Raw genomic sequence first — 143,743 nt, 5'->3', positions numbered from 1 at the left:
GGTTATGGTTTTTCCAGTGGTCACGTATGGATGTGAGAGTTGGACTGAAGAAAGCTGAGCACTGAAGAATTGATGCTTTTGAACTGTGGTGTTGGAGAAGACTCTTGAGAGTGCTTGGACTGCAAGGAGATCCAACCAGTCCATTCTGAAGGAGATCAGTCCTGAGTGTTCTTTGGAAGGACTGATGCTAAAGCTGAAACTCCAGTACTCTGGCCACCTCATGCAAAGAGTTGACTCATTGGAAAAGACTCTGATGCTGGGAGGGATTGGGGGCAGGAGGAGAAGGGGACAACAGAGGATGAGATGGCTGGATGGCATCACCGACTCGATGGCCATGAGTTTGGGTGAACTTCAGGAGTTGGTGATGGACAGGGAGGCCTGGTGTGCTGCAGTTCATGGGGTTGCAAAGAGTCGGACTCGACTGAGCAACTGAACTGAACTGAACTGAACTGTGCAATGATTGTGCTGTGTGCTGTGCTTAGTTGTTCAATCATGTCCAACTCTTTGCAACCACATGGACTGTGGCCAGGCTCCTCTGTCCATGGGGATGCTCCAGGCAAGAATACTGGAGTGGGTTGCCATGTCCTCCTCCAGGGGATCTTCCCAACCCAGGGACTATGAATATTAATTTTATTCATTAAAGATACACAGCTTTATACTGTTAAATATGAAGGAACAAAGCATAGACAGGAAGTGTAGAAATGCTACAATAGCAATTTTACTTAAACACTAACAGCGAGAAGTAGAAAAGACATACAGTTATGACCCCTCTAGAGAAAATGCAAGGACTAGGATTTTGAGTACCAAGAGAACACAAAATATATAATGAGTTTAAGTCTTTATTATCACTTGTATTTAAATAGAGTTATTTCTGAACGTTAGAAATGAATCTTGTAGAACCATCCCTTACTGAAAACCACCAATGCTTTTTTATTTTGGCCTAAATCTTCTATAATCCCAATTGTATTTGATTCATAAATGTGGATGTATCTATATCTAGTAACTAAACAAGGAACAAATTGGAGACCACTTGTTACACCTACACTCTTCTCTTGAAAATCAGTGCCTCAAATTAGAGCTCATTTGCGTGCTGTACTTCATGTTGTATATAGAGGGGCTGCTGCTGCTGCTAAGTTGCTTCAGTTGTGTCCGACTCTGTGCGACCCCATAGACAGTAGCCCACCAGGCTCCCCCGTCCCTGGGATTCTCCAGGCAAGAACACTGGAGTGGGTTGCCATTTGCTTCTCCAATGCGTGAAAGTGAAAGTGAAGTCGCTCAGTCATGTCTGACTCTTAGCGACCCCATGGACTGCAGCACACCAGGCCTCCCTGTCCATCACCAACACCCGGAGTTCACCCAAACTCATGTCCATCGAGCCGGTGATGCCATCCAGCCATCTCATCCTCTGTCATCCCCTTCTCCTCCTGCCTTCAATCTTGCCCAGCACCAGGGTCTTTTCAAATGAGTCAGTTCTTCACATCAGGTAGCCAAAGTATTGGAATTTCAGCTTCACCATCAGTCCTTCCAATGAATATTCAGGATTCATATCCTTTAGGATGGACTGGTTGGAGCTCCTTGCCGTCCAAGGGACTCTCAAGAGTCTTCTCCAATACCACAGTTCAAAAGCATCAACTCTTCAGCGCTCAGCTTTGCTTATAGTCCAATCTCACATCCATACGTTACTACTGGAAAAACCATAGCTTTGACTAGAGGGACGTTTGTTGGGCTTTCCTTGCGGCCCAGCTGGTAAAGCAGAACACAGGGAAGCACAATAATGGAGATATTGGCTCACACTGGCCAAAGAAATATTAGGGGCCCACTCCTCTTAAAGCTTATTTTCATTTAGTACATATGAATGGGAGAAATGTTGCAATTCACAAACACAAGGAATTGACTAGCATCCTTCAGAAGCTAGAGGCGCTCGCCAATTTTACAGAAGAAAGATGCAGTGCTGTCTCTTCAGTCGTGTCGAACTCTTTGCGGTCCTATGGACTGTAGCCCGCCAGGCTCCTCTGTCCATGGGCTTCTCCAAGCAAGAACACTGGAGTGGGTTACCATGCCTTTCTCCAGGGGATCTTCCCGACCCAGGGATTGAACCGGCGTCTCTTTCGTCTCCTACAGGCGCAGGTAAATTCTTTACCACTAGCGCCACCTGGCGGAGAAGGCAATGGCAACCCACTCCAGTCCTCTTGCCTGGAAAATCCCATGGGCGGAGGAGCCTGGTAGGCTGCAGTCCATGGGGTCGCGAAGAGTCGGACAGGACTGAGCGACTTCACTTTCACTTTCATGCACTGGAGAAGGAAATGGCAACACACTCCAGTGTTCTTGCCTGGAGAATCCCAGGGACGGGGGAGCCTGGTGGGCTGCCGTATATGGGGTCGCACAGAGTCGGACACGACTGAAGCGACTTAGCAGCAGCAGAAGCAGCAGCGCCATCTGGAAAGGCCACAGAAGGGAATGAACGGGAGTTTATGAAGGCCCTCCATCCTAGCCAATCACTAGCTACACAACCGGAAGCTTGGGACTGATCGACAAACGCAGGCTTTCCCTAAGTATCGCGAGGTAAAGCGGGAAAGCGACCGACCATCAATTGGTTAACGGGATCAGTGACGTCAGACGCCAAGCCCCGGGCCTGCCGCTGGAGCGTGAGGGCCGCTCGAATTCCGTTTGGAGGCTTCTTTGATCTCGCAGAGTAGACATCATGAGCAAAGCTCACCCTCCCGAGTTGAAGAAGTAAGTATGCGTGGGGCCCGCGCCCAAATGGCCGCTTGCTTGTGTGCCTCGAGTTCCTTAGGTCCTCCCAGGAGTGTGCCTGGAGTGCGTATTCTGGGCCGCGGACGCCGAGATCCTGGCCAGTGTGGCGCGCTTCGGGGCCTGAGACCCCCGCAAAAGTAATATTTCGGCCGGGTGGATACGGTTACCAAAGCCAACAGGGCGCCACCATCTGCTGACTTCCCATGCCCGAGCTCCCAGCTCTGTCTCCCGGACCCTTTCCCTCGTTACTTGAAGGTCTCGAATGCCACACTTGGTTGAACATCTTGAGTAGCAGCATGTGTCCGATAATGTGGCTGGAGAGTGATTCTATAAAGGAACCAGGGAGATGGGTGTTTGATAGTATCTGAGGAATCAAAAGCCACCTTAATCTTAAACAGTATTTGTAGCTGTTTCTTTGAGCTTTAACTTAGAAATTATATTCCTTTTTCTTGATTTCTTGTTCGTAGGTTAAGCTTGAAAGTCGTGTGATATCTACTCTGTTAACAGAGCTGTGTGAGAATATTCATGTTTCTAATTAGAGAAGGCTTTAGGTTGTGTGTGGGGGAATGCGGTTGAACCCAGTAAAATCGACTCCAAGTAGGTTATTCCTACTGTAGGTAACACCCAATTTAAAGTTTTAGCGTCCTGAAACACTCTTGGCTGAACTTAGCAAGTTCCATGTTTCCTGAGTAACTTCTCTGTCGTCTTTGTACTATGTAATGCCAGAATTCTGCATTTATTAGTTGGCTAGCAGCAAGGGTGGAAAATTGATCCAGGAGTCAGTTTCTGAGGCAGCCACCTGGTCTGCCTTGTGTAGACAGTTAATTTATGCTTGCCCCATAAAGAAGTCAGACTTAAGGGAAAGTTCATATTTAATGATTTTGCATTTAAATGCACATTTGTATTGAAGCCATATTTTGTGTAAAATCTCCGTGTATATTTTAGTCTGTTAATTAAGACAATTATGAAGTCATAAGCCTGACATTAAGAAAAAGAGAAATTGCAATTAGTGAGCTGGTAAAATCTTAAAATGTCTTCTGAATTCATCATGAACTGGTGAAATTATTTTTTAACAAAGGACCATTCTCTACTTGTAAGACTTCCTTTTGATTAAGACATTATTTGAGGATTTCAGAAGATGAAACTGGTTTTAACCCCTTTCTCTGCTTTTCTAGATTTTATGAGTTGTGAAATCCTGTCAGGTTGACCTCCACAATGGTTGTTAGTATTTTTCTTCCTTTACATTTCTCACAGATACCGTCTTTAACAAGTGTATACCCTTCTCCTAGTTTAGCATGACTCGGTGGTTCTTAACTGCAGGAATGGGAGTCTGGTTCTGCCAGAATCTAGTAGGTGATGGCCAGGGTTGCTGCCAAATGTTCTATAGTGCACTGGACATCACTCAACAACAGAAGTATCTGGCCCCAAGTGTCAGTATGCTGAGGTGGAGATACCCTGGCCCAACCAGATTCTTCCTAGTGCTCTTAAAAATGGATGACTCTTTTTGTTTTTTTCCTTCCAGTTTTCTTGAGATATAATTGACATACAGCACTGTGTAAGTTTAAGATGTATAGCATGATGATTTAACTTACACACGCCACAGTTGTCTTGCCCTCAGCTGGTTCTGCTGCAGTAACTTATTGCTGTCTACATAACAGAGTGCCGACTTCTTAACCCAGCATTCAGGGCCCTCCATCTGAAATCCAGGCACCAGATTCTACACACATTAATAGTTGAATACTGTGTTCTCCAGCCAAACTGACCATTTGATTTTATCAGACTTTTTCATTGCTGTGTGACTTACAAAATTTTATTTAAACTTTCTGAGCTTCAGTTGCCCATCTATTAAATGGTGGTAATTATTAACTTATATGTTATGTAATTTATGGGCTTGCCAGGTGGCGCTAGTGGTAAAGAACTTGCCTGCCAATGCAGGAGACATAAGAGAGTTGGGTTCGATACCCGAGTTAGAAAGATCCGCTGGAGGAGAGCATGGCAACCCACTCCAGTATTCTTGCCTGGAAAATCCTATGGACAGAGGAGGCTGGCAGGCTACAGTCCATGTAATTGCAAAAACGTCTGTCTTCTTACAACTTCTGTCTGGCCCTTTGTCTTATTTATCTTTGAATTCTCCCATGATATACATTAAAATTGAATGAAGATTCATATTTTTTAGCCTGTACCTGGAAGAGATAAAAAACTGGTTTGACTACATGTATTCATATTATTCCATGCTGCTGATATAGAATTTTATTGTTTAATTCAAATTATTTAACTTCAAAATATGTATTTTGCCAAAGTGAACTTATGTGTTGAAGAATATCCTGAACACTTAAGATTGATGTTTAACACTAAATAAACAACACTACTTACTGTCTCAAATATAGAATAAAATACCTGTTGGATTGGGTATGGTTTGATTACCTTCTGGTTTCTTCACAACTTTGGTTTTGGAAATAACCAAAAATATAACCAAATCTTTGTTTTTCTGTTAAGCCTGTAAATCCTGTTGTTGAAAATTAGGTCAGTATTAAACAACAACAATGTTACTGTAGTTCACGTCAATATAGAGACTCAATTTAATGTACATTAATATGTTCTAAACTCATTCCATTCTTTACTGTCTTCCCCTTCACAAGTTACATTGCTCAGTTAGTATAAGTACTAGCTGAGGTAGCCCATCATTCTCATCCTTTACAGCAGTGCAAAGCTTTTAATTTTCTAAACTTCATTATTCCTATTACATAAATTTAGCAGATTATACTGACAATATCTAAAATTAGTTATATAATCTTTACCCCTTTTGCTTTTTCAGATTTATGGACAAGAAGTTATCATGTAAGTCTTTTTGGTTTTTTATTTTCAGGGTGTTTTTTGAATATTAAATTAGTTTTTACATCTGCTTTGGTCGTATATTTTATTATTATTAATAATGTTTTGAGAAACTTTATAAAAATTCAAAGCATATAGATCTCTAATTCACATCCATTAAGCAAGCAAGTTTATCAGAATTCTAACTAGACAGCTTTATTTTCTTATTTTCTGATATTTAGTAAGTTTCACAGTATTTCAGATTTACTTCATATAAGCCTTCTCCCACTTTGATAAAAATTACAGGATTTTCTATTTTATATTTGAAAACTTAACCTTTTTTCCTTTAAACAAAGAACAGATAAGGAATAAATACAGAACTCGAAATATGTAAGGGTTAAGACCATGGCTTTAGAAACAAGCAGCCTTCAGTTTGAATTCCAGTGTTACCCTACAGTAACTGTGTAATCTTGAATCAGTTACTTAAAAATATTATAATTCAGTTGCTTCATAAAAAGTCAGGATGACTCTACTTTATAGGATTCCTGTAAGTTTAAATGTGGAGGTAAATGTAAAATGTTTAGCCCAGTGCTTGGCATATAGTAAAGATATATCAGAGTTTTCTCTCACTTTATTTTTAATGAATAGTTTAGTTGATAATTAATGGTCAGCTTTATTAAATTCCTTTTTCCTTTTACATAGTGAAATTAAATGGTGGCAGACATGTCCAAGGAATATTGCGGGGATTTGATCCCTTTATGAATCTTGTGATAGATGAATGTGTGGAGATGGCAACTAGTGGGCAACAGAACAATATTGGAATGGTGGTAAGTACAAATAAAGATCTCTCTCAGAGATTTCATTTTTCTTTTGGATTAAACATTAGCATCCCTTCTATCCAGCCCTTGGATTAAACTGAAGTTAGGCAAATTACAGGCAAGATTAGCTATTCCAACCCCCTTTTAGTTTAATTTAGGGAGGTTATTCAACTGTGGTAATACCCCAGTTACCTGTAGGTTAGATCTGAATCTTACACAGAATCCACTGAGGTCCTTGGACTTGAAATAGCTGTTGGAATTATTTTTGTGTTTTATTCTATAATGAGGCCCATACTGTTCCCTCATTAGAGCCATAGTGAAGTCACTCAGTCATGTCCAACTCTTTGTGACCCCACGGACTGTAGCCTGCCAGGCTCCTCCATCCATGGGATTTTCCAGGCAGGATTACTGGAGTGAATTGCCATTTCCTTCTCCAGGGAATCTTCCTGACCCAGGGGTTGAACCACCAGGTCTCCTGCATTGTAGGCAGATGCTTTACCATCTGAGCCCCCAGGGAAGTCCCTTCTTTAGAGCCGTAGTGTAGAGGGTTTTCAAGTTCCCCAGGTGATTCTAATGTAAGCCAGAGATTAACTGTTGATCCAGAGCTTTTACAATCAATTATTCAATGAAGAGTTTTTGTTTTTGTTTTAAGCAAGTAAATAAAAATTATGCTGAGTCCACCTCACAGCAATTGAAACTATCTCTAAGGGAGCTATTTGTGTTTGTGTGTGCTGTTACAAGATCTTGTGTAATTTTAATATGTGCTGAGGATTACTACTTTTCAAACTTCAATGTTTATGCATTCTCAGAAGGTTAATCACCCTTTCCAAGGCTTGTGTTATTGCCTGTTTCAAGTATATTTCCATTATTGCATTTTGAAAAGCAAATCAGTCAGGGTTTGAAAAACAACATGGAGTCCCTAGATATGAGTCTCCCTGGCCTCTTGCACACATTTCATGTAGATGGACCTTCTTTTCAGATACAGTCCCCTTGAGATTGTGTTGAAAATGAATACAAGTCTGGCAAATCATTAGCATTTTCTTACAAAAGAGAGTTTTAAAAATACCCTAAGATTTCCCCCTAACCCTTCCTTTTACAGATTAGGAAATCTTCGTTCTGATAGAGGGTAGATTAGGGTTTTGGTTCATACATCAACAGATTCGCAAAAAAAAGAAAAAGGGAATTGACATTTAAAGTTCTAATTTGAAAAAATAACTTTTGAGAATGTGTGGCACTTTTCAGAATTTTTATTAGTGAAGGTATTAAATGTTTCTTATAAATTTCCCCCTTATTTTGATGGGGTTAATTTTCCTTACATGGAAATTGGTTAAAAGCAGTGCCATCACAAGTCATTCAAATAGTGAGCTCCAACTTACTGTGATAGACAGTCTGTTCTTCCATCTCTGATACATGTTCTGTGACTAAAATGTTGGTGCTAATTCTTATGGCTGAGTTAACACTTTGAAAATGAAATAAGAATATATCAATTTTCTTTAATTAAAAAACAGCCTAAAGAAAATGCAAGAATGGTTTTTCTAAGGGAAAGAAGGGAAACTAGTTACTATTTTTTCAATCCACTGGCTCAGACTCTGCTCCCAAAGAGTGGGGCCCGGGCTCAATCCCTGGTCAGGGAACTAGATCCCAAAAGTCACAACTAAGACCTGGTGCAACCAAATAAATAAAAAAATATATATATATATATTTTTTAAGAAATTACTTAATACACGATCTGTCAGGTGGATAATTACCTAATGATGTCTCAATTAGCCTCTACTGCAGTATAACCTGGAGAAGGCAATGGCACCCCACTCCAGTACTCTTGCCTGGAAAATCCCATGGACAGAGGAGCCTGGAAGGCTGCAGTCCATGGGGTCGCAAAGAGTCGGACACGACTGAGTGACTTCACTTTCACTTTTCACTTTCATACATTGGAGAAGGAAATGGCAACCCACTCCAGTGTTCTTGCCTGGAGAATCCCAGGGGTGGAACCTGGTAGGCTGCCATCTATGGGGTCGCACAGAGTCAGACACGACTGAAGCGACTTAGCAGCAGCAGCAGCAGCAGTATAACCAGAGTAGTCAGTAGCCTCACCTCTGTCTTATTTCCTTAAGATTCCACTCCAAGGTTCCCCCAAGAATATAGTAAAAATTGTGTAGTTTTTGTTGCTGTGTGTTTCAGGAGTTATCACTGGCTTTGTGCTTCTGTAGCTCCAATTTAGGTTTGTATTCTTTATTAGACAGTTGTGCCGCTTCATGAAAAGGCCTGGGCAACACTTTGCCAAAACTTAGTACTCAAGCCCAATCCAAGGAGCAGTATGGAATTCTGGACCTGATGGTTCCAGTTTGATCTGGAATATGGGGCATCCAACACAGTGGGAAAAGAGGAAGAGCCCTGTGAAGCAGAGGTGTTCAAGACGAGCCTTAATTCCTGTGTCTTATGTGAGAAGGCAAAGAAGTATGTGATACCATTTTAGAAAACATTGAGGAAAGTGGCGGGTTTTTTTTTTTTTAATGATGCCAAAAAGAAAAAGCCCACAGATCTGAAAATCTTAGTTATCTGAAATAACTTCTCTTCACCCTCCACTTGTGGGGAAAGTGTCACAAATGGACAGGTTTAGGAAGGAACTAGGAAGAACGCTACTTGGTTTTTAAGTTTTGATTGGTGAGAAATCATGTTCATCTTCTGTTGCAAATAAGCCAGCAGTTTAAAACTTTGAAAACTAGGAATCATGTTGTTCAGGTTTCTTCATTTCTTTCCCTAATTTGTTAAGAAGAGTGAGAGTCTGTAGCTTCTTTCAGTCTCCATTGTCATTTTCAGTGCAGCTCTTTAATTCTTTGCCACTTTCTCACCATAATCATTGCTGTTTGTCTCTGCCAGGCTCCCCAACACTTTCCCACCTGTCATGGTCCTGCCCAGTCTGTCACCTGCAGTAATCAGATGCAGGTCATCTGTTTACTTAATTGAGCCTTTTGTGAGCCTACCACTGCTTTAGGCACTGAGTAGGTGCACCAAGCAAGTCCTTGCCCTCCCAGAAATGACACTTGAGTGAGGAAGACAGTATATAACAGTGTGTGTAATAAATAAAGCAAGTAGAATGAGAAGAGAAAGGAACAAGTTATAGCTATTTTTATGCCAGCTGCCTCCCAGCATAGCTCCACTTTAAATCTTACTCAGTGAAAGTCACTCAGTCGTGTCCGACTCTTTGTGACCCCATGAACTATACAGTCCATGGAGTGGGTAGACATTCCCTTCTCTGGGGGATGTTCCCAACTCAGGGGTTGAGCCCAGGTCTCCCACATTGTAGGCGGATTCTTTACCAGCTGAGCCACCAAGGAAGTCCATGAATACTGGAGTGGGTAGCTTATCCCTTCTCCTGCAGATCTTCCTGACCCAGGAATGGAACCAGGGTCTTCTGCATTGCAGGTGGATTCTTTACCAGCTGAGCTACTAGCAAAGCCCCAAATCTCACTCAGGATGCCTCCATCCTGTCCTTTCACCTGTCTGGCTCTATTGAACTGATTTATGGTTGCATTACCTACAGTCCACAGGGCTCCTTATTTTCACAATCCCCTTCCAGTTTGACTTTTTTATCCCATTTTACCAGCCATTTCACCTATGCTTCATGAGTATCCTGACTTACCTTCTTTTATAGAAGATCCCCAGGAGTAGGAAATGGCAACTCGCTCCAGTATTCTTGCCTGGAAAATCCCATGGACAGAGGAACCTGGTGGGTTATAACCCATAGGGTCACAGAGAGTCAGTCACAACTGAGCATCTAAGCACTCACACACATTGACTAGGGGGAAAAAAAAGCCTCACAAACTGACATTTAATAAAACCATTGACGAGTTGATGAAAATTCTTTAAATCAACACTGATACATCTATTGAACGAATTGTGTTCTTTTCAAATTCATTTGTTCTTAGGTAATACGAGGAAATAGCATCATCATGTTAGAAGCCTTGGAACGAGTATGAACAGTGGCCGTGCTCACCAGAGAAGTGAACGCTTCCATGTGTCCCCTCTCCACATTTTACGGCCAGAAAAATTGGGTTGTGTACATTTTCTTACTGAACTTTTTTGTTAAATAAACTTTTGTAATAGCCAAAAATGCTTTCTTAGCTGTTCTCAACTTAGAATATCTGCTCTTATTCTGATTTTTTCTGTCATGACCTGTTATTGGTTGAGACTGATTAGCTCAGGTTTTTAATGCATTAAAATAGAAAAATCTTATTAAATATGAACCATTGGCAAGATGCCCTTTTCCCATATCTTTTACTACTGAACAAAGTTAAAGAAGCTGCAAACCTGAATGGGTTTCTTCTAAAACATTTTAACTGGAATCTTCAAAGTTGTTGCAATAACTTGGACAGACTCTGATTTTTTTCACATACATCTACATTCCAAGTACAGTTTCACTCAAACAACATGGGTTAAACTGTGCAGGTCCACTTATGTACTGGTTTTTCCAATAGTAAATAGTAAATACCATACCATCCATGGTTGAACCCACGGATTCCATACTGAATAGAGAAACTGCATATTGCAGAGAGCTGACTGCTCAGAGGGTCAGCATCCATAACCCCCACAGTGTTTTAAGGGTCAACCATATAGTACAACAGAAGTAAAACACAAAAAGTAATGTCATTGTTTTATTTTGAACATAAGTGGGAAAAAAATTTGAATGCAAGAGTAGAAATACAAGTCCAGAGGAAACCATTCCAGTGCATTGTGGTTCTTTGTGGGGTAGAAGATGGTGATAATGCTGCCCATAATATACTCACCTAGTTTGTAAATTTTACGGTGCAAACTCCAGTAAGAGAATATCACAGCCATGGATCATAAACCTAACTTTAAAAAAATCTATCAAGCAAATGCTTAAGTTTGTTTTTGCAATCTGATAGAAAGCCTACAAATCATGAATCATTTAAAACTAGAGAGTGGGATATACACATTATGTGAGGTACTTATAAACAAGTATGTAAAATGGTATTCCCTATTTATAAGAAATGTTTACAGAAAAAATACAGCTAGAGGGATCAAACTAGAGTTGATGTGAAGGCCATACATTTTTATTTTTCCATTTTCCCCTTTAAACCTTCCCTAACATTGCAACCACTTAAAGTTGAATTTTAGAACTGGTAGAGTTTCTAAGTGTGGCTCCTAACCGGCAGCATCACGTAGGAACATAACAGAAATGCAATCTTTCGTATGCTACTCCACACCTACTGCAACATTCTAGGGGTGAGGCCAGCCATGTTTTAATAAGCCTTCCAGTAACACTGGAGCAAGACTTGGCCTTCCTTCAGCCTATGCATAATCTTTACCAGTCTCTTCTGTAAAAATTTCACTTGAGTAGCCTCCTGGGATAGTGGGCCCTGACAGGTCCTTCCAATTAAACCTTTTTGAATTCTGTTAGTTGCATTAAAATTAATATGCTTACTATATGGATAACCTTTTTGCTCTTTAACAACTTCAGATGCCTCACTGGAAAACAATTAGAGTTGGGTTTGATACAACAGCAGTATTTAAAACCGGTGTTGTAAAAATATTTGCCATTGCAAAACAAGTCTGCAGATGTTAGAGATTATTCCACTAGAATTCACCCACTTTTAGCATATACACAACAGTGCTATACTCTACATACTGTCTTCTTTAAAACCACAAAAGGAAAAAAGTAGGAATGCCTCTTAACATACTTAAGAATGAAAATAGTAAAAAACTGACAAACCATAAATTCCTGCCTCTACATCAAATATCTTGGCAGTTTTATCAACATATTAATATTCACAATTGTAGAGAATAAATCACTTTAAGAATCCATGTTTTTTGCTAAAAGGACCAACTGCTATAATCCGGAGGAGGACTTTTTTAAAAAGACAATATATGTTAACTTGGTTGCAGTTCAGTTACTTTTAGAATTCACAAGTTTTTACTTGTTTTGTCCTTTCCAGTGACTATAAGAACACTCATGATCTTTGTACAGGTGGAGAACCGGGTCTCTTGGCTACATCCTGGAATCATTCAGGAAGCAGTCCTACAGGTGATTGCAATGTATAGCTGAAACACCACCTCAAAACAAGATTTCAACAACCTATTTCTCAATCAAAATGCTACAGTACCTTCAGAAGCATTTAACAGTTTGAACACAAACTGGATCTCATCAAGTGAGGTCACTGAATATATTCTAGTGCCAGAGGCTCTAGAGTCATCTAAGTTGCCTCTGCTGTGAGACTCGATGCTTCCTACTACCAAGACTACTAGAGTTCTCACCGAGAGAAATCCTTCGCAACATGGATTTGCTTTGATAATAGACTGGGTTTCTTGGGACTTTTAAGGCACTAAAAACCTTTTGAAAACATCATAAACCCCTCCTTAAGTGACTCTAAACCCCAGTTGTCCGACTCTGCGACCCCGTGGACTATAGCCCACCAGGCTCTTCCGTCCATGGGATTCTCCAGGCAAGAATACTGCAGTGGGTTGCCATGTCCTTCTCCAGGGGATCTTCCCGACCCAGGGATCAAACCCAGGTCTCCCACATTGCAGGCAGATGCTTTAACCTCTGAGCCACCAGGGAAGCAGTTGTACATTAGGAACTCTTAAAAAGCTACGAAAAGCTGAGGTCCTATCCTCAGTCCATTAAACCAACCTCTGTTGTGGGGCTCTATCACCATTTTTCAAAGCTCCTCAGGTGAGGGTTTGATAATAGAAGACAAATTTAAGAAATTTCTTAAATCAATAGCCTATACTTGCTTTTCATTTTACTTGAGATTTTTGTGTGACATCCTTATACTACGCTAAGACTTCTGAACTTCACCCCTAATGAAACAGAGACAGAAGCAATCAAAAGAACATTCTGAAAGTCAAGGCTTCAAGCATGGGCATATGTCCTTTGCAAAATGTAAGTTACTAAAGCCAGGCATAAGATACCAGTTCCCATGGTAATTTTACCTGAATGAAGATCACATCCAACCGTGAAGCGCAGATGAACTAGTCCTGAACTAAAAGGTAAGTCTTCCTCAAGGGCTCAGCTTAATATGCTTTAAAGTTTTGTTCAAAATCCAGGGCCCCATCCCAGACCTATTAAATCAGAACCTCCAGAGGAGCTAGAGAATTCATATGTCTTACAAACTCCAGGTGATTCTTATGATCAGACAAGTGTGGGAAATGCTGCTGAGGGATATTCAAGAAAGAGTTCACTTTTGAAGATGCAATAATTTTACCTTCATGCTTAATTAGAACCTTGCGTTTCTCACGACTCACTGGGATTATTTTGTTAAATGATAATGGTGAAATATCTGATTCAAAATCATCTCTGTTCAGACTATGTTCTTTTTTTTTTTGCCAGTGATATTCCATTTGGAACCAGGAGGGGGATAAAGGAGAGAGTGGTATTTCATAGTTCCGTTTTAAGTCTCTCATATAAGTCCTCTTGGTCAATCATGTGTGTGTTCCCATTCCAGCGGTGATAGGCGAGGAGAGCAGCATTGTAGCCTGCAATGGCACTCATTTCCATGGCACTTGCTGCAAACTCTATGCCGTTGAGGTAATAAAGTCGATCATGGAGTATGATGGAGGGGCACTTCTCTGGAGGCGTGTAATGAGGGTATGCAAGCCATGACTGCTTCACAGCATAATCGTAGGACACAAAGAGCTTTAAAATTTGTTCTTTAGTAAGTGGTGCTGCAGAAAAGATCTTCCAGACGTGTGCTATATCTGCTTTTGGCTGAGGATTACTGTCTTCTTCTACAGGGGACACAAGCCCAATGCTATTAATGAATAAATTTGGATTATCAGTGGTTAAGACTGTACCAAGATGAAACTCATTTAAGGCTCTAGAGCTAAAGACAGTGGAATTCAACTCCCCTTTAATTAAAGTTGTCACTAAAGGTTCGTAGTGTTGATGGAATTCCTCAATTGGAGGATCGAAGTTGAGAAAATTTATATTGGACATTTTCCGATTCAATGGAGTGGCCACCAGGACGATGTCATAGAAGTCTGAATGGGTCTCAGATCCAGTTTGGTAGACCACTTCATACACCTTTGAGGGATTTCCTAAAGGAAATAAGCATTTTTTTTTAAGTGTTTCTAACATACTATATGTTATACCTTCTAAAAATAATTCTATACCTTAATAGTTTCTCCATAATTCTAAGGACTTAAACAAGTTTTATCCCTTAAGATAACTGGCCCCTGCATTTGTATTACACTGAGGCCAATTTTCTACTTGGAATGGAAATAAAACCTGTCAACAGGTACAAAATACGAAATGTTTACTTTTGAGGATGAAATTCTTTTTTAAATCCAAAAAGTCATGCCACTGTGCTTGAGCACATGTGTATCTATTTCCACATGACACACAACACCTAACCTCCAATTTAAAATTTCATCTGGAACTGAGTGAGAGATGGAGAAACAGGTTTTTCTCCCTGAGCAATTATTTTCTGCAGGGGAAATTAGGAACAATAAAATAGGAGTTCAAGCTTACCTGTCTGCTTGGTCCTCGTTTTCTCCTCTATGGACATTACTAAGCCTGATACAAGATTGCTTCTGGAAGCCTGAAGGAGCCTTGAGCAAACAAGTTTATTGCCACCTTTTACTGCCCAAAGGCCAGGATCAGTACCGGACATTGACACTGCCCCTGTCGGCGGCAGGACAAAACATGTTAATTCTGACTCTGTAAGGGGCCCTCTACCCACTCTCCCCTCCCAAGTAGCTGCATCCGGCTCCAACTCTAGACACTGCCAAATGACCCTCAGAGCAAAGTTTCCCCCAGGTGAGGACCATTCAACTAATAAAATCCAAAGACTCTGTTCCCATAAAAATGCTCATCTACACATGCACAATTTTGCCAACATTTTCATTGTGTCTGAGGTTTCACAAAGGAAGGTAGTCATCTCCAAATCATGGCCTAAAGTAAGGAGCCACCAAAGCATCAGGTAAACCACACTGTCAACTAATGTCCGTTAACTATTCCAAGCCCTAACTTACCTACAAAGCCATTGATGTTTGTGGTTTGGCCATAATTTACCCTCATGACGGGAGTAATAATTTCATCAAGGAACTTCTCAGAGAAGCCTGCTTTCTGCAAGGTTTCAAGAAGTGACCGGTTAAATAATCCAAGATAGTCGTCCCCTCCTAGGGAATGCAGTAACTTTTCTACGCTACTGAAGGCATAGTCATGAGACTGGTAGCGGTAGATCCTTTTGAATAGAAGAGAAATGGCCATTAAACACCAAATAGTGGAGAGGGTACACACAAAGAAGGAAAAGAGCATCCTGCTTCCTTCAGACGAGTCCCTACCAATCCTGTGAGATGCGTCTTCCCCAGGTATCCCAGAGGCTCCTGGCCTCCCTTTCCCTGTCTCCTCTGGAGGAAGTCCACTGTCCTTTGAATTCACTCTTCTGCATGAATATGGTAATTGGGATCACCTTTCAAAAAGTGGGTATGTCTTGTTCTCATTCATCTTCCAGCACACTTAGACATGTCTAAAATTAAACTTTACCTTTCCACTAGGCTTGATCCTCTCCTCCTACCCTCAATTCCAACCAAAACAATGGTTACTCCTAACATCCTACACATCATCCTCAGTTCATTTAGTTTTAAATTTAAACATTTCATTTCTCCTTTCTCCTTCACCCACTTAAGAAGGGAAGCTTACCAATCTTCCTAACATCTCTCCTGTTACTTCTCATCTCCCTGATCTTAAGTGAAGCTTTATATTCAAACTGCTGCTGCTGCTGCTACTAAGTCGCTTCAGTCATGTCGACTCTGTGGGACCCCATAGATGGCAGCCCACCAGGCTCCCCGGTCCCTGGGATTCTCCAGGCAAGAACACTGGAGCGGGTTGCCATTTCCTTCTCCAATGCATGAAAGTGAAATCGCTCAGTCATGTCCGACTCCTAGCAACCCCACGGACTGCAGCCTACGAGGCTCCTCCGTCCATGGGATTTGCCAGGCAAGAGTACTGGAGTGGGTTGCCATTGCCTTCTCCATTTATATTCAAACTACTAACATGAATAACTGATTTATCTGCCTCTAGTTTCTTTTTATATAATTTTTTTATATTTGTTATGTATTAGAATGTGGAGCATCAGTTTGAGCCAGACACTGTTCTAGATGCTGAGGATACAGAGGTCAATACAACACAGAAAGAAAAATTGCTGCCGTAACAGAACTTTTGTTTTAGACGGGACAACAGGCAATAAAATAAACACAAGCAACTTACGTAACAGTCTGTGCTAAATTGCTTCAGTTGGATCTGACTCTTTGGGATCCTATGGCCTGTAATCTTTCAGGCTCCTCTCCAGGCTGGGGGGATTCTCCAGGCAAGAGTAATGGAGTGGGTTGCTGTGCCCTACTCCAGGGGATCTTCCTGGCCCAGGGATCGAACCCGTGTCTCTTACATCTCCTATACCGGCAGACAGGTTTTTTTATCAAGGAGAAAAGTAAACCAAAAGATTGGAAACACTTGGAGCTGGCAGAGAAGCAGAGAGATCCAGGAGAGCAGGAGGAGGCACAGACAGAAAAAAGTAGTGGAGGTGGGATGAAGGACTTCCAAAATGGAGTAAGGACCTTAGAAAAATCTGCCCCTTACATAAAAGCAATGAGAACACTGGCAAACACTGTCAACATCAACTTTTTTGGAACTCTGGAAATAAACCAAACACTTGCTAAAATCCCAGGAATATTTAGATGGCTGACTGTAAGAACAAATGAGCCCTGTGGTATTTGAACTGTCCCTAAGCTCATTCCCATCTTGCTAGCAACAAGGTTGCCTTCAAAATCAGCAGCCTTGCAACCACAATACCTGTGAAACCAGCAAGCTGTCAGCCACAGAGGCGATAAGACACGTTTAGAGCATCCCCAAATTCCCATTGTCAGAGAAGCGCCACTATTTGCCTTATCAGGACTTGTTCTTTTTTGATTAAAATTTTTAAAGGATATACTCCATTTACAAAATTGGGAAAGGAGTTCATCAAGGCTGTAACTGTCACTCTCTTTATTTAACTTATATACACAGTACATCATGTGAAATGCTGGGCTGGATGAAGTTAAAGCTGGAATCAAGACTGCCAGAAGTATCAGTAACCTCAGATATGCAGAGGACACCACCTTAATGGCAGAAAGTGAAGAGGAACTAAAGAGCCTCTAGAGGAAGGTGAAAGAGAGAGTGAAAAAGCTGGCCTAAAACATTCAAAAAACTAAGATCATGGCATCCAGTCCCATCACATGGCAAATTGATGGGGAAACAATGGAAACAGTGACAGACTATTAATTTGGGCTCCAAAATCACTGCAGATGGTGACTGCAGCCATAAAACTACAACATGCTCTCTCCTTGGAAGAAAAGCTATGAAAAACTTAGCATATTAAAAAGCAGAGACACCACTTTGCCAACAAAGGTCCACAGAGTCAAAGCTATGATTTTTCGGGTAGTCACGTACGGATGGGAGGGTTGGACCATAAAGAAGACTGAGTGCCAAAGAACTGATGCTTTCGAACTGTGGTGCTGGAAAAGACTCCTGAGAGTCCCTTGGACTGCAAGGAGATCCAACCAGTCCAGAAAAAGGAAATCAACCCGGAGTATTCTTTGGAAGGATTGATGCTGAAGCTGAAGCTCAAATACTTTGGCCACCTGATGCGAAGAGCTGACTCAGTGGAAAAGACCCTGATGCTGGGAAAGACTAAAGGCAGGAGGAGAAGCAGACGACAGAGGATGAGATGGCTGGGTGACATTATTGACTCAATGGACATGAGTTTGAGCAAACTCCTGGAGATAGTGAAGGATGGGGAAGCCTAGCGTGCTGCAGTCCATGGGTTGCAAAGAGTTGGACATGACTGAGCAACTGACAATTCCAAGTACAATACATTCCCCATGTTGCACAATACATCCTGCAGCCTATCTTACACCCAATACTTTATACTTTCTATGCCCCCACCCCAACATTGTCCTTCCCCCCTCACCACTGGTAACCACTAGTTTGTTCTCTATATCTGTATTTGTTCTCTGTATCTGTGAGTCTGCTTCTTTTTTGTTATAGCCACTAGTTTGCTGTATTTTTTAGACTGTTTATGTGTGCATGCTCAGTCGTGTCCAACTCTTTGAGACCCTATGGACTATAACCCATCAGGCTCTCCTGTCCATGGGATTATTCCAGCTAGAGTACTGCAATGGGTTGCCATTTCCTTCTCCAGGGAATCTTTCTGAACCAGGGAGCGAAACTGTGTCTCCTGCATCGGCAGGAGGATTCTTTACCACTGGGAAACCTTTTCTTTTTAGATTAGGGCTTGTCTTTTTTTACCTCACTCTATACAAACTGGACATGGAACAACAGACTGGTTCCAAATAGGAAAAAGAGTATGTCAAGGCTGTATATTGTCACCCTGCTTATTTAACTTATATCCAGAGTGCATCATGAGAAACGCTGGACTGGAAGAAACACAAGCTGGAATCAAGATTGCCGGGAGAAATATCAATAACCTCAGATATACAGATGACACCACTCTTATGGCAGAAAGTGAAGAGGAACTCAAAAGCCTCTTGATGAAAGTGAAAGAGGAAAGCGAAACAGTTGGCTTAAAGCTGAACATTCAGAAAATGAAGATCATGGTATCTGGTCCCATCACTTCATGGGAAATAGATGGGGAAACAGTGGAAACAGTGTCAGACTTTTATTTTGGGGGGCTCCAAAATCACTGCAGATGGTGACTGCAGCCATGAAATTAACAAGACGCTTACTCCTTGGAAGAAAAGTTATGACCAACCTAGATTATGACCAACCTAGAGAGCATATTCAAAAGCAGAGACATTACTTTGCCGACTAAGGTCCGTCTAGTCAAGGCTATGGTTTTTCCTGTGGTCATGTATGGATGTGAGAGTTGGACTGTGAAGAAGGCAGAGCACCAAAGAATTGATGCTTTTGAACTGTGGTGTTGGAGAAGACTCTTGAGGGTCCCTTGACTGCAAGGAGATCCAACCAATCCATTCTGAAGATCAGCCCTGGGATTTCTTTGGAAGGAATGATGCTAAAGCTGAAACTCCAGTACTTTGGCCACCTCATGCGAAGAGTTGACTCATTGGAAAAGACTCTGATGCTAGGAGGGATTGGGGGCAGGAGGAGAAGGGGATGACCCAGGATGAGATGGCTGGATGGCATCACTGACTTGATGAACTTGAGTCTGAGTGAACTCCGGGAGATGGTGATGGACAAGGAGGCCTGGTGTGCTGCGATTCATGGGGTCGCAAAGATTCGGACACGACTGAGCGACTGAACTGAACTGATACAAACAGCCCACCCTGAGCACATCTGTCAAAAACTTTTGTTGCCTGAGTATGTGATACCAAGTGGGGCTAACAAGAGGCTTATCAGAAGATTTAAAAAATACTGGGGAATGAAAAACCCCAATTCGTTTCTAGGGACTTAGAAGGCCATGCCCATGTACAAGACTGTCACATGCCCAGGAGAGACCTGAGAAGGCCCTCGTCTGTCACCTTCGGCTGACCTTGAGGCTTTGAGCAAGCCAGAAGTAAAGGCTAGAGCTATAAATCACCTGCCAGAGCACTGCAAGCAATCCTCACACACACACACTTGAGTAGTCAAACATGACAAAGAATACCGACTTCACAGAATTAGTTCGAGAGTCACTAATAAACACACAGCAACAGTAACAAACCGCAGGGTGCGTGGATTTCTGATATCCAGAGTTACTATTCAATATTATTTTAAATGTCCAGTTTACAACAAAAATAAACAGAAATCCTCCCTAAGAAACCCCCCCCCCAAAAGAAAGAAAACCCAGACACTGGACCTGCCAGACAATGACTTTAAATCAGCAACTACAAATATGCTCAAAGAAGTAAAGGAAGCCACATCTAAAGAACTAAAGCACATATGAAAACAACATAGATAGGGACTTCCCTGGTGGTCCAGTGGTTAATACTCTGGGTTCCCAATGTAGGGGACACAGGTTCGATCCCTGGTTATGGAACTAAGATCCTGCATGCCACACCTCTTGGCCACAAACAAATGTAGATTAGAACAAACATAGACTGATAATAAACAGAAATAAATAATAGAAAATAAAAACAAACCGTGGAGTTGAAAACAGTAGATAAAATTTAAAATGAAATGTAAGGGAAATGTAAGGGAATTCACGGTTCCTGACTCCTCTTTGGCAACCTCTGTGGCTCCTAATCCTGGTTTTTGTGACATAGGTGCTACTACAAGCATTTAACAACTGGATTGAGGGCAAGAGGAAAAGGGGCGACAGAGGAGAGATGGTTCAGTGGCATCACTGACTCAACAGACATGAGTCTGAGCAAACTCTGGGTAATAGTGAAGGACAGGGAAGCCTGGCATGCAGCAGTTCATGGGGTTGCAAATAGTCGGAAATGACTTAGTGGCTGAACAACAACAACAGCATTAAACAGAAAGCAGACTGATTATATCCCTGGAACTGAGTCGAGAGTCGAGACTCCCTGCTGAGGGCAAGGAAAAAGATTCCTGGGGAAGAGAAACATGCAGGCAGAAGCTGTTTCGTAAGATCAGCAGTATTTCACTATTTAGCAACTGGCACATGATGGCTCAATACTTGCCCTTTGTCCAACAGGGTATGATGGATATGATAAAATTATCAAAATAAGATCTGCATGTTCTTATAGAAAGGAACAGAAATGTGTGGCCCTTTAAACGATGTAACAGTCAGCACTCTATAATCAAGTATCAAAGATACATGGCAGGGTGGTGGGGGAGGGCGTAATTCCATGCTTTGGAATTGTTTTATAAATCAAAAATAGTATAATATTCAGGGAACTATATGCAATGTATGTGTATGTGCTTAGTCACTCAGTTGTGTCTGACTCTTTGTGACGCCACGGACTGTAGCCTGCCAGGCTCCTCTGCCCATGGGATTCTCCAGACAAGAATACTAGAGGTTGTCATTCCCTTCTCCTGGGGATCTTCCCAACCCAGGAAGATAGATTCTTTACTATCTAAGCCACCAGGAAACCCCACTATATGTAAAATCTTGTGATAAGTCATAATGGAAAAGAATATTAGAAAAGAATGTATATATGTATTAATAAACCATTTCGCTGTACAGCAAAAATTAACACAACATTGTAAATCACTATACTTCAATAAAATAATTTTTTTTTAATTCAGAGGATAACTGGTTTACAATGTTGTGTTGGTTTCTGCTGTACAACAATGTGAATCAGCTCTAAGTATATATACATAAATCCCATCCCTTTTGAACCTCCCTCCCACCCCCTTATCCCACCCTTCACATTTTTAAAAAATAGTATAATCTATGTATCCCCTCCTTGGGCCTTTTTCACAGTTCTGTAATACACTAAATTCACTTCAAAAGTGATTTCTTAATTTCTCAAAGGGCAGTTCTCTACATGTCAAGAAAACTGATTCATGCAGGCGAGGCTGTATCTCAGGCCATGTGAACTTGCTTTTCCTGTTGAGGATGCAGCGACATGCCACCTTTCTCTAAAAAGTGACTGGCTCTACACAAACTCTATACGTTTTCCTAGTGAACTGCTTGTCTCTCTGCTAGTATATATATTCTTTAAGGGCAGGTGTATGTTCTAGGTTCTACCTCTTCAAGACCGAGAATACTGCCTGGTACATACTAAGCACTCAATATTTGGTTAACGAATGATTACTTTAGAACAACCTGCACTATAGCTGACCTTTCCAGTAACTGGAAAGATGTCCAAGGAATTGACCTCAGAACGATGCTTAAAAAGAAAGAAATCTCCAACTACTACAAGTTACAGAAACTAGAATATATATTTAGCCTATTCAACTCTTACAAGCTGAATTTCTCCAAGATCTAAAACTGTAAACCAGCATAAAAGTTAGCACACGCCAAAAACCTTAAAAAAAAAATTGTTTATATCATACATGTACATGTACAGTTGAGTCTCTTCGCTGTCTACCTGAAACTATCACAACATTGTTAAACGGCTATACCCCAATACAAAATAAAAAGATTTTTTTTAAAATAAGCTATAGTTTTCCAAGTCAGAATGGTTTTCCTTTTAATATTCTCTTGGCTGAGCCGTATAGCATGTGGCATCCTAGTTCCCCAACCAGGGATCAAATGTGCGCCCCCAGCATTGGAAGTGTGGAGTCTTAACCACTAGTCCACCAGGGAAGGCTCTAGACTGGTTATTTTATGTTATTTTTCTTACTTACCAAAAGAACTTTTTGGAAATACTGAAAAACAAAGAGAAGGAAAAGAGGCACCTATATTCTCACTATGCAGGACAGTGTGGGAATATAATACCTTAATTTAAATTCTTGGGGCACAGAACTGATATGCTATTTCAGGCTGCTGGCTCACTGAAACATCATGTCACAGTTAAATAAAGCTCATGTAAGTTTTCTACAAGCTCTTGTACGTATCACCTCATCCATCTACACACAACACTGAAACAGTTCAGAGATTAAGAGGAGAACTCTGAAGCCAGACTGCCTGGGTCAGAACTCCAGCTCCACCAGTTACTAGGCAGGCGGACTTGCATGCCTAAAGCCTCTCCATGCCTCCTCCTTCCAGTAACCTACAAAAAGCAGCTAGTAACAGTACCCACATCAGAGAGCTGTCGGAAGACATCAAGGAGTTAGTATGTGTAGGGTATTTAAAAGTGTCTGACACCATTAAATAAGCATTTGCAAAATATGTTTTCAGAAGCAAAAATAAATGACCCTTTCACGTTCCAAGTGGATAAAAGCCCTGCATATCATATACAAAACATTTTTCCTAACGACCTTACAAATAGAACAGGCTTTGTGGTTAGGTAGAGAACTGTTCCAAAAAACTGTGATTCCTACAGATTATTTAATAAAAGGTCTTAGGTTAAATGGAAGAGAAAAAATTACCTCATAAACTTGTCTAATATATCCTCGACCCACATGTGCATTCGGAGGGACTGAAATCCATAGTGCCAAATTAGTTTAATCATGTTAATTATAAACCAGCTGCTCTCCTCATATACCAGAGTCTCTCCATTATACACCCCCACTAGGCCACTAGGGCTCTGAACAGCAGAGAGACCTGCAAAAACAAAGAAAGGGTAACTAAGTCAATGGTTTCTGTACTGATCAAATGAGGGAAGGTAATCTGAAGCTATGGGGGACACCCTGAAATGAGCGAATCTGGGCTTCCCCCAGTTCTCAGGAAACATGTTAACAGAGCTCTATCTTTAGAACAGTGTGTGATACTCTAGACTTCAGTTCAGTTCAGTTCATCACACTGTCCAAAAGCAGATTTCCTTAAAGACAGGTTGGATGATCATGCAGCTATATCAAAATTAGAAACTGGCTATATTTAGTCTCAAAAGACTAAAAAAGGCAAAAGAAAAAGCCAAAAGACAGCTGAATTCATCTTAAAATCAGAAATGTCAGACATGACTTTTGCAGCATAAATTGCTCCTGGCACACACTTGCCCTCGTGGAGCAAAGAGGCCCTGGAAGCATCCACAGGAAATGTGGAAAGCAGCTATGGAAAATAGGATTTCCATTCCTGTGCAAATCCTATTCTGCCTAACTCAATACTTCTCGTAACTGGAAGGAGGCCAAAATTACACAATATTCCCTGAGGAGGGAGCCTGCAGAGGCCCCCCAGGCTTCCCCCACAACCTGTCCAATGCCTCTGCTGGTCAGATGTCCCAAGTTCCAGGCACATGTTTGCCCCTACAGCTGAGTGACCTTAAGTCAGACACCTCAACTCTCTGGGCCTCATTTCCCCAGCTGTAAAATGAGCATGCTAGGTTTTGCTAACTCAAACCACTCTTTGATTCTTTAACACAAATCCAGAATATATAAGAATCAACAGCAGCAACCATCCCCAACCCACGCCCCATGGCTGTAATTCCAGATAACTGAAGATATACTGTAGTGTCCCATTACAACAGAGCAGCTCCTAAGGCAGTGCCAATTTGCTAGCAGGAAAGTGAGGAAAGCAGTTTTACCAGCTTCACTGTAAAAAACAATTAATAAGGCAGAAAAGTTTCAGTTCCCTATCTGATAATATCCATGCACTTTGAAGTCTGCTTTGCTCTCAGACCAAATTACATACCCAGATCCTTGACAAAACGCTTCATGTGCAGGTTTAAAGGATGGATGACAGAACCTCCTGACTCAAATTCTTGCCCCTGCACATTCAAGGTGGCCAGACGGCCTCCAATCTTTCCTTTTTCGAACACGTCAATCTTCACATCTTTCCCAAATTTCTGCCGCAGATAATAGGCTGCTGAAGTGCCACCAATTCCAGCTCCGATAACCGCTATGGTGGGGATAAAAGGGAACAGGGTTTTTTCTCTTACCAGCTTCGCATGTTTGTTTTTTAAAGGCCGTAAATCAACAACCGACAATTTAGGGAAGCATGGGGAGGTGGAGGCAAGGGACAGTTGCAGACAGAAGGAACTCTAAATCTGGACAGACACTGCCCCCAGACAACAGTAGAAGTAGACTGTTACATTTTTTTCCCCCCAGCCAGATGCCCCAAGCCTCTCACAGTTCGTAGCGGAGGCACCAAGGGGCCCGCACACGCTCCTTTGTGCCCAATGCAAGGGAACAGAGGAGGTGGGGCCTTTACAGCACGCATTTTAAATAAAGTGGCCGCCATTTTTGCCTAATTTGTTCTGTCCCGTTAATAGCTTAATGATCCCAAAGAAAACGGGTTAAAAAGGAATAAAAATAAAGAACAACAACAAAAAAGCAAAACAAAATAAACAGGGAGCAAACTACCAAAACGAATCAAACTAAAAGAGTGACTGTTTCCGCTGGGTAGTTGTCCTAGGTAAAGTACTTGTGCAAGCCGGCGGCCTCTGCAAGCCGGCCGACTTCAACAAAGCAGACGGCGGAGGGGTACCGCAGCAGCCCATCACCGGAAGCACACGCGGTCAGCCTGCTTGCGCTGCTAGGCGTGTTGTGCCGGCGTGTGCCTCTCATCTGCAGAGCGGAACTGGCCAGCCGCTCCCCGAGCAGCCAGAGGACCGGCCTCCGAACAAGGGCAGCAAGGGAAGGCCGCGAGAGGGGCCTTTGCTTCCTTGGAGTCCCAGGCCCCAGAGACAGGGGCTGCAGGGACGCCGGGCGCCCGCCTACGGACTGGTCTGGGTCGCCCCCACCTCCACTGCCCATTTCTCAAGTGGGCATGTCTCCACGCCCGAGAAAGGGCGTTCCCTGGGGCACTGAAAGCGGTTCGGAGGCGCGAACCGGGAAGAGCACCACATTCGCAACGGGCTGGTTCCGTGCGACCCAGCGGGCGCCCGGCCTGCAGCAGCTGGTAGTGACCTCCCGGCGCCGGGCGCACTCTCGCCACTTCCGCAGCGCGCCGCCTCTTCCTCGCCTACCGATCTTCTCCGGCGGGGCCCGCGGCTCGGCGCTCCCAGGGTACCACCAGCTGCACAGCAGCAACAGCCCCAGCCACAGCCGCAGAGTCGAGCACGCGAGCCCAGGAGCTGCGGGTTCCATGACTTTCCAAGCGTTGCGGTCGGACTGGAGCGCCAGGCTGCCACCCGCATTTGAGTCTGCGCCCTCCGTCCGCCCCGCCCCCTGGCTGGCCTCACCCCTCCAAGCCCCGCCCAGGTCCGCTCCCACCCTACCCGGACTCCTCAGCGCAGGACCCTGACCCCCCAGGGGCACACTTCCCTCCTGGAGTTCCCAACCAGATGGTCTGGGTACTCCAAGGCGGCCCTGCCCCATCCCCCGAAACTCACCCTGCTTCAGGGAGATACCAAAGGCCCCAGAGGAGGCTCACCCCAGCTTTTAATTTCTTCAGCTGTGCCCTCTTCTGTCCCTACAATCGCTCTCGCTCAAACAATGGGCACAGCTAATCGCTGCCAAAAACAGATCAGTGGTGCAATACTTGACTGAGTGATTACTAGGTTCGGAACTGCTGGATATGGGATGGATGCGTAAATGGTACTGACAGTGACAGTGACGGTCGCTCAGTCGTGTCCGACTCTTTGCGACTTCATGGGCTGTAGCCTGCCAGGCTCCTCTGTCCATGGGATTCTGCAGGCAAGAATACTGGAGTTCATTGCCATTCCCTTCTGCAGGCGATCTTAAAAGGAAAAACGGGGGAGCCCAGGGATAGGATAAAGTGAAAGGAGTGGAAACATCGTGACAGACATGAATAAAAATAATGTATTGACCTCAAATAATAGAACATTATGCAAGCATTAAAAACATTGTAGGATTTATATCGTCCTAGTATTGTTAGGTGAGAAAAGCTGCTGAGTGATGGGTATTATATGATTCCATTTCTGTAATTAAAATACCCCTCCCAGCCAAAAAAAAAAAGGAAAAGAAAAGAAAAAAACTAGTACATGACCATGAAGAATAGTATGGATGGAAGGAAAACAAGTTGGATAAAAAGAAAGGTTAAACTTGGAGAAAGGAAGTAGAAAATCCACTACAAAAAAAGGATTCATTTATTGGACATTTATTGAGTTCCTTCCAAGTGGCAGGCAGTGTTCCAGGTACTTGAGAAAAACCAGTGAACAAAATAGTGTTTTTAAAAAATATTAACTATAACGACACAGACATTCTAGTGGAAGGAGACCGATGACAGCTAGAATAAACATGCAAGTGATGTCGTGTGGGGAAAGAGAAACGGGGAGTGGCTTGCGATTTTAGAGTGGTCAGACAAGGCTTCACTGAGCAGAATGGCATTTGATCAAAAGTAAACGGCTACCCACTCCAGGACTCTTGCCTGGAGAATTCCATGGACAGAGGAGCCTGATGGGCTACAGTCCACGGGGTCACAAAATGTCAGAAACAACTGAGTGACTAATACTTGCAGTAAGTGAGAAAGTGAGCTAAGGAAAGAAAGACCTTTCTAAGCAAGGGAAAAGCCTGGCATGTTTGTGGAACAGCCAGTGGAACACAGTAGAAACAGAAATGGAGGCGTTAATGGAACAAGATGCAAGTCACACAAGAACTAAACACTTCCTTGTAAGAATGAGCCTGGCTTCCCTTAAAGTGCCTATTTGAGAAAAACTCAAGGCTGCCAAAAAAATTTAGTATTGGTTCCAGGTAACAAATGAAGATAGAGAGCCCCTATCTTCTAGTCTTAGTGGAAGGACAGGAGACTAAATTTGATAAGGAACAGCTAACGAAAGCAAAGTGATTTCACTTGCCTAATGGCTGCTTCTCAATTTTTGTAATCTTTCACTTCCCTAACTCTACCAGGCCCGTGCTAATTCCCCAACTTCCATCCCCTCATTCTCCTTTTAAAACATGAGATCATCTATGTACAAATCAAAGCTGATTTCTACAATTCACACTGGACTTTTCCCTATTGCAATAGTATACTATTGATTAAAATTTAAATACTGATAAGTGTCTGAGTTTGTATTCATACTGCACTTCTCCCCAGTGAAACAGTATATTACTGATGGCAGTAAAAATATAATTAGTGTATGGCTTTGTTCATCTTTGACTCAAATTAATAATACTACCACATCTCCAGGCTTTTTTCTTCATTGAAATTAACTCGAAGAAATTCATTTTCATATGTTCTTACTTCCACACATCTCATTTTTTTCTTATTCTAAATAGTATAAATGATATTTATTGCCTTAGGTAAGATAAGGAAATTCAGAGGCAATATGAGAAAAGATAAACATGTTTGATTACATAAAACATAAAGATTTTCAGATGGCAAGAAATAGAATTTTAAAAGTTAAAAAAAAATACATGAGAATTAATATTTGCCTCTAAAATGACAGACAAGATGGTAGTTTATATCACATACAAAGGGTTCCATACTCAATATAAATACAGACTAAGTACATAGTTAAGTAAATCAAAAAAAGAGAAAGCAAGTGTCATTGGTCAAAAAAGACATGATGTTCAACTCCAGTAGTAGTTTAGAAGAATGCAACTGCAAATAAGGAGAAACCAATTTTCATCAATCATATTAGGAAAAATTAATAAAAATAACATCTAAATGCAGAAAAAACAAGGCAGAATAGATATAGATCTCAGGTGCTAACTATGTTGGTTGGAGTGTGAGTGACAAAAAAAACCTTTTAAAAACAATTATTTATTAAGGTACATATAAAGATAACATTTAATTCATAAATCCCATGTTTGGAAATCTATTCAAAAGAAATTAAAGAATCAGTCATAAGGATATATGTACCAGGATGCTTACTGCAACATTGCCTGAGGGCCAGGATCGGGGGGTAGGGAGGAGGAACAGGCATAAATACTAGCAGACATAAGGGAGAGATTCACTGCAACACAAAAATTAGGGGGAATTTTTTAAAATAATTTTATTTATTTGTTCTATCTATTTATTTTTGGCTACATTGAGGCTTCATTGCTGCACGGACTTTTCTCTAGTTGCTGCGAGTGAGGGCTATTTTCTAGTGGCAGTGTGTAAGCTTCTCACTGTAGTCACTTCTCTTGCTGTAGAGTGACTCTTGGGCTATAGAGCATGGGCTCAGCAGTTGTGGCACACAGGCTCAGTTGCTCTGTGGCATGTGGGATGTTCGCAGACCAGGGATGGAACCAGTGTCTCTGCACTGGCAGGTGGATTCTTTACCACTGAGCTACCAGGGAATGTCCAAAAATTGGGGGACATTCAACACCACACTCACATCAATGGACAGATCTCCAGGCAGAAAATCAGTATGGAAACACTGGTCTTAAACAACATGGTAAACCAGTTGGATTTTATAATTATATTTAAAAAATTGTATTCAGAACAGCAGAATACATATTCAAGTGCACTTGCATCATTCTCCAGGATAGATCACAAATAGGCCATAACGTAAAAGTTTACAACTTTGAATCATATCAAACATCTTTACCAATTACAACACTATGAGACTAGAAATCAACTACAAGGAGGAAATGTGCAGAAAATACAATACAAACACATGGAAGCAAAATAATACGCTACTGAACAAACAATGGATCACTACAGAAATCAAAGAGGAAATAAAAAATACCTGAAGACACATGATAAAACAAAAATGCAATGACTCAAAAGCTATGGGATGTAAAAAAGTAGTTGTAAGAGATAATTATATAGCAACAGAAGCCTACCTCAAGAAACAAGAAAAATCTCTAATAAACAACCTATACTTACATCTAAGGAAACTAATAAAATAACAAATAAATCTAACGTTAGCAGAAGGAAAGAATTATAAACTCAGAGAAGAACTAACTAAGTAGAAACTAAAGAAAAGAAAATACTAGTGAAACTAACATCTGGTTCATTGAAGAGAGAAAACAAAATTGACAAATCTTTAGCCAGACTCATCAAGAAAAAAAAGAGAGAGGGACCAAATAAATAAAGTCAGAAATGAAAAAGGTGAGGATACAACTAATGCCATACAAATACAAAGGATCATGAGAATGTCTGAGTGCTAAACCACTTCAGTCGTGTCCAACTCTTTGTGACACTATGGACTGTAGCCCACCAGGCTCCTCTGCCCATATGATTCTCCAGGCAAGGATACTGGAGTGGGTTGCCATGCCCTCCTCTAGGGGATAGTCTCCACCCAGGGACTGAACCCACATCTCTTATGTCTCCTGCACTGGCAGGCGGGTTCTTTACCACTAGCGCCACCTCGGAAGCCTTCATAAGAGAGTACTAGGAACAGTTATATGCCAGTTAAGTGGCAACCTAGAAGAAACTGACAAATTCCTAGGAATGTGTAATATCCTACGACTGAATCAGGAGGAAATAGAAAATATGAAAAACAGAAAATACACACAAACCAACTATCAGTAATGAAAACTGAAACAGTAATAGAAAAACTCCCAACAAATAAAAGTCCAGGACGAGGTAACTTTACAAGTGAATTCTACCAAACATTTAGAGAACAGTTAACACCTAACTTTTAAAAATTTTTTAATTTTTAAAAAACTATTCTAAAAAATTGCAGAGGAAGGAGTGCTTCCAAATACATGTCAGGACCAGTATTACTCTGAAAACAAAACACACAAAGATACCACACCAAAGAGTATAGGCCAATATCACTTATGAACACAGAGGCAAAAATGCTCAAGAAAATATGACCAAATTGAATTCAACAATTACATTAAAAATATCAAACAGCATGATCAAGAATTTATCCCAGGGATGCAAGGATGGCTCAGTATTGAAAAATTAATCTATATGGCACACCATGTTAACAAATTGAAGAATAAAAATCATATGACCATTTTGAAAGATACAGGAAAAGTATTTTACAATATCCAACATGCATTTAGAATTAAAAATCCCAACAAACTGTGTACAGAGAAAATAAAATTCAACACAATAAGGGCCATATATGACAAGCCCGCAGTTAATATCACACTCAACAATGAACAGCTGAAAGCATTTCTTCTGCGATCAGGAACAAGGAAATTGCTCTTGCCACTTTTATCCAACATATTAGTGGAAGTTACCCCAATCAGACAAGTAAAAGAGATAAAAAGAATCCAAACTGGATAGGAAGATGTAAAACTATCACTATTAGATAACACGACACCATATACATAGAAAATCCTAAAGGAACTACTAAAGAGTATGAATTTAATATAGAGACATATGTTGAACTTCTATTACAAACAACAAATTATTAAAAGAAATTAAGGGGAAATCTCACTGACAAGCACATTAAAAAGAATAAAATACCTAAAAATAAGTCTAAATAAGGAGGTAAAAGACCTGCACTCAGAAAATTATATGAAACTGATGAAAAAAATTACAGACAACATGAACAGATGAAAAGATATACCATGCTAATAAACGGAACAATTTCATATTGTTAAAATGACTGTACTACCCAAGACAATCTATAGAATCAATACATTGCCTATCAAACTACCAATAGCATTTTTCACAGAACTGGGACATAATTTCTTAAATTTATATGGAAACACAAAACATCCTGAATAGCAAAAAAAATATCTTAAGAAAGAACAGAATTTTAGGTGTCATGCACCTTGACTTCAGATTACACTACAAGGCCACATTAATGAAAACAGTATAGTAATGACATACACAAAAAAATACATAGCTCAATGGAACAGAATGGAGAGTCCAGAGATGAACCCACCCACATGGGCTATTACATGATTACAAAGGAGGCTAGAATACACAATGGGGGAGAGACAACCTCTTCAATAAATGACGACAAGAAAACTGAACAGTGACATGCAAAAAATCAAACTGGTCTACTCTCTCACTCCATACACAAAAATAAATACAAAATGAATTAAAGACATAAATGTTAAGACCTGAACCATAAAATTTCCAGAAGAAATCATAGGCAGTAAGTCTTTAATATCTGTCTTAACAATATTTTTTATATGTCTCCTCAAGCAAGGGAATTAAAAGCAAAAATAAACAAACGGGAGTACCTTGAAGTTAGAACTTTTGTACAGTGAAGCAAACTGTCAACAAAACAAAAATGCTACCTACTGAATCAGAGAAGATAGTTGCAAATGCTATATCCAACAAGGGGTTAATATCCAAAATATATAAAGAACATATATAACTCAACATTAAAAAAATAATGTCTGTTCAGAGCCTCTGCCCTACTGGAAAATGGGCAGAGGCTCTGAACAGACATTTTTCCAAGGAAAGCATACAGATGGCCAACGGGCACATGAAAAGGGGTCAACTCTGCTAATCATTAAAGAAACAAATCAAAACCACCAGGCAATCACCTTACACCTGTCAGAATGGCTATTTTTAAAAAGACATCAAAGAAGTGTTGGCAATAACAGGCATGGAAAAAAGGAGAAAACAGAAATCGTCTGGAACTATTGGTACGTGCTAAGTTGCTTCAATTGTGTCCGACTCTGCAACCCTATGGACTGTAGCCCACCAGGTTCCTCTGTCCATGGGATTCTCCAGGCAAGAATACTGGAGTGGGTTGCCATTTCCTCCTTCAGGAGATCTTCTCGACCCAGGGATTGAACCCACTTCTCTTACCCCTCCTGAATTGGCAGGAAGGTTCTTCAGCACGAGTGCCACCTGAGAAGCCTGGTACTGTTGGTAGGAGTGTCAATTGGTGTAGTCACTGTGGAAAACTGTATGGAGAGTCCTCAAAAACTTAAAATAGAATTGCCAAAGAATCCAGAAATTCCATTATTGGTTATTTATCCCCTCAAAATGAAGACATTAATTAGAAAATATGTATGCACTGCTAAGTTCATTGCATCATTATTTATAACAGCCAAGATAAAGAAGCAAGCAAAGATTAAAAAGATATGGTACATATACATTCACACAACAGAATATTATTCAGGTCAGAGTTTAAGTTTGATAAGTACCAGTTAAAGAAAACAGAAGAGTTTCACTTAGACTAATCCCTGCTTCTCAATTTTTGTAATCTTACATTTCCCTGACTCTACTAGGCCCCTGTTCATCTCCCTCTCTATTTCCTCATTCTCCTTTTATTTCAAAATATCACCTCTAAAAATAAAATCACCCCTGTACAAGTCAAACCTGATTTGTACAATTCACATTGGACTTTTTCCTACAGCAACAGCATATTGCTGACTAAAATTTAAACATTAACTTGAGTCTGGCATTGTTTATCAATGACAGCCCTCAAGTCAATAATTCCAACACTGCTCCATAGGCTTTTTGGTTTTGGTTTTGTTTTTGTCTTTGAAACTATCTTGAAAAAATTTCATTTCACAACTTATAATTTCCACACATCTGATTTTCTTCTTATTCTAAATAGTCCAAATGATATTTATTCTGTCTTAGGAATAAAATGAAATTCTGAGGCAATATGAGAACATATTTGATTACATAAAACATAAACATTTTCAGATGGCAAGAGATAAAATTTTAAAAGTTAAAAAATGCATGAGAAAAAAAAAATGCATGAGAATGAATATTTGCCATCAAAATGGTGGATGAGGGAATCCCTTGGTGGTCCAGTGGTTAAGAATCTACCTTGCAATGCAGGGCATGCAAGTTTGATCCCTGGTTGGGTAACTAAGATCCCACATGCCATGGAGCAGCTAAAGGCCCATGCACCACAACTACTGAGCCTGCACACTCCAGAGCCCACGTGCCACAACTAGAGAGTCGACATGCCACAGCTACCGAAGCCTGTGCTCTCTGGAGCCCGTGCACCACAACTAAAGAGCCTGTGTGCCACAACTAGAGAATCCGTGTGCTGCAGTGCAAGATTCCACATGATGCAATTAGTATCGTGCATACCACACCGAAGAACCAACACAGCCAAATAAATAAATATTTTAAAATGACAGATGAGATTGTAGTTTATATCACAAACATACAAAGAGCTCTCCAAATGGATAAGAAGGGCTAAACAACTCAATATAAATACAGACTAAATACATGAGTAGGGAAATCACAGAAAGAGCAAGTACCACTGAGCAAAAAAAAAAAAAAAACCCACACATGAATGGATGATAACTCCAATAGTACTTTAGACAAAAGCAAATTCAAACAAAAGATACTAGTTTCATCATTTATATTGGCAAAAATTAATGATAAGAACATCTTAATACAAGAAAAACTGAGGTGGATTGGGTGGGGTTTTCAGATACTAACTATTGGTGTTATGGGTGACTATAACTTTTTAAAGACAATTATTTAGTAAGATATATATAGAGAGAGATACCATTTAATTCAGCAATCTCATGTTCAGTAATTTATTCAACAGAATTTAAAGAATAAGTCTTAAGGATATATATTCCAGGATTCTTAATGCAACACTGATTTGGAAGATGTATAATTCAAACAGATATAAAGGGGAAAATTGACCAAAACACAGAAATATTGGAGAATTTAACACCACATTCACATCAATGGACAGATCTTCCAGACAAAACACTGATAAGGAAACACTGGTCTTAAACGACACAGCAGATCAGTCGGACTTAATAAATAAAAAAAAGAAAATTGCATTCAACAACAGAACATGCATTCTTTTCAAGTGCAAGACAAGTAACATGATAGGTCACAAAATAAGTCTCAGTAAAATTTAAAAGATTGAAATCATGTCAAATGCCTTTTACAACCACAACACCATGAGACTAGAAATCAACAACAATGGAGAAACATGCCAAAAAAACCCCTACAATACACACATGTGGAGGCTAAACAATACGCTACTCAAAGACTAAAGAAATCAAAGAGGAAATAAAAAAACACCTGAAGACAAATGAAAAAACAAAAACACAATGACCCAAAAGCTATGGGATGCAGCAAAAGCAATTTAAGAGGTAAGTTTACAGCAACAGAAATCTACCTCAAGAAACAAGAAAAACCTCTAATAAACAACCTAACCTTACACCTAAGGGAACTACTAAAACAAGAAACAAATTCAAAGTCAGTAGAAGGAAAGAATCATAAATTTACAGACAGAATTAATTAAAAAGAAACTAAGAAACAATAGAAAATACTGGTTAAACTAAGACCTGGTTCATTGAAAAGATAAAACACAACTGACAAACTTTTAGTCAGATTCATCAACAGAAAGAAGAGAAAGGGATCAAATAAATAAAGTCAGAAATGAAAAAGGAGAGGATATAACCAATACCACGGAAATGTAGATGATCATTTGAAAGTACTATTAACAACTATAGGCCAATTAAACAGATAACCTAGAAGAAACTGACAAATTCCTAGGAATGTGCAATACCCTAGGACTAAATTAGGAAGAAATAGAAAATATGAGCAAACAAATTACCAGTAATGAAATTGAATCAGTAATACAAAAACTCCCAACAAACAAAAGCCCAGGACTACAGTTTCACAGGTGAATTCTACTAAACAGAGAACAGTTAACACTTAGCCTTCTCAAACTACTCCAAAAAATTGTGGAGGAAAGAATGAATCCAATTTTATTCTACAAGGCCAAGAGATAAGAAGCCAGAGAAAGATATCACAAAAAAGAAAATTACATACAAAACAAAAAGAAAGAAAATTATGAGCAAAAAAGAAATTAAAATTATAAGAAAATTATAATTATAAAATTAAAATTATATCACTGATGAATATAAAAATGTTCAATGAAATATAGGCAAACCAAATTTCAACAATATATTAAAAGGACCATACATCTTGATCAAGTGGGCTTTATCCCAGGGATGGAAGCAAGGTTTAATATCTGATAATCAATTATATATAAGCATCTGAATGCAGAGTTCCAGAGAATAACAAGAAGATATAAGAAAGCCTTCTTCAGCGATCAATGCAAAGAAATAGAGGAAAACAACAGAATGGGAAAGACTAGAGATCTCTTCAAGAAAATTAGAGATACCAAGGGAACATTTCATGCAAAGATGGGCTCAATAAAGGACAGAAATGGTCTGGACCTAACAGAAGCAGAAGATATTAAGAAGAGGTGGCAAGAATACACAGAAGAACCGTACAAAAAAGATCTTCATGACCCAGATAATCACGATGGTGTGATCACTCATCTAGAGCCTGGCATCCTGGAATGTAAAGTCAAGTGGGCCTTAGAAAGCATCACTATGAACAAAGCTAGTGGAGGTGATGGAATTCCAGTAGAGCTATTTCAAATCCTGAAAGATGATGCTGTGAAAGTGCTAAACTCAATATGCCAACAAATTTGGAAAACTCAGCAGTGGCCACAGGACTGGAAAAGGTCAGTTTTCATTCCAATCCCAAAGAAAGGCAATGCCAAAGAATGCTCAAACTACCACACAATTGCACTCATCTCACATGCTGGTAAAGTAATGCTCAAAATTCTCCAAGCCAGGCTTCAGCAATATGTGAACCGTGAACTTCCAGATGTTCAAGCTGGTTTTAGAAAAGGCAGAGGAACCAGAGATCAAATTGCCAACATCTGCTGGATCATGGAAAAAGCAAGAGAGTTCCAGAAAAACATCTATTTCTGCTTTATTGACTATGCCAAAGCCTTTGACTGTGTGGATCACAATAAACTGTGGAAAATCCTGAAAGAGATGGGAATACCAGACCACCTAACCTGCCTCTTGAGAAATCTGTATGCAGGTCAGGAAGCACCGGTTAGAACTGGACATGGAACAACAGACTGGTTCCAAATAGGAAAAGGAGTACGTCAAGGCTGTACATTGTCACCCTGCTTATTTAACTTCTATGCAGAGTACATCATGAGAAACGCTGGGCTGGAAGAAACACAAGCTGGAATCAAGATTGCCGGGAGAAATATCAATAACCTCAGATATGCAGATGACACCACCCTTATGGCAGAAAGTGAAGAGGAACTCAAAAGCCTCTTGAGGAAAGTGAAAGAGGAGAGTGAAAAAGTTGGCTTAAAGCTGAACATTCAGAAAACGAAGATCATGGCATCTGGTCCCATCACTCCATGGGAAATAGATGGGGAAACAGTGGAAACAGTGTCAGACTTTATTTTGGGGGGCTCCAAAATCACTGCAGATGGTGACTGCAGCCATGAAATTAAAAGATGCTTACTCCTTGGAAGGAAAGTTATGACCAACCTAGATAGTATATTCAAAAGCAGAGATATTATTTTGCCGACTAAAGTCCATCTAGTCAAGGCTATGGTTTTTCCTGTGGTCATGTATGGATGTGAGAGTTGGACTGTGAAGAAGGCTGAGCGCCAAAGAATTGATGCTTTTGAACTGTGGTATTGGAGAAGACTCTTGAGGGTCCCTTGGACTGCAAGGAGGTCCAACCAGTCCATTCTGAAGGAGATCAACCCTGGGATTTCTTTGGAAGGAATGATGCTAAAGCTGAAACTCCAGTACTTTGACCACCTGATGCGAAGAGTTGACTCATTGGAAAAGACTCTGATGCTGGGAGGGATTGGGGACAGGAGGAGAAGTGGATGACAGAGGATGAGATGGCTGGATGGCATCACTGACTCGATGGACGTGAGTCTGAGTGAACTCTGGGAGTTGGTGATGGACAGGGAGGCCTGGTATGCTGTGATTCATGGGGTCGCAGAGTCGGACACGACTGAGCAACTGAACTGAACTGAACTGAATCAATCATAGGGTATACCACATTAATTAAAAAAATAAAAATAATATGATAATCTTATAGATGGAGAAATATCTTTTGACAAAATTGAACATTTATTTATGATTAAATCTCTCAACAATGCATGCTGACAGGAAACATACATCAACATAATAAAGGCCATATATGACAAACCCATAGCTGACATCATAGTCAATGGTAAAAAGCTGAAAGTATTTCCTCTAAGATCAAGAACAAGACAAGAATGAACACTCTTGCCACACTTATTGAGAGTAATATTGGGACTCCTAGCCACAGCAATTAGTAAGAAAGAGAAATAAAATAAATACAAATTGGAAATGAAGAAGTAAAATTGTCACTGTTAGCAAATGACATGATACCACACACTGACCATCCTAAAGACCATACCAGAAAACTACTAGAACTCATCAAAGAATTCAGTAAAGTTGCAGGATCCAAAATTAATATACAGAAATATGTTGCATTTCTAAGACCTAACAACAAACCACTAGAAAAGGAAGTTAAGAAAACAATCCCATTTACAGTTTCATAAAAAAGAATAAGATATCTAAGCATAAACCTAAATAGGAGGGTAAAAGACCTGTACTTGGAAAATTATAAGACAATGAAGAAACTGAAAATGACACAAACAGATGGAAAGATATATTATGTTCATTGGTTGGAAGATTTCATACTGTTAAAATGACCATACTACCCATGGCAATTTATGAATTCACAGTAATCCATATCAAAGCATCAGTGCCATTTTTCACAAAACTAAAACAAATAATTTAAAAATCTGGATAGAAACACAAATGACTCCAAAGAGCCAAACCAGTCTAGAGAAAGAAGAATAGAGCTGCAGGTATCATGCTCCTTGCTACAAAGTCACAGTAATGAAAACAGTATGGTACTGGCACACAAAAAAACAGACACATAGATCAATGGAACAAAATAGAGAACCCAGAAATGAACCCACACTTATATGGGCAATTAATCTATGACAAAGGAAGCAAGTATACACAATAGAGGAAAAACAGCCTCTTCAATAAATGGTTTTGGGAAAACTGGACAGCTACATGCAAAAAAATCAAATGCAACTACTCTCTAATACCATGCACAAAAATAAACTCAGAATGGATTAAAGACTAAATGTAAGACTTGAACCATACATCCTAAACCAGAGGAAAACATAAGCAGTAAGTTCTTTGACATCAGTCTTAGCAGTATTTTTTTGGATATGTCTCCTGAGGCAAGGGAAATAAAGGCAAATATAAACAAATGAGACTATATCAAGTTACAAACTTTTGCATGTGAAAGAAAGTATTGATAAAATAAAAAGGTCATCAACTGAATGAGAGAACATATTTGCAAATGATATATTCAATAAGAGGTTAATATCCAAAATATACAAAGAACATAGACAACTCAACGTTAAAAAAAAAAATCATAATGGGTAGAGGCTCTGAATAGACATTTTTCCTAAGAAGACATACAGATGACCAACAAGTACATGAAGAGGGTCAACTTTACCAACCATTTGAAAATGCAAATCAAAACCACAATGAAATATCTCCTCACACCTGTCAGATGGCTATTATAAAAAAGACAACAAATCACAAATGTTGGCATGGATGTAAAGAAATAGGAATCCTTGTACAGTATCAGTGAGAATGTAAATTGATGCAGCCACTGTGGAAAACACTACAGAAACTCCTCACAAAATTAAAACAGAACTACTATCCAATTCTAGATATTGACTAAAGAAAATTAAAATACTAATTAGAAAACTTGTATGAACCCCTATGATCATTACAGTATTATTTATAGTAGCCAAGATACAGAAGCAACCTAAATGTCTATCAAGAGATGAATGGATAAAGAAGATGTGGTATAAATAATGGAATATTTCTCACCCACAAAAAAGGATGAAATCTTGTCATCTGCAACAATATAAAGGGACCTCGAAGATATTATGCAATGTGATATAAGCCAGACAGAGAAAAACAAATACTGTATGATTTCACTTATATGTGGAATCTAAAAACAAAACAAAATAAGGAATTCCCTGGTGATCCAGTGGTTAGGATTCCACAGTCTCACCGCTGAGGACCTGGGTTCAATCCCTAGTCAGGGAACTAACACCCCACAAGTCATGCAGCAGCCTAAATAAATAAATAAATATAATTTAAAAAAATAAAAGCCAAAACAAATGAACAAGCATAACAAAACAGAAACAGCATCATAGATACAAACAGTTAGCAAGTGGTTGTCATTGGGGAGGGACTGGGGAGAGGAAAGAAATAGGTGAGGGCGATTAAGAAGGTATACACTTCCAGTTGCGAAATAAATGAGTAACAGGCATGAAACACACAGTGTGGGGATTACAGTCAAACTATGCGGTATCTTTGTACATTGACTTATGACTAGAATTATTGTGGTGACTGCTTTTTAATGTTTGGAAATATTGAATCACTATGTTATACAGCAGGACCCAACAGTATTGGTACTGTACTGGCATTGTATCTAACAATAACAGTATTACAGGTAAATTGCATTTCAAAACAAACAAATTCTTAGAAAAAGAGATCAGATTTTTGGTACCAGAGGTGGATACGGAGAGGGAATCCTGGATGCAGTCAGTAGTTAAGTATGAACATCCAGTTACAAAACAAATAAGTAGTAGGAATATAATGTGCTAGATGATAATTATAATTAACACTGCTCTATGTTATATATGAAAGTTGTTAAGAGGATAGATTCTGAGTTCTGGACACAAGGAAATACATATATTCTTCTGTTTCTTTAACTTTGTATCTATATGAGATGATGGATGTTTCATAACTTTACTATGATCATTACCTCATAGTGTATGTAAGTCAAATCACTATGTTGTATACCTTAAATTTACACAGTGCTCTAAGTCAATTGTATCTTTAAGAAAAAAATGAAAAAAAAAATGTGAACAAGACATGAACATAGTTACTAACAGCTCAAAGCTGCATCTTTGGGATGACCCTGGCGCCCTTTTTAGTGCCTGAGAAAACACAAAGCTGCCAAAAGAAATGACTGTTTGCGGGAACTTCCCTGGTAATCCAGTGGTTAAGGATCTGCCTTGCAATGCAGGGGATATCGGTTCAATCCCCGGTCAGGGAACTCAGATCCCACATGCCCAGGAGCAACTAAGCCAGTGCACTACAGCTACTGAGCCCATGCACTGTAACTGGTGAGTCCATGTGCCTCAACAAAAGATCCTTCATAATGCAATGACCATCCCACATGCCACAGCCAAGACCCCACACAGCCAAATAAATAGGTATATTTTTAAAAAAGAAATGAGTGTTTGTTCCAGCAAACACGTTGAGTACGTGCATGCCTGCTGTCACTAAGTCATAGCTGACTATTTGCAACCCCGTGGACTGTAGCTCAACCAGCTCCTCTGTCTGTGGGATTCTCCAGGCAAGAATATTGGAGTGGGTTGCCACTTCCTCCTCCAGGGGGTCTTCCTGACCCAGGGATCAAATCCGCATCTCCTGCATTGATAGACAGATTCTTTATCACTGAGCAACCTGAGAGATATAGAGCCCCTATCTTCTAGCCTCTTAGGAATGGTATGAGTCTAACTATGATAAGCAAAAGTTAAGGAAACCCTGTGAGTTTCACTTGAATTAATCCTTGCTTCTCATTTTCCAAAACTTTACTTCCTTGACTCTACTGAACTCCTAATCATTCCACTCCCTATATCCTCTGTGCCTTTCTAGAAGAGCAGATCATCTCTGTACAAACTGAAGTGAAGTGAAAGTCGCTCAGTTGTGTCCAACTCTTTGCAACCCCATGGACTATACAGTCCATGAAATTCTCCAGGCCAGAATGCTGGAGTGGGTAGCCTTTCCCTCCTCCAGGGGATCTTCCCAACCCAAGTGTCGAACCTAGGTCTCCTGCATTGCAGAGGATTCTTTACCAGCTGAGCCACAGTGGAAGCTCAAGAATAGAGGAATAGGGCACAACCTGAGCTATCAGGAAAGCCTCTGTACAAACTGAAATTGATTTCAATTCACATTTGAATTTCTGTATTGCCATAGTATATTACTGATATAAATTTAAACTTAGTCTCCACATTGTAGTCAAACTGAACCTACCCTATTATGATAGTATATTATTGACTACAATTTAAACTTTAAATATTGTCCAACTTTTTTTTATCTTTGACCACACTGAAACTTATAACTCTGCCAAAGCTCCATGTTTTTTTCTTTCAAACCACCTCGAAGAAATTCATTTTCTACCTTCTCATTTCCCCATAGCTCATTTCTTTCTTATTCTAAGTAGTCTAAATGATTACTTACTCTGTCTTAGACAACATGTTGCAGCCTGGCGGGGCATAGACCAGGACCTGCCCCATGACTCGAGGGTGCGGCAAACTGTGCCCTCCTGACTGTCCTAGCAAGCATGCTGAAGGGACATTTTGGGGGCGGGACATGCTCTCTGCTCCACTTCACTGCCTACCCCTGCATCCGTCCTCAGGGAAACAAAACAAGATATTCCAGATCAACAGCAGAGCCTTCGCTAATCAAACTCCCCAGTATAGCCATTCCCTAATGATCTCACGTGACTTCTGGTAATAAAAGTGTGGGCTGAAAGGAGCCATTCTGTTTCCCTGCCATGGACAGCAGGAAGGCCCCGACTCCCCGATCACCAGATTATACGTGTCTGTCCTTTCCTTGCGCTCGCCCCTGTTTCAGGTCTTTCTCACCCGCTGTGCTGGATGCGGGAACAAAACAGAAAATTCAGAAGCAATATGAAAAGATAAACACATTTGATTCCATAAAACTTAAACATTCTCAGATAGCTAGAGATAGAATTTTTAAAATTTTTAAAAAGATATGAGAAAAAATCTGTCACTAATGTGACAGGCAAGATTGTAGTTTATATCAGAAATATACACAGAGCTCTACATATGGATAGAAAGAGGTAAACAACTCAATATAAATACACTAGGTATATAAAAGGCAAATCAAAAAAGAGAAAGCAAGTACCATTGGTCAAAAAAACACACATGAAGAGATGCTAAACTCCAGCCGCAGTTTAAAAATGAAAGTCACTCAGTCGTGTCCCACTCTTTGTGACCCCATGGACTATACAGTCCATGGCATTCTCCAGGCCAGAATACTGGAGTGGGTAGCCTTTCCCTTCTCTGGGGGGATCTTCCTAAGCCAGGGATCGAACCCAGGTCTCCCACATTGCAGGCAGATTCTTTACCAGCTGAGCCACAGGGAAGCCCAAGGAAAGTAGTACTTTAGATGAATGCAAATTCAAACTGGGAGATACAAGTTTTAATTGATCATATTAGCAAAAATTAAGACTAAAAACAATTTAATGCAGAAGAAAATGAGATGAAGTAGTTGATGATCTCAGGAACTGACTTTGTTCATGTGGATGTGAATGAATAAAACCTTTTAAAAACATTAGTTATTAAGATATGTAAAGAGAGATACCACATATTTCAAAAATCCCAAATTTTTGAAAAATTTCCAAGTAGGAAATCTATTCTATAGAAATAAAAGAGCTAGTTACAAGGATATATATATACTAGGATGCTTATTGCAACATTATTTGTACTATAGGGGGGAAAACAGGTATAAAATAATAACAGACCTAAGGAAGAAATTGACTGAAATGCAATAATAGTAGTGATGTTAACATCCCACTCTCCAGGACTTCCCTCATGGTCCAGTGGTTAAGACTCCCACTGCTGAGGGCCCAGGTTCAATACCTGGCTGGGGAACTAAGATCCCATAAGTCAAGCAGCACAGCCAAAAATAAATAAATAAAATGACAACAAATAAAAACTGTTGGTGAGGATGCAGAAGAAAGGAAACCCTTGTACACTGTAGGTGGGTATGTAACCTGATGTAGCCACTGTGGTAAACCATTTGGATAATAATAATAATAATAAAAAAACTACCAGCTGTGCAACACGGCCCAAAACAAACAAAAAAAAATTACAACAGAACTACTATACAATTCAACTGCTTCACTTCTGAGTATTTACCAGAAAAAAAATCCGAAGAAATACTGTATGATTACACATATGTGTGGAATCTAAAAAACAAAACAAATGAATAAACATAACAAAACAGAAAAACAGAAACAGAGTTGTAGATACAGAGAATGACCAGGTAGTTGTCAGAGGTGGAGGTCATGGGCAGGAGTGAAAAAGATGAGTGAGATTAAGAGGTACAAAAACAATAATAAAGAAAAAAAAAAAAAAAAACAGTGGACCTTGAATGTATGTCAATGAATGCTATTTATGGTCATTTATTCAATTTGCCATTGAATAAATTGTGGCATATTCTATGAACTCTTTGCAGCTGCCTTCTCAGTACTCTGCAGGTATCCCAATGAGTTCTCATACTGAGATCTTACTGTTTGTTTGTTTTTAAATATTTACTTATTTGGCTGTACCGGGTCTTCACTGCTTGCATGCAGGAACTTTTAGTTGCAGCCTGTGAACTCAGTTGCAGCATGTAGTATCTAGTTCCCTGACCAGGCATCGAACCCGGGACCACTGCATTGGGAGCACAGAGTCTTAGCCACTGAACCGCCAGGGAAGCCCCAAAGCGTATCAAATGATGACCTGAAAATTTTATTCTTGGAGACTTTAAGGGGCACTGGTACGTTTCTTAGGCAGGGACATAGTAGGATCTGAGGGGGGTGCTCAGGGAAACATAGGTGGCCATGTTTTTGTTTAATCTGGCTTAACTGAAAAACAAGTAGATACATGGTCTGAACAAACTGCTAGTGAAATGAAAGGTTGAATTATTCTGCTCTGAAGAAAAGGGACATTTGCTCCTTCTGGCCACAAGGTGTCCTCAGGCAACTGAGAACCTAGTGGAAGCGTCTGAAGATCAATCCTTCCAACGTGGACCAGTCTCACAGGGAATCCCAGCACAACCATTAAGGAAATGCTGCTCTTCCTGAGACGCACCATGTAAAGACTGATCATCTAGTGCCCTGAGCACCCAAAGCAGTTTTAAACTACCAGAGGGAAAAACAGAGACATGTCAAAGAGTCAAAAATCCAAGGCTAACTCTTTGGGGAGCTTAAACTCAAGAAACAGTACACATCTGATCCACCACACTCTTCTCAGAAAATTGTTCAAATCGTATCTGAGTTAGGGTACCAAATTAATAATAGGAAATTGTCTCTCGAAAGCCTAACAGCTCGCTGACAGGCACCTATGGGAACCCCAGTAGGGCTTATGTACAACACTTATGGATAGGGAAGTCTGGTGTACCACAGTCCATGGGGTTGTAGAGTCGGACACGACTGAGCAACTGAACTGAACTATGGATAAAATACTTGCAAATGCTTATTTATTTGGGAACTGAGGAACATTGTGCCCCCAAAATGACTAAGATGGGGCTCTTCTCACCTTTTCAGGCTGGCTTTGCACATGCAGTTACATAATGCCAGCTTGATCAACATCTTTTCAGAATTCAGACCCTAAGGGAACAAGTTCTTCTAGGAGGAACTAGCTTTCCTCTCCCTAAGCCTTGAGACGTAAATTTTCTACCAGGGCTCTCAGGAAGTCTTACCTTACTCCTATCTAAACCATCTGCAATTCCTGAGACTAAGGGAAAAAAAATGGAAAAGAGGCCTTTTTAAACTCATGCAAATAAAATTAACTACTCCAATTGTTGGGGCTTCCCAGATGGCACAGTGGTGAAGAACCTGCCTGCCAATGCAGGGGACAAAAGAGATGTGAGTCTGATCCCTGCGTCAGGAAGATCTCCTGAAGGAGGGCATGGCAACCCCGTTCAGTATTCTTGCCTGGAGAATCCCATGGACAGAGGAGCCTGGCAGGGTTGCACAGAATCAGGCACAACTGAAGCAACTTAGCATGCACGCACTCCAATTGCTATTTACAAACTAGTGAGTTTATACTGTAATACCTGATTCATGACTAGATTTGAAAATGAAGTCACGAAATCTCTGGTTGTGTCTGTCTATATACGTGTGCGTGCTCAGTCGCGTCTGACTCTGCGATACTGGAGTGGGTTGTCATTTCCTCTTCCAGGAAAGGATCAAATCCGAGTCTCCTGTGGCTCCCACATTGGCAGGTGGAGTTTCCACCACTGAGCCACCTGGGAAGTCCTGTATGTGTGTCAGTTATAGATATGATATACCTTTACTGTGAATGGCTTTACCAAAATTAACTTGTAAATTAACTGTATTGAACTGGCTTAAAGAAAATTAAACTCTTATGTAAATAGAAATAGAAAAGAAATTAACTCAAATGAATTTTAGGTTCATATGATTTGAAAAATACTCAAAAACAGTTTTCAGTTCAGTTCAGCTCAGTTCAGTCGCTCAGTTGTGTCCACCTCTTTGCGATCCCATGAATCGCAGCACGCCAGGCCTCCCTGTCCATCACCAACTCCTGGAGTTTACCCAAACTCATGTGCATCAAGTCGGTGATGCCATCCAGCCATCTCATCCTCGGTCGTCCCCTTCTCCTGCTGCCCCCAATCCCTCCCAGCATCAGAGTCTTTTCCAATGAGTCAACTCTTCGCATGAGGTGGCCAAAGTATTGGAGTTTCAGTTTTAGCATCAGTACTTCCAATGAACACCCAGGACTGATCTCCTTTAGGATGGACTGGTTGGATGTCCTTGCAGTCCAAGGGACTCTCAAGAGTCTTCTCCAACACCACAGTTCAAAAGCATCAATTCTTCAGTGCTCAGCTTTCTACACAGTCCAACTCTCACATCCATATATGACCACTGGAAAAACCATAGCCTTGACTAGATGGACCTTTGTTGGCAAAGTAATGTCTCTGCTTTTGAATATGCTATCTAGGTTGGTCATAACTTTTCTTCCAAGGAGTAAACGTCTTTTAATTTCATGGCTGCAATCACCATCTGCAGTGATTTTGGAGCCCCCAAAATATAAAGTCTGTCACTGTTTCCACTGTTTCCCCATCTATTTCCCATGAAGTGATGGGCATTACTAGAAGTCAAATAAGGTCTTATTATATGTTAAAAAAAAATAGCAAGAAAAAGAACTTGATTTGATGAAACCAAGATTCTTTCATCAATTGTATTGTAATTAGATCTTTAACCACCCCTTTTAAAGTCTTTTGTCATTTAACAGACAGCTATTGTTGCTCTCTGATGCTTTGGGAAAAGATGCTTCATCTTCAAGAATATTCATAGTAAGGACCTTTTGACAAGTACAGGTTTCTAATAACTTTCAAATCATACCACTAATCTGAGTAAGAAATTAAAGAATTCTAATGGAAAACTGATGATGGTTTCATAAACCCTTAACAGACAATCAAGATCAACAAGAATTAGCTACAATAGGACTTAATGAACTGATGAATATTGTTATAACTTTTATGACTTTTTGTCTGAATATTATTGGCTTTCAATATTTCTTTTCCAATTTTAAGGAAATCTTTCCCCTTAAGCTAATAATGACTTATAGCAACTTGGTGTTAGTCACTCAGTCATGTCCGACTCTTTGCAACCCTATGGACTGTCCATAGGCTCCTCTGTCCATGGAATTTTCCAGGCAAAAACAGTGGAGTGGGTAGCCATTCCCTCCTCCAGGGGAACTTCCTGACCCAGGGATCAAACTCAGTTCTTCTGCACTGCAGGCAGATTCTGTCTGAGGCACCAGGTAATTCTGTTGGATTACCATCTGAGGCACCAGGGAAACTTGTACCTTTTTAAGCAGAATTTAAATATTTATCCTTTCTCCATAATTGCTCATTCCAGAATTTGGAAACTCTTAGTGAATATTCTTATTTTTAGGCAATATAGTTATTTGAGAAGTTTAGTAAGAATTTGCCTTCCTTATAACAGTGCATAATTGGAAACACTGGTAATATTACTTTGGCTTTTATTTGAATATCATATTACAGGGTATTTATAGAATCAAATATGACCAAACAGCTTTGAAGAACTAACGTGAACTTTGAGAGATCTGTATGCAGGTCAGGAAGCAACAGTTAGAACTGGACATGGAACAACAGACTGGTTCCAAATAGGAAAAGGAGTACGTCAAGGCTGTATATTGTCACCCTGTTTATTTAACTTCTATGCAGAGTACATCATGAGAAACGCTGGGCTGGAAGAAGCACAAGCTGGAATCAAGATTGCCAGGAGAAATATCAATCACCTCAGATATGCAGATGACACCACCCTTATGGCAGAAAGTGAAGAGGAACTCAAAAGCCTCTTGATGAAAGTGAAAGAGGAGAGTGAAAAAGTTGGCTTAAAGCTGAACATTCAGAAAACGAAGATCATGGCATCTGGTCCCATCACTTCATGGGAAATAGATGGGGAAACAGTGGAAACAGTGACAGACTTTATTTTGGGGGGCTCCAAAATCACTGCAGATGGTGACTGCAGCCATGAAATTAAAAGACGTTTACTCCTTGGAAGAAAAGTTATGACCAATCTAGATAGCATATTCAAAAGCAGAGACATTACTTTGCCAACAAAGGTCCATCTAGTCAAGGCTATGGTTTTTCCTGTGGTCATGTATGGATATGAGAGTTGGACTGTGAAGAAGGCTGAGCACCGAAGAAGTGATGGTTTTGAACTGTGGTGTTGGAGAAGACTCTTGAGAGTCCCTTGGACTGCAAGGAGATCCAACCAATCCATTCTGAAGGAGATCAGTCCTGGGTGTTCTTTGGAAGGAATGATGCTAAAGCTGAAACTCCAGTACTTTGGCCACTTATGCGAAGAGTTGACTCATTGGAAAAGACCCTGATGCTGGGAGGGATTGGGGGCAGGAGGAGAAGGGGACGACCGAGGATGAGATGGCTGGATGGCATCACTGACTTGATGGATGCGAGTCTGAGTGAACTCCGGGAGTTGGTGATGGACAGGGAGGCCTGGCGTACTGCAATTTATGGGGTCGCAAAGAGTCGGACACAACTGAGCAACTGAACTGAACTATGACACCATAAAAGCCCCTTGGAAAACAACCTGGTACTCTGCTTGCAGGGTTCTCAACAGCCTTACTAGGTAAATAAAGAAGTCCACCTCCTGGCTGGTAAAGGAATCTCCAGATATTCTGGAGACCTCTAGAAGACAAGAATTCACCCAAATCTATAGATACCTCACAGTCTGAGGTGGCCTTCCCACCCTTGAGAATCCTTTTAAATGTTCAGCCTGAGATTCCTTATGATAACTTCCAGCAAAGCCAATTTAAAGAGCCTATAAAATCAATTGCTGCTGCTAAGTTGCTTCAGTCGTGTCTGACTCTGTCCAACCCTATGGATTGTAGTCTGCCAGGCTCCTCTGTCCATGGGATTCTCCAAGCAAGAATATTGGAATAAACTGCCATGCCTTCCTCCAGGGGATCTTCCTGACCCAGAGATCGAAGCCACATCTCTTATGTCTCCTGCATTGGCAGGCAGGTTCTTTATCACTAGTGCCTTATGGAAATAATCAAGACAAATTTACTGAAACCAGGTTTATTTTGCAAACAAATTAGTCTTAATTTGGCTATATTTGGTGGAAATGAGGATAATTTTATTTTTCCAGATATTTATTTTTTTAATTAATTATTTTAATTGGAGGCTAATTACAATATTGTAGTGGTTTTTGCCATACATTGACATGAATCAGCCATGGGTGTATATGTGGCCCCCATCCTGAAGCCCCCTCCCTCCTCCCTCCCCATCTCATCCCTCAGGGTCATCCCAGTGCACCAGTCCAGAGTACCCTGTCTCATGCATGGAACCTGGGCTGGAGATCTGTTTCACATATAATATACATGTTTCAATGCTATTCTCTCAAATCAGGAAATGAGGATAATTTTAGAGAGAAAAAAATTATGTTTCAACAATATAACTTTGTGGATATTAAATTCTAGTGTTCAATTTTTTTTTTAATTTACTGCCTAACATTCATTTCCTGAATGGCTTCTCATTACTATGCTATATTATTGTTAACTTAAAATTTTTCAAGGGCATTCTAAGTTTCTTTCTGAAGCTTATCACAGTAATCTATCTTTGGGTGAAGATCAAGTACCCCATGAATGACCTGTAATCAGGCAGATTATGCATACTAGGAAAGGCATTATATAAAGGATTATCTCCAACCTAGACAGAAGATCCTTACCAGGTATTCTTATCTAACTCACATACAGTAAAACTCAAGGAAATTGACTTTTGGATTCTTATTCCCCACTTCAAAAGGGTCCTGCACTGGGCTGGTATATAGAGAGACCTGCTGACTTCAACTCACTTTAATATATTGCTCACATAGAAGGGAAATGACACCCACACTAGGACAAGAAGACAATATCAGAGGTAGACAGCTATCCTAAGATGCTGGACCTGACTTGTATGATCGTTCATAGTTTTTTACCGATTTCTTGGACTTTTGTATGAACCAACTTTTTTCTATCATGAACACAAATCCTATGTAGAGTTTTAAATTAATTCAATTGTTTTACAGTCAATAGCCTATGTCCAACTTTTCCAAGTGTACCAAGTATGGTGGACTTCTCTCCAAGGCTCTAATTGGATGACGCTTAGAAATTTTATTTTAGAAGAAAGATACTCTAGGACTGTATAAGCTACTGCTGATATCACTAAGTGGGACTCTCTTACCCAGCCAGTTAATGACATTTGTCTGGAGTATGGCCATAAATACTCCTTTTCACTAGATGCTAAGTATATTAGTTAGCTCCTACTAAGATCCAATGAATTCATGGAACAAATTTATGGCCTTGGCTCTCCCCAGGCTGGTTAGAAAGATGCCCTGTTAGTTTTACTCATGCTCAAGGTCACATAGAGGAGGTAGCCTTTGAAACTGCCCATCAATCTGCCTTTAAAGTGAACACACAGGGATCAGTCTTCCACAGATATGATCACTCAGTCAACAATATTTATTCCTTCATTTGAAACAGATGTCATTATTCACAGAGACTTTATCAAAACTCACCCAGCAAGCCTTAAATGACAGTAACCAAGCCATTAGCTTGCTTAATTCAGAAGTTTCCATGATGAGAAAACCCCACGGCCCTTGATATTTTAACTGCTTCCCAAGAGGCTTCTAATATAACCCATATTGTGACACAAATGAAGACTCCAATTTCCATTCTGAATGACCTTCTTTCGAGTTTAGGGGAGATGGGAGGAAAATGGTTTGGTTTGGGAAGGAAGAGGTCGTATCTTTACTAATGGTATTGTTACTCTTTTTAACATATTTATTTGGCTGCACCAGGTCTTAGTTGCAGCACAGGGCATCTTCAGTTTTCATGTGTCTTAGTTGCAACATGCAGGATGTAATTCCCTGACCAGGGATCGAACCCAGGCCCCCTGCATTGGGAGCACAGAGGTTTAGCCACTGGACCACAGAGAAGTCCCTGGCATTGTTATTCTTGATGGTAATTTTGATTACAGTTTGTGTGACTTATAAAGTGATGGCTTCCTGCATTTCATGCTGTGTACCACCAACTTCTACTAAGACAGTAACATCTAAACTGCTTGAAATTATTGATCACATCTATAGTTCCCTATAAAATAATGAACATTCACAATGTATATAAAATGTAAAATTGGCTTAAGTTCTATTGGACAATTTGGATTGACTGTCAGTCCTTGCCAGACATTCTACCAATATGTACACGCATGTGTGCTAATTCACTTCAGTCCTGTCCAACTCTTCTTAGACACTATGGACTATACCCCACCAGGCTTCTGTGTCTGTGGGATTCTCCAGGCAATAATACTGGAGTGGGTTGCCATGTCCTCCTCCAGGGGCTCTTCCCAACCCAGGGCATGAACCCAAGTCTCCTGTGGCTCCTGCACTGCAGGCAGATTCTTTACCACTCAGCTGCAGAGGAAGCCCCTCTACTAGTACTGCTGCTGCCGCTAAGTCGCTTCAGTCGTGTCCGACTCTGTGCGACCCCATAGATGGCAGCCCACCAGGCTCCGCCGTCCCTGGGATTCTCCAGGCAAGAACACTGGAGTGGGTTGCCATTTCCCTCTCCAATGCATGAAAGTGAAAAGTGAAAGTGAAGTCACTCAGTTGCGACCCCATGGACTGCAGCCCACCAGGCTCCTCGGTCCATGGATTTTCCAGGCAAGAGTTCTGGAGTGGGTACAATCCCCCCTAAAAGGAAAGAAAGAGCAGGTTTTTAAAACCAGGAATGGAGGGATATGATGGACCTAGAGCAGGTAAGCAACCATTCTGGGTGGTATCAAGGGACCAAATATTTGATTACCAAATGCCTTCTATCAAAAGATTAAGGATCAAAAGAGGGAGCTGATGAAATAAAATCATTTTTAAGGCACGACAAAAAAAATTTAAACATAAAACTCTCTCTGCTCACTTAGGCCACTACTTCTTTTTAGTGTGCACTGTGCTTCTGTAATTATGTGTTAACCAGATTTCCTTAAAAGACACAGGAATTCCTGCTTGATGGTAAAGAGCAATTATTTCTGGCACCAGAAAAGTAATTCCTTAGGATATAACATGAGGGATTGAGCATGGGGGTGTTTTATTTCTTTTCCTTTTCAACTGCCCGTCAAGGGTTTTAATTTCTAGCTCAAATGTTCTTCTTATTTTATTATTATTATTATTGGGGTGCACCATATACCATGCAAGATTTTAGTTCCCCAACCAAGGATTGAGCACAGTCCTGGGCAATGAAAGCACTGAGTCCTAACCACTGGACATCCAGGGAATTCCCACATTTCTTTCTTAATCCTTAATCTGCATCTGTACATGCAGATTTGGACGACGCAAACTGTCATCATTTGTTTTGTCTTCAAAATGTATATAACTGTGCATTAATTTCTTTGTTTTTTTAAAGTGCTAACATTCCAGCAACAGCACAAGGTGAGCTGTTGCCGAAGCCATAGGAGGAGGACTATGGGCAGGGCATGAGGAATGTTCCCTCATTCTAGGAGGATGGGGACAGTTCTGGCTGCCCCAGAGTGGGATGTGTGCAGGTCTTTGGCCAGGCCACAGTCTACATAGGAAAAATCAGTCACAAAGTTATGAGAATGCCACACAAGCTTGGCTATCAGCCCAGGCACCACAAAGGAGCCCAGGGCAGGTCCTCTGCACACTCGTTGTTAAAAACTCTACAAGGTGAGGCTGTACATGAGTTTATTACAAAAGAGTTGTACTTACAAAAATCTGTACACACAGGTGAAAAACTCTCAAAATTCTCATCTATGTGTCACAAGTTGCTAAGCCAAAATATTAAAAACAGGGTTCAATTATAAACTTCTCAATACTTTTCAAAAGGATTAATTTTTTAAAACACATATGCTACTTTCTTTAGCAAATCTCACAGAGACTAAGCAGCCCAGCCCTCCTTGAGCCCCAGAGGCCTTGCACCACGAATGGGCCTGGCCAGGAGACACTGTCCAGAGTCAGGGCAGGAGAGCCAAGCCCACAGTGCAGAACAGAATGCTGAAACACACACAAAAGAAGGAAGATGTCTTTAGCTAAAGCCTTGGCATTAAATGAAAGAGGCAAACAGAATGCAAACATGCAGTCCTACCAGCAAGGTTGGGGAAGAGTTAGGAAACAGGCAACCTTTCAGGCTGACTTCAAGAGCAGTGGGAACCAGGCCCAGGCACATACCTTGATGGTAGAAAGTTGTGTTTCAACCAGTTGGGTGTGCCTACTAGGCCTGGCAGGGAGCGCATACAAGAAAGAAACAGGGAAGGGTAGGTGGGCCATCCTAGCCACAACCAGCTCATCAAGTAACTAATGTGGATGTAGTGTAAAAAAAATCACCACTAAGTACTATGGGCATGCTCCCTGCTTGCCTTAATGGTCACATGGCCACATTGGGCCAAAGGCAGGACCTTGTCCTTATCCTGAATGCCTGTGTCCTCAATCACAGAAAGAGTCCCAAAAAAGACTTTTCCCAGGGTACTTGGGACAGGAAAGACAGAGCCCTGTCTCCTTACATGTTAGTTGAGAGCTCCTGGGTCTGGGTATCAAGATGCAGCACTGTGCTTCTCTTTGTAGTCTGTGTCCCCTGTTGGCACCAGCAGGTGAGAATGGGGGACAGAGGAATATCTGGACCTTTCACCTCATGGCAGAGCACCCAGCCTGAGCCCCACCTTAACATATCCCAGTAGCCCTTCCACACTGGCAAGGTGTCCAAGAAAACCCACAGGGTGGCCTGCTGAATAGTATGTGATACACAGTTTCATGGAGGAGCATGGGTCCTGATGTTCCTAGGGTACAGCTCCATGGTTCTCAGGTGGGCACCAGGCCTGGAGGGCCATAGAGAGTCACCAAGGCAATGTGGTTGTTCTGCCTGACCTCAGAGACCATCTGTTTAAGGCCAAAGCAGAACGTGGAGCCAAATAGGTTGGAATTGTTTGGGCAGGAGGACTTGTGCAAGACAACAGGTTTTTTTTTGTTTTTTTTTTTTTCCCTACAGGATGGCCCAGAAGCTCCTGAATGTTGTCCCACTTGCTGTAGGTCATGTGTTTCTGTCTGACCCTCTGTGTTTTCTCTCTTTACAGTTAGTGGAATCTTGAATTCACTGTAGTGATACATATTAAAATTATAATGTTTAGGGTAACTGGTGTGTAGGACAAACCTCTTTATTTTTTGTGTATTCCCATTAAAGCAGATGTTCATTCTGAGAGTGAAGTAGTTAAAAAGCAGTCATGGAACTTCCCTGGTGGTTCAGTACCTAAGAATCCACCTTCCAAAGCAGGACATGGGTTCCATCCCTGGTGGGATCCCACATAGCCTAGGGCAACTAAGCCCATGTGCTCTAGAGCCTGTGCTCCACAACAAAACAGTTCACAAGCTGTAAGGAAGACTAAACACAGCCAAAAAGAAAAAGTAGTCATTACACTTGGATGGAACTTGCTTGTGCGGTGAAGGAGAAAGAATCTTCATCTTGTCTTCTGACTTGTAGAAGACCTTGTGTGGTGAGTCAAGCGTGCTAAGAACATCTTGGCAGGAATCGCCAAAATATACTAAGATTTCAGATACCTGCATCTGGGCCATCTGGTATAAGTTGGGTCCACAACCTGTGGCAAGTAGGCAAAGTTGTAAACCTGAGGATCCACTTTCATATCAAAGACTATCTACACTCTCAGCATACATGTCACCCAGGAAACATCTCAGGGGCATCATGGGAGCCTTGGTATCCTGTAGGCTGTTTCCACTGTACGTGTACATTCACCTCACAGTTGCTCTGTAGGGTACCTGGAGAGAAGCCAGAACATGGGCAAAATTGGACTCATACTTGGGAAACTTGGTGCATGAGTCTAGCTGAAAAGAGAAAGACAGTCCTCTGAGGTTGAGCTGAAAAAGCTGTGCAATGGAGTTGTCCACTCCAGGATGGGTTGCACGGAAGACTGGTCAATCTGCTCAATTAAAATGCACACCACAATAGTTTAACTGTACTTTAGTCAAGTGATACATTTGAATCACCTTAAGTCTCTGACTGAAAGCTTCAAACAGTAGTTTGATCCTCTGCTGAGTCAGGTTAAGGATGAGGTCATGCTTAAAAGAGACCAGTGCCAATACCTATTGCTCTTTTCCCAGAGAGTGCTCAGGCACCACCTCCAGATCCACCATTGATTGGGCCTGCTGGGCCAGGGTGGCCTCGTAAGGCAGTGCACAAGGGCTGGAGCTCCCCCACCAGCAGCAGCATGGGGCAGCCCTGTGCACTAACCGCTAATGGGCAGAAAATGCTCAGAGTTTGCTGAAAGACTGTCTCCTAGGTTATAATCCTTTTGATTATAAATTGGCTTGAATAAAATTCTCTATTTCTTTTTTTAAAATTACTTATTTATTTAATATCTTGCTGCAGCAGGTCTTAATTGCCATTTGCAGGATATATATATATACACACATAATTTTTAGTTGTGGCCTGTGGCCTCTTTAGTTGTAGCATTTGAATTCTTAGTTGTGGCACATGGGATCCAGTTCCCTGATGAGGGAACAGAGTCTTAACCACTGGACCAATGTGAAATGTTCAGAACAGGCAAATCTATAGAGAGGGAAGATTAGTGGGTTGGGGAGGAGGAGTGAGATGGGGTATTGGGAGTGACTTCTAATTGGTAAGGGTTTCCTTTGGGGGGGGTGAATGTTTTAAAATTGATTATGGAGTGGCTGCATACCTCTGTAAATATACTAAAAAACCATTGGATTATACACTTTTTTTCCTTTGACTGCCAGTATACAGTAACTCAGTTTCCAGATAAGGGATTGAACCCAGGCCATGGCAGTAAAAAAAAGCCCAGAACCCTAACCTTTAGGCCACAGGAAATTCCTGAATTATACATTTTAAAAATTTGTATTGTTAACCCTTAAAATATTATTATCTGATGTCTTTGAATAAAATCCCAAGAATGTACCACAGATTCTAAATTCAATTTAAAAAATGATTATCTAAAAGTGCTGCCGTCTAAATGAACTACCTCAAAGAAAACATCACATTTTGGGGCATGTACATTTCCCAATGTTTCAAATTTTTTTTACACAATTTAAAATGCAATACAAAATGCATAATGAGTATACTGACGTACATTTTTCTGCCCCCTGGAAGAGGATAAAAATTTGTATATCTTCTTATTCCTTCAGTTTTAGAATTATTTGATTGATCTGTATTAAATAACTGTTTCTTAAATATTTTCCAGTGTACATTGATTATACAAAGGAAATTCAAATATAAAGAAAAATTCCTCAAAGATCTGGAAATATGTTCCTGGCTGAAAAATTTGGTTAACACCAAGAAGACAAATTCTTAATGAAACTCTTACCTTTTTTTTTTTTTCCGGCTGCGCCGCGTGACTTGGGAATACTTAACCAGGTATTAAACCTGATTTCGGCAGTGAAAGCATGGAGTCCTAAATATCGGACTGCTAGGAAATTCCCGGAAACTCTTTTAAGTTTAAAAAAAAAATTTTTTTTAAGTGAGATTTTTCCATACAGAAAAAGTAGGAACATCCATTCAACCGTACCAAAAGGAAAGAAAAGAAATCATCTCTTACCTGAAAAGTAACAGATTATATAGACTCTCGGTAAACTCTTATTTTTAAATGACTAAATCTTCCTCACTTGGGAACGCGTGTACTTAGTCCTAAGGTATTTCAGCAGGGTCAGTTTCCGTCAGCGCCGCTGGTGTAGTGGTATCATGCAAGATTCCCATTCTTGCGACCCGGGTTCGATTCCCGGGCGGCGCACGCTGTTTTTGTCCCCGCTTTGCGTAGTTTTTACAGTCTTTCTTCTTCTAGAAACACAACTTTTCATTTCCATGAAGATTTATATTTTACTATAAATCACTGTTGACACATTCGAATCTGAAGGTGGAATTTAAAAATGTTTACTCAAGTCATTAAACAGTTAACCTTTACGCCTGCGCAGTCTGAGACAACCCCCTGGCGTCGTTGGAAGCACGGCTGCGCAACAAGTGAATATAAGGACTGAGGTGTAGCCTGGCGGCCAGGAGGTTGAAAGTGCAAAATTTTTCTGCGCCTGCGCGGCCCGGGTCACTTCCCTGGCTGCTCCAAGGCTCCCGGCTCGCCGCCATCTTGTTTTGGGTCTTCATTGTTCGCGCTGGGCCCGGCAGTTTAGTGTAATTGCCGCCGAAGAAGGAGGCGGGGTAACCTCCGGTCAGCCGAGAAACCCGGCTATCCCGCAGCCATAGCCGGTCAAAAGATTTGTGAGGTAGTAAAGGGTAGGGAGCTGGACCTGGAGGCGCCGCCGCGACAGCAGCAGCCATGGAGGACGAAATGCCTAAGACTCTGTGAGTCTGGGGCAGCGATGAGGGGGGCGGGATGGTGATCGTCCCGGAGCGAGCCTTCGGCTCTGCGCCGCTCCGCCGCCTATTGTTCCCCGTGGACGCCGCGTTATCAAGGTTACTCTCTGGCGCTCACCTGGATGTCTAGGGACCGAGACCCAGGCAGTGAGGACGAAATGGAAGGAGATGGGGCTCAGCCTCTAAATTAGTCCATACACCGTAACTGCCCCTACAGCGTGGCCTTTGGCCTCGTCCCGGGCCTTCGGCCTGCAGAAAAGACTTTCATTCAAACCTCTTTTTAGAACTCGACCAGCCTTTTTGTCCCATGCTTTCTTTCTCTCCCGTCTCCCCTCCCCGCTTCTCGATTAACCTATTCTGATTTTTACAGCCGTCTCGCTTTCATTTTACTTTGATTTTCTCCAGATACTCTTCCTTTCATTTTCTTTTCATTGATAAGAATTTTTGTCTTGAAAATCCGTGTACTCATTTTCATGGGTGTAAACTTTATTCTCGCAGTTGCCAACTGGGAAAAAGTCAGTTGTTTTTTCTTAAACTTCTCTTTGGCTCTTTTTCTGTGGCAACCCCCCATCCCCGATCAAAAAGCCCCAAATCGGACCCCCTGAGGATTTTGAAACTGCTTTTTAAAAATGGAACTCTCGTCCGGAGATATATATCAACTGAGGGGAAGTGGATTTAATGCTCTTTTATCTTCGCTTGCTACTTTTGTGATTGACATGTCGTTGAAGGAGCGGGGCGTTTTTAATAAAGCAACAATTGATAAGTACCTTAACTAAAATGTTTAGTCACCTCTGAATTTTTGCAGTGTTAAGTCTTGGTTTGGGATCATTTCTTTGTAGCGTAGCTTTCCCCCCGCCCCAGGCATTCTCCTTTGTTTTTCGAAGTACTATCCGTTGAGGTGATCCTGCCTTTGTTGCTTTTCTCGAAAATAAGAAAAAGCCCAATCAATTTTTGACGTAGCTGTCTTATTTTTATTCTTAGAATACTGGCAATTTGAGAACCCTCTGCATTAAAAAAAAATACACTCTTGGGTTTCTTTTTGCAACTCTGATATTATAGTTGTTATGAAATACAATGTAGTCAATTATTTTTTTAGCGCCAAAAAATAGTTTTATAATCTTTGGGAAATATAGTCACTCTTTTCTTAATAAATACTTACAATTTTTTTTTTTTTGCTAGTTTATCTCATGTTAGTGACCTTTAGTGTCTTTTTACTAGGATGCAGCAATTAGCACATGACTTTTGTTTTTTGAAAGACTATCTGTAGATGAATACTCCCTAAAAAAAAAAATCATTAACCCCATAGAGTTTATGGAACCCTTTTTTCCCTTTTGCCTCTTCACTACAAGTATGATATCCAACAGCATACTAGATTAAGAAACTGCCTGTCTTTTTATATTATAATGTCTTCAGGGTTCTTATTTTAATTTTTAATTTCAGAAACTGCCAAAAATAATCTGAGAACTTAACCTTTTTAGTATGTTGATTTGGGAATATCAAATAATGAAGACAACTTCAGCTTTCCCAGGCCAGTCTACAAAAACATGCAGTCCTAGTCTGGGGACAGAGGACCAGCCATTGTGGGAGAATTAATGAAGGAAGTTTTATTCAGTGTTCACTGTTAAGCCTTTCATGTGCTTGTTTAATCCTCATCAGAATTCTGCAATAAATGTGTCCATTTTGCATTTGAGGAAAAGCTAAGATTAGAATTTAAGTAAATCATCCCAAGTCATGTACCTTTTTGTTCATCAGCCTGCCACTTTGCTGTACTCAACTTTGACTCACGTTTATGACTGAATTTGCCTTGTATACTACCAGAACACCACATCCAAGAATCTTTTCCCCAAGTTGTCCGTACTTTAACATTTCCTAATATCTCCTTTGCTTCTACCTTTCTCAACCAAAGCTCCCATTCGTCCAGTCAAACCAATCCTGATTAAATAATAGGGTAGGTGCTCATCCCTAAGTTTTGCCAGCAACGCTTTTACTTTGAATACAAAATGTTTGTGTGAATAACCTTGGGAGTCAGAGACACTTAATATGTTCTTAGCAATGTCTGATCCATGGTAAGTGATCAATAAAATTGTTTTAAAAACGGGTACAGTTTCAAGCAGCGAATCAAGCTTTTACTCATTCTTGAGGGTAAGGTAGTCTGAATTTCAGTATTGCCTGTGTGCCTAAATGGCTCAGAGGAAATATCTTCATTTGCCCCAAATGCATGTTCAGCGCTGCCTCTTTAGAGACCGCCGGGATTGTTTTTGTCAGCATTACTCTGGAAATGGTACAATTTACCCTTGAACAATGCAAGGGTTAGGAACTGTAGCCCTTGAGCAATCAAAAATCCATGCATAACTTTTACAGTTGGGCTTCTGCATCTGTGGATTCAACCAATTGTGGATTGTGTAGTACATATTTAGTGAAAAAAATACATGTACATGAATGGATCCATGCAGTTCAAACCCATGTTGTTCAAGGGTCAACCATATTGTGAGAAGTTATTTGATTCTGGATAACGTTTTGAAAATAATAAAGCTACAGGAATTGCCAGTGGTTTGATGTTGAATGTGAGAGTGAAGTCGACAATAACTTGAATTTGCAAATGAGTAATTATCAGTCATCTAGAATGTTAGTTTGTTGCAAAATAAAATTAAAAATGAGAACTGCCTTGAGAGCTTGGATGTCTCAGTAAGTCTTCTGGGCATGTTTGCGTGTGCTCAGTTGTGTCCAACTCTGTGACCTCATGGATTGTAGCTCGCCAGGCTCCTCTGTCCGTGGGATTGTCCAGGCAAGCATACTGGAGTGAAGTTGTCTCCCATCTCCCTCAGCTTTTGCATTGCATACTGATTCTTTACCTCTGTGCCACCTGGGAAGTCTTTTCTTCTGATTGATTTGTTTACAATTGGCCCTTTGTATCTGCTGATGTGAAACCCTTGATATGATAAGCCAAAAGTAAGAGACTTGAGCATCCATGGGTTTTGGTATCCATGGGAAGAGGCAGGTCCAAGAACCAATCCCTTCAGAGTAACAAGGGATGGATGACTGCATATGGTCTGATATCCAAGTGAAGGAGATGCCAACTAATAAAATTAGAGGGTTTCTGCTATCATGCAGCAGTCTTTTGTGAAGAAGAGACAGTTGTTATAAGGTTATGATGCTGGCATATAATTATATTATGTACTACGTGGCTCTTACCAAGTTCCATCCTCAACTTCAGTGGAGCTTGCTAGATTGTTCATGGAGAGATTAGATACCATCCGGCAAGAGCAGAATCATCTCCCCAACACATGAGAAAAGAACAGACACTGGCCTGTACCCATTTTATCCTCCTCTGCCTCTCCAGCCCATCATGGCAGCAAAAGGTGTCCCTCCTCCCATCAGAAGCAAACCCCAGGTAAAGGACTTAAATGTAAAGGAAACCAGAATATTGTCTTGAGCTGTAGACTCTTTGGGGCTTCGCAGGCAGCTCAGATGGTAAAGAATCTACCTGCAATGCAGGAAACCTGGGTTTGGTCCCTGGGTCAGGAAGATCCCCTGCAGGAGATGGCAGCCCACTCCAGTATTCTTACCTGAAGAATCCCATGGACAGAGAAACCTGACAGGCTACAGTCTATGGGGTCGCAAAGAGTCAGACACGACTGAGCGACTAATACATACATATGTACTGTGTACAATAAGTGTTTACTGTTGTACATAATTCCTTTTTAATTGAGATAATTGATACACCGTATTATATAAGTTACTAGTGTACAATTTTGAAGGTTATACTCCATTTATAGTTATAAAATATATTGCTATTTTAATATAAAATGTTGATTGTATTCCCTGTGGTGTAAATATATCCTTGTCATAATTTCATAATTAGTAAGAGACATACACCTTTTCCCCTGAACTAGAATAACTCCAGCAAAATGGATTTTCTATCACATTGCAAATGTTCAAAAATAATTCTAAGAGAATACAGTTGCCTCTTGTAAATTTTTATTTTTTTATTGGAGTATAATTGCTTTACAGTGTTGTGTTAGTTTCTGCTGTACAGCCGAGTGAATCAACTACAGTTATCTCTTTAACAAATATTTATAGAACACCTAGAGTATTCCAGGCAGAGTTCTAAGTAGTAGATATGAATGAAAATATATCTCTACTTTTAATGAAATTTATCATTAGATTAAAACCTATTCATGTTTTTCACTTAAATTTTCAGAGGCCTCATATCAGATTCTACATTTTTATACAATGATTGTAGCTCAAAACAAACCCAATACAGCATTCTGCCTTGCAGATATTTCTTTGTAAGTTAAATTTTCCAGAGCTGTACTAATAAATACTTAAAATGTTTTAGATTCCAGTGTTATAACTATTTGAACTTAATATCACCTTAAAATAATGTATATGTTAAATTGACATGAAGTCCTATCCCAGAGCTGTCAAGTTTTCACTGGCATTGATGACTTTTTCCATTGAAACGTCTCAGGTAACTTTTTATTTTGAAAAAGTTAAAACCTATGGAAATGTAGCAAAAATAGTGCATTTAAGACATAGATAGATACCTTTCATGTGGAATTACCAGTTGCTAATAGCCACATTTGCTGAACCATTTGAGAAAACATCAATACACTTAGGACTTAAATAAATCTAAAAATTGGGGCATTCTCTTATATAACCACAGTATAATTTTCATACTAAGGAAACTACACTGATAGAGTGTTTTTAACCAATACATAGTTCATATTTTATCCAGTTGCCCAAGAAGAACATTTACTTTCCAGTTTTGTATGAGATTGGTGCGTGATCTCAGAGGTGATGTTATAAATATCAACATGAGATACTTCAATCTAGGCTGTTAACAAGAAGTTCGTGGAACACCTAGAAAAGGATATTTTAATGTTTTTGAATAAAAAGCATCTTGAAAAACTATAACTACATAAATGTAAGAAATTTACATTTTGGTTTAGTAGTCTATTCAACATGGTGACAAGAAATCTTGGTTTTTAGCTGCTCCAGAATCAATTTTGGTATCCATCAGAATTTCTTTAAATGCATTGCTGCAAAAAAAATTTAAGCATAAAAGGAATTTGTTTTTTTAAAAAAAAAAAAAAAAGATACTGGGGCCATACTCTTGTCTGTGAAGTGTTTCTCTGTGAATACATCCACTTGTTACCTGTCAGTTTGTCTCACTGAGTTCTTTCTGCAGTGAGACATCAAGAACCTGAGCTTCATTAGGTCCTTGAACCAGGCCCACTTGGAGGTTAGAGCTGGGAAATGAATGAGATACACATGAACAAGAGTTTCACTGATACTTCCAATTCTAGTCTGATGCTATGGAGTTCATTCTGTTCTTTCCCCTCTCTGTATTTGTAACTCCATTCTCCCAACTGTGAAGAACTTGGCTTCTATTGCCAGTAGATATATTACCAGTATATTTACTTATTTGCTCAGTCTTAGAATTTCAAAAAGTAGCTTCAGAATTGTTCAATCATGCTTCTTAAAAAAATAGAGAGAGAGAGAGAAAGAGAGAGAGAGAGGACACTTTCAGAATTTGGAGGAAGTTTATGGAACCTGGCTTAGAAAATGTTCAGGAAAGAGAGACAACTGTCAGGCCCATAGTCCTAATCAAGCTACAGACCATCCCAGAAAGGATACTCCTACCACATACAGTGAGGGCCTGATATTACAACTTCAGCTTCCACTGGACATAGGACTCTGCTGCTGTTTGCCACCAAAGTGGATTCGCCTCAGTTTCTGCTTCTAACCCCTTTGTCTTCTGTGTTCAGGGCTGGTATCTCTAATATGACCTCAGTTCAGTTCAGTCGCTCAGTCGTGTCCGACTCTTTGCGACCCCATGAATTGCAGCATGCCAGGCCTCCCTGTCCATCACCAACTCCCGGAGTTTACTCAAACTCATGTCCATCAAGTCGGTGATGCCATCCAGCCATCTCATCCTCTTGTCATCCCCTTCTGCCCCCAGTCCCTCCCAGCATCAGGGTCTTTTCCAGTGAGTCAACTCTTCGTATGAGGTGGCCAAAGTATTGGACCTAGCCCAGATCATATGCATGGTAGACTATATAACCATATTTAGCCTTTCATCTTTTGAAGAGGAGTCAGGCTTTGCCATAGGGTGAAGATTTCTCTAAACATAGGAAGATGTTTGGCAGCCTTGAAAAAAAAAACACCTTACATATATAACTTAATCTATGCTGTTAATAGGAAATCCTTTGCTTAAGAAACAATAATATGTGACAAAGTATGGGATAACTAAAGAAATTTGTTTTATAAAACAGACTGTTACATATGTTAACTTAAGGTTTATTGGTGTCAAAGGTTGAGAACAAGTTGTTTGTATAACTTGCTCTGAAGAGACTTAATAAACAGCTGTGAAGTTAATTGATAAAGGCTCCAGGAATTTACATTATATAGCAGGCCACATTAAATAAATACAAAAGCAGTACAGACCTTAATGCTTTTTATAGTAGCTTTTATTATTAGCTATCTTCAAACTAGGAAAATCACTTAGAAATTTTGAGTTTCTGAAAAAAAATTTGATAATTTTTTTCTGAGAAAAATCTTGAGGTTTTGCAGAGTAAATGACAGACTCCAGGTTCCCTACATACTGTCAGTTTATCACTGGATTACCTAGCTTTTTAGCAAAGTAGATGTTAGAATTAAAATTTCAGAGGAGCCATTTTTTCCTTTAGACATATACAGTCCTTAGGGTTTCTTATAGGCATATGAGTTGGGTAAAAATAGACAGTGAAGAGTTAAAGAGATGGTTCAGAGTTTTCACTTGACCTTTACCCTTCCCTTAATGTTAATATCTTACATAACCATAGTATGATTATCAAAACTAAGAAGTTAATAGATTGGTACAGTACTATTAACTGCAAGTTTTATTACTGTTTTCCCCAGTTTTTCCACTCATGTCCTTTTTCTATTCCAACATCTAATCCAAAATACATTGTGTTTAGTTGTCATGTCTCTTTCCTTTCCTGTAATATGTGAGGAGATATCTTTCATTATGGCACTTATGAAGGGTATTGTTCCTCCTCTGTATCCTTTCAGTTCAGTTGCCCAGTCGTGTCCAACTCTTTGTGACCCCATGGACTGCATGCAGCACGCCAGGCTTCCCTGTCCATCACCAACTCCTGGAGCTTACTCAGACTCATGTCCATTGAGTCAGTGGTGCTATCCAACCGTCTCATCCTCTGTTGACCTCTTTTCCTTCTGCCTTCAGTCTTTCCCAGCATCAGGGTCTTTTCTAGCAAGTCAGGTCTTCACATCAGGTGGCCAGAGTATTGGAGTTTCAGCTTCAGCATCAGTCCTTCCAATGAATATTCAGGACTGATTTCCTTTAGGATGAACTGGTTGGATCTCCTTGCAGTCCAAAGGACTCTCAAGAGTCTTCTCCAACACCACAGTTCAAAAGCATCAATTCTTTGGCACTCAGCTTTCTTTATAGTCCAAGTCTCACATCTTTACATGACTACTGGGAAACCATAGCTTTGACTAGACGGACCTTTGTTGGCAAAGTAATATCTCTGCTTTTTATTATGCCGTCTAGGTTGATCATAGCTTTCCTTCCAAGGAGCAAGTGTCTTTTAATTTCATGGCTGCAGTCACCATCTGCAGTGATTTTGGAGCCCAAAATAATAGTCTGTCACTGTTACCATTGTTTCCCTATTTGCTTTGAAGTGATTGGACCGTATGCTGTGATCTTATCTCCACTGTATAGTGACTACCTTTTTTCTCAACATACCCTGTCAGAATTGAGTCACTGAGAGTTGCCCACACTCATGGAGAGGGAAATTAAGCTTCACTTCATAGAGGGAAGTGTATCAAAGAATTCTTAGCCGTAACATTATTACTAAGGTGTTTTAATGATGATTTCCCTCATTTCTGGTACGTTTATTAGAATTCTATAAGAAAAAGCGATTTCTCACCCCCCTCCCTAATCTAGGATTCAGTCAAGGATTATTCATGTTAAATATTAAGTTGTCAGTGTCTTTTAAGTCCCTCTTAATCAAAAGTAGTCTTCCTTTTTTTTTTAAGGACGGTAATCTTTAAAATATCAAATAAGTCACGTTATATAATATCCCAGATCTGAATTTGTGTAATTGTTTTATATGCCCAATATCCTGTAAACTTAGATCTGAATTTAAGCTTAGCTAAATTGAAGTTAGATCTTTCTGACTTGAATATTTCATATACGATATTGTATAATTCATATTGTATACACAATGTCTCATTGTTCGTTCATAACATGATTTAAAGTTTGATCACCGGGTCAAAGTGGCCTAGAGATCTCACTTTTTTCTTTTAGTTTTTATTGAAGGATAATTGCTTTACAGAATTTTGTTGTTTTCTATCAAACCTCAACATGAATCAGCCACAGGTATACATATATCCCCTGCCTTTTGAACCTCCCTCCCATCTCCCCATCCCACCCCTCTAGGTTGATACAGAGCCCCTGTTTGAGTTTCCTGGGCCATACAGCAAATTCCCCTTGGCTATCTATTTTACATATGGTAATATAAGTTTCCATGTTACTCTTTCCATACATCTTACACTCTCCTCCCCTCCCCATGTCCATAAGTCTATTCTCTATGTCTCCATTGCTGCCCTGTAAATAAATAAAATTTTTCTATATTCCATATATGTGCATTAGAATTCGATATTTATCTTTCTGACTCACTTCACTCTGTGTAATAGGTTCTAGGTTCATCCACCTCATCAGAACGGACTCAGATGAGCTCCTTTTTATGGCTGAGTAATATTCCGTTGTGTATATGTACCACAACTTCTTTATCCATTCATCTGTCGATGGACATCTAGGTAGCTTCCATGTTGTAGCTGTTGTAAACAGTGCTGCAATAGTGCTGCAATGAACAGTGGGATACGTGTGTCTTTTTCAACCCTGGGCTCCTCAGGGTGTATCCCTAGCAGTGGGATTGCTGGGTCATATGGTGGTTTTATTCCTAGTTTCTTTTTTAAGGAATCTCCATACCGTCTTCCATAGTGGCTGTATCAATTTACATTCCCACCAACAGTGCAGAAGTGTTCCCTTTTCTCCACACCCTCTCCAGCATTTATTGTTTGTAGTCTTGATGATGGCCATTCTGACCGGTGTAGAGTTCTCACTTTTAAGGTGAGTTTTCCCTTTGTGTTTGTTAAGTAATCTATGTGACATCTTAGGCACCCTGCACATATCCATTTTCTTACCAGCCTTTCACCTAAGTTTACATCTATTGATGGTTCATGACTGAATCAGTGATTTCAGTAGGGTTTACACATCATTAATTTAATGCTGTCTGTCTACAATTATTGTGTAGCATTTTTTTGTAAAGGAATTTTCATTGTTCTTAAGACTCGGCACTTCTCTCTTTGCCATTTTAGTCTACAATTACTGTCTAGCATTTTTCTGTAAAGGAATTGTTCATTGTTCTTAAGACTTGGCACTTCTCTCTTTGCCATTTTAGCCTATTCCTGTGCCTTCATAGTAAGCATTCAATAGTCTGTTGAATGGGTAAATAGAAGGAAGGAATTGAATCCACACTTTCTGGTACGTATAGGTGTTTTATTTTTCTGGGGAGAGGGTCCGTACCTTTCATCACATTCCTTGAAGGATTCTTAGCAGAAGAATTAAAACATCTACAGTTGTTGGCAGACTACATTCCCTGATTTCAGAAGTAATAAAACTAACATACCTGGAGGTAATCTCATTTCAAAATCCCATTTTGAATATTTATAAACCCTTTAAATAAGGATCATTCTCCTCCCCCCTAAAAAAGTAAGGATCATCCCAGTCATGTTGTCTTGTAATACATTATTTACAGTAATTTTGTTAGTTGCCAACTTATATTATCTGTTAAAAGTCTCCTAGAATCTTTCTACTCCCTTTCTGCTTCCACTGATCAGTGATATTTATTAAAAGGCTTCCCTTTCTTTTGTGAGCATGTATAACAGTTGATAGTGATTGATTCATCTTTCAAAAATATGTTTACTGTCTAAACCAAAGTATACCTCAGTTGGACACTTTTAGGACAATCATGTGAATTAAACATTGAGGAAATTTTATTTAATGTTCTCAGTAATACTGTAGAAAGAGAATAATTGCAGAGTTTTCTAGGATTGATTGTATGAATTGTTCTACATGTCAAATGATTCATTTGAGAGATTTTAGGCGTATCTTCCTAAGGTAAGCCTAGAAACTTAAATAAAAGCAACAGGTTTTATTTGTGCAACCTTCACTAAAAACAGATACTTACTAGTTTCCCTCTACTAACTGTCTAATATATTTGTAAGTAACATATATTACATCTGTTCTGTAAGAGATTTTGAAGTTTTCAAACTTTTATAAGTTCCTCAATAGTGTAGTACACAGCAAAGATCTGCCTATTCCCCCAATTTGTTGTTCAGTATTCAACTTTAGGAACTGATTCAAAAGAAGCAAATTTTAAGTGGTGAATTGTTTTTCTTTATGTTTCAGATATGTTGGTAACCTTTCCAGAGATGTCACAGAAGCTCTAATTCTCCAGCTCTTTAGCCAGATTGGACCTTGTAAAAACTGCAAAATGATTATGGATGTAAGGGTATTTTACTTATTTAACTTTCTTCTTCTTTTTTTTTTTTTTTTTAGTACATTCTTTAAATCCATTACTTCCAGGATCTCTTAAGTTGGCTTATACAGTATAAATTCATAAAGGCTTAAGTCCATTTTGGCCACCAAGTTTGTTTTACTCAGTAAAGAGAGACTCGATCTAATCATTTCCAAAACAGATGAGAACTATATGTGGGGCTCTTGTTTTAAAATGTATTGAGGCATCAGAATTGTTTTGTATGTGGTGTCAGTTGATTGGCAAATATAGAAAATTCGATTATTAATTAAAATGGAAAATTAGGCAAAAGAAATAATAGACTTTGATACTGTGAAGATGTTTTAAACTTTATTTTTAAAGGTCACAATTCAAGTTTTTCTTGAATTGTGGCAGTGCCCATTCATCAGACCTTAATGTATAGAAAAAACATCAATTCACTCATGTAATTGGTATTAATCCTGAGTCATAATATGTGTAAAAAGGCAGCTTCAAATTCTCTTGATGAGAAAAACAGTACTAAAGAGAAATCCTTTTATCCCATGGTCTTTCCTGCATTTAAACTTTGCAGTTTTTGTTTCTCCAGGAAAGAAAGTCATTATGTATCCGTATCTACTACTTTCTCTTCTATTATATTCCAGTTTAACTTTTTTTTAACTTCATATTTTTAAGTAATTATTTAGCCAGTTGGCTTTGGTTTGTTGTCTTGTATTTTAAAATGTCAAAACTTCTCCTAATGTGGCAGAGTCACCTACACATAATACAGATGGATTCAACAGATATTTTTATTCTTTACAGTCTTCTGAAATGTTCTGTTAATCATATTTAATATCTGTATGCCTTTGGATAATGAATAAAAGATTCCGTACCCATAGAGAAAGATAAGAGGGAGATTTAAAGGGAAATATGATGGAGAATTTAAAACCAGTCTTTCCTTCATCTGGGTCTCCTTCCTTATCTTAGTAGTAGCATTTACGAAATACTGCCTATCATTTTCATACTGATGCCTCATCAGAAATACTCAACAGAAACATTACAAAGCAAATGTTATTCCTGTTTAATATATACAGAAATGAGGCAAAGCAAGGATGTAAACCCAGATTGATCTCTCCATAGGTCTACAGGCTGCTATTCTCTGTCTAGGTCTTTCTCAATTTTCTGGTAAAGATTGCTAGCACAGTGTTAGTGACTGCTGCACCTACAGGAAAAGACTAGCTAGGGGAGCCTCTGCCACTTTGTATAAATTGGACTTTCATCACTCAAAGACTTAGGTTGACTACTCTTTCTCCTGCTTCTTATGATTATTTTATTATTATTAAAGTCTAAATTCCAATCTGTTCACACTGTTGGACTGATGTTCATATTTATTAATTTTATACTCCATAGAGTATGAATTAAAGAAGGAATACTCCAGTATCCTTGCCTGAGAAATCCCATGCACAGAGGAGTCTGGCAGGCTACAATCCATGGGGTCACAAAGAATTTGACATGACTGAGTGACTAAGACTTTAGAGTACAAAGGCTGATAATACATATGCTTAGAATTTTTTTTAATCTAAAAAGTATAGTTTTTATTTTTCTGGACACAAGTGAAATGAACATTCTTATTTATTTGATTGCCATACTCTTAGGCGTAAGCCACTTTTTTAACCACTTTTCTGATTCTGATGCCTGTCAGCATGGATCTTGGTAGTAAAACTCCCATTAAGAATAGCATTAGTTTGAATTTTACAATTTTAAAAACACTTATATATTCTCTAATGCTTTTAAAAATAAATAATGTATAGTTTCAATGTCATCAATTTGGTGGTTGCCTCTTTAAAATTCTTTGAAATCATTGCCAGGGACATTTTTTTTAAACTGTTAATTGTGCATGAAATAAAATGGCATATTTCTTTATTTTATTATTATTCTAGTCTTTTGAATTAGTTTCTTATTTTAACAATTCTGCTTGGGCGATTATGGAAAGAATTTTAAAATGGGCTATGAAGCCATTTGGTGTTTTACATCAGGAGGTGTGAAAATATTGGGTATTCTTTCTACTTCCTTATAAGAAAACATCCCGGCTTTGCCTGTCATCAGGCTTCAACCACTTCGAACACCAACAGAAGAGAGGAGAGAATTTCTTTCTGGTTGCACTGCACGGTGGCTTGCATGATCTTAGTTCGCCAATCAGGGATTGAACTGGTGCCCCCTGTAGTGGGCTCACGGAGTCCTAACCACTGAACCACCGGGGAATTCCCAAGAATGTTTATTTTTAAAGGCCTTCTAAGCAGGCAGAAATTTTGAATGTCAGAAAGTCCACGTTCTAAAACCTATTCTAAACCTTTACTTATCTGAAAATGTCTTCAGTTTTTAGTAATAGGTTTAAGAAGGTTAATTAGAATGTTTAATCATTAATAAAAGATTAAATTACATATAGTAGTATAATACAAGCTGTTGAAGAAGATAGCTTTCTATAAAAAGAGTTATTTTTTGTTGTTGTTGTTTAGTGTCTTAAATATTTACTTGCAGAACAGCCCCTCATTCTCTATGGCCTGATACTGAGCTGTATGAAACTTTGTATAGTTTCAAAGTAAGGAGAGTATATAAGGCATAAAACTGACTTTTGTGTCTCTTCTTCAACAGACAGCTGGAAATGACCCATATTGTTTTGTGGAGTTCTATGAGCATCGTCATGCAGCTGCAGCACTAGCTGCTATGAATGGGCGGAAGATAATGGGTAAGGTAAGCTATCGTAATTAAAGAAGGTGACATGCACTGGAAAATTCTAAGTTGTAAAAGGTTTTATTTCCATTTTAGAAGCGTTGTACTTGTTTTACAGAAAACAATCACAATTAATATTAAAAAGATGGGGTAAAGCTTTTAGAGTATGTGTGTTTATGTTAGTATTCTTCATGGTGCCTTGCACATGGTAAATACTGAAGTAACTGTTGAATTACCAGGCTTTATTGAAACATATAGGAATGCTGACTACTAATGGGGAAGAATAAAAGAAAAAAAATTTATTGGTACTTTAGGCAGGTTCGGTTCAGTTCAGCTCAGTCGCTCAGTCGTGTCTGACTCTTTGTGACCCCATGAATCACAGCACGCCAGGCCTCCCTGTCCCATCACCAACTCCCAGAGTTTACCCAAACTCACGTCCATCAAGTTGGTGATGCCATCCAGCCATCTCATCCTCTATCATCTCCTTCTCCTGCTGCCCCCAATCCCTCCCAGCATCAGGATCTTTTCCAATGAGTCAGCTTTTCGCATGAGGTAGCCAAAGTATTGGAGTTTCAGCTTCAGCATCAGTCCTTTCAAAGAACACCCAGGACTGATCTCCTTTAGGATGGACTGGTTGGATCTCCTTGCAGTCCAAGGAACTCTCAGGAGTCTTCTCCAACACCACAGTTCAAAACCATCACTTCTTCGGCACTCGGCTTTCTTAACAGTCCAACTCTCACATCCATACAGGACCACTGGAAAAAATCATAGCCTTGACTAGACAGACATTTGTTCGCAAAGTAATGTCTCTGCTTTTAATATGCCATCTAGGTTGGTCATAACTTTCCTTCCAAGAAGTAAGCGTCTTTTAATTTCTGCATGGCTGAATCGCCATCTTCAGTGATTTTGGAGCCCAAAAAAATAAAGTCTGACACTGTTTTTCACTGTTTCCCCATCTATTTCCCATGAAATGATGGAACCAGATGCCATGATCTTAGTTTTCTGAATGTTGTTGAGCTTTAAGCCAACTTTTTCACTCTCCTCTCTCACTTTGATCAAGAGGCTCTTTAGTTCTTCACTTTCTGCCATAAGAGTGGTGTCATCTGCATATCTGAGGTGATTGATATTTCTCCTGGCAATCTTGATTCCAGCTTGTGCTTCTTCCAGCCCAGCGTTTCTCATGATGTACTCTGCATATAAGTTAAATAAGCAGAGTGACAATATACAGGCTTGACGTACTCCTTTTCCTATTTGGAACCAGTCTGTTGTTCCATATCCAGTTCTAACTGTTGCTTTCTGACCTACATATAGGTTTCTTAAGAGGCAGGTTAGGTGGTCTGGTATTCCCATCTCTTTCAGAATTTTCCACAGTTTATTGTGATCCACACAGTCAAAGGCTTTGGCATAGTCAATAAAGCAGAAATAGATGTTTTTTGGAATTCTCTTGCTTTTTTGATGATCCAGCAGATGTTGGCAATCTGATCCCTGGTTCCTCTGCCTTTTCTAAAACCAGCTTGAACATCTGGAAGTTCACGGTTCACATATTGCTGAAGCCTGGCTTGGAGAATTTTGAGTATTACTTTACTCAAAAGTAAAGTGTGAGATAAGTGCAATTAGGCAGGTTAGTTGAATGTTAATAGAGAAGTTATGTATGGTTAGGCTTTGTTAATATTTGCAGAAGTGTACATTGTAAAATAAGTTTTGAAGGGAAAAATGAAATAATTCTGATATTATGTCCTTTCTACATTTTTCCTAATGTTAAAATGCCTTTTCTCAAAAAAAAAAAAAAATTGGCAATGATAACAGATGGTAATGACTTTTTTAATGTCCATACTTAATGAAACAAAGTTGTTAATTCTTTTTAAAAAGTATTGAAATTTTGACCAGAAAATTTTGAATGCTTCTTGTCAAACATATACCTTTGTATTCATAGATGCAAATCTTGTAACACCTGATTATGACCTTTATTTTTATGAAATATAAATGTAGAAAAAAATTTTTTTAGGAAGTCAAAGTGAATTGGGCAACAACTCCCAGCAGTCAAAAGAAAGACACAAGCAGTAAGTATATTTTATACTCTTTGAACTTTTGTGTTTATTGTACATAGTAGTTTTCTTGTAAAGCATATAAACATCATGCATTTGCAGTAATGTTTTGATCGTTATCCTAAGATATGATTGACTGTGTTTGTGTTAATAAATTTAAGAACAAATCTAATCTTTGTCATCAGGTAGTACCGTTGTCAGCACACAGCGTTCACAAGGTAATTGTATCTTCTTAAACATAAAATGAAATCTCTTGAAAGGGTATTTATTCACTAACCACCTGAAGTTTTTTTTGTTTGATGTTGGGGGGAGCGGGGAGGGAGGGATCGTATTTCTATTTGTCTCTCTGGCAATATTTCCCCCCCTTTTTCCCAGTGTTGACCAAGTGTGGCTTGTCCACTTCTTGGGTGCTATTTCAAGTTCTCTGATTCCCCCCCTTGGTAGCCCCTGATGCCTTAGAAATACTTCACCACTGAAGGGCAAGATACCCTGTTTCCTTGAGGTTAAGTTCTGTGATTCATACCCAGATCTTCTTATTGCTTGAGTTGCACTTGAAACTGTGTCTCCCAAATGGCAACCTAATATGTTGCTTAAGGCCTGCCAAGTAGGGGTAACTTTTCTTTCCAGATATACTTTGTCAGAATTGATATGTATGTCCATTTAAAGTGTTGATCCAACTATTTTGTATATTTAAAGTGTTTCTTTTTTTTTTTTTTTTTTTTGAGCATTGTCTTTTTAAGAAAACTTCATATATGGGATCATTATTTCTCTCCAGTGCTTTTTTAATGACTCTGATATAAAGTGAAGGGATTACTGTTTTCATTCTGTTGCCTTCAGTCTTAGTTCACTTGCACATGGATTCACATAAACTGAATGGTGTAATGTCTGGGCAACCAAAACTGTTGGCTTTTGAGAAAACTCAAATACTTTAACATCAAACTGTTGCAATGCAAGGTATTTCTTTGATTGTTCTTCACAAAATACGGTTAAACCAAGTATATCTCATAGCTAGCTTCAGTAAACTGTCTTAACTGAGGCAAATCTAGCCTAATAACTCATAATACCACTATTTTAATTTGTAAAGATTTAATGTAGTGGTAAACTGAATGAATGTGAATAATTACTATTAGAATGGTAAATAAGTCATTTATTTATATATATATATATTTTTGCAAAACTTGTTATATATTACTAGTTTATTTTGGCCAGTACAATAATTGGTTATAAGTAGAAATGTAACTATCAGTCTCCCATTAGATATATCATAGGAGAATCTTTCCTGTATTGTCACCTTGATTCATTGTTCATTATGTTTAAAACTGATAGAATTTGTCTAGATATAGGATAGTGTTTTACTTATACTTTATTGTAATACATAAATTATTTTAAGAATACTTTATTAAATAGACCTTAGCATTTTTTTAAATTCTAAAATTGTATTTTTCTTTTCAATTCCCCTTCCTTTCCCCTATAAGATCATTTCCATGTCTTTGTTGGTGATCTCAGTCCAGAAATTACAACTGAAGATATAAAAGCTGCTTTTGCACCATTTGGAAGAATATCGTAAGTAACAGAAGATAAATTTAAAAATGCTTATAATTAAAAACAATCTTATATAGAAGTAATTTGAAAATCTGTTGTGAATTTTTTTGGACATTAATTTTGACACCTGAATGTAATGTATTAATATTCACTTGAATAAATGTATTGTTTAGAGCCTATTCAAGCAGTTAACAGCCAAAGATTATTTTCCCTTGATAAATCTTTGGTCTTCAATTATCTTAATTTTTTTTTTTAATTAGCATTAGCTTTTAAGAGACGAATGTGCTGTCCTGCATCCTGTTTCTTGTATGAGTGTCTTGCTAGCCTGGTCATAATCTTTAGTGAACTTGTGCTGTGACTAAGGAGTTTAGACCCTTTGGCACTTCTATGATACCATGCATTTTCTGTTAATATATTTTAACAAAAAGAAACCTTAATAGTTTAAAAAGCAGTTATTAAATGTTAATTCCAGGATATCTGTCCTTTTGTTGTTATTGTTGCTATTAACAACAATAATAATGCCTCTTAGTATTTTGTGAAGCACTGTATTGCTTCCATTGTTATTAATTGTACAGTTTAGGCCTGTTATAAATAGCTCACTCGAGTATTTGTCATAAAAGAACTTTAATATTTTGAAAAGCATGCCTGTAATAGAGTAAGAATAAGTTGATTATTGCACTTTCTTAGAAGTAATTGTTGAATCTAGAAAACAAAGTTTTTAGAGTTTCTGGTTGCTTTATTATTGGCGTTCCAGCTAGAAGAGTAGAAAAAAGAAAATGCTAGCTTTGATTTGGTTTGATGGACAGACCAACAGCAGAGAATGAGAAGGAGACTGGAAAGTAAATGCTGGTGGTATTGATGTTGAATTTGGGAATTTTCATTTGAAGAGTTTTAGTTCACTGGTAGGAGGATGAAAATGGATAGTGACCAAAGAATGATTATCAGTAAGGAGCCGACTTTAAAGGCTGTCACAAGATTAGAGTTCATAGGTGGGCTCTTCTTTTAGATGACATTTTTCTTGATCTCTTAGAACTGACTTTAGGAAAATAAAGTTCTAATTTCTTGATTGTTCTTTTTAGTCTGTTTTAGGGTTTTGATGATGGTTAGCTGGCTTTCAGATATCTAGATTGGACAGTCTTAACCTTTGACCTCTTAAAGGCTCTATAAATTTCTGTATGCAAAATTTTGTGCTTGTTTTCATCTTGGTGTATAGTATCTTTGTAAATTTTTTCCACTTTCAGCGTAGTCAGAGGACTGTAAACGATTAAAGAAATCTGATCTGTATCTTTGCTACTTCTTCCTTAGAGAATTCTTTCAGATAATATAAGAATCAAGGCTAACATTTCCTAAAACTTAACTTTAAGAAGAAAAGGCTTTTCTAACATTTTAACAGCTTAGATGCTATATTATTAAATGTTTAGGTTTTGATTGAAGTCGCTTTTCTGAAAGCGTGAATATTTAGTTTGGGGTTAAGATAAAGATAACAATTGGCGAGTGTAAGTTAAATGACATCCAAATTTTAGTAATTTCATTACTTTTTAATCAAGAATCAATAATTTCTTTTTGTTAAATATGTTGGTATCATAATTGTAGTCTGTAAATTTTCTTAGAGTCTACTATGATTACTGATGTATATATGATTTTTTCTTGATAAGACCTTTAAGTTTTATAATTTTCAGTTGAGATAATGTCTAAGCTTTAGGTTATTCTAAGAGTTAGTGTTTCTAAATTTGAAGGAACCATTTTCAGTTGGTAGCATCACTTCTTGATTTTTCTTTTTAATTAAAGGAGATACATTGATAAATACATATATTGAGAGATTCTCATGATAGTCAGGTATTGTCTGTAGATTCTGCAACAGTGCTTGATTTAAAGAAGTTGTGTAGTAAATCTTGGCCTATTAAAATATTTGGTATAAAATGATAGCACTTTCTTTCCCTAATTTATACAGCTTAAATTTTTCCTGTTCCTTGAGTTTAGGGTAGTCTAACAGATTTTGCTGTAGAAAGAATCAGCTACAAATTAAATGCATGTGTACCATAAGTATTTTTACGTATTGAGAAGTGACTTGCATTAGTTTTCCTTTCACCATCACCTCTTTGTCATTTTGACCCTAAGCACTTAATAAAGCACTCCTAAATTTATCAAAATATGCGTATGTATACTTTAATATAAAATTATATTGCATGGCTTTCTGACTTGGGTTTTTGTTGTGAAAGTGCCTGTTTTGTTCATGTGTCCTGAGAGAACAAGCATTGTGACATACCTGGCTAACTTAAAAGCAGATTGCCTGCGAAGCACAATTTGAGTCCAATTTTTTGAGGTATGGAGTTTTAGCTATCATGGCTGGGTTTTTCACTCAATCTCAAATAATAGGGCTCTGGTTATTTTGCAGAGTATCTCTGAAGAATGGACAGAATTGCCCTGGCTAACTACAAGCTACGGTTCACAGTGGATAAATGTTGGCGTGCTTTTTTACTTTCTGACTTTTTAAAATTTTGCTTTTATATCTTGTAGTTTCCAATCAATCTTATTGCTATTTTAGAATTTAGTATAAAATCTTATATAGAATAAGACTAAAGTGTGTGTCTAGTATTTTTCTTCAATAGTTTAACATTTCTGAAAATGTCAAGTTCTCAAAATTTACCCATAGTTCAGAAGGGGGGTGTGAACTGATCTGAGAAAATGAAAAAAATTAATTGAGTTAGGGAATATATAACTTTTTCATTCTTTTAGTTTCCAGTTTTCTATTTTAATTTTTTAATGATTAGGTAGTATATAGTGTAAAATAGCAAATTATAAATTGCATGGTTAAAGAAAGCCATTCATTTAGTGTGCCAGTGAACCCTGTAAATTAAGTAATTTATGTGAATAGCTGCTTTTACCATGCTTAATATTTAAAAATGTAAAAACTTTTTGAAGTGGGAGGCAGTTTCTGTAAAATGTATACATATATATTTAAGAAGTTTTTGATTTGCATGTTTATAAAATTAAGCCTCATTTGCTAATACATGATAAATTTTATAGAATAAAAGGTAAATTTGTATTAAAGGTTCATTTTAATGATGAAACATGAAAATGAATTGTGTATGAAATTCTCACTTGATACCCAGAGGAGAGTTTGCAAACCTAAACTTCTGATTGTTTCTGATTTCAGAGATGCCCGAGTGGTAAAAGACATGGCGACAGGAAAGTCTAAGGGATATGGCTTTGTCTCCTTTTTCAACAAATGGGTGAGCTCAATAAAAAGTGCATGTGCAATATAAGAAGAAAGAACAAAAATGTTCATTTCATTTCAATTATTAGTCATTTCTGTCATCTACCATTTGTTCCTGTCACTGATAATTAGTACTCTTACTAAAGGATACCTTCTTTCTCCTGTTTGATTATTTAGTCAACATTTATTTAGCACCTTGGGCTTCACTGGTGACTCAGATGGTAAAGAATCCCTCTGCAATGCAGGAGACTGGGGTTCGATCCTTGGGTCAGGAAGACTCCCCGGAGAAGGGAGTGGCCACTCACTCATGTATTGTCTGGAGAATCCCATGAACAAAGGGGTCTGGCAGGCTACAGTCCATGGGCTCATAAAGAGTTGGACACAACTGAGCAACCAAGCACATGTATTTAGCAACTGATGCATGCAAAGTACTAAGAAAATGTTTTCATAATATAAAAAGTAGAGGTGTTTAAATCATCATCCAAAGATAGGATAGATATTGAGTATTTCATATATATTTGATTTGTTTTCTCCCTGTTTTATATTCCCATGTTAATTTAAAAGTAGCTAATAAAATGTTCCAGTGGATCGGAATTTTTCTAAAAAGCGTATATTAATGTATTTGAAAATGTCTCATTTCCTTCATTCAGTAAACACTATTGAACATGAATTTGCATAGGCTTGAAGTTTCTGAGTTTTGCAGAGAAAAGGAAGGATAGCATAGTTTCTCAAATGAGAGGTGAAAGGAGGTTATAGAGAAGGAAAGGCTTATATTTATGACAGCTGTATAAAATCTTCGGTATATTCTCCATACAATGTAATACTTTGCTGTTTACAAAAGGAAAATGAATGAGGAACCTCTGTAAGTACTGGTTATGGAAGGATTTCCATGGGATATTGTCAGGTAAAAAAACTTTGTAAAAAATAAGAGAGCATATTATATGTGTATGCATGGCAGGGGGCAGGGTGGGGGTGATTTCTTTTCCCCGGCATCCCCCCTGCAGAGATTAACAAGACACTTGTAAGGTTTCCTGTTTGTGGGGTAGGTGATGAGAGGCACGTGGGCAGGAGGGCAAGAAACTTCTAGCTGTATTGTACTATGTGAAGTTTGAACCTTGTAAATATATTACTAATTCAAGTAAATAGTTTTCTTAGTGTGATAACTCAAGATTCCAAACAATTAAATACAGAGATATCACACTTCTAAAAATATAGGGGTGGATGGTAGGAGAATTTATATGCATTAATCCTGGAATATACACTCAGGTTTCACCTTTAATTTTATTGTATTGCCTCTATGTTACGATTGTTTGCCAGTGATAAGTGCAAAAATACTGTATTTTTTGTGCAAGAATGCCTTAGAATGAGCCATTAAAATTTTTGATACTATGAAATGTATTTTAGAAAGGATTTTCTTTAGTAAAGGGAATATTTGAAATAGGTATCATTTCTTGATAACTTCAGGTGAAACTTATAAGCATCATTTATTGTACCAGTTCCTTTTGAGTTTTTAAAAACATCTGTTTGCAGTTATGCCAACTAGTGTCAAATTGTCTTATATTTTCTAGTTCCTGTGTCTGCTTATATTGAAACTAATGTCTGGTTATTCCTCCCTATCCAGATATTCACTATAACAGCCAGCTTGCAGCCATTTTACTTTTCCAGAATTGACTTTTCAAATAAAAAATCAGCCCTAAAAATGTTAACATGGCCTTTTTCTTTTTTAATTAATGTCTGTGCTGGGTCTTTATTGGTGCAAGAGGGCTTTCTGTAGTTGTGGAGAGTGGAGGGCACAACTCTTTGTTGCGGGCCCTCGAGCACACAGATTTCAGTTTTGTGGCACACGGGTTTAGTTGCTCTGCAGCATGTGAAATCTTCCCGGACCAGGGATCGAACCCATGTCCTCTACATTGGCAGGCAGATTCTTATCCACTGCACCACCTGGGAAGTCCTTAACATGGCTTTTAAGTTAAGGCAAAAGAAGGTAAAATGCACTGTAATTGTGTGTCAGCTGTTTGCACAGTGGCATCGTATCTTCCAATCAGATTCTAACTATCATCTTCCTTTCATGAAGTGAAAGTGTCTTCTCAGAAGCAGGTATTAATCTAAGAGGTCAGGAAAAATCTGTATATTAGAAGAAAAATTGCAAATGGTAAAGCATATTGAGAGGTGAAGATGTAAAAGCTCTGTCATGTATGGTCCCATCTACCAGGTGTAAAAGGAGATGAAAAAATAAAAACTATGAGACTGTAACTAGTTCTTAAAGCTTTACTGTTAATACCAGCATAATATTTAGGGAAGGTAGAAGAATACCTCATGCAATGAATTGACAGTCACATTTACTTTAAAGGATTGATAAATAGGTTGTCAATGTTTTGTAATACTTGGTGATATATGTTGAGGTCTTTGGGTGGAGTGAAAACTCATTTTTTTGCATTTGGGATTATGGAATATATTCCCCTGCTATATGTCACTATTTAATGCAGAGTTAGTATGAAAGTCAGATATAGCAGAAGATGTCCATGTGTGACCTCTAGTTACCAGACGTGGATTATAATCCTGACAATCATCACACAAAAGGTATATAACTTTGAATAAGTGATACAATTTGATCTTCCCAAATTTATATTTTAGTTTTTATAAATTTGTGCTATGTGCTTGGCAGGCATTCTCTGGTGTTGCGAAGTGCCACAGCGCTGATTGCAGTTGCCCCTGGCTCCCTTGCCTCTCCTGTGTTGTGTGTCCTAGGCAAACTCCAGTACTGGTTGAACATACCTCCCTGCCTACTCTGAAGTAACTGAGTGTTGCTAGAGAGAAATTGAGTCAGCTGGTTTCACTTCTAATTTAGCAGTTACACATAGATAAACACATGGCTCTGTCTTTGTAAACCTGTGTTTCTCTAGTAAAATTGATTTCGTGTTCTTTGAAAAACTATTTTCATGCTCCCTCATTTTTCCTCAAATATTCCTCGCTCTTTTTCTCCATCATCACCCTGAGCTTCAAATGAGAAAGTAAAAGCTATCATACAGAAGTTCCCTCAGCTTTCTACCACCAAACCTACACTAAATGCTCTCACCTTCTCCCTCTTTGCTCCTGTTATGAAGTCTTTCCTCCACTGTAGTTGTATATGAGCATGTGATTATATCTGTGTTCTAGGGCTGCTGTGTCACAGTAGCTGAATGAGTTAGAACAATAAAAAGACTCTCTACGTTCTAGAGGATAGAAGTCCAGAATCAGGTGGTCGTCATGGCCATGCTCCATCTGCAGACGCTGGAAGTGCCCTTTCTTCCCTTTTCAGTTTCTGGTGGAAACTGGCAGTCCTCGGCATCCTTGACTTGTCTCTACCTTTGTCTTCACACACCACCCTCTTTCCTCTGTATGTGTCCTGATTAACTTCTCATCTTCTTATAACAGCCCTTCTTTAAAAGGGCCCACCCTAACTTGTGTTACCACATCTTAACTAATATACCTGCAAAGACCCTATTTCAAATGCAAATGAGGTCACTTTCACAGTGACGAGGCTGGATAGATAGGACTTCATATAAATTTAAATGACACAGTTCATCCAACAACAGATAGTTATTAAACATCTTACAGAGTTCAGACTGGTTAGTGTGGAAAGCAGTATTTGTTTTTTCAAGAATCATTTCCTTTTTACCTGTCTTAACAACAGCTTTTAGCCTTAAATTTACCTGTTGTTTTGTGCTAGGTTAAGCCCACATTCGACCAAAGCTGAACCCCACGTCCTTTTCAGTCTACTCTTAAGTGGGCTTTATTTTTACTCTACACCAAGCCTACTCTTTTCAGGTTCACTTATTGATTTCTGCTTGCTTGGCTCTCTGACAGTACATTGTTGTGGGTCTCTTCCTTCATCACCAGCTATTCCTTCTTAGTCACCTTAGCTTGTGATTTCTCCTTTATCCAGTTCTCACATTTTGCTGTTTTTCAGGGCTCTATCCTAGGACGCTTTCTTCTCTCTCCAGTCTTTCTTCATGGCTCTGAACCTTCTATCTGCTGCTCCATTTACTTCACACTTAACAAATTATCTTCGTTTAGCTGTCTTACACATATCTGAAACTTAATGTTTCTTAAATAATCGTTTCTTCCTCAAACTTGTTCCTCCGCTGCCTCCCAGGCTTCTCATTTCCGTCACTACTAGCACTGTCCTCCCTGCTGCCCAAGCAGGAGCCTAGGAGTTTTTGGCTTTGATTCCTGCCCTTTTAGTTACTGTGCACACGCCCCCACCCCCACCCCCATTCTGTTGACTCTTCCTTTAGGTTACATCACTGCTGCTGTATTAGTCCTGGTCACCAACATTCTTTTTTAATCTGAATATTACATTAGTCTTTTTACTGTCTTACCTCCCCAAACTGTTCTCCTTAAAACATAAGGATGGCCTTCTAAGACATAAATTGGATCATGATAATCTCTTACTTAAAATAATCAGTTTTTTCTTCTCACACTTTTCCTTTTGGCACACTAGATTCCAGTGATACTAGTTGTGTTTCACATGCTTCTTTTAGATGTGTACCAAACTCTTGGCTGCCTTAACATACTTGCAGTGGTTTTCCCTCTACCAGGAACACTCTGGTTTTTTGACTTTTCTAGCTCCTTTTCCTCAGCTTAAAAGTCATTTCTAAGAGACCTTCCCTAATTGTGCTGCCCTAAGGTAGATTCTTTTTTTTTTAATATAAATTTATTTATTTTAATTGGAGGTTAATTACTTTATAGTATTGTTATTGGTTTTGCCATACGTCAACATGAATCCGCCACAGGTGTACACGTGTTCCCAATCCTGTACTCCCCTCCCTCCTCCCTCCCCATACCATCCCGCTGGGTCGTCTCAGTGCACCAGCCCCAAGCATCCTGTATCATGCATCAAACCTGGACTGGAGATTCGTTTCATATATGATATTATACATGTTTCAATGCCATTCTCCCATATCATCCCACCCTCTCCCTCTCCCAGAGTCCAAAAGACTGTTCTATACATCTGTGTCTCTTTTGCTGTCTCACATACAGGGTTATCGTTACCATCTTTCTAAATTCCATATATATGGGTTAGTATACTGTATTGGTGTTTTTCTTTCTGGCTTACTTCACTCTGTATAATCGGCTCCAGTTTCATCCACCTCATTAGAACTGATTCAAATGTATTCTTTTTAATGGCTGAGTAATACTCCATTGTGTATATGTACCACAGCTTTCTTATCCATTCGTCTGCTGATGGACATCTAGGTTGCTTCCATGTGCTGGCTGTTATAAACAGTGGTGCGATGAACATTGGGGTACATGTGTCTCTTTCGGTTCTGGTTTCCTCAGTGTGTATGCCCAGCAGTGGGATTGCTGGGTCATAAGGCAGTTCTATTTGTAGTTTTTTAAGGAATCTCCACACTGTTCTCCATAGTGGCTGTACTAGTTTGCATTCCCACCGACAGTGTAAGTGGGTTCCCTAAGGTAGATTCTTATCCCTGTATCTCAGCATGGCATATTCTTGCTCTCACTCTTTTGTTTCTGTCATGGCACTTACCACAACTAAGAATTACTTTATTTGTCCCCTCCAAAAAATGGAAGCTCCAAGGCAGCAGAGACCGTGTCTGCCTCTTTGACTGTATTCCCAGCACTTAACGTTAACTGCTGTCTAGAACATGATGACTGCTCAGTATTTACTTGTAAGATGAATGAGTAACCAAACGCTGTTGTTGAAAGCTTGTTGGATTGTATAAAGTGAGATTTTCATCCATAATAGTCTGGGTTGTTAGGTGAACTTGACAATGGCTACCTCACGAGGGCTTTTGGGCTCGAGTCTTTCAGGTGATCAAAATTCCCACGGGACTTCCCTGGTGGTCCAGTGGCTGAGACTGAGCTCCCAGTGCAGGGGGCCCAGGTCCGATCCCTGGTCAGGGAGCTAGATCCCACATGCTACAACTAAGACCCAGAGAAGCCAAATAAATAAATAAAATAAAATAAATTCCCAAAAGCCCTTATGAGGTAAAAGAAAGACAAAAGCACCATTGTAAAATAAATAAAAGCACCATTGTATTTTAGGAAAGCTGTCATATATTGTATATATCATAAAGTATTCCATTAAGAAAACATTTGTGGAAAGCAACCATGAGTTTTCTCTTTTGCAAACAGTTGTTTAACATCAACTAACAGTAGCTTCTTTGTCATTTCTAATGTTGTGTGGAACAGGATGCTGAAAACGCCATTCAACAGATGGGTGGCCAGTGGCTTGGTGGAAGACAAATCAGAACTAACTGGGCAACCCGAAAGCCTCCAGCTCCAAAGAGTACATATGAGTGTAGGTGTATTGGAGAAGAAAAGGAAATGTGGAATTTTGGAGAAAAAACACTAGATTTTAAATGTTAGAGCTGTTCCCGGAGACTTATTGCAGAAATAGATGAGAAGCAAATCAAGACTACTGTTCAAAAATGTACTTAGTTTTCATTTTTGTAATTATAAATAATAAGTAATATCTCTAATGTCAAGTCTCCTATTAATTAGAGAATACTGAGTAATATTTAGACATTCTCAGGGAGGTTTAATCCTCAATCAAATTGTAATATGTATTAAACAAGCATTTTGATCAAGATAAATATCACCATTACAGTAGTATAGTTAATATTGCTTTCCTCTTTCTGAACATTTTATGAACTAAAAATATTAAACTTTTCTCCCCAGCAAACACCAAACAGCTATCATATGATGAGGTCGTAAATCAGTCTAGTCCAAGCAACTGTACTGTGTACTGTGGAGGCGTCACTTCTGGGCTAACAGGTATGGGGACTTTACCTATGTGGCATCTTAAGGTTAATTTTAAAGTACTTGATATTTGTAGGATTTTAATGTGATTTGGTTTTGGTTTTTGTCTAACAGAACAACTAATGCGTCAGACTTTTTCACCATTTGGACAAATAATGGAAATTCGAGTCTTTCCAGATAAAGGATATTCTTTTGTTCGGTATGTGTGGTTTTTAAAAAAACTTACCTCCAGATCATTTTTGAACTTTTAACTTACTGGTTTTCTTTAAAATTTCCTTTGGTTATAAAGAAATAGAAACTTCTCTAGCTTTTATTAAATTCGCCACAGTAACGCCTTCCTTCCAATACAAAGGCAAATCATTTTCTATTAAGAGAATTTTCTCCAAAAAATGAAAATATAGGCCATTTTATTCTCTTATATTAACTTCCTGTTTTACCTCAGGCCCAGTTTGATTTTTTTCAAATGTTTTATTTATAAGTACCTTAAACAATTTATATTGTAATTCTTAATATTATTGTAATTGTATTATCATTGTAATTGTAATATCATTGTAATTCTTAATATTATTTTCAATAGGTTCAATTCCCATGAAAGTGCAGCACATGCAATTGTTTCTGTTAATGGAACTACCATTGAAGGCCATGTTGTAAAATGCTACTGGGGCAAAGAAACTCTTGATATGATAAATCCTGTGCAACAGGTGAGAGGGTTCTTGACTTTGCAAAGTAATGGCTGGACTAATAGGTATTTTTAAATGAAATTGTTAATGTTTCTAGCTACAGTGATGGCATGTAGGGGCTCTTCCTACATGTATAATATTATAGTTCCAGAGTGATGGTTCATGGATGCAGTGGTGACATGATGAATGTGACTGCCTCAACTGACTCGTGCTCACACCACATTGGATTTTTAAATGTTCTAACAAACCTAAGGGTATTAAATTTTTTTCTAATTCTTAGTAGACTTACATACTATTTGGAGAACTCAGAAGCATGTTTGAATTCAGTTGAAACAAAAGCTGTAAATATATTTAGGACCTTGGCGTTTTCTTCCAGATTTTGCCACCTTTGTTTTTCCAGGCAGCTCTAGTAGTTCAAACTTGATCCCACAAACATGTCTATGAGGAAATAGTCAATGAAACATCAAGATAGGATTGAGAAAATCCTAAACTATATAACTTTCTTAAGTAAACTGAATATAAGAATAGTCTTCATATCTCCCTTATCTAAAGGAAACAGTCAAGGATAATTTACAAAACACTTAAATGTTCTCTTGAGTTGAATGTTTATTCTAGGGCATTACCTGCTGGCTCAAAGAATATGGCATTTAGAGCATCACTGTAGAGTTAAAGCAGTATGACCTTGCTGTTTTTATAGCACTGACAACTTACTCTTGCTTACCCTTTAGTTTTCATTGTAATGATGACCCTATGTGTTATAGTTATGTATTTGTGGTATATAAGGACTGTATATGCACCTATAATTTCATATAATACTAAATTATCCATTATAACTTTGCTTAATAGCAGAATCAAATTGGATATCCACAAGCTTATGGCCAGTGGGGCCAGTGGTATGGGAATGCACAACAAATTGGCCAGTATATGCCTAATGGTTGGCAAGTACCTGCATATGGAATGTATGGCCAGCCGTGGAACCAGCAAGGATTTAAGTAAGCACAGTTGTTCTTTTCCTTTATTTTTAACCTTTGAAAATGTCAAGAACTTAGGAAGAGATTTTAAGGTATTAGCAGGTAATGTGGCCTTCTATCTAAAGCATAGCATTTTAGAGAGTTTTTTACTTTATAGTTTTAAGTGTATATCTTTTAAAAATTGCCTGAAATGTGTTGCTTTGATTTATAACCAGCATTATAAGCACTTTGGTAATGCTTGAATGATTCAACAAGTTTTTAAGTAAGAAAATAGTAACTTAATAGTTGTTAAGGTTTTTATGTGACTAATGGTCACTAGCCTTTCTTGCATACAGTTATTTTGATCCTAGTTGCTTTTATTCATTAGGCTTTTTTCCTGTGCAAAAGGGTTCATTCCTACATTGTTATACAAAAGCTTCTTTATACATCCTGAATTATGCAATTTTACTTAAATTTCTGAAAAAACACTTTGCAGTTTTTATTTAAAATGAATCTTGTTATGTTGAAGTATTTATAAGCTTACATATACTAATAAATACTTTAATTTCTTCTTTGAGTAATATAAATGCAAGTCTGTATTATACCAGATGATCAAGATTCTTTCAGACAGTGGCTTGTTCAATGTATGTCAAACCCCAGGAGAACAGTTCTGAGATTAGAGATGAGTTTTTCTGAGTTCAAAGGGAATAAATGTTTATAGATAAAGGGTATTTTCTTAGCTGTAGTTAAACTAACAGAATTAAACTGTACAAATTAAAGCTACATGGATGCTTATTTTTAAAAGAAAAACCTTTTGCCTTTGCTTTCTCTGACATAACAATTATTCTTATATTTGGGCTTAAGAAAAAGGATATTTCCCACATATGTGTAATTTCTTCTTGGCATTACATTTTATTTTAATCAGTGGATTTCCCTTCCCCTCTGCTTCTTTCACATTCCCCACCAGTCAGACCCAGTCTTCTCCACCGTGGATGGGACCAAATTATGGAGTGCAGCCGCCTCCAGGACAGAATGGCAGCGTGATGCCTAATCAGCCTGCAGGGTATCGAGTGGCAGGGTATGAGACCCAGTGAAAAAGGACTCCAGAATCTAAAGTCAGGGGCTTAAGGCTACAGGGAGTAGTAAAGCCGTTGTTTACTTACAGATTTATCAAATCAGTCAGTGCAAATGCCAGATACAGTGTATTTATTTAAAAGATTCATTTTTCAATCATGAAATTACTTATCATCCACATTGTTTTAAAAAGAAACAAGATGCTGGATGTCTGCCAATTTTTGCCTTCATTACCTTTTTTAATAAAGATTCTCAGATCCTTGTTTCAAATACAAATGCAGGGATTGCTGCCACTTTTTTTAAAATTGAGGCAGAAAATTGCACAATGTTGAACTTTTTTCCACTGAAGTAGTGTGCAGTTCTAGTTTGCATTCCTGATATGATTTAAAACATGTAATATAAAGATGTTAAAAAAAAAAAAGAAAAACCAAAACTGTGCAGAGTCTAGAAGTTCTTTGTAATCTTCAGCTAATGCACAATTCTGTTTTAGGGTTTTTTTTTTGAAATAGACATTGTTTGAGCTGTCCCATCGCCACGGTTTCCCTCTGCCGTTTTTAAATATAAATTATTAGTTTACATCATTTTTGTATCTACATTTTTTCACAAATTTGTCTTGCCTTATTAAAGTTCTGTAAAATACACTTAAATGGAAAAAAAATGATGTTCATTTAGATTGAAAACTTTTCTCAGATGGATTGATAATTGTATTCATCTTGTGTTTTACATGAGAAGGTGCCTCAAGAATTCCCTGTTGAATCTGTTTAAAAGGGTTTTTATCTTCTGTGATAAACTTTGCTGTGTACCAGGAATTATAAAAACAAAAACTTGTTACTAAAGAAAATCTCTGAAATGTGATAAGTTCTTGTGAACCCATGTTAATTTCATATGTCAACTTCTGTATTTACATGTATTATTTCATTATGTAAAATGTCTTAGCAATTTAATATTTTGCACAGTTACCAAACTTTGTATGTCATTTCCTCCTTAAAGGCATCATGCAGAGTCGACAGGAGATTTATAAAGTTTTGTTTGCATGTGAATATGAAATACACACTTTGGTAGTCTTTGAATACAAAGTCATCAGCTCTTGTTTTTCCAGAATTTTGAGACACAAAGTTGTATGTAAAAAAATATATTAATTTGCCATATTCTAGTTATATTTACTCAAAAAGAGTAAATCAGCTTGATTTTAATATGTACAAATGATAGCTGTGAAACTGTAGAATATCCTTAGGTCAGGCATGGGGGTTCCTTGTGAACTCCAAAATTAGCCTGAATGACCAGCCGGGCAAAGCATTTTTTAAATGTTCAGAGGCCAAAAGATAAACAAACAAACAAACAAAAAACCCTTGAAATCCTACCTCCTTAAACAGCCTTTGAAGAGGAGAAGCCTCAGTGCAATCATTACTTTGATTCTTTTGGTACCTGTTTTCCTGGAGTTCCCAGTTTTATTTTGGGTTGGCTCCAAGCATTAAGAAGTTTAATCTTTGATGGCATTGTTCTAGTTTTGAAATTTCTAGTACGTTTCAGAGTCTCTTAGAACAATAGTGGGAGATTTTGTTTTATTTTGTTTTCAATAAAAGTCACAAACTCTCCTGTTTGACTCACAAAGGAAAAGGATCCCCACTATACCTATTTGGATGCTTGGTTGTTCTTTTTAAGACCAGAGAGCTCCCGGTATTTTGTTTAGGAACAGAAAAGGCCCGTGGAATCTTAAGAGATTCCTGGCCTGTATTCTCCAGGTAGCAGCATAGGAGCCTGAACTGGTCTCTAAGCCAATACTCAAGTAAACCAGAGCCCAGGAAAGACAGCTCATAAATGTATAATTCTCTGGGGCTCAATTCTATGCAGTTGTAAACACTTGGAAATTTTATTTCCTTGTTAACTTCTACAGATCAGGGCATGCAACCAAAAGCAGCTTAAATGAAATACTCAAAAAATGAAATAATAGGATGCTGTTTTTAGATTCTTCTGGTTTATGTTCCTGTTTTAGGACCCTCATTGTTTTTCTCTTATTCAAAAAAATTTTATGTCCTATACATCTGTGGACTGCAGGGTAAATTATTTGGGCATAAATAATCTAAACAAAAGTGTAGTTTTCCTTTCATTTTGACTATCTCAAGTAATAACACTTTTTATTAGCCAATATTTTTTTATTGCACAATTCTAAAATGTACAGACTACTTTTTGAGAAGAAAGTAGTATTACTCAAAGGGTTACTACTGAACAAATTTGCAATTCAGGAACATTGCTAACTTTGCTTTAAATCTTATTCTCAGTGTTAAATCATTTTAAAAATTAACAGCCTAAAAATCATACTGGTATTAGTATCCGGTAAGGAAATTACAGTTTTTCAAATGAATTCATTCTCTGCAATATGCATTCAGATTTTACTTTAAAATACATCTGGTACTGTAAAGAACCTGAAGTGGTTCACACTTAAGGGGTTCATTAATCCAGTATTCTTTGCCCTGACTGTTTGGATATTAAAGTTCCTTTATGTTTTCTATAACCTTTGGGATCTTCTTGCAGTGATTATTGTGTGTGAGATTTTTTTTTTTTCTTTTTGGTCTAGCCATATTGTTATATTCACTCAGGTATTTGTTAGATTTCTTTTTAATCTTATTCCAGAAACCATGCTTTGCATTGGGATACCGCAAAGAATTGCTGTAGAAAACTTGTTATATGAAATCAGGATCTCATTTTCCTTGTTGATATTCTCTCCCTGTGGAAAATGAGATTCACATTCTAGTTTTATTCTTGTTTTGTTTCTGTGCTTGCTCATCTTCCTTTTGTATGTGTGTTAAGAGTTCTGTTACTTTAGAAAAGGCGGTTGATAGGACTAGTTTGCATAGAGAATTAGAATTGAGTTTACTAAGAGATACAGGGTGCTCTTGAGGTTACAATTGAATTGGAAAAATAAACTGTGTTTGTAGGAAATAAAGAGCAAACCCTTTCAATGAAAGAGTGATGATTTCTAAACACAAAATCTTTTTTGTGTACAGGATTATTGCATTTTTTCCAGTGACTACATTTTGACTGTTTAGAACTTGAAGAACATACCTCTAAAACAACAAATTTTAATTTAAGAACCTTGAGTAAAATGTATATGAATGAGTCTCAGTTGAGTAGTACTTTACCCTATGGTCTCTGAAGTTGGAGGCTGAAGTTATTCTAATAGTAATTCACCTAAAAAAGGAAAAAGTAGATTTTTTACTCAGGGTTAATATGCTTAAATGAGTTACTGCACAGAATGTAGGAGTTAAGCAGATTTACATACTAGATAAATGAGATCCCTAGCTTATCTGTTTTCAGCTCTGGAAGACCAGTAACCATACTTAAACATGCAAGATTTAGAGGCTCCTACTGTGGAAATACTAAGCTGCTCTTGAGCGAAAAGACAGATGCTGATATTTGAAGGTCCTCACTGACTCAGTGGACATGAGTTTGAGCAAGCTCCGGGAGGTGGTGAAGGACAGGGAACCCTGGCATGCTGTAGTCCATGGAGTCGCAAAGAGTCGGACACAACTGAGCAACAAAACCAAAAAGTAACTGGCCACCAGTCCTCTTAGAGTGGAGTGTGTTGACCAGTAAGCCCTGCCCATGTACACAAACCAAACAGGTTTTTAGTGCTTCACTTTTCAATGAAGTGAGCCAAAAGGTCACCAGAAATGGAGAAAAACTTTGACTGCAAAAGGTAGAGCTAAATAGCAACTCTCAAGAATCCGAAAACTTATACTGTATTCAAGAAATTAGAACAGAATCCTAATAAAATGTCACAATAAGAAATGAGAATAAATAAATTCAGTGGGAGTATTAAAAGACAAGGAGATGTTCTGGAACAGAAATCAAAAGTAGAAAAAATAAATATGGATCAATTCAGGAGGTTTATAATATAAAATAAATAAGTGTTCCAAGAAGAAAACAGAAAATAGGGGAGTGGGTGGAATTTATTAAATAGAGGAAAATTTCCCTGATGATTTTTTGAGTTTTAAGATTGAAGAAAGGCTAATGTTGAGTTTGCACAATAAATAGGAAAGATTCATATGAAGCCATACCACTATAAAATTTTAGGATGCCAGGCCTATAAGGGGCCCATCCTAAAATTTACCAGATAGAAAAAGGGTTGAGAAAAATACCCAATGACATTGAACCTAGGAATCAGTGGGGCACTGTCTTCAGAAGTGTAAATGAATTATGGTCATGGGTCACAATAGAATAAAGACTAGATATGTAAGTTCACAGAAGACTGATTCTCAGGGATAAACTGGATAAATTCCATCAGAACAAGAATAAGTCAGGAAAAAAAATACGATGTAGTATCTAGAAATAGGATCAAACAGGAGTGAGATAATAGGAAGTTTTAGGATTACAGTTGTGAAGAGACCTGGCAGCCAATCCAGATTGATGGTCAGCAGGCCAGACTTAAGGCTCTCTAGAGGTCGGGCTATGTATTATGAGAAGCTTCACAGAACTGTGGAGAATGGGAGAAGAATAAGTACTGGAAAATCAGGCAAATGGGAAGAGACAAGCCAGGGAAAACATTGTGTACAAAAAGAAACATTCCCTGAGCCAGGTACATGCACCAAGCTAATATTTCTTGTTTTCCTGAATTATATTCATAAATATTTGTACTATTCCACTGCTTTGGTTTTCTTTGGCAACTCCAATTGTATGTTAGATTTCCTCTGCCTGTCATCAGTTTCTATCATTTGTTCTTAATTATTTTTTATCTTTTCGTTTGCTTTTTTTTTTGGCACCGTGACATACGGTATCTTAGTTCCCTGACCAAAGATTGAAGCCGCGTCCCCTGCTTTGGAAGCGTGGAGTCTTAACCATTGGACCGCCAGGGAAGTCCCTGCATTTCTCTTCTCTAATCTCTGTTCCTTAATGTGCTTCCTGTGGTATCCCAACTCAGTTGTGTTCCTTTTAATGTAACCTTCATTTCTGGGAGAAAAAAAATTTTTTTTCTGTTTCCTAAATTCTACCAATTTCTGTTTCACTTTAGGGACAGCTCTTCCCTGAATTCTTATATTTCTTAGCTGCATTTGCTTCATTAGATTTTTAAAATTTACATTGGAATGTCAGTGTATTATTTTCAACTGCTTTATGGGAACATTTTCTTGTGAGTTTTCTCCGGGGAAACTCTGGGTAAGTTTTGCTGTCTTTCTTATTTTTAATTACAGTATCTTGGTACAAATGCTGTGCTTACACCTATCTGTTTATTCATATTTGAAATGGTGGTTTTTTTCTAGACCAAGTACCAGCAAGGAGGATGAAGGGGAAAGACCCTGTCAGGGTTTCTTACCTGCCTTTTCTGGGGCTACAATGAATTGTCTCCTTAAAAGTGTAGCCATGGTTCCTCTCTGGGATGAGGCCCTGTTCAGAAGTTCTGTGCCAGCTGAGCACCCTTGATTCCTTCATGTGCTCCATTAGGTGACAAAACTCTGTCTTCAAGGAGATCCCCTAACTTGCTTTCTGAAAGACGTCTCCTCTGGATCCTTTAGGCACTTAACACATCTTCCCTCCCTGCCTCTTCCAGTACTCACATACTAGTTCAGTCCTTCTGACAGCTGGCTCCACTCACGGTTTGGCTCTCAGACTGAATATTTGCGAGTGATTTCTGAGGTCTGCCACTACTGGCCCCCTCCTCACTCCCTGTCCTTCCCCCACAGCACTCAGTTGGCCTCCCATCCAGTACCACACTTCTCAGTGTGGAATGTATTGAGTTTTCTCTGTATCCCTCGCTTCACTTAAGATACTGCTTGTGGGAGTTGGTGGTCATAGGTTTTCCTTATTGCTCCCTGTGGTTTCCAGGAGAAGGGTAAAGATCCAGGTACCAGACTGCTAACCTTTCTGCCAGAATCAGAAGCCCAAAGGAATCTTTTATAGATGTAGATCTGATCATGACTCTTCCCTTCTTGAAAGTCTGCTTCAGATTATATTTAGGATGTAATCTAAAATCTTTGGAAAAGACCATGATGCTGGGAAAGATTGAGGGCAGGAGGAGAAGGGGGCAACAGGATGAGATGGTTGGATGGCGTCATTGACTCAGTAGACATGAGTTTGAACAAACCTGGGAGATGGTGACAAACAGAGAAGCCTGGAATGCAGCAGTCCATGGGGTCACAGAGTCTGACATGACTGAGACACTGAAAAACAATGACCAAAATTTTATTTTTTTAGACCAAAATCTTTAATACGGCCTGCAGTTGTCTTCTAAAGTAGTCTGTGTTTACCCAACTTCACTGCAAGCCACTTTATATATCAGAATCCCATCAGGAGACAGAGACCACCACTAAAATTTGAAAAGGGAAATTTTAGTGTAAATAGTGAAAAATGGTTAACCCCTAGGAGTCCAAAAACTGCAAGTGCAAAAAAAAAAAAGCTACTACTTCTGAGCAGAGTGGACAGTGCAGAAGCTAAGGGTTTAAGAGAGTACTTGAAGTTTCTAACCTCTTCAAAGTGGGCTTGATTATCGCAGGAACCTGCAGTCTGGTAAGAAACATGCCAGAAGGTGTGGGCCAGACCTGTTCCTTAGAAGCTGCCTACCATTGGCCAGAGTTGATCTTTAGAAATGGTCCACCAGGTGAGGGAGCTAGGGTTGCCAGATTTAGCAAGTGAAAGCACAGTCCCAAATATTATATGAAACAAACTAAAAGTTAAACGATGTTTAACTGGAATCCACGTTTAACTGGGTATCCTGTATTTTATGTCAGCCTTTGAGGGTGTTACAGGCTGGTGCATCCAAAGCTGCCATAGAAGCAGCTGGAAGTGAGGAAAACTGTAGCCTGAGGGTGCAGCAGGGGCAGGTCCAGAGAACCACTGAGGGGAGCACCCCGGGTCTTCTGTACACTGATCCATTGGATTGTACACTGAATACAAAGATTGAACCAGAACCCATACGGAACATTCCTTCCTGTCATTGCCTTGCATGTTCCTCTGGTTCCCTCTGTTGGCAGAGCCTAATATTGAGCCAGCTGGCACAGGTGAAATGCTTCACAAAGCAAGGCATAGCAGAGTGGATTGGGGATCAGGACTCCCATTGCAGAACCCTGCCGTGTGCATGCCTTTTGTCTGCTGTTTGTCTTCAGCTCTCCACTTAAATGTCTCTTCCTCTAAAACTTCATCCTTTCTCTACCCACAATCTAAATCAGGAGCCTCTCAAGTCATGTTATAGTTTTCCTTTAGAGCATTTGTCATAATTTTAAATTATGTATTTATGCGATTATATCTTTAAAACCTGTGTTCCCCATTAGAAGCTGGTGACTGTTTTTTTCATTGCTATATATATACCCTGTAGGTAGTAAATCATTTAATTAATTTAATTATCTCAATCTCATTTTAAACAAATGGCTTTCTGCTGTGTGCTGATAAAATACTGGGTATGAGGTGATAAGAGCTAAAACTAAAGGACCAAACCAGGGCCAGTTCTATGAGATCTGCCTTCCAAAATGTGGGGTGTAGGCACGTAAGACATTCAGGTAGAAATATCCAGTCGATAATGATATAGAATTTGGAAGGGAGATCCAGGCTGGAAAAGAGATGGGAGTCATCAGCATTTAGGTGGTAGTTCAGCCCAAGGAGTGGCAGTCACCCAGAGAGACAGTAGAGGGAGAAGAGGACTGAGGACAGAACTCTTAGGTCTGTCTGTATGGAAGCGGGCAGAGACAGCTAAGCTTGCAAAGGAGAAAGGAAGAGCTGCCTGACGCTGGAGAAATACTGGAGGCCCACAATGTTGCAGAGATCAGGAAGGAAACAACTCAAGGAAGTAGTAGTCAAGGGTCAAGTGTGGCAGAGGGGGGAAATGTTCACTGGATTTAGCAATAAAGAAGTAATTGGTGGCTTTGAAAACTAACACTTGCAGTGAAATAGTAGGAACAAAATGTGGATGCAGTGGGTTAGGGAGTGGGAGGTGGGGATGTTTAGTGCAGACTGCCTTCCTGGTTTAGTGGGCTGTAGAGAGAAGGAAGCAGAGAGGAAGGAGCAGATGGCTTTAAGAAAGCAATAATTTTTTTAACATCTCAAAACAATAAATTATGAATAAATCACAAAGGTAAGTAAATGATCACCAAAAACAAAACCTCTACTGTTCACCTATTTGGAAATACACAACAAAAAAATACCTCTGTTTTATATAAAAAACTGGAACAGCAGTTCAAGAATGTGTTTGTGTGCATGTGTGTACTGTTTTCTCTAGGATACTTAGAATTGAGAGATGGATTAGAGAATTTAAAGTGTGAAAATTGTATGATATACATTGTCAGATTGCCCTCTTAAAAGCTGTATCATTTTACACTCCAACCAAAAATGTCTGAAAGCACCCATTTGCCCCGCTTTTACAAATGCTGATTGTTATTAAGCTTTCATTTTTGCCAATCTGAGACATGTAAAATGATCTCTTCTATTTCCCTGATTGCAAGTAAAGTTAGTGATTTTTTTCCCATGGTAATTGGTTGTTTGTGTTTCTTTTCTGTTTATGTCCTTTGTCCGTTTGACCTCCAAGGACTTTTAGACATAGTGATTGCATATTGAATAATAAATAGCTACAGGAGCCCGTGCACCTAGAGCCTGTGCTCCACTACGAGAGAATCCACCGCAGTGAGAAGCCTGTGCACTACAATTAGAAGCCCCCACTCACCACAAATGGAGAAGTGCCCTTGGAGCAACGAGACCCAGTACAGCCAGAAAAAGTGTTTTGTTTTATTTTGTTTTGTTTAAGAAATATGATCATAGTATCTTATGTTAAGTGACAAAAGCAAGTTGCAGGTAAAAGATAACATTTATCTTTGAAAGTAATAGAGGAAGTTTTGAAAACAATACTTTTGAACTAGACATCTTTCTTAACTAAGTATAACTAGCATGAAAGCTAGGTTCATGCAAATGGAGAAACTAGAAACATTCTTAAGGTCAGGAAGACAAGGTTATCTACTATTACCTTATTAATTTATTATTTCCAGGACTTACCTGATTGTCCATTGGTTAAGAATCCACCTTCTAATGCAGGAGACACAGATTTGATCCCTGATCAGGGAACTAAGATCCCACATGCCTAGGGGCAGCTAAACCCACATGCTGCAACTGCTGAGTCCGTCCACTCTAGAGCCTGTGTTCCCCAAGAGAAGTCCACACGCTGCAACGAAAACCCAGGAGAGCCAAAGAAGAAAGAAAAAAATCCCAAACCTATGACAATTAGAAAAATACTATAAAAACAATGAGAGAATTAAGTGGGAAAAAAAATATTAGCATACTGAAATAAAGAAGGCCCTTATTTGTATAAAGCCCTTATTTGAAGAAGGAATTGAAGAACCCAGCATGCCGGGATTGGAAGAAAGAAACCTGTATCAGCTGAAAACCCACAGATCTCTTAGGATGCATTTGGAAAAAAGTTTAAGCACTCTGTTTACAACAGTCTGTTAATTGTGACACTGTTAAGATTTTGGTCCAGATAATTCTTCGTTGTAAGGGCTGTCCTGTGCATTGGAGGATCTTCAACACCTGTGGCATCTACTAGATGTGTAAGCAGTGCTCCCAACTGAGAACAACTGCTTTGTGTAATCACTTGGCACTAATATAATCATAAACACAACCAGACATTGAAGCCCCACTGTATTATTAGGTGATCATTTAGATGATCCAGGATATACTTAAAAAAATTTTTTTGGCTGCACAGGCTCTTCATTGTATAGTGTGGACTTTCTCTAGTTGTGTGTGGGGGCTTCTCTCTTGTGGCACATGGGCTCTAGGGTGTGTGGGTTCAGTAGTTGCAGTGCTGGGGCTTAGTCCCTCCATGATAAGTGGGATCTTAGTTTCCTAATTAGAGATTTAACCACCTCCCTTCTATATAGGAAGGCAGATTCTTAGCCACTGGATGGCCAGGGAAGTCCCGATCCAGGATATTCTGATGATCATTTTAAAACTTGAAATGGAAAGACAAAATTGGAAAATAATTCGTGGAAAAGAAAAAATGTTCCCTTCTCCCCCTACTTCCAGATTAGGAAACAACACAGCAAATCTTAATCACGGAAGGGACCCCTTCTCTTATTAATAGTGAAGAAGACTAAGGTTCTGCCAGCGAAAGAATGTCACTCACCATCTGGCTCTGTAAGGATTAAGTCATTAGCCACTGCAGTCACTGACCTTCAATGCACCTTGAAGGGAGTTCAGGGTGGAGATCAGAAACAAGGCACTCTGTGCTCTGGAAAAATTGAGAGAATAGGACTTCATATGGATATTTTCAGATTTTATGAACTTAGTTTCCTGCATCTTTCCATACTTAGCAAAACACTAAAATCATTAACTAAGATACCTGTGCTTTGTCACCAGAAGCACCCCTCTACCAACGTGTGCTTGATGCACATACCCCTTCTCCAAAATCATAGATGTGCTAACCTCCCCACCAACCTCTTCACATCACTTCCTCAGAGTTGAGAGACTGTCTCATTGACTGCAGTCCTCAGTATGTCCCTGAATATAACAAACACAGCTCTCACCTTTTTATTTATTCATATTATTTCATTTGACAGTTCTCAGGTGACCAGTCCACAGTGCAACGATTAATAAGTAGCAGGATGAAGGCTAAAGGTGCAGGAAATCTCATTCCTGGGTTTTCCAGTACATAAAAGCCTCACCCTTAACACATTTGTACTCAGCAGCTATTGTCAACAAAGAGTATGTAGATTTATTCTGCAATTCTATGGACCAAAACTAGGTCATGCCGGAACTCAATTCCAACCCCTCCTAAGGGAAAACGTTCAAGTAATACGTCAGAGTATAATTAAGGGAGAAAAGATAACTTGATTACAAACACACAAGTGATAGAAACAGCGAATACTTTGGTGGACAACACTCCCTTGACAAAACACTAAATCGCAGCCGACGTTGCTAAAAATATAGAAAATCTAAGACTTTTGCATCAATGACGGATGGAATTCTACTCAGAAACAGGACTCACTCAGGCCTGAACTAGCCATGACCAGCCCTAGAATTGTCTGTGCCTTCCAGTACCAGCAGAGTTGTCCAGAGCACGCTTGCCATAGCAAATAAAAAATAAAAAACTTAAGTGGTACAACCGCCTGGTAGGAGCAGGTTTCACCACCTGATACCCGCGGCAGTTGTCTGCTTCCTCTAGGTCGAGTAAACTACAACTCCCGTCAGACAACGCGAACTGAGGCGGGGCGGCTCTGACCAATAACGACTGTCGTTACAGCGAGCAGTTTGGAAACGTTTGTAAAAGGCCGCGGCAGGCGAAGAGAGAGGAGGTGAGGGCGGTCATCAGCGTGGGAGCCCGGGGCCGCAGGGTGGGGGGCGCAGGGCAGGTAAGGGGACTGTGTTGACCGAAGGCGTGGGCGGCAGTGGGACAAAGGCGTACAGCTGGGAATTCCGGCCGATAGCGTTTTCCAAGAGCAGGGTGCTGGCCGAGTGATGCTTCTACTCGGGCCTACTTAGGACCGGAAGTGAGCGGTCGCACGGGGAGGATGCCGGGAAGTAGGTTCCCGGGTGATGCGTCTGGGGGCGGGCTGCGTCCTGGAAGCCAGGTGGAAGGTGCGGGACCTGCCGGCCGGCTGACAGGGGATCTTGGCCTTTCTCCTGTGTTCCGAGGCAGCGCAGGGCAAACGGAAGCAGCCTGGACCTGAAGTTGAGATTTCTGGCTCTAGTCTTGCCCCTTCCTCTCTTGTCTGGTTTGACAAAGAATCCAGCAGATTCCAGACTCACCTTAGATTCTATCTAGAGGCTGGCCGAGGAACAGGAATCAAATCCCTGCTTTCTCTGAGCCACTGGTAAAATAATACCAGTTTCAAAGGATCGTGGTGAGCATTACATGAGTAAATGCATGGGAAGGGCTTACTTGTACTCAATAAATGTTAGCAAGTTTTATGTTTTATTCATGGTGCTCGTTCACTTACTGTGCTTCACAAGAATTTAACAGCATTCAGCGAACTGAATATAGCTCTACAGCCAAATGGCACATGAGTGAAAGCCCACCACCACAGGGAGTGTTCGTGGGGTAGCTCTTCCAGCCCCAGTTCCTGTACACCATCCGAGGAGGCTGTTTAGAAAACTTGCCCAGAAAAGGAGACCCTTAAGGCAGAGCTCAAATACAGATTCTTTATGAATCTGGATTCCTTCTCAGGAGGGACTCAGCCAAAACTCAAATTCGGACTTGAACCCAAGATCCCTGACTTAGGAGGAAATGGGAACTCACTATGTTGATCTTTGAACTGAAACCGTTCAACTAGTGTCAGGACTTAGTGAAGCTCAGAGAGTTAAGTGTGAGGCAAAGTGGTGGGTAAAGAATGAGTTTATTAGCATAGGAGGCTTTTGAGATATACAAGCAAGCCAGCAAGGGAGCACAACCCTGAGAACTATTCGATAGGGCTGCATTTTTATAATCAAAGGAGAAGTGGGGAGGAGAGAAGACCACCTTCCCCATTCTTGGACCTGCATCAGGGCTTACATCATTAGTTCCTCCTTCGACCCTCTCTGGCCTAATTGGGACTGTCCTGGTGCTAATTAAGCCATTTGTATATTAGCAAAAGTCTAGTAAATTATACTAAAATATAGTGGGATTTCTAAACTTAACTAATTATCCTACTCTATCCGTGTCATTTACAAATTGTGTTACTTGTTCATGTATGCTTTCTCTAAGAAGTAATACTTGTGTTCAGTTGCTAAGTCGTGTCTGACTCTGTGACCCCTTGGACTGTAGCCTGCCAGGCTCCTCTGTTTATGGGGTTTTCCAGGCAAGAACACTGAGTGAGTTGCCATTTCCTCCTCCAGGGGATCTTTCTGACCCAGGGATCAAACCCTCATCTCCTGCATCTCTTATATTGGCAGGCGGATTCTTTACCACTGAGCCATCTGGGAATCCTAAGTGATACTAATACAAGTTTAAAATTCAAATTTTACAAAACAGTGAAATGTGCATATCCCTTCCTCTTTGCATTTCCCGAGTCCCCAGTCACTTCTGAGGCAATATGTGATATAGGTGTGTGTCTTCCCTGTTTCCTTTTTTTTTCTCTTTTAAACCAGGAGTATCACATTAAACACAAAATTTTATACCTTTTTTTTTTACTCCACAGTGTATCTTGATATTTGTTCCTTATCAATACATATAGATCTGATACTTTTTAATGGCTCTGGAGTAGCATATCTTATAGTTACACCATGATTTATTTAGTTAGCTCTTAGACTGTTTCTGTTCTCGTGCAGTTATGGACCACCTTGCATGGACTACCCCTGTGCATGTTTCGTGTTCATGTGAGACTTGAACTCATGGAATCTTAAAAGTGGAATTGTTATGTCAAAGGGTGTTTTACGTTTTATTTTATTTACATCCCTTTGAAGACGATATTGCAGTTTACACTCCTACCAACAATGCAGAGTGTGTTTCTCCACATCCTCCTGTGATAACATCTTTTTGTCACTTTGCTGAAGTCCTGTTTTAATTTGCTTCTTGCTTATTGCAAGGTTGAGTTTTGGACATTTAAAACTTTTTTATTTTTAATCCCCTGGTGGTCTGGTGGTTAGGACACTGTTCTGCCACTTCTGAGGACCTGGATTCAATCCTTGGTTGGGGAACTAAGATCTCACAAGCCACACCACCAGAAAAAAAAATTTTTTTTTTTAATTTTTTATTATTTTTTTTTCAAGGATAAACAAAATCATTATATCATAATCACAGAGGTCAAGTCTTTAGGAAGGCATATCAATTGTAAAGAATTTTAGAATAATTATTGTGTGGGAATCAGTGTATGCGCACTATTTAAACTATTGAGCAATACAAAAATAAGGAAAGCTAAAATTACACAAAATCCCACTGCCCCCAAATTACCTTCACAACCCCAATATTGTCTGTGTAACTATAAGCTTTCTTTCCATGCCCTTTACTCATTTTTTCTAGTGGGATTGCTTCTTTTTTATTGATTTACAAAAACTCTTATTTTAGGAAATTAGCCCTTTGTTATTTGCATTTCAAATATTTCTTATTCCCCATTAAATATAATTTTTACTTTCTCTTGGACTATAGTTGATTTACAGTACTGTGTTAGTTTCGGGTGCACAGCAAAGTGATTCTGTACACCCACACACATATATATATACATACATATATCCACTCTTTTTCAGATTCTTGTCCCATCCAGGTAATTAGAGAGTATTGAGTAGAGTTCCCTGTGCTATACAGTAGGTCCTTGTTGATTTTCAATTTTATCCTTTTGTTTTTAGTGGCAGATTTCCTGAAATATAAATCATATAACATAAAATTCACCCTTTTAAAATGTTACATTTGGTGATTTTAGTATATTCACAGAGTAATGCAACCTTCCATCACCCCATAAAGAAACGTCACACTTATTAGCAGTCACTTGTAATCTCCCCCATTCCCCTCAGAGCTTAGCAACCACTCACGTGTCTCTATGCATTTGTTGATTCTGGATATTTCGTTTAAATGGAATCATACAATGTATGGCTTCTAATGTCTGGTTTCTTTCATGTAGTATATCACAGTTCATGCATCCATGCCATAGCATGTTGCAGAACTTCATTCCCTTTTATGGCCAAATAATATTCCATTGTATGGATATATCACATTTTGTTTACCCATTCACCAGTTGATGGACATTTGGATTGATTCTACTTTCTGGCTTTTGTGAATACTACTACAATGAGCATTATGTACAAAACCACCAATTTTCTAAAATGGTTGCAGCATTTTATAATACTATCAACAATGTATGAAGGTTCCAGTTTTTCTTTATCATTATTATTGTCTGTATTTTTTTAGTCCTCTTGGTGAAATGGCATCTCGCTTTGATTTGCATTTCCTTAATGGCATGATTTTGAACATCTTTTTATGTGTTTATTGGCTATTTGTGTATCTTCTTGGGAGAAATATCCATCCATATCGTTGGCTCATTTTAAAATTGGGTTATTTGTCTTTTTACTGTTAACTTTTAAATGTTTTTATATATTCAGGATATAAGTCCTTTATCATATATATTACTTGCAAACATGATCTCCCATTCTGTGGGTTATCTTTTTACTTTCTTGATGCACAGTTGTTTTTAATTTTGATTAAGATCAATTTTTCTATTTTTTTCTTTTGTCACTCAGGTTTTTGGTGTCATATCTAAGATACCATTTCCTATTCCAAGGTCACAAAGATATATGCCTGTATTTCTTCCTAAGAGTTTTATAGTTTTAGCTCTTACATTTATGTCTACAGTCCACTTTGGGTTAATTTTTATATACAGTGTGAAACAGGGATCCAACTTCATTCCTTTGCAGGTGGCTATGTATTGTTCCAGCACCATTTGTTGGTGGGACTGTCCTTTATCCACTAATGGATCTTGGCATCCTTGTTGAACATCAGCTGACCATAAATGAGAGAGTTTACTTTTGAATTCTCAGTACTATTTCATTGGTCTCTATATCTATCTGTATGTCTATTGTCACATTGTCATTCCCCCCCCCAATTTTATTGAGATGTAATTGACATATAACATTGTGTAAGTTTAAAGTGTAACACACTTACATTGCAAAATGATTACCGCTATAGCATTACCTAATGCTTCCATCACTTCACATAATTACCATTTCTTTTTAAAAAATCATTTATTCTTTTTGGAATAAAGATTTCAAAGCACTGTATCTTCATTACTGCACCCAGGCTTTCTCTAGTCGCAGTGAGCAGGGGCTACTCTCTAGCTGTGCTGTGTGGGCTGCTCATTCTGGTGGCTTGTCTTCTTGCAAAGCAAGGGCTTTAGGGTGCACAGCCTGTGGCTCACAGGCTCTAGAATGTGGGCTCAGTAGTTGTGGCACACCGGCTTAGTTGCCCCACAGTGTGTGAAATCTTCTGGACTAAGGATTGAACCCATGTCCCCTGCATTGCAAGGTGGATTCTTAACCACTGTAACTATGCTGTACATTAGATTCCCAGAACTTATTTGTCTTACAGCTGAAAGTTTGTACCCTTTCACTAACATCTCCTGGTTTCTCCAATGCCCTAGGCCCCTGGCAACTAGCATTCCATTCTACTTCTGTGAGTTTAGTTTTTTTAGGTTCTACATGTAAGTGATGTAATACAGTATTTGTTCCTTCTCTATCCACATTGTCTTAATTTGCTGTGTAGTAAATGTTGAAATCAGGAAGTGAGAATCCTTCTACTTTGTTCTTTCTCAAGATTTTCTGGCTCTTCCAACTCCCTTGCATTTCCATATGAATTTTAGGATCATCTTGTCAATTTCTGCAGAAAAAGGTATCTAGGATTTTGATAGGGATACATTACATTGGATCTGTAGATCAGTTTAAAGAGCAGTGCCATCTTAATAAGATCAACTCTTCTGGTTCATGAACATGAAAAGATGCCTTTCCGTTTTCTAGGTCTTTAATTTCTTTCAGTTATGTTTTGTAGTTTTCACTGTACAAGTCTTCCACTGCTTTGGTTGCTTAGTTTGTTTTTATCTTTGAACTTAGTCTAAGGTACTTTTTTCCATAAAGAAAAATACCATTTTCATGTAATCAAATGAGTCATAATTTTAAACTGGGTCAAATATTTGAATAGTTATTTCCCAAAGAGATAGACATATGACTAAATAAGCATGTGAAATGTTACCAACATCATTATTCACTAGGGAAATGCAGTAAAAACCCCAGTGAGGTACCGCTTCACACCCATTATAATCTAACGGCCATAACCAAGGAAACAATAACAAATGTTGGCCAGGAAATGGAGAAAGTTTGTGAGAATGTATAATGCTGCTGGTCCAATGTAAAATGGCACAGTCACTTTGGAAAACATTTTGGCAGTTTCTTAAAACGTTACACTTAAACTTACCCTGAAGTGTTAGTCGCTCAGTCGTGTCTGACTCTCTGTGACCCCACGAACTGTAGCCCGCCAGGCTTCTCTGTCCATGGGATTCTCCAGGCAAGAATACTGGAATGGATTGCCATTCCTTTCTCCAGATGAACTTCCTGACCCAAGGATCCAACCCTGTTCTTCTACACTGCACGCAGATTCTCTACCATTTGAGCTACGGGGAAGTCTGACTACTCCTATTTATCAGTGTTTTTTTTTTTTTTCTTTAACTTCTTTATTGAGGTAAATGTAAAATTACCCTACCACTCAGTAATTCTAATTCTCGGTTTCTGCCGAAGAGAAACGAAGACAGTTGTCTACACAAAGACTTGCATGTTAATGTGCTCGACAGTATTGTTCATGATAACCCTGAAGTGAAAACGATCCAAGTATGTATAAGGTGATCAACGGATAAACAAAATGATATAGCCATACAGTGGAATGCCATTCAGCAGTGTAAAGGAGTGAAGTACTGACACATGCTACAATGTGGTAGAACCTTGAAAACATTGTTGAGTGAAAGAAGCCAGACATAAAAGGCCGCATATTGTATGATTCCATCTATATGAAGTGTCCAGGAAAGGTAAATCTATAGAGACGGAAAGCAGGTTAGTGATTACCTAAGGGTGGGCGTGGTGATTGACTCCAGAAGGCAAGAGGGCTCTTTTATGGGGTGATAGAAGTGTTCTAAAACTTAATTGTCGTGATGGATACTCAACTCTATAAACAATATTATTGAATTTTACACTTAAAATGGGTTTATGTTACGGTATGTAAAATATACCTCAATAAAGAAGTTTAAAAAAAAACACTGATAAATAGGAAAAATTAATCATTTCTAGATTTAATGTTTACTATTTTCTGGATTCTGGGTTTTGTGTCATGTAGGCCATCTTCAATCTGATATCCTTAACAAATATTTTAAGAAAAAATTGCCTCCTCTTTTTGTTCTAGTGTATTGATGGTTCCATTTTTTGTGTGTTTGAATGTTTTATCTGCTTGGAATGTATTTGAGTATAGAAAGTGAGATAGGATGAATAAGACAATGATAACATTTTTAGAAGTCAAACTTCTGTCTCCCAATAAAATTTTATTCTGTACCCAATAAAGAAAACTAGAAACAATGTTCAGAATCTTTTCTACTGAAATACTTGCACCTATAAACTAAAGTCAGAGTTTAAGATGTTAATTGCAACATTGTCTAGAACTAAAACTCTTTGATAGAGATGGTTCAACTATGGTAAAATATTAAGAATGCAAACTTGAGGACACTGAGTATACTGTAACTCAGTTTTTCTAAAACCAAAATCCCACATGTGTACATATATGTATTTATTTATTCGTAAACACAGAAAATAGTTTGATGGATATATGCCAGCCTGTTAACTGTATTTACTCTTGAAAAGTGAGGATTTGTGGGGTGGAAGAGCAAGTGGGGGTAGTGAAAGTAGGGCATAAAAAGATCATTAGTCCTTTAGTCTGCTTTTGCAAGATCATAGACTTAAATGATTTATTTACAAAATAAACTATAACTGGCAAATGTTTTTTCACTTTAATAATAATATGAAATCATCATCAATGCAGTTTTAAAATTGATTTATATATAAAGCAATCTGAAGCTCAGAATTTAAAAGATTTGGTCATAGAGATAATCAGCTTTGGAACAACATTCTTTCCTAAAAACCCACGTTTGACTGATTAATACCTACCAAAAAAGTGTATTGACCTCAGAAGGAAATGCTGTGTAAACAGGCTAATGTCTCTAAGTGTTTTTAAAGGGGTGATTTTTAACCCCAAGAAGACATTTAGCAATATCTGGAGACATTTTTGTTTTTTTATAACTTGGGGAGGACACGTTGACTGCTACTGGCATCTAGTGGTGGAGACCCGAGATGCTACTAAATATCCTATGACACATAGGATAGCCCCCCATAATAGTTGTTGTTGTTCTTATTCAGTTGCTCAGTTGTGTCCAACTCTTTGTAACCCCCATGAACTGCAGCATGCCAGGCTTCCCTGTCCTTCATTGTCTCCTGGAATTTGCTCAAACTCATGTCCATCAAGTAGGTGATGCCATCCAACCATCTCATCCTTTGTCATCCCCTTCTCCTCCTGCTCTCAGTCTTTCCCAGCATCAGGGTCTTTTCCAATGAATCAGCTCTTCACATCAGGTGGCCAAAGTATTATAGCTTCAGCTTCAGTATCAATCCTTCCAATGAGTATTCAGGGTTGATTTCCTTTAGGATTGACTGATTTGATCTCCTTGCTGTTCAAGGGATTCTCAAGAGTCTTCTCCTGCATCACTGTTAGAAAGCATCAATTCTTAGGCACTCAGCCTTCTTTCTGGTCCAATTCTCACATCTGTACATGATGGAAAGACTATAGTTTTGACTGTATGGACCTTTGTCAGCAAAATAATGTCTCTACTTTTCAATATGCTGTCTAGGTTGGTCATAGGTTTTCTTTTGAGGAGCAAGCATCTTTTAATTTCATGGCTTCACTCACCATCTGCAGTGATTTTGGAGCCCAAGAAAATAAAAATCTGTCACTGTTGCCATTGTTTCCCCATCTATTTGCCATGAGGTGATGAGACTGGATGCCATGATCTTGGTTTTTTGAATGTTGAGTTTTAAGCCAGGTTTTTCACTCTCCTCTATCACTTTCATCAAGAGGCTCTTTAGTTCCTCTTTGCTTTCTGCCATAATGGTGGTGTCATCTGCATATCTGAGGTTAATGATATTTCTCCCATCTTGATTCTGCTTCATCCAGCCCGGCATTTCGCATGATGTACTCTCCATATAAGTTAAATAAGCAAGAGACAACCTTGACATACTCCTTTCCCAATTTTGAACCAGTCTGTTTTTCCACGTCCAGTTCTAACTGTTGCTTCTTGACCTGCATACGGGTTTCTCAGATGCAGATAAAGTGGTCTAGTATTCCCATCTCTTTGAGAATTTTCCACAGTTTGTTGTGATCCAGACAGCAAAGACTTTAGGGTGGTCAATGAAGCAAAAGTAGATGTTTTTCTGGGATTCCTGTGCTTTTTCTATGATCCAGCAGATGTTGGCTATTTGATTTCTGGTTCCTCTGCCTTTTCTAAACCCAGCTTGTACATCTGGAAGTTCTCCATTCACGTACTGTTGAAGCCTAGCTTGAAGGATTTTGAGTATTACCTTGCTAGCGTGTGAAATGAATGCAGTTGTGCAGTAGTGTGAACATTCTTTGGCTTTGCCCTTCTTTGGGACTGGAATGAAAACTGACCTTTTCCAGTCTTGTGGCCACTGCTGAGTTTTCCAAATTTGCCTGCATATTGAGTGCAGCACTCTAACAGCATCATTTTTTAGGTTTTGAAATACCTCAACTGGAATTCCGTTACCTTCACTAGCTTTGTTCTTAGTAATACTTCCTAAGGCCTCCTTGACTTCACACTCGAGGATGTTTGGCTCTAGGTGAGTAATCACACCATTGTGGTTGTCCAGGTCATTAAGACCTTTTTTTGTATAGTTCTGTGTAGTCTTGCTACCTCTTCTTAATATCTTCTGCTTCTGTTAGGTCCATACTGTTTCTGTCCTTTATTGTGCCCATCTTTGCATGAAATGTTCTCTTTTTCTTGAAGAGATCTCTAGTCTTTCCCATTCTATTGTTTTCCTCTATTGTTCACTTAAGATGGCTTTCTTACCTCTCTTTGGTATTCTTTGGAACTCTGCATTCAGATTCCTTTAGCTTGTCTTCTTTTCTCAGCTATTTGAAAGGCCTCTTCAGACAACCACTTTGCATTTTTGCATTTCTTTTTCTTGGGGATGGTTTTGGTTACCACTTCCTGTGCAGGGTGATGAACCTCCATCCATAATTCTTCAGGCACTCAGTCAGATCTAATCCCTTGAATCTATTTGTCACTTCAACTGTATAATCATTAAGGATTTAAGTCATACCTGAATGGCCTAGTGGTTTTCCCTACTTTCTTCAATTTAAGTCTGAATTTGGCAATAAGGAGTTCATGGTCTGAGCCACAGTCAGCTCCTGGTCTTGTTTTTGCTGACTGTATAGAGCTTCTCCATCTTTGGCTGCAAAGAATATAATCAGTCTGATTTTGGTATTGACCATCTGGTGATGTCCATGTGTAGAGTTGTCTTTTGTGTTGTTGGAAGAGTGTGTTTGCTATGACCAGTGTGTTCTCTCAGGAAAACTCTGTTAGCCTTTGCCCTGCTTCATGTGTACTTCAAGGCCAAACTTGCCTGTTACTCCAGGTATCTCTTGACTTCCTACTTTTGCATTACATTCCCCTATTATGAAAAGGACATCTTTTTGTGGTGTTAGTTCTAGAAGGTCTTGTAGGTCTTCATAGAACTGGTCAGCTCCAGCTTCTTTGGCATTAGTGGTCAGGGCATAGCCATGGATTACTGTGGTATTGAATGGTTTGCCTTGGAACAAACTGAGATCATTCTCTCATTTTTGAGATTGCACCCAAGTACTGCATTTCGAACTCTTTTGTTGACTATGAGATTTCTTCTAAGAGATTCTTGCCCACAATAGTAGATATAATGGTCACCTGAATTAAATTCGCCCATTCCCATCCGTTTTAGTTCAGATTCCTAAAATGTCGATGTTCCCTCTTGGCATCTCCTGTTTGACCACATCCAATTTACCTTGATTCGTGGACCTAACATTCCAGGTTCCTATGCCATGTTGTTCTTTACAGCATCAGACTTTACTTCCACTACCAAGTACATCTACATCTGGGTGTCGTCTCCACTTCAGCTCAACTTCTTCATTCCTTCTGGAGCTATTTATCCGCTCTTCTCCAGTAGCACATTGAACACCTACCGACCTGGGGGCTTCATCTTTCAGCATTACATCTTTCTGCCTTTTCACACTGCTCATAGGGTTCTCAAGGCAAGAATGCTGAAGTGGTTTGGCATTCTCTTCTCCAGTGGACCATGTTTTGTCAGAACTCTCCACCATGACCCATCTATCTTGAGTGGCCCTACACAGCATGGCTCATGGTTTCATTAAGTTACACAATGCTGTGATCCATGTGATCAGTTTGGTTAGTTTTCTGTGATTATGGTGTTCATTCTGTCTGCCTTCTGATGGATTAGGATAAGAAGTTTGTGCAAGCTTCCTAATAGGAAGGATTGGCTGTGGGGAAAATAGTCTTGCTCTGGTGGGTAAAGCCATGCTCAGTAAGTCTTTATTCTAAATTTCTGCTGATGGGTGGGGCCGTTTTCCCTCGCTGTAGTATCTAGCCCTAAATGTCTCTGGTGCCAAGGTGGAGAAACCCTGCTATCAATCATATTTCACAAAACTTCATTCACTCAGCAGATATTACATGGAGGATTAGTTCTTAGCACCAAAATGTAGGCATTCCTAGACTTTTCTTATTTGTACTTTTCAATTTGTTCAATCAGTGGACTAGAGAAGATGTGAAGGGAGAGTCTTTTATCAAGACTATTCTTTGGGAACTTCCCTGGTGGTCCAGTAGTTAAGAATCCATCTGCTGATGCAGGGGTATTGGTTCGATCCCTGTTCTGGGAAGATTTCTCATGCTGCAGGGCAAGTAAGCAAGTAAGCCCATGTACTGCAACTCGAGAAAGCCCTTGCACAGCAACACTCAGCACAGCTGGAAAAAAAAAAAAAAGACTGTTCTTTGGGGTCAGAGAGCAAAAGCAAAGCTCACACCTTACTTCAAAATCATAAGCAGATTTACCTTTTTAAAAAGCATTAAAAATATTGGAGAAGACAATGGCACCCCACTCCAGTACTCTTGCCTGGAAAATCCCATGGATGGAGGAGCCTGGTAGGCTGCAGTCCATGGGGTCGCAAAGAGTCAGACACTACCGAGAGACTTCCGTTTCACTTTTCACTTTCATGCATTGGAGAAGGAAATGGCAACCCACTCCAGTGTTCTTGCCTGGAGAGTCCCAGGGACAGGGGAGCCTGGTGGGCTGCTGTCTATGGGGTTGCACAGAGTCAGACACAACTGAAGTGACTTAGCGGCAAAAATATTAAACTTTAGTTAATAATATGCATGCTGCTGATACCTGCAGCTTACTTTGAAATGCATCAGAATATGAAAGGGATTGATAGATGAAGAAAGGGATATGTAATAAATATAGTAAAAGGTTAATTTTAGAATCTAGTATGTGGTTGACTGTATAATTCTATTTTTTTATATGTTTAAAAATGTTCATAATGTTGAGGGGAAATCAGAAACAGAGATTCACATTCAGCAGACACTAGGTTAGTGGCAACCACACTGCTGATTTTGATAGGTGGCCGCAGGCAAGTTACTTAACTTTTTGATTTTCATCTGAAAAGCCATTGTTGTTTGGCTCAAATGAGACACTAATATGGAGAGATTCAAATAAAATAATGAACGTAAAAGCATGTTGAAAAGCATAAAGTGCTCTAAAAATGCAGTGCATTACTATTAGGAAGGCTGAGTATACCTGGCTCTAGGTGTATATTCCTGGCTCTAGGTGTATATTCCTGGCTCTAGGTGTTTTTGAAAGCTCCCTGTGTAATGACATTAGCACTGTTTTACCTTCTTGTGATTGGAAGTATAAAACAACCATGATAATTTCTATCAAATATTTCTCAAATATTTGTGAAAGGCTTTCCTTTTCTAAAAGGAAAGAATCACTCTTTGTATAACTGTAATAGTTTTTTCCTGTTTTACTTACAGGCTGCCATGGTCTCCACTTAGGGCAGTGGGAATCTTTGACTGTGGAACATTGGGCATGAGCTTTGCCATTGGCTGGCCGAGGAGGAGGAGGCAGAATGTCTCCATTGTTACACCACAGAGTTCAAACTTCAGAAGACTTGAGTTAAACAGTGTTTTTTACTCTGTAAATTGTTGCGTCTTCACTTGTCTTTTATGATCATCACAAACTAATGAAACACCTTTTAGGTCTTACGAATTCAGGTTATACTGTTTTCTGGATACTCTGGCAATTGATACAGGTAAGATTGGTCTGAGTTTTGTGGGGAACGGTGGAAGAGAAAGAACTCATCTTTCCCATTCTCCAGTCACTCAAGTCAAACATCTGTGCATGTTGAAATCAGGTTAACTAGGGAATTCCTTGGCAGTCCAGTGGTTAGGACTCTGTGCTTCCACTGCCATTGATCCTTTGGTGTGGTCAAAAAAAAGATTAGATTAACCTAGCTTGTTGTATAAAACAAGACTGAATCTTGAGAAATATTTCATAAAGTTTCCTACACTTTTATTTTATTTGAGGGTTTAAATGGATGTTTTCTTTGAGAGTACAGTTTGAAAATAGTGGATAGCTTCTTTTCATTTTACTTTCTGTACTAGATATTGTAAGTGATTTTAACTGTGTGTGTGTTTGTACGTGTATACTCAGGCTGATGAGCTTATTGTCTTTTCTAGAACCTGTGAAAAATGGAACCAAGCTCTCTAAGGACCAAAGTTCCAGCTTTCTTATCTGATTTGGGGAAGGCCACATTGAGGGGGATCAGAAAGTGTCCCCGATGTGGCACATACAATGGAACCCGGGGACTGAGCTGTAAGAACAAGACGTGTGGAACCATTTTCCGGTACGGTGCCCGGAAGCAGCCTAGTGCTGAGGCTGTCAAAATCATCACAGGCTCCGATCTGCAAGTCTACTCGGTGCGGCAAAGAGACCGAGGCCCCGATTACCGATGCTTCGTGGAGCTAGGTGTTTCAGAGACGACCATCCAGACGGTGGACGGGACCATCATCACTCAGCTGAGCTCTGGCCGGTGTTATGTTCCCTCATGCCTGAAAGCTGCCACCCAGGGCGTTGTGGAGAACCAGTGCCAGCACATCAAGCTGGCAGTGAACTGCCAGGCAGAGGCCACCCCTCTGACTCTAAAGAGCTCAGTCCTGAATGCCATGCAGGCCTCTGCAGAAACCAAGCAAACCATCTGGCAGTTGGCCACGGAACCCACAGGTCCCCTTGTACAGAGGATTACTAAAAACATTTTGGTGGTGAAATGCAAAGCAAGCCAGAAGCATAGTTTGGGGTATTTACATACATCCTTTGTGCAAAAAATCGGTGCCAAAAGCTTGCCTGAACGCCGTTTCTTCTGCTCCTGCCAGACTCTAAAGTCACACAAGTCGAATGCTTCCAAGGATGAGGCAGTCCAGAGATGCATTCATTTCTTTGCTTGCATCTGTGCCTTTGCCAGTGACGAGACATTGGCTCAGGAATTCTCAGACTTCCTAAACTTTGATTCCAGCGGTAGGTGGTGTGGTTGACACGTTTACTCTGTTTTTCTAAAACAGCAATGAAAGAGTCCCACTGACGGCATTTGGAGATTGTCCTAGCAACCTTCAGAAGCAGTTGCTAGATAAATCCAAAGAAAAGCATTCTTTCTTTTAATTCCAGTCAGCACACTTGTATGAAGGTTGGTTGGTTGGTTGAAATTAACAATCAAGAAACTTGGGCATTTTCACTGAGACAATGAATCAAGCAAAGTTAGCTTTGCTTTGATTTTTTACTTTTCTACAGGTGCCCTCCCTATGTTAGTAAAAACAAAGAACAAACAAAAAGTACCTTCTATTTTGTCTCGCTTGTTTTTTATCTTTGAAGATGGGGAAAACTAGTACTTTGCTCAAAAAATCTTTTAAAGTTTCTACAAGACTTATGTTGTTTTTAACATTTTCATCTTGTGCTTTTCATTTCTAAATGATCTTCAGCTGGCAGCAACTCCCCAATTTTTTGTTTTACGTTTCTCTGTAGAGCCTTTTATCATATTAATGTCCCATGAATAAGAACGTATGTTTGGGGAGTTCTTTAAAGGAACTGATTTTAAAACAGGCAGTCATGCTGTAATTTGTTTTGGGGATTTGGATTTTTTTAGAAATTAATTTTTCTCTAGGTTGGGACCCATAGTTATTCATGAAAGTAAAAGTGAAGTCGCTCAGTCATGTCTGACTCTTTGCGACCCCATAGAGTATAGCCTACCAGGCTTCTCCATCCATGGGATTCTCCAGGCAAGAGTACTGGAGTGGGTTACCATTTCCTTCTCCAGGGGATCTTCCCTACCCAGGGATCGAACCCAGGTCTCCCGCATTGGAGGCAGACACTTTAACCTCTGAGCCACCAGGGAAGCCCATAGTTATTCATAGATAGTATTAATAATTCAGAAATTTGTTTTATTTTAGGTCTAAAGGAGGTTATTGTGCCCCAGTTAGGTTGCCATTCAGAATCACCAGTATCAGCTTGTGAGTCTACCACCTCTAAGCCAAAGAAGAGGAAAAAGGAGGAAGTATCTGGTGAGAAGCTGTTTCGTTTGTTTGTTGGTGGTGTGACCTTTAGATATTGTTTTACTGTGTTTTATATGTTTCACTGAATCTCAGCAAATACAAGAGGTAATGTTGTTGTTGTTGTTGTCTGAAAAAAGTTTTACCCTTATTGATAATTCTTTGTCAAGCTAAGGGTTGGTTCTGTTGGCCAAGTATAAGATCCACTCAAACTCTGCTTGTATTATTGATATATTTGTTCATCCCTGAATCATTTTCAGGCTAGTTTTACACCTTAATCTGCCTTAGGATAGACTTATGAAGTTTTCATTGATAGGTGTTTGTTTAAAAATTTGTGATAGTGTTTGATTATATTTTCCATGATAATTTAAAAATATAGTTTGTTTTCTGCATTTTCATCAGGTGGCATTATATGTGTATTTTTTTTCTTTTCTAATTCAAATATATCGGTGTCAGTTAAGGACTCATATAAATCAATGTGAAAATGCTAAAGTATCATAGTTGATAAGTGTTAAAAGACCTAGACTCTGAATGAAAGGAAAATATTACCTGGCCTGCACATGTGGACCAAACTCCAGGCTCACTAGTGAAGAGAGAAATGCAAATGTTTTATAAATACAGAATTAAAACAAAATATTTTTGGATGCCAAGTTAGCAAACTTTTTTTTTACGTGATGAGGCCACAGGCAAATTGGCCTCTTCAGCGTGGCTAATGTAGTGTTAAGTTGCTTTAGTCATTTGTAAAAGTAGTTTGCAGTATTTAAGAACCTTGAAAAATGTTCCTATCCATAGAGGGCGTATTGCTGGAGGCGGGTCAAGTGGTTGTGCATAGTTTAGGTGCTGGGAAGTTGGAGAAAGATGGAGAGACGGTGACTTGGTTATTTCTGTGTTTTTGAGAGAGAATTCTGGCAGCAATATAGAGTAGAGATTGTGGTTAAATGTTTACTTATGAGTCTTTCCCCAGAAAACTTGACGTTAAAAAAAAAAAATTTATACCCTGTAACTCAGTAATTCTACTTTTAAATAATCTTTTTTAAAGGAAATAATCCTTGATATAGGAAAAACATTTTGTCCAGAGATGCTCATTGGGTATTTGTTTATAGTAATGAAAAATTAGAAGCAACTAAGGGCCAACCACTGGGGATAGTTAAACAAACCACTTGATAGAATGCCAGGCAGCCATTAAAAATGATTGTAAGGAGTTTGTAGAAATGTTAGATCACTCAGGTAGCCAGATAAAGTACAGAATACTCAATTCAATTTGAATTTCATACAAACAGTGAATAATTTTTTGGGTATAAGTATTTCCCATGTAATCTTTGGAACACATTTACAATAAAAAATTATTTGAAATTAAAAACAATTTTTTTTGCTAAATCTGATAATCCTGGTGTAATTGTTGTTCAACTTTTTGCGACCCCATGGACTGCAGCTTGCCAGGCCTCCTTGTCCATCACCTTCTCTTGGAGTTTCCCCAAGTTCATGTCCATTGAATTGGTGATGCCATCCAGCCTTCTCATCATGTGTCGCCCTCTTCTACTTCTGCCTTCAATCTTTCTCAGCATTAGGGTCTTTTCCAGTGAGTCCACTGTTCATGTCAGGTGGCCAAAGTATTAGAGCTTCAGCTTCAGCATCTGTCCTTCCAATGAGTATTCAGGGTTGATTTCCTTTAGGATGGACTGGTTTGATCTCCTTGTTGTCTAAGGGACTCTCAAGAGTCTTCTCCAGCACCACAGTTTTGAAAGCATCAGTTCTTCGGCACTCAGCCTTCTTTCTGGTCCAACTCTCACATCTGTACATGACTACTGGAAAGACCATAGCTTTGACTATATGGACCTTTGTCAGCAAAGTGATGTCTTTGCTTTTCAATACACTAAGTTTGTAATAGCTTTCCTTCCAAGAAGCAGTCGTCTTCTAATTTCATGGCTACAGTCACCATCCACAGTGATTTTGGAGCCCAAGAAGAGGAAATCTGTCACTGCTTATACTGTTTCCCCTATTTGCCATGAAGTGATGGGACCAGATGCCCTGATCTTCATTTTTCCGATACTGAGTTTTAAGCCGGCTTTTTCACTCTCCTCTTCCACCCTCATCAAGAGGCTCTTTAGTTCCTCTTCACTTTCTGCCATTAGGGTGGTATCATCTGTATATCTGAGGTTATTGATATTTCTCCTAGCAGTCTTGTTTCCAGTTTGCAACTCATCCAGCCCTGCATTTTGCATGATGTGCTCTGCGTATAAGTTAAACAAACACCAGGGACAATATACAGCCTGTTGTACTCCTTTCTCAATTTTGAACCATTCAGTTGTTCCATGTAAGGTTCTAACTGTTGCTCTTGACTCACGTACAGGTTTTTCAGGAGGCAGGTAAGGTGGTCTGGTATACCCATCTCTTTAAGGGCTTTCCACAGTTTATGATCTACACAGTCAAAGGCTTTAGTGTAGTCAGTGAAGCAGAAGATGTTTTTCTAGAATTCCCTAACTTTCTCTATGATCCAGCGAATGTTGGCAATTTGATCTCTGATTCCTCTGCCTTGTCTAAACCCAGCTTGTATGTCTGGAAGTTCTCGATTCAAGTACTGCTGAAGCCTAGCTTGAAGGATTTTGAGTATAACCTTACTAGCATGGAAAGTAAGTGCAATTGTCTGGTAGCTTGAATATTCTTTAATACTGCCCTTATTTGGCATAGGGATGAAAATTGACCTTTTCCAGTCCTGTGGCCACTGCTGAGTTTTCCAAATTTGCTGACATATTGAGTGCAGCACTTTAATAGCATCATCTTTCAGGATTTTAAATAGCTGTGCTAAAATTCTATGACCTTCACTAGTTTTATTGGCAGCAGTGCTTCCTAAGGCCCACTTGACTGCATACTCTGGGATGTCTGGCTCTAGGTGAGTGACCACACCATCGTGGTTATCTGGGTCAATAAAATCTTTTTTATACAGTTGTTCTGTGTATTCTTGCCATCTTTTCTTGATCTCTTCTGCTTCTATTAGGTCCGTACCATTTTTGTCCTTTGTTGTGCCCGTCTTTTCATGTTCCTTTGTAATCTCCAATTTTCTTGAAGAGATCTCAAGTCTTTTCCCATTCTGTTGTTTTCCTCTATTTCTTTGCATTGTTCATTGAACCAGGCCTTCTTGTTTCTCTGTGTGCTTCCCTGATAGCTCAGCTGGTGAAGAATAGCCTGCAATGCAGGAGACCCTGGTTTGATTCCTGGGTCAGGAAGATCTGCTGGAGAAGGGAAAGGCTACCACTGTATAGTCCATGGGGTCACAAACAGTCAGACTCGACTGAGTGACTTTCACTTTCACTTCTTGTCTCTCCTTGCTGTTCTCTGGAATTCTGCATTCAGTTGGGTATACCTTTCCCTTTCTCCCTTGCTTTTCGCTTCTCTTCTTTCCTCAGCTATTTGTAAGGCCTCCTCAGACAACCACTTTGCCTTTTTGCATTTCTTTTTCTTGCCTATGGTTTTGGTCCATGCCTCCTGTTCAATATTACAAACTTCCGTCCATAGTTCTTCAGGCACACTGTTTACCAGAACTAATCTCTTGAATCTATTCGTCACCTCCACTGTATAATTACAGGAAATTTGATTTAGGTTGTACCTGAATGGCCTGGTGGTTTGCTCTGCTCTCTCTAGTTTAAGCCTGAATTTTGTTATAAGGAGCTGATGATTTGAGCCACATTCAGCTCCAGGTCTTGTTTTTGCTGACTGTATAGAGTCTTTCCATCTTCAGCTGCAAAGAATATCATCAATCTGATTTCAGTATTGACCATCTGGTGATGTCCATGTGTAAAGTCATCTCTGTGTTGTAGGAAAAGGGTGTTTGCTGTGACCAGTGCATTCTCTTAGCAGAATTCTGTTAGCCTTTGCCTTGCTTCATTTTGTACTCCCAAGGCCAAACTTGCCTGTTACTCCAGGTGTCTCTTGACCTCCTATTTTTGCATTCCAATCCCCTATGATGAATGGGACATCGTTTTTTTTTTTTTTTTTTTGGTGTTCTAGAAGGTCTTATAAGTCTTCATAGAACTGGTCAACTTTAGCTTCTTCAGTATCAGTGGTTGTGGTATTACTGTGATATTAAATGGTTTGCCTTGGAAATGAACCAAGATCATTCTGTCATTTGTGAGACTGCACCCAAGTACTGCATTTCAGACAGTTTCGTTGATTATGAGGGCTACTGCATTTCTTCTATGGGATTCTTGCCCACAGTAGTAGATATAATGGTCATCTGAATTAAATTTGCCCATTCCCATCCATTTAAATTCACTGATTCCTAACATGTCGACGTTCAACCCTCTTGCCATCTTCTGCTTGACCACATCCAATTTACCTTGATTCATGGACCTAAAATTTCAGGTTCCTATGCAATACTGTTCTTTACAGCATTGGACTTACTTCCATCACCAGTCACATCCACAACTGAGCATCATTTCTGCTTTGGCCCAGCTGCTTCATTCTTTCTGGAGCTATTAGTGATTGCCCTCCACTTTTTCCCAGTAGCACAGGGGACACTTTCTGAGCTCAGGGGCAGCGAGGAGTGAGGGGGGTGGAGCTCATCTTTCGTTGTCTTATCTTTTTGCCTTTTTGTGCGGTTCATGGGGTCCTCACGGCAAGAATACTAGAATGGTTTGCCATTCCCTCCTCCAGTGGAACATATTTTGTCAGAACTCTCCACTATGACCCATCGGTCTTCGGTGGCCCTGCACAGCATGGCTCTTAGCTTCACTGAGTTATGCAAGCCCCTTCGCCATGGCAAGGCAGTGATTCATGAAGGTGGATGTAGTCACAGTTCCTTAAGATCACAAAACCAGCAAAATAAACTCTTTATAAAAAAGAAAATGGATACTGCTTCACCAGAAACTTGATAGTGATTGTCTGAGACATAGAACAAAGAGTGAATTTCTTTTCTTCCTTTCGCTTCTAGTCCCCCCACCAACTTCCTATAAAGAGTGTAAGACACTTTAAATGTTATATATAAGGGCTAATGCTAATCCCTTTTAGAAACTGAAGCTAAGCTAATGTAGAAATTAGCATAGGCTTTTTATATGTTTTAGACTTCAGAAATTAATGTTGAATTGATTTATACTCTGCAAACGTCTCGTTAAACACTATGGTGCTTGTGGTTTAGGTGCACAGACGAACAGTTCCCTGCTACCTCCAGATGCAGCGAGCAGTAATCTAAGGAAAAGTGGCCTGAAAAAGCCTGTGGTTGCTTCTTCATTAAAAAGGCAGGGTAAGTGTCCCTTCCCCAGAATAGGGTAAAGAGGTGGAAAACCCTAAATAAGCCCAGAGCAATATAATCACGTGAAATGTTGCATGTTGTCCCCCTAGATAAACAATAGCAGGCACCAAGGCCAAGATCTGTGCTATCCCTCCCACTGCCTCAAACAGGCTCGCAACCAAATTGTCTTTTAAATAACAAATACAACAAAAATTACTGACATGCTTTAGCATCATGGATTTTGTAGAATAATTTATTTTTGTTGCTCATTACCTACATGTAGTTGGTATGGGTGGTTCAAAACTGAAGAAGAAACATATTTTACAGTTATACAGTGATAAATATTTGTTAAGAAATACAAAATTAGTGGAATTTGAAAACACTGAAAGGCAGTAACAGAAATATCATTCTGAATTTTTGAGACAGAATGACTTGATTTGAACATAACTTATAAATTTATATATATATCACTTTTCTGTGCAGAAGAGTTAAGCCTGTATGTTTGGGGATCACCATCTTCTTACCTCTCATATAATTTGGCTGGTGATTAAAAATTAGACGTCATCTCTATGCTTACACTCTGGTTTTGAAGACAAGACCAATAAATACATAAGTAGCAGGTGCATGTGTGTGTGCATGCTAAATTACTTCAGTCATGTCAACAAATAGTACAAGACCAAATCTTAATTAACTAACTAATTAAGAACTTACACATTCCAAGAACAAATGTTTGTAGAAGGTCAGGAAGTAAACAAATTAAAAGTATCACTTTGATATAAAGAAAAAAGAAAATAGCTTTTAATCCAGCTTATCATTAGATGCTTTTACCTATGAGAATTTTAATTTTAAATGGATAGTAGTTTTGGCATCTTTATGTCTTTATAAAAGGGGATAAATATCTTCATGTGTCTGAAGACATTTCTTCAGGAGAAGAAATAAGAAATAGAACGGTAGGTCAGTATGCAGACATACTCATCAGGAATCTGGTCGATTAATGGCTGTAAATCAACCATTTTTCAGTTTGCAGTTTGATGTTGAAAGGCTGCAAACTTTCTGTGGTTAATAATCTTAAACCCATTAGTCTCTTAGAGCTTTCTATTTCTTTTTTTTTCTTTCTCTAGATGGATTTTTGAAAAGAAAATCCTGCAGTATTCCATTTCACTTAATTTACCTACTGTCATTGATTTTTGGCTTGTTGCTCTTTTATATAGTATAAACTCCTTAGCTTTTTCAGAGTTCAGTTAACTGTTAACTTAAATTCTGTAAGAAAAGATAAAAATTAATGAAGAGTTTTGTTTTTTTTTTTCCTAGCCTGTGGTCAGCTGTTAGATGAGGCACAAGTGACCTTATCCTTCCAAGACTGGCTGGCCAGTGTCACAGAACGCATCCATCAAACCATGCACTATCAGTTTGATGGTAAGTATTGGTCATCTAACTGCGCTGTTGCTGAAAGTCAGAGAAATTAAAGTGATTGTGTATAGCTCTACTCTGTCTTGAAAAAAAAGTAATTGGGCTTCAGTCTAGAGGGCACTGGACCACAAGAGAGTAGAAATCTAAATGAAATAAAGGAATAATCACATAATTAAAATGCAGGACCAACAAAATTGAATTTAGTGATGGAAAAGAAAAACCACAGCAAATAATAAGTAAAAGTAGACAGCCTTGGTCTTAGGGTATACGTGGGTGTGTATTTGATGAGGGAGATAACAAGCCTTACTTAGAAGGTCATTCTAAATCCTCAAACTTAATGGGAGGATTAAGCATGGGAGGAAAAAAGTTTGGAAAAAATCTAAACATGTGAGACTAAGATAGTTATATAAAATTACATGGATATGCTAAGGGCTTCCCTTAGATGGTAAAGATGGTAAAGAATCTGCCTGCAATGCAGGAGACCTGGGTTCTATCCCTGGATTGGGAAGATCCTCTGGAGGAGAGCATAGCAACCCACTCCAGTATTCTTGCCTGGAAAATCCTCATGGTCAGAGAAGCCTGTTGGGCTACAGTCCATGGGGTCGAAAAGAGTCAGACATGACTGAGCGACTAAGCACAACACATAGCACAGATATGCTAAGGAAGATTGGAGAACACAAGCTGGATTGGGGTTGATCATGATAGCCTCATAGAACCTCAGCAGTTTCAGAAGTGGACCATCTACCAGGCCTTGCCCATTGCCTGAAAAGCATCCTTGATGGATGGTTTTCAGGCTTTGTGCAGTGGTGAGCAGCTCACTCCTTTCTGAGGCAGTTCTTAACATTGTTGGACAGTGAGAGCTGTGAGGAAGGTCTTCCTCATACTAAAGGGAAATGTTTGCTAATAATACTTCCTGTTGGTTTTAGTCTGCGCTCCAGCCACATGGAGTAATTTTCTGTTCCCGTTTTCAAGTAACAGTCCCTCCTACTGCGTACACCCATGGCCTGCATGACAGGTCTTCTCTTTTCCAAGTGATACATCTCAGGTCTTCAAACCCTCCTCATGGCATTATTTATAAACCTCACAACATTTTGATGTTCTTTGCTGAATATGTTGAAGTTTATGAATATCATTTTAAATACAAAGCACTCCAGAGGGAATAGTAGCCCAACAGCAGACACTCAGGAGGAGGAGATGAGTTGAAGGATTAGAGCAGTTGTGGCTTCATGGTGAAGAAAGGAACAAGAATGGAGGTGTTGAAATACATGCTTAGTTTTAGATACCTTGGTTCAGAATAAATAAAATTTATTCAGAAATAAAATTTTAGAAGTTACTTTTAGAAAAACAAAATAAACTAGGGAAGTTTAGGGATTTCCCTAGTGGTCTAGTGGCTAAGACTACACAGTCCCAGTGCAGGGGGGCCTGGGTTTGATCCCTGGTCAGGGAACTAGATCCCACATGCTGCAACTAAAGATTTTGCATGTTGCAAAGATAGAAGATCATTTAAAAAAAAAAACAAAAAACTAGGGAAGGTTAAAAAGAGAGTCTGTTTTTCTTTTCTTTAAAAATTTCATTTATTTATATATTGTTTGAAATAATATAATAAATACCTACTAACCCACCTCCCAAAACATAAAATAGAACATTGACAATAATGTAAGCTGTGAACTATGGCCCTTTTTCATCCCATTCCTTATACCACCCTAGTGGTATCACCATCTCTATTACCACCACCTTTGTCAAAGTCACCACCAGCTCCCTCCAGCACTGTGATTCTGTGTCTTTTACAAGGGTTTTTTTAAATTAATTTATAAACCTAAACCCTAGCATCCCATCAGCTGAGTTCTGGTGAGTTAGCACTTTTAGAATCGTAATGATCTTTGCATGTAGCCTATAATCTAATTTCAAGATGAAAGACTTTAAAATTCCTTTCTTTAAATAAACTTATATTAAAAATTAAATAAATTTATATTAAAAAAGAATGGCTAGAAACCATAAAAAAATAAAATAAAATAAAATTCCTTTCTTCAGCGACTTCTCTAAACTGCCTATATGGGAATTCCCTGGTGGTCCAGTGGTTAGGACTTCACACTTTCACTGCTGAGGGCGAAGGTTCAATCCCTGGTTGGGGAAGTAAGATTCTGAAAGTCATGCCACATGGCTAAAAATAAAATCAACTGTATATATATTAATATTCAAAAGTATGTTAGTCAGTCATGTCCAACTTTTTGTAACTCTGTGGACTGTAGCCCACCAGGCTCCTCTGTCCATGGAATTCTTCAGGTAAGAGTACTAAAGTGACAGCCATTCCCTCCTCCAGGGGATCTTCCCAACCCAGGGATTGAACCCAGGTCTCCCGAGTTGTAGGCAGATTCTTTACCATCTGAGCCACCAGGGAAGCCCCTATATTAATATTATAGTGGCTCAAAAGCAATGACAGTTTTGTTATTGACATTCTACATTCAATTAAGCAGGTAAAATCAATTGAAAGGATGTAAAATCTTAATATGAAATTCCAGAAAACCTTTTATTTTTCTTGGTTTGATCTTTATTTCAAAAAAGGTATCTGAACTGTCTTTAAGAACTCCTCTTTAAGTTGCATCCAGGGAGGTAGAAGTTACCTATTAATCCACTTGGTTCTGGATGTTTTTGCTCTGTTGGAGCTTGACCCTTGGGCAGAGTTAGTAAGAAAAACTCTGAATTTTTTCAACCACTCCCCTGAACAGTCTTTCTGTTGACATTTTGTTAACCTAGTGTTTTGCAAGTGTTTTAAAGAAGTTTGTTAAGTATTTTCAAACAGTTTTCTTACCTTCAGATCAGAGAGAAGACTGATGCTTATTGGATAAAGTGTCCTAACTTTGCAGTCTCTGGCATTCACAGTTCTGGCCACCTGGGAGAGTGAGCAGGAGTGAATCAAGTTTACCTTCTCACCTCAGCCTCAATGTTCTCATCTCATTTCATGTCCTCTTTAAAGGGAGAAGTCTGTGCTGTGGTGGCATTTACAAAATTGAGGACTAGAAAGGTTATTTTTGGTAGGTGACAAGAATTGGTTATAATTGCAAGGGATCAGGAGTAGGGCAAGTGACAGTGCTAGACTCATAAAGGTCCATCAAAGCTCGTTTTTGCCTCTGTATAAAGAAATCTCGGTGGTATTTTTAGTTATTACTGCTCCTCAGTTCCCTTTCCTCCACTTTTCCCTCCACACCAGAAAGCCCACTTGTGTTTCTTTAAATGAGTTCTTCTTATTTCCTGTAGGCAAACCAGAGCCACTGGTTTTCCACATTCCTCAGTCCTTTTTTGATGCCCTGCAACAGAGAATATCCATCGGCAGCGCAAAGAAACGGCTTCCCAACTCTACCACAGGTACGAGATGTTTCCTTAGGAATAGCTGTAGATGTCTGGACCTTACAGAATTATGTTTGGGAAAAACTGTGCAGGATTTTAGAATTAGGTCTTCTAGTTACATGCTCAGAGCATGAAGCCTTAGCCCATCAGCTCTTAGAATAATGATCATACACTTCAAAGGCCTCATGCTTATTCTAGTAAGAGCTGACGGAAAGATTCAGAAAGCACAACTTGATAAAAGAACCACCAATGAAGGGCAATGATGGTGCCCACCAAGAAGCTGGGTATTTTCTAGATATGAGCCAGTTTCAACAAAAGCATTGCAAGCTCCAATTGTTATTTGGGCTGACTTCTTGGAAGGATATTACAGTATTTGTCAAATACTAAAACTTGTTTTTGATGATTCCTGATTTTTGATGGAGGGAGATTTTCTTTTTGGAGTGATTCTCAGGGTTGGTACATTTTACCATTACAGTATTCTGGTACTTATTTCTTGATTTTATATAATATCTTTCTACTAGAGATCTCATAGAGAAGGAAATGGCAACCCAGTCCAGTGTTCTTGCCTGGAGAATCCCAGGGACGGCAGAGCCTGGTAGGCTGCCGTCTATGGGGTCGCACAGAGTCGGACACGACTGAAGCAACTTAGCAGCAGCAGCAGCAGCAGCAGCAGCAGCAGAGATCTCAAGACAGTTATTAGGTAGTATAGGAAAATGAGGGAGAGAGAGAAAAGGAGGAAGAAAAGACTGCTCAAGGGCAAATAGCCCAAGAGTGTCTATAGCTGGAAATCAGAGCTATTTCTTCAGTAAATTGATATTTGATGATATGATAGGGACTGAAGTTTAATTCTGGAGAATTCCATGGACAGAGCAGCCTGGCAGGCTACAGTCCATGGGATCACAGAATTGGACACGACTGAGCAACTAACACTTTCACTTTCACTTTAAATGGTGCATACTGTGAATCACTCCATTTAGGGGCATAAAAATCCCCCATCTTTACACCTTATGTCTCTAACGTTTGAGACAATGTTGATTCTTCCCGTTTACATTTGAGATCTAATATTATTAATTTTAACCCATCCCTTAGATGTTTTTAGGCCCTTCAGTGGAACTCCTTTATAATCCGGAGGCAGGGTAATAGATTGGCAACCACATGCACAAATTTTAAACGCCATGTAATTATTTTAAGGACTCTGATTTGACCTCTGATGTATCTAAAGTTGTAAGAAGCTGTTTTATAATGGAGTCTTGTGTCTGTAGTTTTATGACACAAAGGAAGAAGTTTCTTAAGATGCCCAAAATTAGTATCTCAAGGAAGCATCAGAGACTTCACATAGCAAAAATCCATATCATTTGGTTCACCACATTTTGCCAAAACCCTGTTTATAGATTTGCTTCTAGAATTCCTTTTTTAGGGATTTCCCTGGTGGTCCAGTGATTAGGACTCAGTGCTTTCAGTGCCAGGGCCTGAGTTTGATCCCTGGTCAGGTAACTAAGAGCCTACAAGCCATGCAGTACAGCCAAAAAAGAAAAAATAGGATTTTTTTTTTTTTTGCTGTGCTGGATCTTCCTTGCTGCTTGTGGGCTTTTCTCTAGTTGTACAGAGCGGGGTCTACTCTCTAGTTACATTGTACAGGCTTCTCATAGCAGTGGCTTCCCTTGCTGCTGACCATGGGCTCTAGAGTGCTAGGGCTCCAGTACTTGCAGCTCCCAGGCTCGAGTGCATAGGCTCAGTAGTTGTGGCATACAGGCTTAGTTGCTCCAGAGCATGTGGGATCTTCTGGGACCAGGGCTTGAACCCATGTCTTCTGCATTGGCAGGCAGATTCTTTACCACTGAGCCACCACCAGGAAAGCCCAGGATTTCTTTTTTAGAGGGCAAGATTCTATAAGGCACGAATATCACTTCACTGAACACTCTAGAAACTAAAATGACAAATTCAGTGAAAGAGCACAGGTAATGCTATTATTTTCAGTAGTCTAATTTTGTCCACTTTTTTTACCTTAAAGCTTTTATTCGAAAAGATGCCTTGCCACTGGGAACCTTTTCCAAGTATACCTGGCATATCACGAATATCCTGCAGGTTAAACAAATCTTAGATACCCCGGAGGTAAGAGCTGATTTCTACAACACTGGGAGGGCAGAGTGGGGAAGAGAAAGAAGCAAGTGCAGGAAGCACCAGCTCGTTGAGTTGCGGACACTACGGAGAATTCCTTTTGTTCATTCTAAGAGATTATTCAGGCACATTCGTGACTTTATGGTTCCAACTCTGATTTTATAGGTATTCACTGCAACTTGAGGTGGTATTCTTTTTTAAATTGGAGCATCCTTTTTTCTTTGCCTTTGGGATGAGAAAACAAGGATGCTTTTTCTTGTAAATTAAATAATGTTCCCCTACTATCTGTGGTGAGCCCTAGATTAACTGGCAGGCACCTGGGAAGTATATGTATAATTTGAGATGATATGCTACTTGTGAAGTCAGTAGGTCCAGCACAATTTAGTGTCCCTCTCCAAACTGCAATTGAGTTCTCATCAGAGAAATGATTCTTAGTTTGTGTTCCTTTTTACAGGGATAGTATTAGACATTTTTAAACATTTTTTTCAACCAGATCCTAAAAACTTGAGGATTTTCCCTTCCTATGATAATGAAATATTGTGGAAAACTCAACATCATGTGATTTCATACATTAAGATTAGCTTGATTGCAAGGCATTGTTATGTTCAAAAAATAATAAATTGCTATCTGTAGAACTTAGATGTGAACACTAGGGAAGACTTATGTTACCCCTAAAGACAATGGAGGAACTTCTTTAAATGCAAGATGTCACAGAAAAAAACACATGATGTGCAGGGAGGCACTGAAACAACCCAGAGTAAAGTCAAGTTGCTGAGCTTCTATCTGTTGCACATCACTTACCTATATCACCCCATTCCAGCTCACAGCCATGACTTGGTATGGACTGTGTTTTGCAGATGAGAAACAGGCTGTGGGAAGCTCACCCTGCTGTTTAGTGGCAAAGATAAAACTCAGTTCAGGCTTTGTCTGACTCAATGCCAAGGATGGTGTAAGCACACAAGACATGAGCTGTAGGTATTGTCGGTAGAGTTTTTAGGAGAAGACTGCTGCCAGCAGAGCAGTGAGGAAGGAATAAAATGACTTTAAAGCAGATCTGTGCCAGCAGCAGTTATGTAGCCATGAAGGTATTAGGGGTTCAGTTCACTAGGGTTTGGCAGGAGTTCAAATTAAAGTTGTAGAAAAAAAGGGAAAGCCATGAACAATATATAGGAGAAAAGGCAGAATTGTTGAAAAAATTTACTTGAAAATACGAGGAAAAGTTTTGAGTGCACTTGAAAGCATGAATAAAACCTACTGTCATCCAGTGTTTGTCTACTTGTGAAGGTTTTCCTTTCTCACCTTTCTGGGTATTGTCTCCATATCCAGATGCCTTTGGAAATCACCCGGAGTTTTATCCAGAACCGGGATGGGACCTATGAGCTGTTTAAATGTCCTAAAGTAGAAGTAGAGAGCATAGCAGAAACCTATGGTCGTATAGAAAAGCAACCAGTGCTGCGACCCTTGGAACTAAAAACTTTTCTCAAAGTTGGTAAGTAAATTGGTGGTTTCAATAGCACACCTTCCTCTGAAGGTCACCTGTGTGTACTATGCTGTCCTGGACTTTGGGTCTTGACCTTAAGCAAAGACGACACATCCATACATTTTGTAAAGGCAGTCATGGGATAAGGTGTTTTGTTTCACTTGAGCCACTGCTTTTAAAGTAAAATTAGAGAAGTAATACCTGTTCATTATATAGAAATCATAGATTTCACTATAGAGCATAAAGAAAAATAAAAACCACCAATAATCCCACCCACCATGCTTCCCAAGTGACACTAGTGGTAAAGAACCAGCCTGCCAATGCAGGAGACGTAAGAGAGAAGGCGGGAAGATCTCCGGGAGGAGGAAATGGCAACCCACTCCAGTATTCTTGTCTGGAAAATCCTGTGGACAGAGGAGCCTGGCAGGCTGCAGGAAAAGCCCACCAGGGTCCTCTGTCCATGGGGTCGTAAAGAGTTGGACATGACTGAAGTGACTTAGCACACAGCACGATCCCACCCACCATAGATGACATCACCATTAAGATTTTGGTGTACACTTTTTTTTTCTGTGCATAGAAAGAGTTTCTGAAACATGGTATCATATCTAAATAGATTTTTCCACTTAAAAATATGTCATGAACAACTTTCCATGTCTGTCTTCAACATTATTTTAGACTCTTTTATTATTATAAAACATATATAATTTAAAACTTAACATTTTAACCATTTTTAAGCATAAAATTTTTCTGCCATAAAGTGGCAGGTGGCCAAAGTACTGGAGTTTCAGCTTCAACATCAGTCCTTCCAATGAACACCCAGGACTGATCTCCTTTAGGATGGACTGGTTGGGTCTCCCTGCAGTCCAAGGGACTCTCAAGAGTCTTCTCCAACACCACAGTTCAAAAGCATCAATTCTGCGCTCAGCCTTCTTTATAGTCCAACTCTCACATCCATACATGACCACTGGAAAAACCATAGCCTTGACTAGATGGACCTTTGTTGGCAAAGTAATGTCTCTGCTTTTTAATATGCTGTCTAGGTTGGTCATAACTTTTCTTCCAAGGACTAAGCATCTTTTAATTTCATGGCTGCAATCATCATCTGCAGTGATTTTGGAGCCCAGAAAAATAAATTCAGCCACTGTTTCCCCATCTATTTCCCATGAAGTGATGGGACCAGATGCCATAATCTTAGTTTTCTGAATGTTGAGCTTTAAGCCAACATTTTTACTCTCCTCTTTCACTTTCATCAAGAGGGTTATTGCCTACAATTTCTTTTTTGGAGGCTATCTTTTTTGGGTCTTGGTAATAGTTATATAGAAAATGATTTATATGTTTTGAACTATTTTCCACTTTTGTCTGTTAAACTTTCCAAACTCTTTAAAAACTTTTTCTAACATTTTCTTGGAACTTTTTAATTTTTATACCTTTTGGAATTATCAGTTAATTTTTAAAATTCATGTTTGATAATAGGAACATTTAAGGTTCTTATTATTAATATCTAAATAGTCTATAATTATAGTTTAGTTTCTGTGTTCCCAATACTTTGTATTTAAAATTTCTGTTTGGTTGAGGTTTTTGATTTCTATATTTTTAAGTATCCATTCCTACTTTTATTACTTTGAGTTCAGAAGATGTACCTTTTCAAATTTTTAAAGGAATTTAAAAATATTTTCTCACTAACCTAATGTACGATATGAATTTGTGCTAGCAAACGTGTTATTATAAAATTCTGTATAGCTTTAAGATTTATAAGACTTAGATAGAGTTGTAATACAATTTCCTACTACAGTTTTGTTTCTCTAAATGCCTTCTGATATTACAAAAGCCTTTAAGTATTGTAATGCAATGTTTTTTGGTACATTAGAGTTATTGACAGATGTCAATGTAAATATATTATCTTAGTCCATTTGGACTGCTATAACAGAATACTGTAAATACTGGGTGACTTAGACAACAGAGATTTATTTCTCACAGTTCTGCAGGGTGGGAAGTCCAAGATTCCTACAGATTTGATGTCTGATGAGGGCCTGCATCCTGGTTCAAAGATAGCCATCAGCAGCCTTCTCTCTGTGTCCTCACGTTTCAGAAAGGGCATAGATGTCTCTGGGGTCTTAAATAAGGACATTCAATCTCACTCATCAGGGCTCTTCCCTCATGACCTAATCACCTCCCAAAGGCCCCGCCTCCAAGTACTGTCACACTGGGGATTAGGTTTTCAATTTATGAATTTGGGGAGGATATAATAATATTAGGCAGAAATTTTAGAGAATATAGATTCAGACTATAGCAACAGTTTATCAATTTAAAAATAACATTTGCCCTTAATTTGTCTTTATTCAGTATTACAACAGTGACACCAGCTTTCTTTTGTTTTACATTTTTCTGATGATTGCCCTCCTTTTAACTTTTTTGTGACACTTTGCTCTTGTTGAATCTCTTATCAGTATTATATTATTTTATATTATTATTTATTATTTTTGGCTGTGCTGGGTCTTCTTTGCAGTGCAGGCTTTTCTCTAGTTGCAGCAGGCAGGGGCTACTCTCCAGTTGTCCTGTGCAGACTTCTCATAGCAACGGCTTCTCTTGTTGCGGAACACGGGCACTAGAGTGCACAGGCATCGGTAGTTGCGGCTCCCTGGCATAGAGCACAGGCTCAATAGTTATGGCTCATGGACTTTGTTGGTCCTCAGCACGTGGGATCTTCCCAGATCAGGGACTGAACCTATGTTTCCAGCATTGACAGGCAGAATCTTTATTACCACTGAGCCACCAGGAAAGCCCCGTCTTTTTGTTTTTTCTGTTTTTCGCTAAATGGACCATGTTTTCTATGTTTATTGTCTCCGTGTTTTAGAGGTGACACCATATGCTTATTTTTAATTCTGCTAGTACTTTATATTTATTCAAGAGCATTCTTTAACCTGAGTTTTTCACATTTAAACCTTTAATATTCTGGACTTTATATTCATGTAAGTTATGAAGTAAGATTCTGTCATCTTTTAGTTTCTTCCAGATAATTATGTAGTTGGTGCACCCCATTTGTTATAAGAAACACTCACTTATATTACTTACACTAATTGAAAATACCATTTTGGCCTTATCTTAAATTCTTCTTTTTGTATCCATTTTGGATCTTTCTGTTTTGTTCTTTTTGTCTGTCAAGATATATGCCAGTACCACACTCTTGTGGTTATTATGGATTTGTAATATATTTTAGAACCATTTGGATTTTAATTCTGTTTCTTTCTGGTCTCCTTGAAACTTGACCTTTTCAAAAAAAGTACAGTTAAGAGCTGAACTAGAGAAAAAAAAAAAAAAAAGAAAGAAACTTGACCTTTTCTTGCTAGTCTGCTTTTTCATCTCATCCAGCTGTCTTTTCCTCTTAGCCTGGCCTCTCCTTATGATTCCTTTGGCCCTATTTTCCTAAAGGCTGGGTCTTACTTTATTTGAGAATGCCAGACAGTTCCCTGAAATTTTGTTTTGGATAGATAGAGCAGTAATCACTTTTCCCTTGTCTTGATTCTTCTTGTTGCCCCCACCCCACCTTTTTTCCTTCTCATACAGTTTTTTTTTTCTTTTTCCTTTTAAAATTTGTGAAAATTTATTTCAAAATTGTACTAATCAATTGTTTTTTCTTTTCTTTTTTATCTTCAGGCAACACTTCCCCAGATCAAAAGGAGCCAACACCTTTCATCATCGAGTGGATCCCAGATATTCTTCCCCAATCCAAGATTGGTGAGCTTCGAATCAAGTTTGAGTATGGGCACCACCGCAATGGGCATGTGGCAGAGTACCAAGACCAGCGGCCCCCCTTGGACCAGCCCTTGGAACTGGCCCCTCTGACCACCATCACTTTCCCTTGAAGTAAAACAAGAGTCTTTTGCTGCTAAATTTGCACATCCCTACCCTTTGACAACTTTAAATACTAGTTAGACACTTAGATGGCTCTGTTCCTTAGTGAACTACTCTTAGCTAAGATGCAGTTTCTCAGTGCATTCAAGTGAATTCTTTTAAAGAAAAACTCTTCTTGTAAATAGCCCTTTTGGTGCTGCTGTGTATAGTCTTCATTTAACTTGGATGATATTCCTGCGTAGTTTTTAAAGAAACAGAAAACCAGCTCACTTACCTTCCTGAAGGACTCACCTTTAGAATTTGTTTCAACCTTTTTCTAATGCTCTAAGAAGTCAGCAGCACTCCACCTTATACTAACATGTTGGAAAATTAATAATACCTTGGTTAGGGCAAAATGTTGAAGATCATCCTGACAGAGTTCCAATCATATCCTTTTATTTTCTTCTCAAATAAAGCACAGTGTCACTAGTTTTTATAAATTATATCTTGTGTTGGCCTAACTATAAAAGTATAAACCTTTTGGGAGATTTACGTGATAGTGAACTAGGAAAAAGAGATTCAGGTGTCAAGGCAATATTGATTGACATTTCAAACTAATGCTTATAATTACTTGTTCACTTGATTTTTATTTCCTTCTTTATTCTCCAAAAAGCTTAACAGATGGTAAAATTCAGTTTCTATTTTTTAATTCATTGATCACAGAATGGAGATACTGAAAGTCACAGAATAGAAGCCTGCCTTTAAGGAGAAAAGAAGAGAATGGAACATTTCCTATTTGCCTGTTCATTTATAAAGGCATTTTCATTTATAATCTCACTTAATCATTTTTCTCATTTCATCCTCATCATTATTTGAATTTAGCCACCACTCCTTCTTTTATAAAGTTAAACAGTCTCTCTGAGATTAAGTATCTTACTGGAAATAGCATTAAAAATGTTTCATTTTATTCCAAAGTGCATGTTCTTTCCACTTTATCATATTGCTTTATAATATAAATTCTTCATAATTCATTATCTTTGGAAGACAAGCAAAGTGTATAGGTAGGCATTTTTGATTACACATAACAAAAAGCCAACTCTAATCAGCTCAGGCAAAAACAGGAATGAATGACTGGTTCATGGACAGTAAAATAGGGCTAGACAACTATCCTCGGGTGGAGCAGGGGTGTGGTTAGGCCTCAGAACCCCTGCAGCCAGAGTCCATCTGACCCATCTCTACCTCTCTTGAGGCTTCATTGTCATCAACACAATGCAGCTCCTTCTGGTAGGATATCTGGTTCCTAACACATCCTGGACAGCAAAGAGATCAAATCATTCAACCCTAAAGGAAATCAGTCCTGAATATTCATTGGAAGTACTGATGCTGAAGCTGGAGCTCCAATACTTTGGCCCCCTGATGTGAAGAGCCAACTCATTGGAAAAGACCTTGATGCTGGGAAAGACTGAAGGCAAAAGGAGAAAGGGGACAACAGAGGATTAGATGTTAAGATAGCATCACCGAGTCAGTGGACATGAATTTCAGCAAACTCCAAGAGATGGTAAAAGACAGGGGAGCCCGGGGTGCTGCAGCCCACGGGGTCACAAAGGGTCGGAAAAGACTTAGTGACTGAACAACAACAATAAATGCACCTGAAACTATGGCTTTCACTTCCGCTCTAGAGCAGGACTGACTGCTCTGCTCAACTCGAAAGTACAAAGTCCAAAATCCCCAAAGAAAGGTCTGATGGACCTAATTGAGGTGGGAGACCGGTCTGTGAGCATTTTTGGTAAAAGAAGGACCTGTGCCCCTACATGGAGATGGGTAGGCAAATTAAGGGTTGTTTGTCCTCTACAACTGAGGGGCTGGCTTGCGTGGAGAGTTCTCAAGTGCTTCAGACAATGGGGAAGATCGTTGAGGAGAACCCAGAGGTCCAAGGAGAATTAGACTTTGTGCTGGTCTTTAAAGGAGAGGAAAAGGGGAATTCCCTGGTGTTCATGCTTCCATTGCAGGGGACACGGGTTTGATTTCTGGTCGGGGAACTAAGATCCCACGAACCCTGCCACGTGGACAAAATAAAAAAGGATAGGAAAGGCCTGGATAAGTATAGAGGAGACATTAAAACTAGGTGAGGCAGAGTGCCTGCCTGAAAAGTAAAAATACCCAAGGAAACAGTGGCTGGCCTATTCTAAGTCCTTCAGTCTTTGAGGACATCAGTGACAGTTTTTTGATCAAGCTAAACCTGTGAGTGACAGGCAAATGCTGGCTTAGTCTAGCAGTACTTGACTCTAATCTTGGGGGCCATTAGAACCACATGGGCCATAAAATACATAGCTGGGGCAAATAATTTACCCAAAGAGGCTCCCCCTCCAGTGCTGGGGTATTCACCCAGGACCCCCCTGGCCCATCAACACATTCCATCAAAATCTGACATGGGTTCAGAGTTACATTGACACCTTCTCTACCAGGTTGAGCACAGTCCTAAGAGTACCAGTAGGGTTGCTGCACCACTCCCAGCATCCAGATACCTTTGGGACACCATCAGCAGTGACCTCATTTCAGACCTGCCCCTCACTACAAGAGTAGAGTGGGCCCAGATACTCCCATCAGTCCAGTACTCTTCAAACCCTGCACCCACCCATACACACTCCCACCTGTACCATCTGCTGCATACCTCCTCCATTAATTGTTGGTCTCTCCCAACTCTGAGGGCTGCCCATCTGCTGCCTTTCCATGCTGCAGTCACTGTTTGTATTCTGGAGTGGGCAGTGCAAAATCTTCCCATGTCCACACAGCCTCCTGCCTACTGCACAGACTGACCATCCTCAGACTGAGTGTATACTGATGGGCATCCTAACTCCTCCTTCAGGCAACACAGCCAAGCCCCTAACACAGTGGGCATGGTGAGAACTACTTGCTACTCCTACACTCAGGACACTTTGGTTCACATCTGCCTCTACCAAAATTGCTAGCATCTCAACAGCTTGCTACTATTCAGAGGCATGAGAGGCCACTCAGAGACCTTCAGAAAATCTGACTCTAAGACCCAACCACCTAAGGGAAGTTCTGTAGGCCTGCCACCTGGCTCTCTCAAGGTACCAAAGGTCATCAGTTCTGTGACTTTCTGGGGAAGTCTTCTCTCACTGATTCCTGTTCTGTCTGGTCAGCGAATCACTTCCCTTTCCCTCTAGCCCGCATGTGCATACACAGGCACCCACACCAGCCCCCATGCCAGGCCACTTAACGAGTGCAACCTGTATATGTCATCCCAGAGGAACTCCTCTATCACTTCCTGGTCTCCTATGTCAGAAACAGGCCAAGATTTGCCTTCCACTAGAATTCAGGGAACTCCTGCTTTATCCACTGAAGGGGAAGGAATGAATGGGCAGGGGCTGCCCTCCTCCAGCCCTTTGAATGAATGGACTCTCTCAGCCAAAAGTCACAGACAACACAGAAAAGTCAGTCACAAAGAACAGCCCTGTGTCTATTTTGTTGGTGAATTTCCCAAGATGGACCTGCTTAACTCAACATAGTCCCTTTTTTCTTCCGGCCCATCTCTTGATAGTTCCCGACATTCCTTATTTGATCCTCTTTTAAAACCTCCTTACAGGGAGTTCCCTGGTAGTCTAGTGGTTAGGATTCCAGGCTTTCACTACTGTGGCGCAGGTTCAACCCCTGGTCAGGAAACAGATCCCACAAGTCATGTGGCCCAGGTAAAAAAACAAAATCTCCTATCTGCCTGCCCTCCCACAACCAGGCTCCTTTCACATCTTTCTACCATCCCACCTATCAACAAGAAAGGGCGGGAGAACATGTTTACACTAGCGCTTTAATGTGCACAGAAATCACCCACGGATACAGTCAAGACCATATATTCAGAAATTCCAGGGTGGGGTCCAAGAGCCTGCAATTTTATCATCCAGCTGGATGATGCAAGTTGCTGGACTGAAGCAATGCTGCTAGACTGCAGGTTGCACTTCCAATTGCAGGATCTAATACCAGCGCTGGTGCAGACCCTCACCTTTCACTGCTAATGGGACAGGGCAGTGATTCTGGTCAGTAACAAGCACACAGCTATGTGGTTCAAGGCACGTATTAGTGGGAGCTGTTTTATGGCGCACTACTGCAAAGCTGATCCTATGGATGAAGCCTTGCTCCTGGGAACTAGTCACCATCTGACGGTTATAGTAAATACAAAGCCAGTCTGCCACCATCTATTTTCCATGCAATTTTTCACCCTCTCCCCAGACTACCATCTTAGGGTTCAGAGTTTAACCGCTGGGTTCAAACCCCTTACTCCGTTACCCAGTTTATGAGCCGTGTAACCTTAGGCAAGTTTTTTAAATCTTAGGCGAGTTTTTTAAATCTCTGAGCCCGTTTCCTCCCGTGAGATGTGCATAGTAAATGAGATAGTCCGTTAAACGTTCATTAAATACTATTACCCTTAACCTATTGTTCTGTTTCTCCTCTATCGTGTTTTTCTAACTTGGTTTTGGTGCTTTTCGTCCCTCAAGAGCTTTTGTACTTAAAACCATTGCCCTACAGCGAGTCCACAACCTGATTAAAGCAAAAGAAGGCCAGAAGTAAACACGAAAAGGGATATTGCTATTCCTTTCCTTCATATGTTTTCCTTTGCTTTCCCCCCCCCCAAGTTTTCTATAACCAACAATGTAACTTACATTGTTAAGCTCGAGAAAAGGCAAGGTTATAACCTTAAAAGAAAGGGGAATAAGCTACCACACTGTACTGATAAAAGCAGCAAAAGAAAGACGCTCCGGCGCCGAGGGCGGAGGCTGGTCACGCGGCCACCGCCCCCTCGGCTCCGCAAGCTGACGTCAGTCACGTTCTCCTCTCGCCGGCTCCGCCGCTTCCGGCCACCTTGGGGCTTTTCTTCCACCAGGCGGCGCCGCAGGACGTTCTGGTGTCGACGTCTCTTGCGCAGCCGCGTCAAAGCCTCGGACACGTCACCACCTTCGCGTCTTTTCTGGAGAGCGCGGGAAGGCGCTAGCTGGAGGACGGTGACGTCACCGGGGTTCCCCGCGTGGCTCTCGGGGGCCGGGGCGGAGCCGGGGACGTGGCGCGCGCCGGGTGGGGGCCGTGGGTGGCGCCGGCACAGGTCCTGCCGGGACTGACCGGGCCGCGCCCGCCGACGCTGCCTCGTGACCCACTGTGGGGCCGGGCCAGCTGCCCGAGCTGCGGCAAAGGTGCTGAGGAGGCGGCCTCGGAGGGGAGGGGTGCTGGCGGCCCGGCGTGACTCTCTCCTGAGGTCTTTAGCCGGCCAGGCCGCCCAGGCGTCTCCCTAACCTTCACATCCTATGTGAGGCCGGGCACCGACTTCCTGTTATCCTCGCGCGGTTGGGGCCCATCCTGGACTCTGGCCGGCTGGTCCGCCCGGGCGGCAGGGCACGTGGGGCCTGACTGCACCCAGAGCCGCCGCGCCGGACCCCGGGCCCCTCCCCGCCCAAGCCTCGCCCTGGCTGTCCTGCCTGGTGTGGAAGGAGAAGGGAGCGTGGCCTCTGGCTGGCCTGTCTGCCCTGAGCGAGTCGTTCAGATCTCCTTTTCAAAACACCGTCCACTCCCCAGACTCACTAGTCGGTGCCTAGCAGCCTAGTAGTAGTCGTCGGCCAGTCAAAATGTAAAAAGTTGCTCTTCCACTTTTTCCCACCGGCCTAGAGTGACCCTAACCCTTAGAGCCACGTTGCAGGGCCGTTAATCCCTGGGTAGTTCTTAAAATGCTTTGTGTGGTTCTAATGGAGAGAAACTTCCCTTTTCCTAGCATGAGCTCCACAGCCTGCCCAGTGAGTGGTTGTAGAAGAAAAGATGGCAGAGGCTCATCCATTAGCTGATGAGTTGAATGTGGGGCCTGATGAGAATTTACGGAAGGGTGGTTAGGGGAATTTTCTCTGGGCCCCAGCACCTGTGATACTGCGAGGCCACAGGATTTCCTGCTGGGAGCCTTGTCTAGGGCACACTGCCTTGTGGCACCGTGCAGTTGTCTGTCTGTTCTAGCTGCTCCTTCCTAGAATCTTTCATCTCATGTTACAGTGCTATGAACATTTCCTGGGATGGCATGAGTGAGCCATGGGGACAAGCCACTCTCCAGTAGCTTATAAGAAGCTGGTCTAACAGAGTAAACAATGCAGGACTATCTCCTGGAAGGAAGAAAACGAATGTATCCTGGAGTGCTTATGTAGCAGGTAGCAGGGACTGTATTTGCCTTTTCACACAAGTTAGTTCATCAGATTCCCACAGCTGGTCCTGTGAAAATCCTGAGCTAGGTTTGAATTATCCTTTTATAGAGAGGAGGAAACTGGTTTAACAGGGTAAATGGTGTGCATCACTTCTTATAGCAAGAATGTCATAGAGCAAGTGATCTCAGAGGCCCTACTAAAGTTCCATTGCAGGACTCGGGCAAGAAAGAGTCAGCCCTTTTCTAGAGTATGAGGTGCTCAGGACCACCCAGAGGGTAAGAGTGAAGGCATGTTAACACTAAAACCCTCTCCATATCCCAGTCTCTTGGCTACACCTGCCATGTGTATAAGGCAAAAAAGCAGGTTAAGTGATGGAGCGCTGAAGGGCAGCCTTTGAGACTCTAGAAGTCTGCAAAGACAAGGATCAACCACTCCCGATACACACTTTGCTTTGGTCATGGATGGGTTAATGGATAGACTTGTGTATCAGACTGGGGCCTTTTTTTAGCACCATCTGGCAGAAGCCACCTCTCCTGCACCTGCTCCATGTACAAACCATTGCTCATTTGCCAGTCAGCAGTGTGAAAGAAGTGTGGTGAGTGTAAGTTAGGTTTACCGCTATCTCGGAGAGGTGTTCTCTGAACTTCATCCTGAGAATGACAACCTGTACCCACTGCTCGTTGTTTGTGGAACTGCAAGAGACCCGAGTAAAGGAACAAAAGCATAAGTCCTCTCTCCATTTTCTTTTGTTTCCTTTGTTTTTGTAAAATCTTGAAGTTGGCTAGAGCAGAAGATAGACACATTCCCAGGATAAGGCAAACTGATAAGGGCCCAGGTATTTTGAAGTCGTTCCTCAAAGCACAGGACTTTGTAGGTAAATATTCCCTGGTTTTGAACAAGGTAGGTAGCTGTTGTGTTTCAGATTGAGAGAGCAGATGAGCCTTGTTAGTTGACCCTGGGCCACTTTAAATGGAAGGTGTTTTTTTCCTTCTTCTTTGCTGCCAAAGCAATTCTTTCTGTCCTGTCTTAGGACCTTAGTTTGAAACCTACAAGGCATGGTCCCCCAGGTGCTTATTTGGAGAAATGTCTTCTATTTTGTCAGTGCAGTGTACACACCACAGTGACAAATAAGTTTGCCTTCATACCAGTAAAATCCACATGTAAAGGATGATGAGCTCTCCGTGAGAGTGAACCTAGAAAGTGTCTGTAAATTTGTTGCCCAAATGGTTGAGGACACTCCAAGCACTAATCAGATGTCTGAGAGCAGTCTCAAGAAGAAAAGGCTGGAACGTGGTTGTAATTTAGGTTAAGTGATAAAGCAGTTTAGAGTCTAAACTGAGCAGAAGGGGTTTGGCCATCCTTGGAAGTAGAGCATTGGCCCTGGTACTACCTAAGGAAGGGCAGGCCTTATCTGAGGGAACTTGAACACTGTGATGGCCTTGATTAAACTGCTTCTGTAGCAGGGAAGGGGGTCCTGCCATAAAGAGAGATGTGACTTTAGGTTGATTACTTTTGTTCTCAGTTTCTGTTAACCAAGCACTCTTTAGCCCTTGAGGAAAAGACCAGCCAGTCAGGCCAATTCAAGCATTCTAGTCCATTAGAATGTCCACAGTTCCTTGGTATGAATCTTTACATTGGCATTTGGTTTGTATGCCTTTGTTCAACCTCTGTGTGAACTTGGTTAATAGGTATTTTAGAGGTGTATCCCTTCACATGGAATGGCTTAAAGGTGTAAGACCCAGATCTGGGTCTTGTTAAATCAGCAAGAAATTAAGTTGGGGAGGAGGGGCAGGAAGCCAGCTTTGCCAAGGAAATACTACCCTTGTCTTATTCTTGACCTTCCTTTTGCAGTCATGTTCAGGAAAATTATCAGCACAAGGCAGAAAGTGTTAAATTCTAGAAGAGGGATACAGGCATCAAGTGCTATGGATTCCAAGGTGGGGGGAGATTGCTGTGAGAGGTTAAAGAAAAGATGGTGTCACGGAAGAGGTGGGTAAGATTTGCCAAATGGATAGGATTTCGATAGATGGAGATGTTGGAGATGGAGAAGAAATATCCTCTGCCATTTCAGTGAAGTCCCTCTAGAGCTGATGTAAAATGTATGGTCATCTGATCTCTTAGCTGTTAAGCCAAAGAAAAAAACACTGTTGTGGCAGGAGAGGGAGTGGTAGGCCCCAGAGAAAAGGAAAGAAAATGAACTGTTTAGTCAGCAGCTTGTTTATTTAACATGTCTTGAGTTTTTAGTATGTGCCAGGCGCTGAGCTGTGTCCAGGGGATATAGAAGTGAACAAACAAAAGCCCTACCTATCTCTCTAGTGAGGAGAAAGACTGGAAGGAAGGTGGGAAAGAAGAAGGGTTGGATGAAGGGCTATATAGTATGTCAGATGTGCTGTGGAGAAAATTAAAACAAGGGTTGGGGAAGTTGGAGGATGTACTGAGGTTTTTTTTCTTAAAGTTTTGTTTTTCTTTTATTCTTTTCAATGTTTAATGAATTATGTACAAGCTAATATAAAGGTAAAATATATGTGCAAGCTAAAGACCCAGATCTGGCCCTTTGATCATTTTCTGTGAGAAGGGGGAGCTGACGAGGTTGTGACCCAGAAGATAAAATTTGTCTGTGAATATGACTCACTGCCTGGGGAAAAGTAAGCCATGATGTATGAATGGAGCACTTCTGAAAGCAAGAAAAACCAGGTGCAATGATAGAGGAAAACAGAATTGTACCCTAAACCTCTAAATATGAATATTATGGTTCTAAGAAAATAGGTGTTGACCTTGTGAGATGTAATAGACCTAAGCGGGGATAGAGGAAAGAGCTAAAGAAACACCTCTGCTCTTTTTCCTGCTCAGGGCTGGTGGATCTGGGGGAGGGGGAGGGGAGGAAGTCAGGCCTTGAGACAAGGTGGCTGTGGAATCTGCAGAGACCACATGTGTTTCCTCGAGAGGTTCACTGTTCACAGATGTGCCTGTGAAGCTGGAGATACGAAGTTCAGGAGGGATCTCAACCTGCTCACCTTGTATGTCACAGCACTGTTTTTTCTTTTCCTTTTTTATTAAAAATTGGGAAAAAAATAAAAATTGAGGTATAGTTACTTTATAATGTTGTGTTGGTTTCTGCTGCACAACAAAGTACGGTTTGTTGTATGTGTATGTCTATGTGTATACATATATCCTCTCCTGTTCGGACCTCCCACCCTTTCCACCTCTCTAGGCCACCACAGAGCACGAGATGAGCTCCCTGTGCTATATACAGCAGGTTCCCACTAGCTGTCTGTTTTACTCATGATAGTGTATATTTGATGGCAGTTATCTCAACTGAAAAGTCTGGTCCTGACCAACCGTGGAGTAAGAAATGGCAACCCATGCCAGGATTCTTGCCCGCCAGAGGAGCCTGGCGGGCTGCAGTCCATGGGGTCACAAAGAAGAAGGCGTGACTGAACGACTGAGTACAGTGTATGTATGTCAACCCCAGTATTCCAGTTCCCCCGCCCTCATTTCCCTGCCTCCTGTCCACATGTCTGCTCTCTACCTCTGTGTCTCTACTCCTGCCCTGCAGACAGGCTCATCTTTGCCATGTTTGTGATTCCATATATATATGCATTAATAGATGATATTTGTTTTTCTGATTTACTTCACTCTGTATGATAGATTCTATGTCTATCCATGTCTAAAAATGATTCAGTTTTGTTCCTTTTTATGGCCGAGTAATGTTCCATTGTGCCCATCTTTGCATGAATTGTTCCTTGGTATCTCTAATTTTCTTGAAGAGATCTCTAGTCTTTCCCATTCTGTTGTTTTCCTCTATTTCTTTGCATTGATCGCTGAGGAAGGCTTTCTTATCCCTCCTTGCTATTCTTTGGAACTCTGCATTCAAATGGGTATATCTTTCCTTTTCTCCTTTGCTTTTCGCTTCCCTTCTTTTCACAGCTATTTGTAAGGCCTCCTCAGACAGCCATTTTGCTTTTTTGCATTTCTTTTTCTTGGCGATGGTCTTGATTTCTGTCTCCTGTACAATGTCATGAACCTCCATCCATAGTTCATCAGGCACTCTGTCTATCAAATCTACTCCCTTAAATCTATTTCTCACTTCCACTGAATAGTCATAAGGCATCTGATTTAGGTCATACCTGAAAGGTCTAGTGGTTTTCCCTACTTTCTTCGATTTCAGTCTGAATTTGGCAATAAGGAGTTCATGATCCTAGCCACAGTCAGCTCCCAGTCTTGTTTTTGCTGACTGTATAGAGCCTCTCCATCTTTGGCCACAAAGAATATAATCAATCTGATTTCATTGTTGACCATCTGGTGATGTCCATGTGTAGAGTCTTCTTTTGTGTTGTTGGAAGAGGATGTTTGCTATGACCAGTGTGTTCTCTTGGCAGAACTCTATTAGTCTTTGCCCTGCTTCATTCCGTATTCCAAGGCCAAATTTGCCTGTTACTCCAGGTGTTTCTTGACTTCCTACTTTTGCATACCATTCCTCTATAATGAAAAGGACATCTTTTTTGGGTGTTAGTTCTAGAAGGTCTTGTAGGTCTTCATAGAACCGTTCAACTTCAGCTTCCTCAGCATTACTGGTCGGGGCATAGACTTGGATTACCGTGACATGGAATGGTTTGCCTTGGAAACAAACAGAGATCGTTCTGTTGTTTTTTAGATTGCATCCAAGTACTGCATTTCGGACTCTTTTGTTGACTATGATGGCTACTCCATTTCTTCTAAGGGATTTCTGCCCACAGTAGTAGATATAATGGTCATCTGAGTTAAATTCACTCTAGTCCATTTTAGTTCGCTGATTCCTAGAATGTTGATGTTCACTCTTGCTGTCTCCTGTTTGACCACTTCCAATTTGCCTTGATCCGTGGACCTAACATTCCAAGTTCCTATGCAATATTGCTCTTTACCACGTCGAACCCTGCTTCCATCACCAGTCCCATTCACAGCTGGGTGGTGTTTTTGCTTTGGCTCCATCCCTTCATTCTTTCTGGAGTTATTTCTCCACTGATCTCCAGTAGCATATTGGGCACCTACTGACCTGGGGAGTTCATCTTTCAGTATCCTATGTTTTTTCCTTTTCATACTGTTTATGGGGTTCTCAAGGCAAGAATACTGAAGTGGTTTGCCATTCCTTTCTCCAGTGGACCACATTCTGTCAGACCTCTCCACCATGACCTTCCCGTCTTGGGTGGCCCCACACGGCATGGCTTAGTTTCATTGAGTTAGACAAGGCTGTGGTCCGTGTGATCAGATTGGCTAGTTGTCTGTGATTGTAGTTTCAGTCTGTCTGCCCTCTGATCCCTTCTCTTAGTGCCTACCTTCTTACTTGGGTTTCTCGTTTACCTTGGACATGGGGTCTCTCTTCACGGCTGCTCCAGCAAAGTGCAGCCGCTGCTCCTACCTCTGATGCGGGGTAGCACCTCTTGGCCACCGCCCTTGCCCTCGGGCGGCCGTGCTCGTGCACCATGGCAGCAGTCTATATACCACATCTTCTTTATCCATTCATCTTTTGATGGACTTTTAGGTTGCTCTGTGTCCTGGCTATTGTAAATAGTGCTGCAGTGAACACTGGGGTACACATGTCTTTTTGCATTATTGTTTTCTCAGGGTATATGCCCAGTAGTAAGATTGCTAGGTCATATGGTAGTTCTATTTTTAGTTTTTTAAGAAACCTCTGTACTGTTCTCCATAGTGGCTGTACCAGCTTACATTCCCAGCAACAGACAACACTGTTTTCTGATCAAGACTCAGAGCTATAAAGTTTATCATACTGCTTGGTGCCAGAGGTTAAACTGGAACAAAAATATTGGCACTATAAAAATGTTTTTTATGACTTACAGAATAGTAGAAGTAGGAACTTATGGTTGAGGTGAGAGCAAAGGTGGGTAGTATGAATACTAGTGTTAGTAGATAGTACCCCCAGAACACGGCTGAGAGATGTACAACAGGGCCTCAAAGTCTACACTGACCTGTAACAACAGTCAGAGTCAGTAGTCATCTCTCTCCTCTTTGAAGCTGGGGAAACTGGTGTGGCTTAGCTGAATTGGCTTAGCTCATCTTACACACTGGCTTTACCTGTCTCCTCCTCCCCTCTGTTAATGATAAGGTTAGGGGAACTTTAAAGGACTTCCTAATTGGGGGCAGTGGGGGAGTAGAGATCACACTCTCCTGTTCCTCTCTAGGTCTGTCCTTGGGCAAGTCTCTCTCCCTTTTGGAGTTCTGGCTTCCTTTCTGTGCACAAAGGACTTAAATTGATCTCTGTTGTTCCCTCTGACATTCTATAAAGAGATTGGGGCCCCTTCATCTTAACCCAACCTGTTCATTTGGACAGAGATTGGTCACTTAGAGATAGTTGGGTGTCATCCTTTTCTGAACAGTATTTTCCTTTTTTTGCTTCCTCTGCCACAGAAGAGGCAATGGGAATAAGCACAAGAGAAGTTCTGTGGGGACCTGAGAAGTGGCATCTTGCCCAGACACTAATGGGCAGTAGAGACCACCAGCTTTGTAGTCTCAGTCTGTGGTTTTGAAGAATCTTCAGATTGGTCAATAATTTCTGCATGTGGTCTGGCTTTGCCCATGAGACATGATAAACATCAAGCATACTGTTTGACCTAAAAATGGCAGCCCCCTCCCCTGTCTGAGGTACTGATCCTATGTGCACTCACTTCTTTCCACTCCCGCTCCCACTGGCACTGCCTTAGTTCAGCCCATCTTCATCTCTTACCACAATGACTGCAGGTTATTATGGTCATCTGGTCTTCCTGCATACACTTTTGTTTAGCTGTTTAGCAACTAAGTCGTGTCCGACTCTTTGCGACCCCATGGACTGTGGCCCGCCAGGCTCCTCTGTCCATGGGATTTCGCAGGCAAGAAGACTGGAGTGGGTTGCTGTTTCCTTCTCCAGAATGCATGCACTTTAAGCCTCTTTAAGTCTTCCCCGAATATGCCTGTCTCCTAAACAGCCCTGGTCATGTTACTCCCCTGCTTAAAACCCATCAGTGGCACCTCATTGTCTTCAGATATTTATTGGCAACTAATGTACATCATGAGAAACGCTGGATTGGAAGAAACACAAGCTGGAATCAAGATTGCCGGGAGAAATATCAATCACCTCAGATATGCAGATGACACCACCCTTATGGCAGAAAGTGAAGAGGAACTAAAAAGCCTCTTGATGAAAGTGAAAGAGGAGAGTGAAAAAGTTGGCTTAAAGCTCAACATTCAGAAAACGAAGATCATGGCATCTGGTCCCATCACTTCATGGGAAATAGATGGGGAAACAGTAGAAACAGTGTCAGACTTCATTTTTTTGGGCTCCAAAATCACTGCAGATGGTGACTGCA

General features: G+C 39.7%; 4 protein-coding genes, 1 long non-coding RNA gene, 1 other non-coding gene and 1 pseudogene across 31 annotated transcripts; 5 read left to right on the top strand and 2 right to left on the bottom strand.

Annotated features, from left to right (window-relative positions):
• Positions 1–2,560: 2,560 nt before the first annotated feature.
• SNRPG (small nuclear ribonucleoprotein polypeptide G) lies at positions 2,561–18,119 on the top strand. 2 transcript variants are annotated; one of them, XM_040224140.1, is made up of 5 exons: positions 2,603–2,733; positions 5,570–5,592; positions 6,268–6,392; positions 10,310–10,363; positions 18,107–18,119. In XM_040224140.1, exons 1-4 carry the CDS (start codon positions 2,702–2,704, stop codon positions 10,358–10,360), a joined length of 231 nt encoding a protein of 76 aa, XP_040080074.1. In that variant the 5' UTR covers positions 2,603–2,701; the 3' UTR covers positions 10,361–10,363; positions 18,107–18,119. The 2 variants fall into 2 exon arrangements, with proteins under 2 accessions (XP_040080073.1, XP_040080074.1); XM_040224139.1 differs by lacking the exon at positions 18,107–18,119 and having other exon boundaries at positions 2,561–2,733; positions 10,310–11,238.
• LOC120851395 lies at positions 6,893–8,887 on the top strand. The gene is made up of 3 exons (XR_005718317.1): positions 6,893–7,709; positions 7,749–8,161; positions 8,448–8,887. It is a non-coding gene; the product is annotated as an uncharacterized LOC120851395 (long non-coding RNA).
• PCYOX1 (prenylcysteine oxidase 1) lies at positions 11,127–25,946 on the bottom strand. The gene is made up of 6 exons (XM_040224138.1): positions 25,755–25,946; positions 24,479–24,685; positions 23,281–23,455; positions 15,375–15,586; positions 14,872–15,024; positions 11,127–14,438 (listed from the first exon to the last, which is right to left on the bottom strand). The coding sequence occupies exons 1-6, from the start codon at positions 25,873–25,875 to the stop codon at positions 13,780–13,782; spliced, it is 1,527 nt and encodes a 508-aa protein (XP_040080072.1). The 5' UTR covers positions 25,876–25,946; the 3' UTR covers positions 11,127–13,779.
• Positions 25,947–54,087: 28,141 nt separating this feature from the next.
• On the bottom strand, positions 54,088–55,028 carry LOC120852275 (annotated as a pseudogene).
• Positions 55,029–56,491: 1,463 nt separating this feature from the next.
• Positions 56,492–56,562, top strand: TRNAG-CCC. Its single transcript has one exon. It is a non-coding gene; the product is annotated as a tRNA-Gly (tRNA).
• Positions 56,563–56,802: 240 nt separating this feature from the next.
• On the top strand, positions 56,803–111,342 carry TIA1 (TIA1 cytotoxic granule associated RNA binding protein). 21 transcript variants are annotated; one of them, XR_005718297.1, is made up of 14 exons: positions 56,855–57,125; positions 67,618–67,714; positions 70,352–70,450; positions 72,435–72,489; positions 72,660–72,692; positions 73,950–74,037; positions 77,174–77,249; positions 83,429–83,537; positions 83,918–84,013; positions 84,113–84,197; positions 84,576–84,699; positions 85,525–85,670; positions 110,246–110,523; positions 110,951–111,342. XR_005718297.1 is itself a non-coding variant. In XM_040224102.1 (14 exons), the coding sequence occupies exons 8-14, from the start codon at positions 77,196–77,198 to the stop codon at positions 86,720–86,722; spliced, it is 741 nt and encodes a 246-aa protein (XP_040080036.1). In that variant the 5' UTR covers positions 57,030–57,125; positions 67,618–67,714; positions 70,352–70,450; positions 72,435–72,489; positions 72,660–72,692; positions 73,950–74,037; positions 76,412–76,477; positions 77,174–77,195; the 3' UTR covers positions 86,723–88,488. The 21 variants fall into 21 exon arrangements, 16 of the variants coding, with proteins under 16 accessions (XP_040080024.1, XP_040080028.1, XP_040080038.1 ...); XM_040224102.1 differs by lacking the exons at positions 110,246–110,523; positions 110,951–111,342 and adding exons at positions 76,412–76,477; positions 86,596–88,488 and having other exon boundaries at positions 57,030–57,125; XM_040224107.1 differs by lacking the exons at positions 56,855–57,125; positions 110,246–110,523; positions 110,951–111,342 and adding exons at positions 73,312–73,428; positions 76,412–76,477; positions 86,596–89,214 and having other exon boundaries at positions 85,528–85,670.
• On the top strand, positions 91,761–131,185 carry CUNH2orf42 (chromosome unknown C2orf42 homolog). 5 transcript variants are annotated; one of them, XM_040224078.1, is made up of 11 exons: positions 91,767–91,853; positions 103,860–104,168; positions 110,246–110,523; positions 110,951–111,785; positions 112,712–112,822; positions 117,942–118,046; positions 119,346–119,450; positions 122,700–122,807; positions 124,801–124,901; positions 126,234–126,396; positions 130,042–131,185. In XM_040224078.1, exons 4-11 carry the CDS (start codon positions 110,963–110,965, stop codon positions 130,248–130,250), a joined length of 1,725 nt encoding a protein of 574 aa, XP_040080012.1. In that variant the 5' UTR covers positions 91,767–91,853; positions 103,860–104,168; positions 110,246–110,523; positions 110,951–110,962; the 3' UTR covers positions 130,251–131,185. The 5 variants fall into 5 exon arrangements, with proteins under 5 accessions (XP_040080011.1, XP_040080012.1, XP_040080009.1 ...); XM_040224077.1 differs by lacking the exon at positions 103,860–104,168 and having other exon boundaries at positions 91,761–91,853; XM_040224075.1 differs by lacking the exons at positions 91,767–91,853; positions 103,860–104,168 and adding an exon at positions 97,849–97,963.
• Positions 131,186–143,743: the final 12,558 nt, after the last annotated feature.

Source organism: Oryx dammah, unplaced genomic scaffold (genome assembly GCF_014754425.2).
Source record: "Oryx dammah isolate SB20612 unplaced genomic scaffold, SCBI_Odam_1.1 HiC_scaffold_25, whole genome shotgun sequence".
NCBI classification, from domain to species: Eukaryota; Metazoa; Chordata; class Mammalia; order Artiodactyla; family Bovidae; genus Oryx; species Oryx dammah.
The sequence above is the reverse complement of the archived record's forward strand: the minus strand, read 5'-3'. Positions and strand labels throughout refer to the sequence as shown.

Excerpts from the sequence above, each read along its gene's own strand:
- SNRPG (XM_040224140.1), top strand. The coding sequence starts at position 2,702 with ATGAGCAAAGCTCACCCTCCCGAGTTGAAGAA. Across the intron at positions 5,593-6,267 it reads TATGGACAAGAAGTTATCAT|TGAAATTAAATGGTGGCAGA; the intron begins GTAAGTCTTTTT and ends CCTTTTACATAG. Across the intron at positions 6,393-10,309 it reads AGAACAATATTGGAATGGTG|GTAATACGAGGAAATAGCAT; the intron begins GTAAGTACAAAT and ends ATTTGTTCTTAG.
- PCYOX1 (XM_040224138.1), bottom strand. The coding sequence starts at position 25,875 with ATGGAACCCGCAGCTCCTGGGCTCGCGTGCTCGACTCTGCGGCTGTGG. Across the intron at positions 15,587-23,280 it reads ATATTAGACAAGTTTATGAG|GATCTACCGCTACCAGTCTC; the intron begins GTAATTTTTTCT and ends TCTATTCAAAAG. Across the intron at positions 15,025-15,374 it reads AAACATCAATGGCTTTGTAG|GGGCAGTGTCAATGTCCGGT; the intron begins GTAAGTTAGGGC and ends TGCCGCCGACAG.
- TIA1 (XM_040224090.1), top strand. The coding sequence starts at position 57,100 with ATGGAGGACGAAATGCCTAAGACTCT. Across the intron at positions 57,126-67,617 it reads GACGAAATGCCTAAGACTCT|ATATGTTGGTAACCTTTCCA; the intron begins GTGAGTCTGGGG and ends TTTATGTTTCAG. Across the intron at positions 83,538-83,917 it reads TCCAAAGAGTACATATGAGT|CAAACACCAAACAGCTATCA; the intron begins GTAGGTGTATTG and ends TTTTCTCCCCAG.
- CUNH2orf42 (XM_040224077.1), top strand. The coding sequence starts at position 110,963 with ATGGAACCAAGCTCTCTAAGGACCAAAGTTCCAGCTTTCTTATCTGAT. Across the intron at positions 119,451-122,699 it reads CATGCACTATCAGTTTGATG|GCAAACCAGAGCCACTGGTT; the intron begins GTAAGTATTGGT and ends TATTTCCTGTAG. Across the intron at positions 124,902-126,233 it reads AAATCTTAGATACCCCGGAG|ATGCCTTTGGAAATCACCCG; the intron begins GTAAGAGCTGAT and ends CTCCATATCCAG.